General features: G+C 38.8%; 2 protein-coding genes, 2 non-coding genes and 1 pseudogene across 4 annotated transcripts; all 5 read left to right on the forward strand.

Annotated features, from left to right (window-relative positions):
- Positions 1–9,057: 9,057 nt before the first annotated feature.
- LOC138876640 (small nucleolar RNA R71) lies at positions 9,058–9,164 on the forward strand. Its single transcript, XR_011401983.1, has one exon. It is a non-coding gene; the product is annotated as a small nucleolar RNA R71 (small nucleolar RNA).
- A 38,876-nt stretch (positions 9,165–48,040) lies between these two features.
- On the forward strand, positions 48,041–66,721 carry LOC104237717 (uncharacterized). The gene is made up of 12 exons (XM_070155653.1): positions 48,041–48,481; positions 61,738–61,822; positions 62,831–62,961; positions 63,051–63,153; positions 63,353–63,367; positions 63,782–63,927; positions 64,069–64,264; positions 64,333–64,407; positions 64,620–64,736; positions 65,086–65,130; positions 65,466–65,564; positions 66,344–66,721. Exons 1-12 carry the CDS (start codon positions 48,162–48,164, stop codon positions 66,362–66,364), a joined length of 1,353 nt encoding a protein of 450 aa, XP_070011754.1. The 5' UTR covers positions 48,041–48,161; the 3' UTR covers positions 66,365–66,721.
- Positions 66,722–70,677: 3,956 nt separating this feature from the next.
- LOC138874727 (uncharacterized mitochondrial protein AtMg00810-like) lies at positions 70,678–71,679 on the forward strand. The gene has a single exon (XM_070153505.1). The coding sequence runs from the start codon at positions 70,678–70,680 to the stop codon at positions 71,677–71,679; it is 1,002 nt and encodes a 333-aa protein (XP_070009606.1).
- A 901-nt stretch (positions 71,680–72,580) lies between these two features.
- On the forward strand, positions 72,581–111,009 carry LOC104215035 (uncharacterized; annotated as a pseudogene).
- On the forward strand, positions 74,875–74,981 carry LOC138876672 (small nucleolar RNA R71). Its single transcript, XR_011402014.1, has one exon. It is a non-coding gene; the product is annotated as a small nucleolar RNA R71 (small nucleolar RNA).
- Positions 111,010–144,179: the final 33,170 nt, after the last annotated feature.

Consider the following 144,179-nt stretch of genomic DNA (forward strand, 5'->3'; position numbering starts at 1 on the left):
ATTTCAGTAGTTTGAATGTTAACAATTGAATCTGTTGCCTGCTGCAACTTTGTTTGAATCAGAGTAAGAATCAAGTATGGCTACTTATAGTTGCTGTATTTGAATCTGAAAATAAAAAGGTTGGATTGTTAGCTGCAATTTGAATTGGAGGGCATGTGCATTGGTGCACAACATGTGCATAAAAGCCCTTTTGATTAAAATAGTTTGACAGCATGTGTTGTCAGATTATATTCTTGCTGCCCCTATCTGCTTTTTAGTTTAATAAATGTTAAAGGGTACTGTCAGGAATATCATGGGAGGGTTTTATACTTAAAGGTTTGAGTGGAAACTGAAAAAGAAAACAGCACATGGGAGGGGTTTTCTGATTGATTAACAGGCTGTTCAAATGACCTGATGTTAGGCTTATAAAGGGGGGAACTTCCATTAGAGAGAGAAGAGAAAAAAAAGAGGGAGAACTGGGGGTTTTAAAAAAACAGAAAACTGAAAAGGCATCAGTAGGTTTTTCGAGACTGAAAATTGACACTGGATTTTTTAAAAGGAGAGGAAAACATCTTTGAGAGACATAGAGAGGCACATACAGACGCATTGAGAGAGGATATATACAGATAGAGAGTGAGCAAGAAACAGAAAAGCATACAGAAAAAATCAGAAAAAAAAAACTGTTTCTGTTTGGATTTCATTTGTTGTCAACCTGTTTAAGCAGTATTGATTCTTCCAAAGTCTCAACTGAGATTACTGGTGGTGTGTTGTACTTAGCTGATTCTTGGAGTTGGTCTGCCTGGAGTTTTGTTTCTACTACACTGCCTACTGCTGTCATTTTTCCACTTTTCCCTCGTCTATAATTGCATCTGGCACTGGGGATTTGTCCTGTTGTTGTCTGTTGTTACTGCTGCTGCATTTGTTGCCATTGTTACTCTGCTGACTTCCCTTCTTCTTCAATTGTAAACACTTCCAGGTACACAACTTCTGAAACCATGTGTTGTTGAAAGTTTGAAGTTTGAAGCAAAAATAAAGAAATGAACGTCTGTTTACTTTACAATACTTGTGTTCAAAATAGGTTAAATGGTAGTTTGGCCTGTATTTGTTTAAGTTAGTTCCAACTGCAATTGCTCTGTATGAATTATACACATCCTGATTGACATATTAGATAGTATTGTTTGTTAGATCAGACGTATTTTCAATGTGTATAACCATTAGGTTTTGATTCAGTTATGACAGTATAACATAGAATCGCGGCAAGCATCTGTATGTATTTTTGCCTAGACCTCTAAACTGTCAAATCTGTTATATTTGGTTTCATTTGATTTCAAGATAAACGTACCCCAAGCTAATTCTCATGTGGTGTTACGTTAACAGGGTGGCCATGTATGCCAACCCTCTTGTTAGATTACTTGTTCCTATATAGGTTCGATATGGGTTTCGATATAGATTCCCTGTTTCGAAATAATGCGACGACTTTTTGAGTTCAATTAATAGTAGTTTTCCTAATAAACAGCTGATTTCATTTATCAAGCCCAAATAAGCTAGTTTTAAAATTCAAACTTGAAGGTCGTTTAATGTAAATTTAGTGTACGTTATTAGTTTGCTTGCAATCTCCCTTAGCACATTAACAAAGTTTATTCACTCCTTGAAGACAAGGCATGAGGTAATTCTCACCTCATAAACAACCAATTAGGTAATCAAACAAAATTCGGATTCGTCAAACATAGTAGAGATTTAGTATGTAGTTGCTTAAACAAGTAAGTTTGGTATCTTTCTCTTTTATTTTTTAGAGACAAATGTAATAGAAATGTAGTTGCTTTAGGATATCCTTTTTAAAGGTAATGGGACGAGCCTCGTCAAATAAAGACACACATCGCGGGGCCCTCAACAATTGATCATAATAAATACATAAGTTTTGGGATGGACCGTCTAGAAAAGTTCACTCCTTCCCCAAAGATAATAACGCGTTAGGCTCTTTCAGGCGCGGCTTAATTAAATTACATTCTTAAACTCGGGTGCACATTGATGTGACCCGAATCCAAATCTCAACGGAGTCGAAATGTATTAATAACTACGGGTGCATTGATTGTGACGTGGTTCGAGATGCATTTTCACAACGTTGCAATTCTATAAAAAAATAAATGATAATAAAAGCGGTTTAAACTTAATAAAAGCACGTAAGTCATAACATGTATTTAAATCAGATATTTAGCCATTATAATAATTTAAGCGACCGTGCTAGAACCACGGGATTCGAGGGTGCCTAACACCTTCCCTCGGGTCAACAGAATTCCTTACTTAGAATTTCTGGTTCGCAGACTTCATTTGGAAAAGTCGAAAATTTCCTCGATTTGGGATTCAAGATAAACCGGTGACTTGGGACACCAAAAACCAAACCTTTCCTAAGTGGTGACTCTGAATTAAATAAAAAATCCCATTTCGAATATTGTCACTTAAATTGAAAAAACTCCCCTCGCGCATTTTTACCCTTCGGGGCAGGGCGCGCAAAAAGGAGGTGTGACACTCTCCATATCAAAGTCTTTCTTGGTGACGAAGCACCACACCAATAGAGCCCTTAGGTGGTTCACATCTGTCGTGTTGCCCGTGGGCAATAACCGGCTACAAATAATGGTGAGCCAGCACTTAGCCGCATGTGTGAACGACTTGGAGTGAAGGGTAATATTTTCCTGTAGCCAGATTGGTCGACCCCCTGCGCAGATTGTCTCAATCATAGTGTCCCAAGTGACTCCTTGGGCTTCGTGGTAATGATCAATGTCACTAGTGAACTGGGGCAGCTGCAAGACCTGGCGAATCTTCAGAATTGAGTCATCTACCACCCTGCCCCGCACAATCACAGACCGGCACAAATGTTCCGGGCAGTTCGCGTAGAACTCCCGAACTAATATTGGGTTTGTCGTCTCAGGTTGATCAAACAAGAACTCCATCTCTCTCCGTCTGATTTCCTCATACATGTCTGCTTTTTCCATACGAAGGGCAGCCCTGTTAACAAGAATCTCAGGGATAAAGCTTTTGGTGGCCTTAGCATGAAACGCGTCCTCTGCCTCCTGTGACTGGAACCTGGTGACATCATATATTGGCATTTGGGAAGTGCTTGCCGAGCTCTTTCGCCTTTTTTGGGCCATATTACCTGCAGACAATTCAGGGTAACAATCAGATGCATCCTAACATGTGCCAGTCGGATGGGTACTCAGACTTTGCCCCTCGATGGCACCAAACAGTTTCTTTTTGTCAATCAATGCCAGTATACCCAATTAGTAAGGTGCCCAAAGTTGACAACCTCCACTATTGCCCTCACACCAATATTAATTCTACAATTCCTCCATATAATACCCCACACAATCTCCCACAAGCGAATTATGTCAAATGCTACCACTACCACAAACTAAGAAGGGCACAAAGTGCTCCAAAATTTTACAACACACCCCAATTTTCAGCCATTTAGACCCCTCCACCAAGCTTCACCCTAAAAAATTTGTATAGGCCTCCAAACATTCTAAAAATCGCCCCCAAGTTAAGCACAATGAAAACCTAACCATTTAAGCATCAATCATTTCCAAACGAAGCAAATAATGGAGAAAAGGAAAGAAAAGAAATAAAGAAAATAAAAATTTTACACTAAAACACTACCTAGGGTTTAATTGAAACTAATTTAGACTACTCATGACACTAAGTTATGTAAAAGAAAGAGAAAAGAATAGAGAAACTTACCTTGAGGATGGATGGAAGGGATAGGTTGTGGAGAGAGAGAGATGGAGAAGAAAGGAGGGGAAACAATGGGGGTTTGAGGGATAGGAGATGGTGTGAAAGAGAGAAGAGAAGAGAGAAGGGGATGGAGGAATAGTGGGGGGTTAGGTTTATTAAAAAAAGGGGGGGAGGGAGAAAAAAATTAATTCTGCAACTTACCTGGCCCGCGCTGGTCTGCCGCGGTCCTACCGCGGTTACGCTGGGACCGCCGTAGACCTCTTTCAGAGGGGGTATTTGACCGCGGTCCTACCACGGTTACGCTAATACTGCGGTCTGGGCGTGTTCCTGCTACTTTTTTTTCATGAAGTTATGCATTACACTTACAACTCATTCGTGGGTTGCCTCCCACGCAGCGCCTGATTTAATGTCGCGGCACGACGCAGATGAGCGCATTTAAGGCTCGCTCGACCTTTGTGGTTCAGTCAGGTGTAGCTCAAACACTTCCTTTGGTTCGCTCATGCCCACATATAGTTTCAATCTCTGCCCATTGACTCTAAATGTACGAGAGTCTTTCTTTGTGGCAATCTCGACAACACCTGAAGGGAAAACTTCGACCACTCTAAATGGTCCAGACCATCGTAACCTGAGTTTACCCGGAAATAGACTTAATCGTGAGTTATAAAGCAACACCATATCTCTAGGATTGAAATTTCGCTCCACAATGTTCTTGTCGTGCAACCTTTTCATTCTTTCCTTAAACAACCTTGTGCTCTCAAAAGCAAGATGTCTGAACTCGTCGAGCTCATGCAATTCTGTGATTCTCGTTGTGCCTGCAGCCTCGATGTCTAGATTCAGCTGTTTCAGTGCCCACCACGCTCTATGTTCAAGTTCCACTGGAAAATGGCAGGCCTTCCCGAACACCAGCTTATATGGTGACATACCAATCGGTGTTTTAAAAGCAGTTCTATAGGCCCAGAGTGCATCATCTAACTTTTTCGCCAAATCAGTTCTTGTGGCGTTCATAGTCTTGGTTAGTACACTCTTTATCTCTCTCTTGGACACTTCAACCTGCCCACTAGTTTGCGGGTGATAAGGGGTAGCCACCTTGTGGCGTACATCATACTTTGCAAGGAACTTCTCGAAAGCTCTATTACAGAAGTGAGTGCCTCCGTCACTGATGATCGCTCTTGGTGTCCCAAATCTGGTGAATATGTTCTTCTTCAAAAAACTCACCACCACTCTTGCATCATTAGTGGGAAACGCTGCAGCTTCTACCCATTTGGACACGTAATCCACAGCAACAAGTATGTACTTATTGCCATAGGAGCTGACGAAGGGACCCATGAAGTCAATCCCCCAGACATCAAACACTTCCACCTCTTAAATTGGGTTCATGGGCATATCATGGCGACGAGAAATGTTCCCGGTCCGCTGACATTCATTGCAGCCCTTCACCCATTGGTGCGCATCTTTAAACACTATTGTCCAAAAGAATCCGGCCTTAAGCACTTTCGTAGTTGTCATGACCCCTCCAAAATGTCCTTCATAAGCCGATGCGTGACAAGCCTGCAAAACAGAAGATTGTTCTATCTCGGGGACACACCTCCGGATCATATTGTCAACACAAATTCTAAACAGGTAAGGCTCATCCCAATAATACATGCGGCAGTCATGATAAAACTTTTTCTTTTGTACAGATGAAAGGTCATAGGGAACTATACCGCAGGCCAGGTAATTTGCAAAGTCTGCATACCATGGCGCTTCCTCAAGATTAGTAGCGAGCAGTTGCTCGTCTAGAAAGGTTTCCAGAATATCTTCAACCTCAACTGCATTTTCAGCTCCCTCAAGTCGTGATAGATGATCAACGACTTGGTTCTCTGTGCCCTTACGGTCACGAATTTCAAGGTCAAATTCTTGTAGCAGCAACACCCAACGAATCAGGCGCGGCTTAGACTCCTTCTTCTCAATCAAGTACCTGAGAGCTGCATGATCAGTGTATACAATTACCTTAGAACCAATCAGATATGATCTGAACTTGTCGAAAGCAAACACCACAGCCAACATCTCCTTCTCAGTCACAGTATAGTTCAGTTGGGCTCCACTCAGCGTTCTACTAGCATAGTAGATTGGATGCATCAGCTTGTCCTTCCGCTGTCCCAACACTGCCCCCACTGCATAGTCACTGGCATCACATATGAGTTCGAATGGTTGCTCCCAGTTGGGGGCAACAATAATAGGTGCTGTGACCAGTCTCTTTTTCAGCTCCTCGAATTCTACCCTGCAATCATCAGAAAACAAGAAAGGGTGATCTTTTTCTAACAACTTACAGAGAGGGTTGGCAATTTTTGAGAAGTCTTTTATGAATCTCTGGTAGAAACCGGCATGCCCAAGGAAGCTTCCGATTGCTTTGACTGAAGTTGGAGGAGGTAGCTTTGCTATTACATCCACTTTAGCACGATCTACCTCAATTCCTTTGCTTGACACCCGGTGCCCCAAGACTATGCCTTCTTGTACCATGAAGTGGCACTTCTCCCAGTTCAGAACCAGGTTAGTCTCGATACACTGTTTCAGCACACGAGTCAGATTTATCAGGCACTCATCAAATGAGTTCCCTACCACTGAGAAGTCATCCATGAACACCTCCATTATGTCCTCTACCATGTCAGTGAATATGGCCATCATGCACCGTTGGAATGTGGCGGGTGTGTTGCATAGGCCAAAGCGCATCCTCCGAAAGGCATAAATGCCATAAGGGCAAGTGAAAGAGGTCTTCTCTTTATCCTCTGGTGCAATGGAGATCTGGTTGTATCCTGAGTACCCATCCAGAAAACAGAAGTGTGACCTCCTTGCCAGTCTGTCTAACATCTGATCAATGAAGGGAAGTGGGAAGTGGTCTTTCCGGGTGACTAGATTTAGCTTTCTATAATCCATGCAAATTCTCCAGCCCGTGACTGTTCTTGTAGAGATCAATTCATTGTTATCATTCTTAACTACCATCATGCCACCCTTTTTAGGTACACATTGAACTGGGCTAACCCAGCTGCTGTCGGAGATTGGGAAGATAATTCCCGCGTCTAACCACTTTATTACTTTCTTCTTCACCACTTCCTTCATGTTAGGGTTCAGCCTTCTTTGGTGTTCCCTGGAAGGTTTGTGTCCCTCTTCCAGTAGAATTTTGTGCATACAGTAGGCGGGGCTGATCCCCTTTATGTCTGCCATGGTCCACCCAATGGCAGTCTTGCACTCCTTAAGTACCTGCAAGAGTTGTTGCGCCTGCACATCTAACAAACTAGATGAGATAATAACAGGTAATGTTGACTTAGGTCCAAGGAATTCATACCTGAGATGGTTGGGCAATGGCTTTAACTCCAACTTTGGTGGTTCTTCGATAGATGGCTTGGCTGGAGGAGTCTCTCGATTTTCCAAGTGCAAGGGCTCAAATTCTAGAGTTCTATCCCAGAACCCTCTACCCTCTAATGCCAACACCCATTCCGCCAGTTCCTCTCCATTCACCTCATCCAAATTCATTAAACATGCAGCAAGGGGGTCCTCAATGGTTAGCACCTCATCATCAGTCTCTACGATTACATCCACGGCATCAATAAGAGAACAATTGGCGAATTCACTTGGTCGCCTCATAGATTTCTGCACATTGAATGTTATCTCATCATCGGTCAATCTCATCTTGAGCTCCCCGGTTTCACAATCAATGAGAGCTCTCCCTGTGGCCAAGAATGGTCTTCCCAAAATTATGGGAATCTCTTCATCCACTCTGCAGTCTAAGATCACAAAATCTGCAAGGAACACAAATTTCCCTACCTGAATTAGCACATCATCTAAGATACCAGAGGGTCGTTTCATTGTCCTGTCAGCCACCTGCAACAACATAGAGGTGGGTCTAGCTCTTCCAATGCCCAACCTCTTGTAAATCGCCAGGGGCATAAGATTGATGCTGACCCCTAGATCACACAGTGCTTTAGCAAAAGCAAAATTACCAATAGTGCATGGAATTGTAAAGCTCCCTGGGTCAGACAGCTTTTCTGCAGTTGGTCTAGTCACCACTGCACTACATGTCTGAGTAAGAGTAACTGTGGCCAAGTCTTGGAAATTAAACTTTCGGGACATCAAGTCCTTCATCATTTTTGCATACCCAGGCATCTCCTTCAAAGCTTCAATCAATGGTATGTTTACTTGGATTTGTTTCAGCATTTCGAAGAACTTCTTGTATTGTTCCTCCTTTTGGTACTTAGCCAGCCTCTGAGGGAAAGGTGCAGGAGGTCTCTTCTTTCCAATCAATTGGGATTGATCCTTATCAGCTGCTACATCAACTACTGGTTCCTGGACTGTCTCAGCTTCTTTCTCGGTCGCATTCTGAATGTTATTTTCTTCCTGGGCAGGTTGAACTGGCACCTCCGTCAGTTTCGTTAACTCATCCAGCTCAATGGGCACTGGTATAAGTGTCTCAGCTTGTCTAGTTTCTCGAGCCCTCTCTTGCTCTACATCCAGATTTCTGCCATTACGTAGACTTACCGCCAGCAGCTGCTTTGGGCCTTGATCTTTTGGATTTATCTGGGTGTCTGCAGGTAGTGTCCCATGAGGACGATTGTTCAGAGACATAGAAATTTGGCCCACCTGCACTTCAATATTCTTGATTGTTGCATCATGTGCATTCACTCTCTCATTAATCTTTGCATTAGACCCAATAACCTGCTGCATCATTGCCTCAAGTCTAGCAAACCCATCTTCCTGCCTTCCACCATGTTGCTGCTGAGGAGGGTGATACCCCTGCTGCTGATTCTGATTATTACATCCCTGTGGCCTTAGGAAAGGTGCCATATTATTAGGGGGTCTCATACCTCCCATGTTTCCATTGTTGAACTGTGGATGTACTGGCCTGTATTGCTGATTTTGCTGGGCCCAATTCTGACCACCCTGTCTCTGGCCTCCATAATTAGACACATAATTCATGTCTTCAGGGTAGTGGTGATGATCATGTTCTGTATTCCATTGGTTACCGATTGGCTGACTAATGCAAGATGCGCACAAGCCCCCATTTGTAGTATCTACGATGTGTACCTGCTGCTTCTGCCTGACTCTTCCACCTTTTTGGTGAGTATACTCATCTGTGTCAATAAGGTGGCCATATTTTCAGCCATAGAGTTGGATGGATCTAAGGGCACTGAGTGAACCACTGGAGTTATAGGTGCATTCCTGGTTGTCCATCCCGAATTTTGTGCCATCTTGTCAAGCAGACTCTGGCCTTCTCTCCATGTTTTGCTCAAAAATGCTCCACTAGCTGAAGCATCAACAATGTTCTTCACGCTATCTGACAATCCCATGTAAAACCGCTGCCCCAACATCAGATCTGGAATACCATGGTGCGGGCATATGACCAGCATCCCTTTAAAGTGCTCCCATGTTTCATGCAGTGTCTCCATTGGTCTCTGTTTAAAACTCAAAATTTCATCAATTTGTTGAGCAGTCTTATTGGGTGGGTGGAACTTGTTATGGAATTGCCTGACTATCTCATCCCAAGTTGTTATAGAATTTATGGGAAGTGAGTTTAGCCAAGTCTGGGCAGCTCCTGTCACTGAGAATGGAAACAATAACAGCTTGATTGCTTCAGGAGTTACGTTGGGTTGCCTTTGGGTTTTGCAGATAGAGAGGAAGTTCTTCAAGTGCTGCTGAGGATCTTCGACTTGCGACCCCGAAAATAGTCCCTTGTTCTGCAACAAGTGCAGCATGTTATTCGTAATTTGGAATGACTCAGCCTGTATCTGCGGAACTACAATGGCTGTGGACAGATTTTCAGCTGTGGGTTGTGCCCAGTCATAGAGAGCAGCCTCTGGCACTATTGGTACCGCTGGGTTTTCCTCGTGATCCCCCATGACTGTTTCGAATTGTGCAATTGTTGGTTGTTGTTTGTTTTTCCGATTAGCCCGATTCAAGGCCTTGAAAACTTTCTCGGGATCTGATAATGCTTCAAATACTTCACCAAATCTCGATGAGTTTCTAGGCATGCACTTCTTTCAATTGTAATTGATAACACCGTTAATTCCCCGACAATGGCGCCAAAATTTGATCGCGTCCAACTATGCCTTATAAAAGGACAATGTGGACGTTGCAAATATAACCTGAGTATTTATGCCCAGAGTCGAATCCACAGAGAATTAACCTATCAATTACTTTCGTTGGACTTACTAAATTCTTTAGAATCAACTTCCCCAAACGTTGTGAATAACAGTTGATGGTATATTTAATAACTAAGATTGAAAGTCAATAAACAGTTGTAAACTAAATATGCTTAAGTTGTGAACAATAATGAGAAGGTTCTAAGGTAGTGATTTCCCCTATTGATGGAATCCCTTCTGTTTATGTTTCATATTGATTTACCAACACATCTCTATCAATCATGAACACTCTTTTTACCGTGAATCTCTCCCGAGTAATCACGATAATTTACTAGACGCACTCTCCCGAGATACGCTAGCTGGCTTTGTTTATTACAGTTCACTTTAGATTGCACCCAAGACTTCGTTATCCCTAATCCCGCCTTTAAACCCGCAGTTATAGATCCCTCTTATACTTTGGGAGTGATGTTGTTCAACAATTACCTAAATATGCACTCTCTCCCGAGTTATGCATACTAAATAGGCACAGCTAATTGAGGATCCTGTCAATTAACTACAACAAACACGTAGTTGAACAAATAGAGATTAAACTGGCAAACTATATTAACATAATCAAGAAGTTCATCCTTCAATAGGTTTCATCAAAACTCTAGACAAAGGATTTAACTACTCATGACAATGGGTAAATAAACTATGAAAATATTCATGATCAAAATTGCCAGAAAAATAAAGAGAAGAAGAAAATATGATGTTTTGGGTGATCTCTCACACTTGTTTTTCTTGCCAAAGTACTCTCTAAAACATTACATGCCTCCCTTGGGCGAGTTCTATTGTTTAATATAGGGTTTTGGGCTAAAAATCCCGTGTTTTGCACTTCAGTCCCTCAATTTTCCGCGTCTTATCGCGGTCCTACCGCGGTTACGCCAGGACCGCGGCCAACTAGCCTCTCAGAATCCGCAACAGCCTTCTGCCGCGATCCGACCGCAGTTACGCCGGGACCGCGGCAGTCCATCTCCAGTTCTGGTTTTGCTGCCTTTGCGTGGTGTACTTAGCAGATATTGTAAGATTGGCCTCTTTTTCTCCGTAATTGATCCCAAAAGTACTCCATAGACTTCTTTTATTGTATATAGCCTGCAAAGCATGAAAAACACTAATCAGAGCATTTTGTTATCACTTTTTACCATAAAAACTATACAAGAAGGTGGTTCTTTAGGGCCTAATTATAGTCCAATTCACCTATTATCAATTTGCTCTAAATTTATTAAATCCTAAGTAAATGAGCATGACCAACTTTTTATGGTATTTATGAAATCTTTTGAATTACACAATTAACGAGAAGTTTAAATATGAGAAAATATATTTTAATATACTTTCTTTTGATGAAAATATACTTTCTTTGGACCACAAAGAAGAGGTTTAAGCAGTTATATTTTACCATTTTATTTGCTTTTCAAAAAATAGAATTATTTAATTAATTTACATCAATGGGATGATACATAATGGCATATTTATCTTTCAAATACACGTTAGGCCTACCTCTGGCACACAGAGGTCCCCCGCATATTAGAACGCACTATTATTTGTTATGCTTTGGAATTTGTCACATGCTTTGCTTGTTTACTTGCTATGTTACTTACTCGACTTTATTATTTTCACTAACATTATCTGTTATTTTTCAGAAAAAGGAAGTATTAACTATCCAACTTGCTTATATCATTTCCCTGAATTGATAATAATAATCACCAATCATTCCGCGCATAACAACTTTAGAGGACCATTTTTGTATTTACTTAGGCTCAAATTTCTTTTAGGTCTACTCCAATTCTTAGAGTCTAATTAAGATATCTTTAGTCTCTCGGTATCTTCTATTTTTATAAAGTACGACGTCTTTCCCATAATATTTCATAATATTTCACTCCCTATAGCAAGATATCACTCTTACTTCTTTAAATTTTAAAAAAAACTGTCGTAATATTTCATAATTAGAAAATATTTTTCCCATCTAATCCGTGAGTTAATTTTATTTGCGTTCTTTTCTTAAAATATAGTTACATATTTTTCAAATATTACCACTCATGCCTCACCAAATATTCGTACCTTCGATTCTTCTCGTAGCTCTATGTTTCATAAAATCTACTTACTATTCTAACTATTTCAACCTTTGCCAATTCTCATTTATATATTGGTAGATGTCCAAACTTGCGCAATCTACCGAACAATAGAAGACCACTATTTTGGTCAATTTGCATTGTCAAATTATTCTAAAGTTTTTTACCTATTCAATTCAAGTTTCTGTATCGTCTTATTTCAGATCGTCGAGATTAATCTTCACGCACCTGTTAATTCTAAGTTTTGGCACGTGAGTCGAGGTACTATCCCATAAGTCTCAAATTGGTTGATAACATATTTCAGGCCTCGACAACTTTATGATTTGCCAATGCTAAAAATAAATTTAGAATCATTTCATGTCCAAGTCTAGATAACAAGTCATTCTCGTCCATCCATTTTGCAACATAGGCCATCGTTAACATGGATTAATCTATATAATCATATATTCTATTATTTTTATGCTTTTATTTCATTATGATGAATACGCTAACACTTTATTTTTGTTTGTAAAGTTTTATTTTTCCTTTAAAGGTTGCCTAGCATTGAACACTGTTTTGGCTGCGAATCTGCATAAAGGACGAAGCTATAATGGCAAACAGATTTGAAGCATTCAGTACCGGTATGAGATCGTTGCAAGCAGAAGGTGAAGATACCGAGGCAAATGTGATACAAAGAAACTTGTTGGTTAATCTGGGAAGAACTTTCAACCTTCTTCCAAATGCAACTTCTGCTTCTAGCTCAAACCGAAATATTTGCTTAACCATATCTCCTTGCCTAGCTCATACTTATGCAATCTCTACACAAGTTCCATTAACCTGCAACCCCAATCAAGTCATGATAATGCCTCCCAAAACCACAACTCCATTTGAAGAAAGCAAGCAAAACCAACTAGTAGTATGCCCTCATAAGAGACGTGGAAAAGAAATCGAGCAAATTTGCCGTATAGATTTGGATAAAGAACTCCGTGATTTAAAGAAAGCCATTGGAGAAGAATTGCAATCAAGAAATTACTAAAGTCTACGATATGAAGAATTATGCCTGCATCCAGATACAGAACTCCCACCAGGGTATCAGATGCCAAAGTTTAATACTTTCAACGGGAAGGGAAATCCCATCGCTCATTTAAAGGACTATTGTAGCAGGTTACTTGGTATTGGGCACAATGAGGCCAATCGAATGAAGTTATTCATCCAAAGCTTATCAGGACCTGCACTTATTTGGTACACAAAACAAAAATTTAGCAAATGGCACACGTGGGATGATGTGGCTCACGATTTTGTAAAGCAATATGAGTTCAACATTGGAATCGATCTAGACATGCATAGCCTGTACAAAATAGAGAAAATTCCACATGAATTTTTTCAGGATTATGCAATCCGGTGGAGAGTTGAAGCTTCAAAGGTGCACCCTCCGCTATCCGAGAAAGAATTAATTTCAATCTTCATTGACATTCAAAATGGCATATATTATGAAAAACTGGCTACTGCGAACGTACGTAATTTCTCAGACTTGATTAGAGTCGGGGACTTCCTAGAAAGCGGCATCAAAGAAGGAAAGATTAGCATGCAAACTATCAATCATGTTTTAAAACCAGAGATGCTAGAAAGTTGGAAAGGTAAAGAGAAGGAAAATGCCTCAGTTACCATGACTATGTATCAACCATAATGCCATAATGATCACCAGCTCTTGCAAAATCATGCCATCTCTAATGCCCGCAACATGCATCTCCAGCCTCCTCGCCAACAAAGCATTCACCATCAACATCATCAAGCACAAGTCGCTTCTCACCAATCCAAGAAAAGGAAGCCCCGTGAATTCACACCTCTGAGTGAACCAATCTCTAGCATATTCGCTCGATTGAATGACTCAAGAATTATGAAACCAATAAAAGTAAGGATTTTTGACCCTTCGCATCCACTATTCGACCCGTCAAAGTATTGTGCTTATCATTCAAACGCTCAAGGTCATGATATAGAAGAATGCCTAGCATTAAAACATAAGATTCAGAATTTAATTGATGCTAACAAATGACGAGTGCACCTACCAGTTGGAACAAATATCTCAAATGCAATTAGCGGCAGCACAAGCAATACACCGAGCGTGGTTGGGCATCCGAAGAAGAAATGTCTTTTGGACTAGTTCACCTTGCATTGCTGGCATTATCATTTTGCAACTATCACCATATGAGGAGCTATTTTTTTTAATCATGCCTTGCTTTTGTAATGAACTACGTTTTGACCTGATTCCCGTTTAAGAGGGGATACGTAGGCAGCCTTATGGGTTCGGTCTCATCATAATAAAAATCCTATTTACCCCAAAAGCCAAAACCGGAGCAGATGTTGCAGAAGGATCCTCATCATTCGGCAAAGCAGAAAATGAAATCTCGAGCTACTTATTTGTTACAAGCGCAACAGCAAATTCCAGAATGCCATGGCAACAAATTGCAGATTCAAAGCCAAACTTTAACGTTCAATGCAAGGCAACCACTTTATCTTATACTAACGAATTTTCTTTGAGTAATGCATGGGCATATTTTAGCTATTCTCAAACATTACATGCTATCGCAAAGCTCATCATCAAGTCAAAAGTCGCAAAGTTCATGCAAAGCAAAGGATGAAGCCAAGCAAGCGCAAATCAAACTTTGAAACTTATAATTTTTCTTTGAGTGTAGGAATTTATTAATAGCAAAGCTTCAGTATGATGATCCAACGATTGTTAGCATTGCACCAGGAATTTCACTACTACAAAGGCATTTCATCAAGCTCTCTGCATTGCACCATTTGCTATTACAAAAACATTGCACAAAGCTCTCTGCATTGCACCATCAGTATATGTTACTTCGAAGTTACCATGCCAAGATCTTCGTGCCGTATTATACAATTACAAATCAAGCATCGCACCAAGCTTCTGCACCACACCAATATAAATCAAGCGCCATGCATCTAGGTTTGTCTACCTAATAATAGGACATGAGGTAGTCCGCCTGATTAATAGGACATAAGGTAGTCCGCCTGATAATAGGACATGAGGTAGTCCACCTGATTAATAGGACATTAGGTTGTCCGCCTGATAATAGGACATGAGGTAGTCCACCTGATTAATAGGACATTAGGCTACCCGCCTGATCAATTGGATATAAGGTTGTCCACCTGATAATAGGATATTAAGGTTGTCCGCCTCAACAACAGGACACTTTAGCATATATTCACATGCTTTTCATTAATTTATTTCGACCTAGATAGTCATGTTGTCATTACTGAAATGCCTCATTATCATAAATCATTGCAAAGCACATTTATAAACTGCATGTTATTGTTGAAAATCATCATTCGCCTAAAGTTATATTTTTATCAAATCATTTTGGCCGACTAGGCCACATTGTATAAATAAACGCCCAAAAGGTATCATTTTCATAAGATTATTTTACAGCACATTGCATTTCAATATCTACTGACGAATTTGCCTTGCAGAAAATATAGTGCAACATGGCGATCAAGCCAAGTTATCGAAAATTATATTTTGAAACTCCTAATTTTATTTGAGTGCAGGAATTTACTAATAATAAACTTCAGCATGCAAATTTCTAATTTATTGGCACCGCTCTTTAAATATTTTCTTCTGTAAAGGCACTGCATCAAGCTCTCCGCACCAAGGATATTCGCTACTGCATCAAGCTCTTTGCATCGCACCCTGAATATTGTTATTATAACTCTGGCACCTGATCAAGCTTTATGTACCATATCAAGCTCTTTGCACCGCATCATATTAATCTTTATAATTACAAATCAAGCACTACATGTCAGGCTTGTCCATCTTCAAATATGACATATTGGGTTTATCCGCCCTCAAATAGGATATATCGGGTCCATCCGCCCTCAAGTAGGATATATCGGGTCTATCCGCCCTCAAATAGGATATATCGGGTCTATTCGCCCTCAAATAGGATGTATCGGGTCAATCCGCCCTTAAATAGGATATTGAAGTTAATCCTTCCTCAAAAGGACTTTTAATTTATTTCGACCCGAGTGGTCCCGCTTGCATAAGCATTGCCAAAATATATCTTTCATAAATCATTGCCAAATGCATTTATCTTTATAAATTAATTTTCATGTGCCGTTGCCGACCATGAAATATGTCACCATAAAATTATATTTTTATATATTTGCACAATAAATTCACATTTCTTACGAATTGACGCCTAAATATTATTTTCATAAGATTAATTTTTTGGCATATTGCATCTTATTTCCTAACGAATTTTTTTTAGCATTGTTAAGCTTTGCAGGAAATATAGCGCAACGTGAAATTATATCTTAGCAGTGAACTGGGGCAATTTGTTGGAGAGGAATACCAAACTCTCCAACAAAGGTCAAGGATCTACTTCGAACTCCGCTCGGCTCGACTCTCAAAATTCATAATTAAATTCTTATTTCAAACATCTTTCTTTCAATCATGGTACCCAATATCTCTATTATTCGACACTGAGGCAACAATTTTAGATCTGCATCAATAGTCGAGTCCTACTCTAGGGTGCCATAAGTCTTGAACTACATATGACCTAGTTCTCGTGAAACTCGAGATATATAGGCAACTCGGAACCGGAGTTCGGTCGCAATCATTTTTTTTACGTCTCCTTTGTCCCATTCCAACCTTGATGGTCGGGACAGAATTGGCTACTAAGTCAATATTCTTTGCCTGAACACTCTTTCATCGTCTCCGGTCAAAGAGGGGCAGTTGTTGACATCCAATTTTGTCCCTCCTTGCTTTCAAATTATTTCTTTAAGCTTCTAATATCACTAATAATATAAGATAGTTATTCTACTATATTATTTACACAAACTATGACTATTTGTTATTATTATTAAAACTATTATAGCTATTATTATTTTTATTAATAATTCTATAGCTATCGTCTTTATCATTCATACCTTAATCGTATTTATTGTTACATTTCACGAAAAGCATTTTTATTTCATTTATATCACTAGTGAAAATATTTTTTGCAATAACTTTTAAATATTATGAAATTATATTTAATAAATATTGTAGTATCTTACGATTAATATTTTATTTAAACATTAGTAATTGTGAATATGTATAATAAATAAGTTAGTTATTTTTTTTAAAATATTATTGTTGACTATTAGAAGCCCAAAGAATTTGGAAGGAAGAAAGGAAATTTGGCCTAGTTAATAGCCCAATATTTTCTACTAATTCTATAGGCCCAATTTACTCCAAATGACCCACCAATTCTATTCAATCTGCTGAATGATCAAATGACCAACTCTTTGTTTCTAGATTAATTTTTTTTAGCACAAATTACTTTTGTACCCCTAATTAGATATAGCCAAAAGAATAGCCCCTCTCTCTTTCACGTGTAAAGCTATCTCTTTCCTCACAAAAACTTTTTGACTTTCCAAATCACATTGCCGTCTTTTCAATTAACATAATATATTGCCTACTTTGAATTTCTATGGCAGATATTATGTCACACCATTTGGTGAAGCTTCGGTAGAACGGTAGCACTACCGTTTCAATTTTTTTTTGAAATTCAAAATCACTAAAGTATCTCTCTTTTGGATTTCAAATTTTCATTTAATTACAATAAATTCTCGCCTCAAATCCAGTGCCAAGAAGTATAAATTGAGATTTTTTCTCTCTCTTTGCTCACATGGAGTTTCTCCGTTTTTTCTTTTTTCTTGCTGCACAACATCCCAACCATTTTGGGTATTAATTTAAAACAAATCTGCTCAAAGTCTCAAGCAAATCTGAAACAAATCTGCTCAAATCTCGCTCATTAAATGATGAACGGCTATTTTACTGTTCGAAACCCCACGCTCTTAATTTCAAACGTTAGAGGTAAAAATCCCGCCCATGAACCCTACTTCTTCACCTATAAATACTTGCATTTGAAATATATTGGAAAAAAGAGTTTTTGGAGCCGTTGCACCTCTCTTTAAACCCACAAGCTTCGGCCCCCTTCTTTAACCTTAAGCCCTTAGCCGCCCCTTTTACCTAAAAACTAGAGTCATGCCAAAGTTTTCAATTTATTGATGTCGGCATTTGACGATCTTCAAACGAAGTTGATCAAAAGTCGGTGATAGTAGATTTTCTTGACGCCGCCCTCGGTTCACTGCCCCCAAGCAGGTCCGTAGCCATAAAATTTCCTTCTCCCTTTTTTTTTTAATTTTTATTTTTGAGTTCCAGAATAAATGCTTGCTTTCTATGTATAAATCATGCTTTAGGAATTATTTTATTGAAAACCCATGATTTGTGGTTCATTGCTTATTCTGGCAATAGAAAGTTTGAATAAGAATGACATGTGTTTGACTAAATTCTCATATGAACTTGCGTATGGAATTTGCTCATAGCACATCCTATTATTAAACCTTTAGGTAATATGTCGTTTTCAGCTATTTAAGAACCATGTTTGTAGGCCATGAATTTTTATGGATTAGCCACTATTTACTTATTTAAATGTCATAAGGAAGAAGTACTCTGCTAAAATATTGTTTAAAAAAATGATTCACTGTTTTAAATAGTATGTGAACATGGATCTTGTTAAGAGACCTTGTTACTTTTAAATTAATCAATTAAATATTATATGGAGTAGCAGTAGCTTGACCCAACTGATCAGAAGCATGTTAAAGTGACATATATATATATATATATATATATATATATATATATATATATATATATATAGTATGTCCATAGTATTTCTTATAGTGGTAGCTAAAGATCATTCTTAGATCCTTACAAGTATATTTGCTAGGTAAATATTACGTTCTTAAGTTTTATAAAAACATCTTTTACTTGCAACATGTATCCTATTTGAATTATTTTTTTAAAAAAATTTGTTCTGTGACGACCCAAAGGGTCATCACCGGTTTTCTCCCTTTTTTCGTGCCTCCGAGGCCTTGAAAACCTCACCTTTAGTTTCTTCGATTTGTGTGTGCAGTCCGGGCGCGTAGCCGGAAAAGCTTATGTGGTAAATTATGTGAAATTTGATAAATTGTGGCTTTAAAATGGTTAAAGTTGACTTTGGTCAACATTTTGGGTATACGGACCCGGACCGGTGATGTGACGATCCTGGAGGGTCCGTAGAAAAATATGGGACTCAGGCGTATGCCCGGAATCGAAATCCGAGGTCCCGAGCCCGTGAAGTGAATTTTTAAAAGAAATTATTTCTCTGAAATTTATTTGGAAATTTGAAATAAAAATGAATTAGAAAGCATTGGTATCGGGGCCGTGTTTTGGTTCCGGCGCCCGGTACATGTCTTATATGTGGTTTAAGCACTTTCTGTGAAATTTGGTTGAAATCGGACGTCGTTTGACGTGATTCGGACTTGAATTCCTAAATTTGAAAGTTTATGAAGTTTGATAAAAAAAATGATGATTTTAAGGCTTGATTCATTGATTTTGATCTTATTTTGGCGATTTGATCGCTCGAGTAAGTTCGTAGGATGTAATTGAGTTAGTGTTTGTGTTTGGTTAGGAGCCCCGAGGGCTCGGGAGTGTTTCAGAGTGGTTTTGGCCTTAGAAAAGTTGCATAAGTTTCAGTTCTGGTGTTCTGGTATCTAGTTCTATGCGATCGCATAGGTAGCATTGCGATCGCATAGAGTAATCTTTCAGGTGCCCCACATTTGTTCTATGTGATCGCATAAATTCATCCGCGATCGCATAGCTTAGCCAGATCCTTCAATGCGAACGCAACCTTTAATCCGCGTTCGCGTTTCATTAAGTCCAAACTTAGAATGCACAGCCTTTTCTTCTATGCGTTCGCATCAGCCCTTCCGCCATCGTAATGACCAGCTTCCCCTTACCCTATGCGATCGCATTACCTTCTTCGCGATCGCATAGGGCATTTTTGCCCAGTGATTTTAAATACCCAAAACAGAACAGTGACGAGATTTAGTCCATATTTCACACGAGTTCTTCTTCTCCACAGCTCTTGAGTAAAATTTTGAGCACTTCTTCATCAAAGTCTTTTGGGTAAGTAATTTTCCACCTATTTCCTTCACTTGTCTTCATTAATTACTGAAATTCTTAACCTAAATCATGAAATCAAAGTAGAAATTAAGGGTTTTGGGTAGAGTTAGGTTTTTGAGAATTTTGAGTGATTCAACCTCAACTTGGGGCCGGATCTTAAAATGAATTATATATTTGAACTCGTGGGGTTATGGGTAATCGGGTTTTGGTCCGAGCCTCGTGTTTGGACCATATGGGTCCGGGGTTGAATTTTGGTATTTTGGGGAAGAAAGCTTAGAAATCTATGTTTAGACATTAGGTTTGATTTGTTTAGCTTATATTGATACTATAAAGTCATTATTTCATAGATTTGATTGAGTTGGAGCCAAATTCGATAGGGAAAGCGGTCGTTGTGGATTAATTTAGCCGTGGAAGTTGAGGTAAGTGTTCGGTCTAACTCTAGCTTGAGGGATTAGGAGTTGAGTTTTACTTACTACTTGCTTTGTGTTGTGTCCGACGTATAGGCATGATGACGAGTATCTATACGTTGGGAGTCGAGCATGACCGTGAGTCCTAAATTGCTAAATTGTTGTATTCTTAAGTAATGCTTATGAGAACTTGGTTGAAGATCTTTGAAAATGAGCAAGTAAATGTTACGATTGAGCATTTGTATTAATTGTGTTAAGTAGAAATTGAGTAAATTGGTTATAGCTGGATCTCCCTTGCCGGGATAGTTGATTTGATATCTTGTTCCCTTGCCGGAAAACTTATTATGTTATCTTGCTCCCTTGTCGGGATTATCCTGTGATGTTGTGTTAGACTGAAATGGGAGCGGATGATACGCCTACCACAAATTATGAAATGAAATGGGAGCGGGTGGTATGCCTACCACAAGATATGATGAAATGGGAGCGAGTGGTACGCCTACCACAAGATAAAATGAAATGGGAGCGGGTGGTACGCCTCTCACGAGATATGATGAAATGGGAGCGGGTGGTACGCCTACCACAAAATATGATGAAATGGGACCGGATTGTACGCCTGCAACAGGAGAAAACTGAGACAAGTGAAAGTGGTTGTTTTTCCCTTATTCTACAGTAGAAGTGAGCAAATGTAGTTTTCCCTTATTATTTCTAATATTCTGTTTTATCTGCTATCCCCGTATGCATGCCCCCCCTCCCAGCTTTAATTGTTTACTTTCCGCTGTTTTCCATTGTACTTGTATATATATACATATATCTGCACAGGTTTATCTGGAGTCTGGGTCTAGCCTCATCACTACTTCGCCGGGGTTAGGGCATACACTTACCAGCACATGAGGTCGGTTGTGCTGATGTTACACTCTATGCTCTTTTGCACAGATCACGGAGTTGGAGCAGCCTTTGGACAGCAGCAGTAGATCGGGAGCAGGCCTTCAGTCCAGAGACACCGAGGTAGCCTTGCTAACGTCCGCAGGACCGGAGTCTCTCTCTCTTTATTCAGTTAGTTATCTTTTGTACCGAAACAAACAGTTTAAAATTTTCTTTCAGACGATTGTATTTAGTAATCTTAGAAGTTCGTGAGCATTGTGACACCAATCTTAGGTAGAGGATTTTGTTAAACTTTCCGCAATTCTATTCAGTTTTTATATAAGTTGAAACTTCCGCATGAAATTTTAATTATGTTGCCTTTATTATATGTTGATAATTACGGAAAAGAAATGCGCGTTAAATGGAAAGTAATTTAAGTTGGCTTGCCTAACTCCTATTAGTACGCGCCATCACGACTCCTGAGGGTGGAAAATCCGGGTCGTGACATGTTCCTTATCTCTATAATAATTAGGACACATACTCAATGCAATTTTGTCTTCGCCTAGCTTCATTGTCTCATTCTCTTTATGCTTGTTGAAGATTTAAGTCCTCTGCTAATTTGTTCTTTTTACTTTCTTTTTCTTTGCATACCATATACGCCGGAGCAACAAAGAGTCTCAAGCGAGACTCTACCGCTGTCAAAGCCGAACCAAGCACTACTCTCTCGTGGCTTCCTCCAATAGCATAACCGCAGGATTCTTCTTCCTAATTAAATTGAATAGAAGATTATTTATTATTCTATCTATTTTTGCTTAAGATACACTTTTTGATTGTCACACCTCCTTCTTCCGGCACCGCGAGGTGCGTAGGGAGTTTTTTCCAATTAAAGGACAGTCGAAACGTTATTGGTTTAATTATTTCAGAGTCGCCACTTGGGAGATTTAGGGTGTCCCAAGTCACCAATTTTAATCCCGAATCGAGGAAAAGAATGACTCTATATTACAGTCTGCGTACCAGAAATCCAGATAAGGAATTCTGTTAACCCGGGAGAAGGTGTTAGGCATTCCCGAGTTCCGTGGTTCTAGCACGGTCGCTCAACTGTTATATTCGGCTTATTTATCTGATTTTTAATACAATTATGAACCATGTGCAAATTTTATCTTTTACCGCTTTATTATTATAATTATTATTTTTTAGGAATGTGAACATCGCTTAAAACATATCTTTGGATTGTGTCACATGAAATGCACCCACAATACGAAACATATTTTATTTGATGTTTTAGGATTTAGATTTGGGTCGCATGAAATGCGCATCCGAGTTTAAGAAGGTAAAATTAATTAAATCGCGCCTAAAGAGTCTAGCGCGTCATTATCTTTGGGGAAGGAAGTGAAATTCACTAAACAATCCATCCCAAATTCTAAGTAATTTTGCAAAATTTTTAAATAATTAAATAAACAAATGAGATTGGAAAATCCTGTAAATTTGTATTATTTACATCTATTTATTTTTAGCGAAATCCTTTAAGAATATCCTTTAATGACTACCTTTTTATTATTACTAAGTTTTTTATAAATATAAAATCAATATCTACATTCTTGAAAATGACATATTAAATAGAAGAGAAAAACAAATATTAACAGAAAGTAATAAAATTATAATCATAAATACAACATGGAATTATCGAAAAGTAAAAAAAATAAAAAAAAAACTAATTATCCCATAGTTGGATTAAAATTCAAATTGTTAGTAAGACTATCTATTTATTTTTAGCGAAATCCTTTAAGAATATCCTTTAATGACTACCTTTTTATTATTACTAAGTTTTTTATAAATATAAAATCAATATCTACATTCTTGAAAATGACATATTAAATAGAAGAGAAAAACAAATATTAACAGAAAGTAATAAAATTATAATCATAAATACAACATGGAATTATCGAAAAGTAAAAAAAAACAAAAAAAAAACTAATTATCCCATAGTTGGATTAAAATTCAAATTGTTAGTAAGACTTAAGCTTATTGAAACTAATTATTTACAAATACTGAAAATTGAAAGAAATAAAAATAAAAACTTGAGTACTAAATCATATTTCTAAAAATTTAAACAATTTAACATTAACTAACTTTGTTTTAATTCATCATGTCCTAATACTTGTTCGCAAACTAATTCATGTTATAACTGAAATTGACTACATGATTCGGATTAACTTATCGTTGACGAAAAACCTTATGAATAAGGAACTTAGTTAATTTTTGCCAAACTGATTCAATAACGCCATTTTTACGTTATTTCTTCTATTTTTTTTATTAAACAGTTTTAATTAATAATCAGGCTTAAATATATTTCCTAATAATCTGGTAAAGGCGTTATTTAATATGTCGCTATAATATGCCTAGTTATGCCGATGACAGTGATTTACAGAATAATAATACATGAATAACCTAAATACAATACAAAAAATTAAATTAAACTAAATTAAAAATTTAACACTCCATTCTTCATTTCAGCTTACAAAATGCCAAAATTACAGTTGTGTACCTGATATTGTCAATATAAGAAGAAGAAAGTCAGCAACGTAATACGTAACACAGCAACAACAACAATAACCAGTCAACGAAAATCCCAGTGACAGCTTTGAAAAATTCAAAATAAAATCCAGGAATGCCGAAAATAATGGACAGAAACCAAGGGAAATTTTCAGATTTTTGAAAGGCTAGTTAATCTTCAACCCTTAATTTCTACACCTGTATACCAGAATATTTATCAGGTGTGTACTACTTTCTCTTCTAATTTTCAACTTTTTTTTCTTTGTATGTTTTTCTTTTCTTGAGAGTTTCAATGTTTTTTTTTCTGAATAAATGTTCAGCTTTTTTTTTCAATCTTTTTTTTTTCTGTCTGTATTTCTTTCTCCTTTTTCTTGTGTCCAGACTTCACATATATATATCTCATCCCTTTAATCAATTAAAATCAATCCCTTTCTCTACCAAACCCATTATCTTCCCACTCATCCCCATTACATTAAATAAATATATCACACCACCCCATTATATTTTGTCCCCCATGCTTTATTTAAAATAATGCAAGATTCCCCTTTAATTTAAATCTTGTCCCCCCTTTATATTAAATAATCATATCACAACCCACCCCATTTCATTTTGTCCCCCATGCTTCAAATAAACAATTACAAAATGTACAATTCCTAAACTACCCCTTCCGACCTTACTGAAATTACCAAACTACCCCTGAACGTATTACAAATTTACCAAACTACCCATCAGCTATAACACATCAATTAATCAAACTTAACCAAAATATAGACAATATGATCAATTTCTAACAATGTTCAAACAACAATATGAACACGGATGAACATCATAACAACAATATCATATGAACATGATTTTAACAACATTTCAACAACAAATCACATGAACACAAATTGAACAACCAAGAACAACTAAAATTTGATTGAACAATATTTTAGCAACAAACAATCCTATTTTCGGATTCAACACCAACAACAAACAAAGTATGAAGATTTCTAAATTCAATCATATTGAACTTAAAATCAACTCTAACAACATTACAACAAACAATTCTTATATTAAACTTAAACAAGATTATGAGACAAATAAAAAAATAATCATAAGTGATAAACAAAAAATCAAACTATACAAATTTCGGATTCAAGAACAATCAAACAAAGTATGAACATGAATGAGTCTATTTTAAAACAACAAACATGACAAATTAAATGATTAAACCAACATTAATAATTTCTGGAAAATATATAACAACATGAAACAAATTGAAGAAATAATCAATTAAATTTCAATTTGAATCTAACAAACAATCAAAGAAGATAAAACAGTAACAGTAGCGCGAACAGCATCCATGGCTGGAGCTCGGATCTTCGACCACCCAATTCGAAGTTGACGAAACAAAAAGGATGAAACAGTAGCAGTAGCGCGAGCAGCAGGTGGACTGTTGGGACGTGAAGTTGAGGACTGGTTCTGCAGTGGAAACGATGATGGTGAAAGGGAGTCGACGGACTGGTCGTTGATGATGAAGACGCAACAATGGCGACTATGGTTGTTGAGTTCGAGCTTGAAGGTGGTTGTGTGGTTTTAATGGATGACGGGGGGGTCGTTTGGACGCGAGGGTGTTTGTGTGGACGAAGAAGAAAGTAAAGGGAAGCCATGGGAGGTGTTTTTTTGAGTTTGGGGAAGAAGAAGGAGAAATGGGGGGGGGGGGCGGATGCTTAGGCATTTTTAGGGTTTTTCTTTTTTTTTTTTTCTTTGTTTTATTTTTTGAAATGCAAGATAATAGGGTGTTGGGTTATGGACCGGGTTGACCCAATTCGAAATGGACTGGGTCGTAGGGAAGATTGGGCCATTTTTTTGGGCCTGTGGCTTGAAATTGAAGAAAAGACCCAATTCCGACTTTATTTATATTTTCGCTCTCTTTTCTTCTTTTATTTTTCTAAAACTAAATTATAAAAATACTTAAACTATTATTAAGAACTAAATTAAGTTATAAAAGCGCAAATTAACTCCCAATAACAATTAACGCACAATTAAGTATTAATTAAGCATAAAATTGTATATTTGGACATTAAATGCTAAAAATGCAAACGATGCCTATTTTTGTAATTTTTAATTTTTGTAAAACAAATTTAATTACTAACAATTGTAGAATTAAATCCTACATGCAAAATGCGACATATTTTTGTATTTTTTATTAATTTAGCAAATAAACACGCACAGACAACTACAAATAATTATTCAAAATATCACAAAATTGTACACCAAAGAAAAATCATTTTATTTTTGAATTTTTGGGAGTAATTCTCATATAGGGCAAAAATCACGTGCTTACAGCTGCCCCTCTTTGCCCGGAGACACGAAGGGTTTTCGTGCAAAGATAAAGCGAGCGATTTTTGCCCATCCGAGTACTCTGTTGAAGCATTTTTTTGAAAAAGATTTGACCGAACCTTTGCTTCAAAGGTTTCCTACATATCCTGGGCTAAACAGGAATCAAGTCAATGTAGTTCGGGAAGTCTTGGTAGCTGGGACTACCATGGGACTGCAATGTTACTGCTGTTGCATGCTACTTTTACTGTTTGCTGACCTCCTTATTACAGACTAAGCTAGAAATTACAGAATCTTATCTGTTTTCCCCCTTGCTCCGGTTGCCTTGCCTTTTGTCGGTTTGTGTTTCCTCTGGTGCCTTTTTACCAAGACTTCTGGCCCTTGATTTTTTTTTTTTTTAATACCAGTTTTCGTCATTTTGTTCGGTCCGCTGGGGACATGGCTTTCTTCATTAAGCTTTTTGGCTGTTCCTCTTGGGACACGATTATCTTCATCAGATTCATCAAGACGCGTCTTTTCTTTCTTTTGACTCATGCACTTGAATTTGCTCTGGGACTTCTTGTTGCCACCTTCTGCCTTCCGGTGTTGGGATTTTTATTGTTTCCTGCTGGGGATTCTTGTTGTAACCTTCTGCCTTCCGGTGGGGTTACTGACTTCAAAATCTACAGTATAAGACTGAAAAGTATTCCTCTCGTTATACAGGTGGGTGCCTGGACATGAAATGAAAATGTATACCCGCATTATACTGGTGGGCGACCTGGAAATGAAAAACTGAAATGTATGCCCGCATTATACTGGTGGACGACCTGGAAATGGAAAACTGAAATGTATGCCCGCATTATACTGGTAGGCGACCTGGAAATGGAAAACTGAAATGTATGCCCGCATTATACTGGTGGGCGACCTAGAACTTAAAAGTATTCCCGCATTATACTGGTGGGCGACCTAGAACTTAAATATATTCCCGCATTTTACTGGTGGGCGACCTAGAACTTAAATGTATTCCCGCATTTTACTGGTGGGCGACCTAGAACTTAAATGTATTCCCGCATTTTACTGGTGGGCGACCTAGAACTTAAAAGTATTCCCGCATTTTACTGGTGGGCGACCTAGAACTGAAATGTATTCCCGCATTATACTGGTGGGCGACCTAGAACTTAAATGTATTCCCGCATTTTACTGGTGGGCGACCTAGAGCATGAAATGAAAACATAAATGCATACCCGCATTATACTGGTGGGCGACCTAGAGCATGAAATGAAAACATAAATGCATACCCGCATTATACTGGTGGGCGACCTAGAGCATGAAATGAAAACATAAATGCATACCCGCATTATACTGGTGGGTGACCTAGAACATGAAATGAAAAGACAGAAATGTATTCCCGCATTATACTGGTGGGCGCCTAATTGGTAAAGAATAATTTGAATTTGTTTCCTCGATTCTCCGAGAAAATTTCCACTTGTGGCAGAAAATTTTCTGCCCCAATTCTGGCGATCTTTCTTATGGCGTATCTTTAGGCCATCATCAACACTTTATTTTCCTGTTCAAATCAAAGTAAATTTAGTTAGTTTTTTTTTTTTCTTTTTTCTTTTTTTTTTGAAATATGGCGAGTGGTCATGTCACTCCTGATGGGGATGATTGTTCCCTTTCCCTTATTCCTGTTCGGCGTTCTCAAAACTTGTTGGGGATGATGTTATTTGCTGGGGATAACATTCTGCTGGGGATGGTTTTTCCATTTATCCCTTCACCATTTTGTATCTCAAAAATTTCTGGAGGTTATTTTGCCGAAGATGAATTTTCCTTTCTTCCCTTCCCCTTCTGTGTTGTCCGACCACCTCGTAGCTTGGTCGATATTCGGTCGGAGTACTCTGGAAATCTAGAGCTAAATGTATTCCCGCATTATACTGGTGGGCGACCTAGAACTTAAATGTATTCCCGCATTATACTGGTGGGCGACCTAGAACTTAAATGTATTCCCGCATTATACTGGTGGGCGACCTAGAACTTAAATGTATTCCCGCATTTTACTGGTGGGCGACCTAGAACTTAAATGTATTCCCGCATTTTACTGGTGGGCGACCTAGAACTTAAATGTATTCCCGCATTTTACTGGTGGGCGACCTAGAACTTAAAAGTATTCCCGCATTTTACTGGTGGGCGACCTAGAACTTAAATGTATTCCCGCATTTTACTGGTGGGCGACCTAGAACTTAAATGTATTCCCGCATTTTACTGGTGGGCGACCTAGAACTTAAATGTATTCCCGCATTATACTGGTGGGCGACCTAGAACTTAAATGTATTCCCGCATTATACTGGTGGGCGACCTAGAACTTAAATGTATTCCCGCATTATACTGGTGGGTGACCTAGAACATGAAATGAAAAGACAGAAATGTATTTCCGCATTATACTGGTGGGCGCCTAATTGGTAAAGAATAATTTGAATTTGTTTCCTCGATTCTCCGAGAAAATTTCCACTTGTGGCCGAAAATTTTCTGCCCCAATTCTGGCGATCTTTCTTATGGCGTATCTTTAGGCCATCATCAACACTTTATTTTCCTGCTCAAATCAAAGTAAATTTAGTTAGTTTTTTTTTTTTTTTTTGAAATATGGCGAGTGGTCATGTCACTCCTGATGGGGATGATTGTTCCCTTTCCCTTATTCCTGTTCGGCGTTCTCAAAACTTGTTGGGGATGATGTTATTTGCTGGGGATAACATTCTGCTGGGGATGGTTTTTCCATTTATCCCTTCACCATTTTGTATCTCAAAAATTTCTGGAGGTTATTTTGCCGAAGATGAATTTTCCTTTCTTCCCTTCCCCTTCTGTGTTGTCCGACCACCTCGTAGCTTGGTCGATATTCGGTCGGAGTACTCTGGGGATCGTCTTGGAACTTGGCTTACAATTTCCTCAACATGTTTTTTTTTCCGGCTCTTCCCCGTACTTTCCTTGCCATTTTAGGACAATATTATTCGGCCTGGCAATCAACGTCTTTTGTCTTATTGCCTTGTCTCTGGATTGCCCTTTTCACATTTTATGTTGTACCATTTTGGCAACTGGTAGTAAGCTCTGAAAGACCTTCCTTAAAACATAAATTTCTAGAAAAATTCTTTTAAACAAAGAAATGAAAAGATAGAAAAATGAGAAAATCTTTCTGAACAAATGATGGAAAAAAATGAACTTATCTGGGTGATATAACCGATTCCAACGATCATGTTGTGCATTCCGGATTAATCAACCCAGTCTATTTGTGTCGATCAAACTTTCTGATGTCTTCACTTGCTGGGGATAAATAGGTGCCCAATTATTCGCAAAATGCGGATCTTTTCCGTCAATCTATCTTGTCGCCTCATAGTGCCCTTCGCGGGGTTTTCACTAACAAGGCTCTCTCATTTCTCACAACTCCCGTCGCCTTATGGTGCCTGTGAAGGTTTTCACCGATAAGACTCTCTCATTTTGTATTTCTCAGCTTACGTCGCCTTATGGCGCCTGTGAAGGTTTTCGCCGATAAGACTCTCTCATCTTATTTTCTCAGCTTGGGATTGGAGTGTTGCCGATAAGATTTATCTCTGCCGGGAATTCTTTTGGCTATAAATTCTTTCAATTCATGATCCTCATTCAGTCAGGGACCGACGTTTTATTCTTGGTTTTCATTTGCCTATCTTAACACCTCTCGGATACTGATCGGGAGGTCTTTTTTGGATATCAATATAGGTTTTAGAAGAAAAGGATATAAAATTCAAAATAACTTTGATGGGTAAAGTATTACAACTCTTGGAATCAAACTCTTTTTTTTTCAAAATTTAGAAACATAATTTCTGCCCCAGTTTTCTTACTTGGGGATTTTTCTTTTGATTTTTTTTCTTTTCTTTTTATTACCTTATGACCGAGCCGTGAGGCGCCTACGTATCCTCTTTGAGGAATCAGGTCGAACGTAGTTCACTGACTCCTTTGTTTTCTTGCGACCTTCAAAAAGTTTTTTTTTTTTCATACATTTTTTCATTAATGATTCCAAGAGAGGGGTATAAAAAGATAAGTATGGCTCAAAGGGGTAAAGCAAAGGTTAAAAGTGTTTGGATAGAAGAAAGAATTGTCTCCGTCATTTCATTATCCGATAAGCACTAAGTACAAACAAACAAATAAACAACAAAAGAAATTACACATAATATCTTTTGACTGCATCAGAATTGATAGCCATGTCGACGCATCTTCCTTCAACATCCGTCAGACGTAAAGCGCCATTGGATAATACTCTGGTCACAATATACGGCCCTTGCCAATTCGGGGCGAACTTGCCTTTTGCCTCAATCTGATGTGGGAGGATCCGTTTCAATACTTGTTGCCCTACTTCAAATTTTCTGGGGCGCACCTTCTTATTGTATGCTCTTGCCATTCTCTTTTGATACAACTGGCCATGACATACTGCTGCCAATCTTTTTTCATCCATTAAACTCAGCTGCTCTAGTCGGGTTTTGACCCATTCATCATCGTCAATCCCGGCCTCAGCGATAATTCGAAGGGAAGGAATTTCAACTTCCGCTGGTATTACTGCTTCGGTTCCGTATACCAACAAATAAGGAGTCGCACCTATTGAAGTACGAACAGTAGTGCGGTATCCTAACAACGCAAATGGTAGCTTTTCATGCCATTGTCTGGATCCTTCAATCATTTTCCTCAATATCTTCTTTATATTTTTGTTGGCTGCCTCAACTGCTCCATTCGCCTTGGGCCGATACGGGGTGGAATTACGGTGTGTAATCTTAAACTGTTCACATACTTCTCTCATCAAGTTGCTGTTAAGATTAGCACCATTGTCCGTGATTATTATTTTTGGGATCCCAAATCTACAAATGATATGGGAATGGACGAAATCCACCACTGCCTTCTTGGTTACAGACTTGAAAGTTTTGGCTTCAACCCACTTAGTGAAATAATCGATGGCTACCAGAATGAACCTGTGACCGTTCGAAGCTGCCGGCTCGATAGGCCCAATGACATCCATGCCCCATGCTACAAATGGCCATGGTGCGGACATTGTGTGCAATTCCGTTGGTGGAGAATGAATCAGATCTCCATGTATCTGACACTGATGGCATTTTCGTACGAAACTGATACAATCATGCTCCATAGTGAGCCAATAATATCCCGCTCGTAGAATCTTCTTTGCCAACACATATCCGCTCATATGGGCCCCACAGACTCCAGCATGTACCTCTGTCATCACTATCGTGGCTTGACCTGCATCAATACATCTCAGCAATCCCAGATCTGGGGTTCTTTTGTATAACATTCCTCCACTGAGGAAAAATCCATTTGCCAGTCGTCGAATGGCTCTCTTTTGATCTCCGGTTGCCTGCTCCGGGTATATTCCCATCCTGAGGTATTCCTTGATATCATAAAACCATGGCTCGCCATCCATTTCTTCTTCTATTATGTTGCAGTAGGCATGCTGATTACGAACCTGAATATACAATGGGTCAACATGGATTTTGTCTGGATGGTGCAACATCGATGCTAAAGTGGCCAAAGCATCGGCAACCTCATTGTGAACTCTCGGGATGTGTCTGAACTCCACTGATCGAAATCGCTTGCTCAAATCGTGCAAACATTGTCGATATGGTATAAGCTTCAAATCCCGTGTTTCCCATTCACCCTGGATCTGATGTACTAGGAGGTCCGAGTCTCCCAAGACCAAGACGTCCTGAACATCCATGTCTGCAGCCAATCGTAGGCCCAAAATACATGCCTCATATTCAGCCATGTTGTTGGTACAATAGAAACGTAGCTGAGCTGTAACAGGATAGTGATGTCCTGTTTCTGAAATAAGTACTGCTCCTACTCCAACTCCTTTTGCATTAGCAGCCCCGTCAAAGAAAAGCTTCCACCCTGGTTCCTCATTCAGTTCTAACTCCTCTATATGTATCACTTCTTCATCTGGAAAATACGTCCTCAAAGGCTCGTATTCTTCATCAATAGGATTCTCAGCCAAGTGATCGGCCAATGCTTGGGCTTTCATGGCCGTCCTCGTCACATAGACAATGTCGAACTCTGTGAGTAATATCTGCCATTTTGCCAATCTTCCTGTGGGCATAGGCTTCTGGAAAATATACTTTAATGGATCCAGACGTGAAATAAGGTATGTAGTATGTGACGACAGATAATGCTTAAACTTCTGTGCTACCCAAGTTAGAGCACAACATGTCTTCTCAAGTTGAGTGTACTTATTCTCATAGACTGTAAACTTCTTGCTGAGATAATAGATGGCTTGCTCTTTTCTTCCTGTGATGTCGTGTTGACCCAACACGCAACCAAACGAATGATCCAGGACCGTTAGATAAAGGATTAATGGCCTCCCCGACTCAGGTGGAACCAATACAGGTGGATTGGATAAATAACCTTTGATCTGGTCAAATGCCTCCTGACATTCTGCCGTCCATTCTATCGCGGCATCTTTCCTCAGCAATCGAAAGATGGGTTCACAAGTTGTTGTGAGCTGAGCGATGAATCTGCTGATATAGTTCAATCTTCCCAACAGACTCATTACTTCTGTTTTGTTCCTTGGTGGCGGCAATTCCTGGATGGATTTGATCTTTGACGGATCCAACTCAATGCCTCGCCGACTGACGATAAATCCTAACAGCTTTCCAGATGGAACACCAAATGCACATTTGGCTGGGTTGAGCTTAATGTCGTACCTTCGAAGTCTTTGGAAAAACTTCCTAAGGTCTGCTACGTGGTCTTCCTGACGCTTGGATTTGATGATCACATCATCTACGTACACTTCGATCTCTTTGTGTATCATATCATGGAACACAGTAGTCATTGCTCTCATGTACGTTGCCCCAGCGTTCTTCAAACCGAATGGCATTACCCGATAACAATAAGTCCCCCATGGCGTAATGAAAGCTGTTTTCTCTGCATCTTCTTCATCCATCAAAATCTGATGATACCCAGCGTAGCAATCCACAAAGGAGCCGATTTCTCGCCCGGCGCAATTGTCGATCAAGATATGGATATTGGGCAATGGAAAGTTATCCTTTGGGCTTGCCCTGTTCAGATTACGGTAGTCGACGCATACCCTGATCTTCCCATCTTTCTTTGGTACTGGCACTACATTAGCCAACCAATCAGGATATCGAGAGACCCGAATAACCTTTGCTTGCAGCTGCTTGGTTACTTCTTCTTTAATCTTCACACTCATATCTGTCTTGAACTTCCTCAGTTTCTGCTTGACGGGAAGGCATGCCGGGTCAATGGGCAATTTGTGAACCACTAGCTTGGTGCTTAAACCCGGCATGTCGTCATACGACCATGCAAAAATATCTTTAAACTCAATGAGTGCTTTGATTAATTCTTCCCTGATGCCAGGCTCAATGTGGATGCTGATTTTGGTTTCTCGGACATTATCCGCATCCCCTAGATTTACAGCCTCGGTGTCATTCAGATTAGGCTTGGGTTTCTCTTCAAATTGGCATAGTTCTCGGTTTATTTCTTCGAAGGCTTTATCCTCATCATATTCAGACTCATCGTCATAATCGATCTCTTGTATCATTAAATCAGAGTCAGATTGATTTATTAGACTAGGTCGAAGATCCGTCGTGCATGCCATGTCATTAGAACCAGTAAAAAGAGAACTGTTCAGAAAGAGAAAAGAATAAAACAAAATTAAAATGAGACAAGAAAAGAATTTTATTAAAATGCGGGATAACAGGGTTCACACTTTTACAAGATAAAATAAGATTTGGATTACACCCTGAATAATCCGAAAAATAAGAAAGCAAAAATCAAAGCCTACTACCAGGACTCTCCCCGAGTAGGAAGAGGAGTAACCGTCCAATTGTTGGTTTTGGCCTCAGGCCCCATAAACTGTATGTCTGTTCCGCTGGAACCCTCTCCGACTTCTACCATATTGACATCAGTGAACAATCTTTCGAAGCTCTGATTCAGATCCCCGTCAATCCCAATCAATGGCCCGAGAACTTTCGGGACCGGTGACCCCTTGGCGCTTGCTCTAACAAAAGATCTTGAGAGACGTGGCACAGGTTTGGGAAGAAACCAAACTTTCTTCTTCATTTTCCGCGCTCGTTTTACATCTGCCGCAGTCGGTTTGAACCCCAACCCAAAGGTCTCCAAATTCTTGGGCAAGGAAACAGGTTGAACAATTCCCTGAAGTTCAGCTCCCAAGCCTTTTCCTGGCATAAACCCATTACCCAGCATTTCTGAAACCATCATAACCGTTGCGGAAGCTATCCTAGGATGCTGAATGATTTCACCCTCGGGGATCTTGTTTGCCGACACTGCATCAAAAATCTGGTAGACCCAGGGACCTTTGTCATCATTGGTCTCTATGAAGGGTACAATGGCGCCTCCTACGATGCACGCAGTGTCCTCGCCGTGCAACACGACCTCTTGTCTATCCCACTCGAACTTGACCATCTGATGCAAGGTGGATGGCACTGCTTTGGCTGCATGGATCCACGGTCGTCCCAACAGAAAGTTATAAGATACCGTAGCATCTAATACCTGGAATTCCATGGTAAACTGGACTGGACCGATGGTCAACTCAAGTACAATATCCCCCACGGTGGCTGTTCCATTTCCGTCAAATCCTCGGACGCAAATGCTATTCTTTTGGATTCTTCCGTGGTCGATCTTCAATTGGTTCAGGGTGGATAATGGACAAATATTGGCACTTGAGCCGTTATCCACTAATGCCCGAGTAACTGCCGAATCTTCACATTTGACAGTTAGGTAGAGAGCTTTATTATGCTCCGTGCCCTCCACTGGCAGATCATCATCTGAAAATGTTACCCTGTTCACCTCGAAAATTTTGTTGGCAATCGTTTCCAGGTGATTTACAGAAATCTCATTGGGCACATGAGCTTCATTCAGTATCTTCATCAGGGCCCGACGATGTTCATCCGAATGGATTAATAATGATAGCAGTGAGATCTGGGCCGGTGTTTTCTTCAACTGTTCGACCACGGAGTAATCCTGCACTTTCATCTTCTTTAAGAAATCCTCAGCTTCTTCTTCTGACACAGGTTTCTTTATTGCAGCTGGATTGGGTCTTCTCAACTCCGCCGGAGCAAAACACCGTCCTGATCGAGTCAGTCCCTGCGCCTCACAACTATTCTCCTCCACTTGTTGTCCCTTGTACATCACCACTGCCTTCTCATACTTCCAAGGCACAGCCTTGCTATCAATCACTGGTGTTTGGACTACTGGTTTTATGATGACCGGTTCCCTGCAGACCCCTTTCACAACAACCACGGGTGCAGATGATGCTCCCGTTATTACCAACTTGGCTGGTTCTGGTTTCCTTGTAGCGGCAGATGGATTCTTCCCCAATATCACCACTGGCTTGACATCTTCCCCTTTCAACTTTACCCCTGCTTCCTCATTGATCGATTTTTCTTTCGGAGTGGCACGGATCATCATCACTGTCTGTGGGGGTTTCTTCGGCTCCCCTCCTTCGTGCACAAGCTCGATCATGTGGGCTTCAGGGTGCTTTGGCAATGGGTTCTGGTTAATGTTGGGTGCCTCTGGTGCCTGTACCTCGATCTTGTTGGTATCAATAAGATCTTGTATTGCATGTTTCAGCCTCCAACATTTCTCGGTATCATGTCCGGGAGCTCCCGAACAATATTCACATCTTACCGAGTGATCCATATTTTGGGGTAAGGGATTTGGTAATCTAGGCTCAACAGGATTTAATAAACCCAACTGCCTCAATTTGTGGAACAAGGCAATATAAGTTTCCCCCAACTCAGTAAAAGTTCTTTGCCTCTGCAATCTTTCATTTCTGGCGGCCGGATTTCCCCTGAAACCCATCCCTGGAGGGTTCCTGTAGGCTCTTGGTGGTGGATAGGTGTTTTGTGGTGGTGGGTATGTGTTATGTGGAGGTGGGTATGTATTGTGGGGAACCGGCGCGCGCCATTGTGGGCGAACCGGAGGTTGGGTGTATGTCTGGGCTTGATGGACGGTGAAATGTTGTTCTTGTGGTTGGTAGTAGGGTTGTGGAGGGTAATTTGGAATGTGTGGGTAGTTTAGACGATGGGGTCTGGGTTGGTAATGAGGGGAAGGACCTCTAGATCTGGACCAATTGTCGGCCTCTAATGTCGTGACCTCCTCTCTCCTTTTCTTCCCTAGCGCACCTCCCGTGCCGCTCTGAATGGCCTGAGTTGTTGCCTTAATTGCCGAATAACTCAGGATCTTATTGGACTTAAGTCCCTCTTCTATCATACCTCCCATTTTCACAACTTCATTAAATGATTTGCCAACTGACGTCACCAAGTGACCAAAGTAAGTTGGCTCGAGAGTTTGTAAGAAGTAATCCACCATTTCTCCTTCTCTCATTGGGGGATCAACTCTGGCTGCCTGTTCTCTCCATCGGAACCCAAATTCCCGGAAGCTCTCTCCGGGTTTCTTCTCGAGCTTTAGCAATGTGAGACGGTCTGGGACTATCTCAAGGTTGTATTGGAAATGTCCTGCGAAAGCCTGTGCCAAGTCATCCCAGGTGTACCACCTGCTCGGATCTTGTCTTGTATACCACTCTAACGCCGACCCGCTCAAACTCTGGCCAAAGTAAGCTATTAATAGCTCATCTTTGCCCCCTGCTCCCCTCATTTTGCTACAAAAACCTCGTAGATGTGCCATAGGATCACCATGCCCTTCGTATAAATCGAACTTGGGCATTTTGAACCCTGCTGGTAATTGAACGTCAGGGAAAGGGCATAGATCCTTGTAAGCCACGCTGACCTGGTTACCTAACCCGTGTATGTTCCTGAAGGATTGCTCCAGGCTTTTAAATTTCCGCATCACCTCGTCCTGCTCTGGGCTCTTAGCCGGCTTTTCAATCTCCGCCGGGACCTCAAAGTGGGGATTATAGGTATGTGGCTCGGGTGCTTTGAATGTGAGTTCAGGGGGGTAGTATTGTGTATCGTGAGCCTGAAACAGTGGCTCACTAGATGATCTGTGCAATGGGGCTGGGGGAGGTGCCACAAAGACGGGAACATTTGGTGGAGGAGGGTTTTGAGTGGGTGGTGGAGCTTGGGAATCATAAGCCTCTCTTCCCTGATAATAGTGATGGCTTGGGAAACTTGTTGAAGGACCGGGAGAGGGGTATTCCGGCGTGTGTGTTGGTTGGAGGGTAGGAGTAACGGGTAATTCTTGCCCCTTCTGGGCTCTAGCTAAGGCTATCTGCATTTCATTCATTTCTAGCCTCATTTTTTCCATTTTCTCCAGGGCTTCTTTCAGCATCTGATTGGCCGTTTTTTCTGACTCAACGCTGTTGTCTGACCCAGTCATGCTTTCTGGTATAGGACCTTTTGATCTTGTCTGATAATGGTACGGTGCCAGTACGCTCTAACAACTAACTGATATTGATTGGAAAAACAACAAACTTGTCAGTGTTAGAGTCTTAACAGATATTGTAATTGCACGTTAGGGGGATGCAATGCTCCTAGGCAGTTAATCATTTCTAACATGCTTTTGCTCTGACCGCATGCATCATCCCGGCTTATTTTTGCTCTGACAAATATATATTCTTCCTCTTCTTTTTTTTTTTCTTTTTTTTTCTTTTTTAATTACGGTCGAATCCTATAGAGATTGCCTACGTATCGTGACCCCGCACGAATCAGACCAAGCGTAGTTCGTGCCATAAGACCAAATATTTTTTTTATTACTCAAAATAATGCTATTACAAGCCATCACAAAAAAAAACAAAAAATACAGACTTTATATATATATATATATATATATATATATATATATATATTTTTATTTTATTTTTTTGAGAATGTTTGAAGAAAAAAAAACATATGGGTAGACAACAGACTCGAAAAACAAACAAGTGCAAGATTGAACTAGGGATACATTAAAGCTTTGAATTTTGGTGCCCGCGAGGCATCATTCGGCCTTTCCGCGGGCTTGGGGGCCAGGCTTCTTTGCAAGCTTTTTAGTTCCTCCATGATCTGATGGACATAACCCATGATTGAGGCAAATAGGACATCACGAGGCATCTCTTCACATGTTAGGCACTTTGTGGTGATATAGCGCCCTATATCATTGATCCTACCCCTGATTCTATCCCTCTCTATGCACAGCTGTTCTATCCGTTGATTCTTTAGTCCCAATATTCGAGTATTGTCAATGAGCTGCTCTTGGAACCTCTCCATTTGTTCTTCCATCCGGGCTATCGACTCATGGCAGTGTTCTCTATATGTTCTAGCATCCTGGGCTTGTTTGAGGACCCGATTATTGAGAATGGAGTTTATCTCTCTCAATGTCGCAACACTCATTTCGTAGTCCCTTTTTACTTGCCATAGGTGCTCTCTCCGTGATGTTGTAACTGTAGCCCACCTGACCCGCATTCTTGTTATACAAGCCTGGGATCTCTCCAAGTCTTCTCGGCTTTGGCTGACTTGATTTCTCAATTCCGCTATCAACCTTTCATCAGAGCGACGTTTCTGTCGGTCGCTATCACTCTTACTGACTTGGCGAATTCGGGCTTTCAGTGCCTGGTTTTCTTTGGCTAATTTGTTCTTCTCACCCTGCTCTGAGGCTACTTGAACGTTGTTTTCAAACATAAGCCTTTCAATTTGTCGCTTCAGCTTCCCGATTTCAACCCGGTAGCCTTCCTCTCTCACTAACCAGCCCCACTGTTCCTGCGAATCATCCGTAAATTGTTGGACGTGAGCTCTTTTGGCAGGCCTCTGACGAATCTGGAACCTTTTCCCGAACCAAACATCGTATTTTGGGTCTACCTCACCCTTAGCCAGCTCTCGAACCATAGTCTTGGGTTCAAGGAATCTACATTCGTGCCACAGCTTTCTAATTTTTCCTTCGGGGAACACGACTCCTGGACTCAACTCAATGGCGTGCTTGCTTAGATCCTCATCAGTGGGAATTACCTGAAATCTTCCTAGTTGGCGCAGTACCCGATGAGGAGCATATGGTTGGATGCTACGAAGTCCCATCAAAAGAACATGACATTCCTCGGCCGCCATGTATATTACCTCAGTATCATTCAACCACCCAAATGCCCATTCAACTTGGTCGGCTGTTGTTGACCTCAATTGTGCAAGCCATGCTTCGACGCCTTCGGGAAATATGACGCCTGTCATTCGTTTCTCAAAGCCGCTAATGCAGTTTCTCTCAGTCAACCCGTGGTTCATGTATCCCACTCGGTGATGGAGGTGTTCTTGCATCCACAGCTGGAGTAACAGATTGCATCCCTGAAAGAACTTGCCTCCTTCTCGGCATATAGTTAAAGCTCGGTAGATTTCGGACAAAATCAAAGGAACCACAGTACTGTCGGTTCTTTTGATTGCAACATCGGCCATCCCTACAAGGCCTATCTCTATTTTTTTATCTTTGCGGGGACAGACCACAACTCCCAGAAATGCTGTGATAAATGCCAAAGTACGTCTTGCTTCCCACTTGATTCTGTTCCCAGTGTGAATTAATCCGAGGTTTGGTTCTTCCAAACCCTGAGGAATTCCGTACCGTTGATACAAGAATTGGAGAGTACAACATCCCTTCGACAAATCATCATTCTGTACCTTCCGACTAATGCTTAGCAAATCCAAGAACGCGTGCGGAGATACTGGTCTTGGTGAAAGTAAATACTGCCCTCTTAGTTTCCCATTCAACCCCGCATATCCGGCGACTTCCTCTAGTGTAGGTGAAAGTTCAAAGTCAGCAAAACGAAACACGTTGCGTGTTGGGTCCCAGAACGGTATTAGAGCCTCGATGATATCTGTCCTTGGCTTGATATTCAACAGATCGACAAAACCTCCCAAAACTCTTTCCACTATCTTTATACTATCCTTTCCCATATCATTCCACCACATGTGGAGTTGCGAAGGGACCTCGCTACACACTGAGAATGGTTCATTTTGACTTGTGCTCATCCTGCACATTTATTATAGTGATTAAAGAAGGAAAAACTTTTATTTGACTTAAAAACTATCTATATTCTAAAGAAATATTTTTTGGATTTTAATTTTTTTTTTCTTGAAAAAAAAAACTTTTAAGGAGAAAGGAAATATTTTTGAACCAATATTCTGAATTTATGAAAGAAATACTACAGAAAAATATTTTTGAATTTTATTTTGAATATCTTTTAAACAAATAATTGGGATTTTGAGATTAAAAGGAAATATATATTTTTTTTAAAAAAAAAAATTGAGGTCTAAAAGAAAAACTTTCTAAAGAAGTGAGTAATGTTAAATATTTTTGGATTTTTTTTTTTTGAATATGGTGAGCCGAAACCAAAGAGGTTTGCCTCTGATCTCACATCCGGTGAGAATCATACCCGCGTAGTTCAGGCTATAAACTAACTAATTTTTTTTGAAAACAAACAAATTTTTCCTTTTTCTTTTATATCAAAAAAAACTATTTTCCTTTTTCATTTTTTTTTAAATAAAGCAAATTAAAATAAAAGACTTATTCCTACACACTTTCTGCTTTCTAGGCAAACCAACAATTCTAAAAGTAAAAATATATATGTTTTTTTTAAAAAAAAATTCGGCAGCATTTCGACAGTACTTGGACACTGATTTTTTCTAAATTAATCAAATAACTTTCCACTTGCTATTTTTATTTTATTTTATTTTTTACACTCCCGAGACTCAGAAGCCGGTCAACATGCAAGACCGAGCAAATAAATGCACATAAAACAAATAAGATGCATCAGGATGGTCATTTTCATTTTTGGTGCACCTGTCCTAGACAGACCCAACCCCTGTGTTGAGCCTCCAAAGTCAGATGCACGTGATGCAAACAAACGTTCCTACTAGGGATCCGACATGTGGTTTTGTTATACTAGGTTCAGAACCTGGGTGTTTGTTCTAGACCTGGCTTACCCGAGCGGACAGCTCGAGCCGAGGGGGGGTAGCGTACCGGGAATACAGAAGCTTCACCGGCTTAGCAACTTGTCCGAACCTCGTTCTAAATTGGGATTTTACACTATACAGAAAAGAAGTCGTACGAAGTACACCCTTCTTCATGATTTAGAAGACTCAGAGAGGAGATGGGTTTCGGCACAGTTTATACACAGTTCATGTAATATCAAAGCGGTAAAAGCAGCATTTAGCACATTAGGCTCAAACATGTAAAAATCAGATAAAACCAAATATAACAATTTATATGAGCTCGAATTTCTAACCCTGAACCAGAGATTCTGGGTTAAGAAGTCCCCAGCAGAGTCGCCAGAGCTGTCACACCTCCTTCTTCCGGCACCGCGAGGTGCGTAGGGAGTTTTTTTCCAATTAAAGGATAGTCGAAACGGGATTGGTTTAATTATTTCAGAGTCGCCACTTGGGAGATTTAGGGTGTCCCAAGTCACCAATTTTAATCCCGAATCGAGGAAAAGAATGACTCTATATTACAGTCTGCGTACCAGAAATCCGGATAAGGAATTCTGTTAACCCGGGAGAAGGTGTTAGGCATTCCCGAGTTCCGTGGTTCTAGCACGGTCGCTCAACTGTTATATTCGGCTTATTTATCTGATTTTTAATACAATTATGAACCATGTGCAAATTTTATCTTTTACCGCTTTATTATTATAATTATTATTTTTTAGGAATGTGAACATCGCTTAAAACATATCTTTGGATTGTGTCACATGAAATGCACCCACAATACGAAACATATTTTATTTGATGTTTTAGGATTTAGATTTGGGTCGCATGAAATGCGCATCCGAGTTTAAGAAGGTAAAATTAATTAAATCGCGCCTAAAGAGTCTAGCGCGTCATTATCTTTGGGGAAGGAAGTGAAATTCACTAAACAATCCATCCCAAATTCTAAGTAATTTTTTTTTAAATAATTAAATAAACAAATGAGATTGGAGAATCCTGTAAATTTGTATTATTTACATCTATTTATTTTTAGCGAAATCCTTTAAGAATATCCTTTAATGACTACCTTTTTATTATTACTAAGTTTTTTATAAATATAAAATCAATATCTACATTCTTGAAAATGACATATTAAATAGAAGAGAAAAACAAATATTAACAGAAAGTAATAAAATTATAATCATAAATACAACATGGAATTATCGAAAAGTAAAAAAAAAAAAAAAACTAATTATCCCATAGTTGGATTAAAATTCAAATTGTTAGTAAGACTATCTATTTATTTTTAGCGAAATCCTTTAAGAATATCCTTTAATGACTACCTTTTTATTATTACTAAGTTTTTTATAAATATAAAATCAATATCTACATTCTTGAAAATGACATATTAAATAGAAGAGAAAAACAAATATTAACAGAAAGTAATAAAATTATAATCATAAATACAACATGGAATTATCGAAAAGTAAAAAAAATAAAAATAAAAAAAAACTAATTATCCCATAGTTGGATTAAAATTCAAATTGTTAGTAAGACTTAAGCTTATTGAAACTAATTATTTACAAATACTGAAAATTGAAAGAAATAAAAATAAAAACTTGAGTACTAAATCATATTTCTAAAAATTTAAACAATTTAACATTAACTAACTTTGTTTTAATTCATCATGTCCTAATACTTGTTCGCAAACTAATTCATGTTATAACTGAAATTGACTACATGATTCGGATTAACTTATCGTTGACGAAAAACCTTATGAATAAGGAACTTAGTTAATTTTTGCCAAACTGATTCAATAACGCCATTTTTACGTTATTTCTTCTATTTTTTTATTAAACAGTTTTAATTAATAATCAGGCTTAAATATATTTCCTAATAATCTGGTAAAGGCGTTATTTAATATGTCGCTATAATATGCCTAGTTATGCCGATGACAGTGATTTACAGAATAATAATACATGAATAACCTAAATACAATACAAAAAATTAAATTAAACTAAATTAAAAATTTAACACTCCATTCTTCATTTCAGCTTACAAAATGCCAAAATTACAGTTGTGTACCTGATATTGTCAATATAAGAAGAAGAAAGTCAGCAACGTAATACGTAACACAGCAACAACAACAATAACCAGTCAACGAAAATCCCAGTGACAGCTTTGAAAAATTCAAAATAAAATCCAGGAATGCCGAAAATAATGGACAGAAACCAAGGGAAATTTTCAGATTTTTGAAAGGCTAGTTAATCTTCAACCCTTAATTTCTACACCTGTATACCAGAATATTTATCAGGTGTGTACTACTTTCTCTTCTAATTTTCAACTTTTTTTTCTTTGTATGTTTTTCTTTTCTTGAGAGTTTCAATGTTTTTTTTTTCGGAATAAATGTTCAGCTTTTTTTTTCAATCTTTTTTTTTTTCTGTCTGTATTTCTTTCTCCTTTTTCTTGTGTCCAGACTTCACATATATATATCTCATCCCTTTAATCAATTAAAATCAATCCCTTTCTCTACCAAACCCATTATCTTCCCACTCATCCCCATTACATTAAATAAATATATCACACCACCCCATTATATTTTGTCCCCCATGCTTTATTTAAAATAATGCAAGATTCCCCTTTAATTTAAATCTTGTCCCCCCTTTATATTAAATAATCATATCACAACCCACCCCATTTCATTTTGTCCCCCATGCTTCAAATAAACAATTACAAAATGTACAATTCCTAAACTACCCCTTCCGACCTTACTGAAATTACCAAACTACCCCTGAACGTATTACAAATTTACCAAACTACCCATCAGCTATAACACATCAATTAATCAAACTTAACCAAAATATAGACAATATGATCAATTTCTAACAATGTTCAAACAACAATATGAACACGGATGAACATCATAACAACAATATCATATGAACATGATTTTAACAACATTTCAACAACAAATCACATGAACACAAATTGAACAACCAAGAACAACTAAAATTTGATTGAACAATATTTTAGCAACAAACAATCCTATTTTCGGATTCAACACCAACAACAAACAAAGTATGAAGATTTCTAAATTCAATCATATTGAACTTAAAATCAACTCTAACAACATTACAACAAACAATTCTTATATTAAACTTAAACAAGATTATGAGACAAATAAAAAAATAATCATAAGTGATAAACAAAAAATCAAACTATACAAATTTCGGATTCAAGAACAATCAAACAAAGTATGAACATGAATGAGTCTATTTTAAAACAACAAACATGACAAATTAAATGATTAAACCAACATTAATAATTTCTGGAAAATATATAACAACATGAAACAAATTGAAGAAATAATCAATTAAATTTCAATTTGAATCTAACAAACAATCAAACTAACAAATTCTTACCTAAACCATAAAACAAACATGAAATGAACATGAAAAACCACTAATTAAATTTCCATTTGAAATCTGAAAATTAATTCAACAAAACATACGAACATGAACAAAACCAAAAATCAAATATCTACCGATTTTAGATTCGAGAAATATCAAAACGAAACACGAAAAAAATAAAACTCAAAATCTACTAACCGGATCGACACGAAATATGTACGGACTGTTTCGACAAACTTCGACCAAACAACTCATCATGTAAAGCTCGACGAAGGATTTCGATTCGACGATAAACCTTCGAACTTTGCCAGACTTTAACCGGACTGCCTTGCGTCATCAACAAGAATACGATGGTGAGCAACAAACATGACTCATGGAGTCGTCAATGACAATACGCAGCAGTGAAGCGCCGCCGCGTCCATGGCTGGAGCTCGGGAGCTCGACCACCTAATTCGGAGTCGACGAAACAAAGAAGATAAAAAAGTAACAGTAGCGCGAACAGCATCCATGGCTGGAGCTCGGATCTTCAACCACCCAATTCGAAGTCGACGAAACAAAAAGGATGAAACAGTAGCAGTAGCGCGAGCAGCATCCATGGCTGGAGCTCGGATTTTCGACCACCCAATTCGAAGTTGACGAAACAAAGAAGATGAAACAGTAGCAGTAGCGCGAGCAGCAGGTGGACTGTTGGGACGTGAAGTTGAGGACTGGTTCTGCAGTGGAAACGATGATGGTGAAAGGGAGTCGACGGACTGGTCATTGATGATGAAGACGCAACAATGGCGACTATGGTTGTCGAGTTCGAGCTTGAAGGTGGTTGTGTGGTTTTAATGGATGACGGGGGGTCGTTTGGACGCGAGGGTGTTTGTGTGGACGAAGAAGAAAGTAAAGGGAAGCCATGGGAGGTGTTTTTTTGAGTTTGGGGAAGAAGAAGGAGAAATGGGGGGGGGGGGGGCGGATGCTTAGGCATTTTTAGGGTTTACTATTCTTTTTTTTTTCTTTGTTTTATTTTTTGAAATGCAAGATAATAGGGTGTTGGGTTATGGACCGGGTTGACCCAGTTTGAAATGGACTGGGTCGTAGGGAAGATTGGGCCATTTTTTTGGGCCTGTGGCTTGAAATTGAAGAAAAGACCCAATTCCGACTTTATTTATATTTTCGCTCTCTTTTCTTCTTTTATTTTTCTAAAACTAAATTATAAAAATACTTAAACTATTATTAAGAACTAAATTAAGTTATAAAAGCGCAAATTAACTCCCAATAACAATTAACGCACAATTAAGTATTAATTAAGCATAAAATTGTATATTTGGACATTAAATGCTAAAAATGCAAACGATGCCTATTTTTGTAATTTTTATATTTTTGTAAAACAAATTTAATTACTAACAATTGTAGAATTAAATCCTACATGCAAAATGCGACATATTTTTGTATTTTTTATTAATTTAGCAAATAAACACGCACATACAACTACAAATAATTATTCAAAATATCACAAAATTGCACACCAAAGAAAAATCATTTTATTTTTGAATTTTTGGGAGTAATTCTCATATAGGGCAAAAATCACGTGCTTACATTGATGACCTACATTTTATATGTGTGTCTTGATTATTTGTTTTACCACAGCCAAGTCTTAATCTGGGTAGTAGGCCTTAATTTGAGTAGTAATAAAACCCCAATCTATTAATATAAAATATGGTGTTAGGTATGGAATGATAGATTCAACATTTAGTTACATTTAGTCATATTAAATCTATTAAAATTCTTTAAAATCAGCTTAATATTTCACGTGGAAAATACTTCTACTTTACTTCATGCTTACTTTCCTTTTTTTATTTATTTATAAAAGTGCTAATCAATGCAAGTTTGTTTTCTAAGTCACCTACAATATTTGAAATTCACTCTTTTGTTCGGTTGATTTTTTATATCCTTGACTTTCAAATTACTTCTAGTCAAAAACTAGTTTTCTTTAAACAATACAAATAATAGACAGAATTTGCCCACCTGACATGCTTATGATTTCTATTTTCTTTATACTTTTGGAACTAATTCATTGTGTGTCTTTTGATTTAATCACTGTTAAATTTTAACGAGTACCAGCGTGCTTACTAAAATTGAGTATTTCATTATTTACTAATCCTTTTATTACTTATATTTAGCCTTAGCCTTAATTAACCTAAGTTTGGCCGTTTAACCATATTTAATGGATCATATAGAGTGCCTAATACCTTCTCTATAAGATTAATTAGAACCCTTACCCATAGCCTTAAAGGTTTAGTAGACCATAGAACAGAGTTAATTTTAAGCACTATTTAGCTAAAATTGGTGTCCTAATTCACCGTTAAAATAATTAGGTGGCGACTCTCTTTAACTAATTAAACCCACAAAATTACCAATATGTTATACTCTAATTTGACCCGTGTTAAAATGGGGTATAACAAGCGGCATCTAATTTGTAATTCATATTGTTAATTGTAATGAGCGCTCGATATGGTAACACATCATTTTGCCATTCCCAATAACCGCACGAGCTTACCTACCAACACAAAGCTTACAACTTATAATTATGAACCACTAATACAAGGGAAAAACTTAAATTATCGAAAAATTAAATGGAACCAAAATAAAAGAAATAATACATACATCAGGTTTATGGCACTTAAAGAATCTCCTTCCGGAATTATATGGAGTCGTTGAAGTGAAGTGGTTGGCAATTTCCCCACAATGGCACCTCATCTTTGATGAATAACTACTTCCTGACATGAGGAAACTTGTTATGGTGGAAAACCTTCACAACACAATGTATGAAGTTAAGAAGAAAGCAAATGGGAAAGAAAGACTTTACAATGGAGCTGCAAACAGTGATGGGAATGAACCCTAGGTATTTTCTTTCCGAGGTAGATGAAAAGCACGATGGGAAAATGGACAAAATTGTACCGATGGGTCTAAGTTTATTGGTTGGGTCGGACGGGTTTTAATTAAAAGTTGGGGCGGGTTAGTTGGTCCAATAAAAGGATGCCACGTGCTCCTTAAAAATCTGGGAGGGTGTTTTTAACGGGTAAGGGATAAATGTGCAACTAATGTATAATGGTGGGAATATTTTTGATAAGAAACTCAAACGGAAAATAAGGTCTATTTATGATAGTAGAATGACAAATCAGACCCTTCACTGAATATACTTTTGTATTTTTGAAAATAACCAATTTTTTCTCGATTGAACATTTGCTCTAAATATTGGTCGGCCTAAGCCTAATTTAATATCATACTCAAATGCACACATTTTGTGATGAGCTAAGACAAATATTCACAAGTTGCTAATGATAAAGATAAATGAATCAAAAGTGTAATAAATAAAGGAAAAAAAATAAACAATTTCACAACGTACCGATTTGCAAATTTATAGCCTATTTGGCCAAGCTGCAAAAATCAATTTATTTTGAAAAATGATTTTTTTTCAAAAGTACTTTTCACGAGAAATAATTTGTGTGTGACTAATTAATTTGAAAAGCACTTTTCAACAGTAATTAATGTTTGATCAAACTTTTAAAAATAATTTTTAATTGTGTTTTGTCAAATATGCTTTTCAAAAAAGTTATTTCGGATTGAAGATATTTTTTTCTGATTCTCCAAAATTACTTCCAAAAAAAAAAAAAAAATTAGCTAAACACTTCATTTAAAAGAAAAAAAAAGTATTTTCCCTTCATAATTGATACTCCAATTTTGTAATCCTTTATGCTCCCCCTTTCCTTCCTCGAAGGAAAATTGCCTTCAGAAATCATTCGAGAGAGGAAAAAGAATTCACAGAAGCCACAGCGAATCGAAATCTAGATGAAGATGAGCAGTACGCAAGGTCCACATTCTCTGGCCTTTAGGGTCATGAGACTATGTCGACCTTCTCTTCACATCGAAACTCCGCTCCGTTTCGACCCTACAGATCTTTTGTTCGGCGAAGACCTGTTCGATGATCCTGTCGCCGCTGAGCATCTCCCTCGTCTCCTAGCCGATACCGTCTCCTCCGCCGCCGCCACCACCGCCGGCAATACTTCAGTTGATCCCTCGGATCTGTCTTACCGGAATAGATTCCTTCTTCAGCATCCTTCTGATTCGCTTGGACTCCCTGGCCTCCTACTTCTCCCTCAGTCCTTCGGGTTAGCTTCGTTTTGCTTTATTTGACTAAATTTGGTACACTCATGTCGCGAAACAAATTCAGAATTTAAAGTCAGTGTTGCACTTCTTAATGTATAAGTATAACTGTTGCAGTTCTATTTTATAAGACACTTGCTAAAATATACGACAATCAGTGAGCAAGAGTATGAGCTTCAAAGCTCTCTAATGGCGGAAGCTTCTAGAAGAAGAGAAATGAGGAAGGAATGTGTGAGATGAATATGATAACCACCAACTTGATTATACACAGCTAAGAGCTTATATACAAAAGCTAAGCTAACTGTCTTTCTAACAAATTGACTAACCCAACTAACTAACTTATACATGTCTTGTCACATAAGAATTAGTCACCACCAATGAAGCATTGCCACATATACACTCTATATGAGACCAAATCTCATAATATTCTCCCTCAAGCTGCCTAGAAGGGTGCAGGATGTTAAGCACACCAAGCTTGCCTAGAAGGTATAGAGATTGAGTCTTACTCAATCCCTTAGTGAGCAAATCTGCCAGCTGATCCTTAGTGTTCACATACACTGTCTTGACCATGCCATCCTTGATCTTATCTCGAATAAAGTGACAATGAATTTCTATATGTTTGTTGCTAATGGAAGATATGATTAGCTACTATTTGCATAGCAAATTTGCTGTCACTTTGCGCAGTAATAGGAACCTTAATGTCAACCACTAACTCCTTGAACATGCCATTTAACCAGGTGACCTCTGCTACAGCTGAAGCCATGCTTCTATATTCAGCTTCAGCTGAACTACTAAATACTGTTTGTTATTTTTTCGATTTCCAAGAAATCAGGGAATTACCAAATTTGATCACACACCCTGTAACGGACCTCTTGTATTGGAACAGGCTGCCCAAACAGTATCACACCAACAACTCAATTCAGGTACAGGACTGCTTTCAGCCAAACTCCTTGGTTTGGATCATTTTCAAATACCTGACCACCCTACGTGCAGCTTCCTAGTGTGACCCTTTTGGTCTTTGCATAAACCGACTCAAGTTTTGGAAGGCATAACTAATGTTTGGCCTGGTGATTGTGACATACATTAACTTCCCAATCAACCTTTGATATAAACCAATATCCTTGAGAATCACATCTCCTACATCACCAGTTGCTTCATCATATTCTGCTGTGGTTAATCTCAAGTTTGTTTCCATGGAGGTAACATCAGGTTTGGCTGTCCCATTTCAAAAATAAGCTCCAACACATACTTTCTCTGATTTAGAATGACACCAGACTTAGACCTTAAGACTTCAATGCCCAGAAAATATTTAAGTTCATCTAAATCCTTGATCTTGAATTTTGATGCAGTACCTGCTTGGCCTAACGGATCAACTCCTCATTACTCTCTGTGATTAGTAAATCATCAACATATACCAGAATAATTACCATTCCTCCTTGTTTCTTCAATGTAAACAGAGAATAGTCATGGCTACTATGAGTGAAACCTGCTGCAAGTAAAACATCTGTCAATTTGATGTTCCACTGCCTGGAGGCTTGCTTGAGTCCTGCTTCTTAATGCCTGTTGGCATCTCCATGTACACGTCTTTACAAGGATCACCTTGTAAAAAAGCATTGTAAACATTTATTTGGTACAAAGTTCAGCCTCTAGAGACAGCCAGTGCTATAACAGATCTCATTGTGACTATCTTGGGCACATGAGAGAAGATGTCATGATAGTCAAGCTCTTCTTGTTGACCATAGCATTTTGCAACTAACCTAGATTTAAATCTTTTAATTCCTCATTGGCTGTACTTAATCTTGTATATCCATTTAGATCCCACGGTCCAAGGCTTAAATCTCCTATTGCATTGCCTTGATCCACCTGGCATCCTTTGCTGCCTGTTTGAAGGTCTGTGGCTCTACCAAAGTCTGAGAATTTAGCTAGGTAGCTATGATAAGTTGGAGTAGTGTTGTCATCGGATAGGTAGTTGCCCAAGGGATGTTTGCTAGATACTTTGTTGGGGGCCACATAATTCTTCATCCAAATAGGCTCCTTAGATTCCCTTGTGGATTTTCTAATAAGAGGAGGAACACTTTGTGTTGGTGCTGAAGTGGTTGCTTCCTGTGAATCCTGTTCTTGTAATGACTCTCCACGTAGCATCTCTTCATCTTGAGCTACTGATTCCTGCTCTAGAAACTGACTCCTTATTACTACTTAGAATGACTAAAGGGGGAGAACAAGATTCAGTCATACCTCAAGGATTATATCCATCAAATCAGATACCTGATGATTCAAGGGCAAGCTCAAGTTGGTCACTTTTATAGGGAGGCTAATTTTGTTGCGGACTTGCTTGCTAACATTGGAGTGGAGACTAAACATAAGAGATTCTTCACACAAGCTATGACCTTGCCACGAAAGACTAAAGCTTTATTGAAAAATGATCAAAATGGCTTTATCCGCTTTAGAATCAGGTCCAAGAAGGGGCATTTCATATTTGATAATGTTTAAGACTACTCTCGTTGTATTCAAATATAGTTTTCATTTCAAAGCTAGCTCTTTTATCTGTAACATGAGAGGGGAGTCCTCTCTTAGTTTTAGTGAAAATTTAGACTATGCACATAATTATCCTAGAGTCTCAGTCACACTCCATGTATCTCTAGAGGCTAAGACAGTGTTTAGAAAAGCGATCGCTTTGTCGCTTTAAGCGCGAAGCGACACTGTATCGCTTCTTGCTGCCCGAGGCGATGCGATCTTGAAAAGCGCGCGCTTCACTGGCTGAAGCGACGAAGCGATCGCTTCTTTTACAATGGCGTAGAGGCCCTTTTTTAAAAAAAAAACCTTGGGGTCTGTTTTTTAATTATACAAAACAGACCCCTAAATAGTCACAACAGACCCTCACAAAAACAGAGACATCGACAAAAAGCTAGGTTTATCGCCATTGCTGACCCCTTCTCTCTCAAGCTCGAGCTCGGCCACTGCTTCTCCAGTCCAAGTAATTTCTTTCTCCTTTCTTCTTCTCCGGTCAAGCTCGACCACTGCTTCGCCATTTTTTTTTCTTTCTTCTTCTGCTTCTTCTTCTTCTGCTTCTTCTTCTTCTTCTTCTTCTTCTGCTTCTGATTCTTCTGTTGCTTCTTCTTCTTCTTCTTCTTCTTCTGCGTCTGTTTCTGCTTCTTCTTTTTCTTTCTTTTTCTTCTTTCTCCAGTCCAGAAGTTCCCTATTTTGATTCTAGTAATTTAGTAGATTTGATTTTGCTTGTCCTATGGTTTGTGGATGATTTGGTGGTACCTAGTACCTACTTTTAAGTTTTTAAATTGAAGTTTTTGATTATTTATAATTTTACATTATGTTTTTTAAGAATTGCGCTTCACTTTAATAAAGCGTGCGCTTCGCTTTTGAAGCGAGACGAGCCCTTGTCGCTTTTTTGCGCTTCGCACTCTCAAAAATACTGGGCTAAGATTTATGTCCTTCTTCGTGTATTTTTTTGGATTGTCTAATAAAAAGGTAGGGGTGATGGCAAACCCGCCACCACCACAGGGCAACATACTCTGGGTGATGGTTTGAATTTTTTTTAAAAAAAACCTCAGACTCTAAAGATGCTCAACAATGTCAAGTGTAACACTGTCAATTGTAACTGATTGCAATTTAGCATCCTAGATGCTCAAATCATGAACATCAGGAACTATTGAATGTACAAAGTTTTGAATTTTAGTAAAAGGAAACTCTGATTCCTTGAATACCACATCTCTATTTACAAAGAATTGCTTGGTGGCTAGTTCCATCAACAAATATCCCTTCCGTCTCTCAGAATATCCCATAAGGACTGCAAGTCATGCTCTTGCAGCAAACTTGTCACCTTTAGGCACAACAGTTGCATAGCAGAGACATCTTCTCACCTTCAAGTGAGCTAGAGATGAAGATTTAGAATGCAACATTTCAAAAGGACTCTTCCCTTTGATGGCTGAAGATGGTGTTCTGTTGATCTAATATACTGCAGCAGTCACAGACACCCCAATATTTGAGTGGCATCTTGGACTGAAATCTTGATGCTCTTGCTACATCTAAAATATGTGTATACTTTCCCTCCACAACTCCATTTATTGTGGAGTATGAGTGCAACTGCTTTGGTGTATTATCTCAAGACTCCGCAAAAATTCATTACATTGAGAGTTAAAGAATTTTGTTCCATTGTCTGACCTTAGAGTCTTCACCATTGTCCCAAATTGGTTCTTTATCATCAGCAAACAGTTTTAATTGCTAATATGGCTTCAGATTTGAGTTGCAACATATACACCCATGTATATCCACTGAAGTCATCCACAACAGTCAAGAAATAGTATTTCTTATCAAATGTAGCAACTTTATAAGGTCCCCAAAGATCCATATGAACAAAAGAAAATAAATTCAGCTCTGGAACTACTAGTAGGAAACCTAGTCTGTTTAGCTAATGGACGGATTGGACATTTATTCAACAAATCATTATCTAGTGAGTGGAGAAGATTGCAGATTATGGCACATTTATTCAATAAATCATTATCTACAGAACTTCCTAGGCTCATAGTCTTCATAACAATACCTGAAGGATGACCAAGCCTCATGTGCCATAATTTGCAATCTTCTCCACTCCCATTTGCAGCCCGTCGATGTGTTTTGGCTTTATTATTGTCTCCTGCTTCCTTGTATATGCACGTATCTGCATTCTCCTTACCAATATCCCCTCCACCCTGCTAATGTAGAGATCCTGAAACAAAACAAAGTCAGGGAAAAAAATTGATTGAACAGGAGAGTTCTCTGGTTAGTTTGGAGGCTGAGAACATGTTGAATTTGGGGTCAGGTACAAATAGCACATTGTTTACACCTTCAGTTCCAAATAGAAGTGCTTGACCAATACATGAAGTTTCAATTTATCCCTGTGGGCAAATGGACTTTATCTTTATATGGCCTCTTAGCATTTTTTTTGATAAGGTAAATTGTACAAGGGAGAAAAAACTCCCGTATACAAGAAGTATACCAAAAAGTAGAGAATTTACATCAAAACATGATTCTCTACAAAAGACGCCCAATCTTCTATACCAGTAGGGGCTATATGAGTGAACCAAAAAGCGATCAAAGATAAAAGACTAGTCTTAATATGTGAAAAAGGAGACTCAATCCCCTAAAAAATTCTCCTATTTCTCTCCCCCCAAACTATCCACATGAGAGCTAACGGGAACTTCCATGCCTTTTACTTTCTTCTTCTAGGAAAATCGACCCAGTTATATAACATTTCCTTTACGGTGCTTGGCATCACCCATTGAACACCAAAAAGATTCAGGATTGCCCTCCACTAACCCGAGGACACAGGGCAATGCAACAAAAGATGATCAACTTCTTCCCCTGAGCTTTTACACTTGTAGCACCAACTAACAAGTGTAATTCCTCTCTTTCGCAGATTTTCAGCAGTCAAGATCACTCCCCCACCGCTAGCCATGCAAAAAAGCACACCTTCGTGGGCGCCTTAGGAATCCAGATCGAGGAGTATGGAAAAGTGGCCTCCTCTCTCACCAACATACTTTGGTAAAAAGACTTTACGATGAACAAACCATCGCCACGCAACCCCTATCTCCAAGAATCACAAGATGACTGGGGCCTGTCTTGTCCATATAGCAGTGCCAACAAATCTTGGAGTTCCGCAATCTCCCAATCTTACATGTTCCTTCTAAATGGGAGGTCCCATACTACCCCCCTTCATGCTACTTGCGAATCTATTGGACCATCAGTTCCTTCTGACCATCAATTTCTTCTGATTTGATACTCTGAAGACGTGGGAGAAAGAGACTCTAAGAGTATCCTCTCCACACCACCTATGATTCCAAAAGCTGATTCTCCTTCCATCTCCCACCTTGTAAGTGATGTTGCTATTGAAGGCTTCCCAATTCTTCATGATGCTCCTCCACATGCCACACCCAAAAAGGTGTTGTGATTGCCTTGGTCCTCCAACCCCCTCCCGTGGAATCGTACTTTTCTAATATGATCTCCCTCCATAGAGCAAGCTCTTCGACCCCGAATCTCCACGACCACTTCCCAATCAAAGGTTTGAGGAATACCTAAGATCTTTACTCCAAGTCCACCCCACTTCTTTGGGGAAGTGACTGTCTGCCAATTCAGTAGATGAAATTTTCTAGTTCCATCCCAATGAAAATTCCTTTGAAGCCGCTCCAGTTTTTCTATGATGCTCACAGGAGCTTGCAACAGGGACAAGTAATAGATGAGCATACTCGATAAAGTGCTTTTAATAAGCACTTCCTTATCGCTTTTTGACAAGTATCATTTCTGCCAGCCTGCTAATGGCCTCTTAGCATTAGGATCATCTTTTAGCTATTTCTCAGCTGTTATTGTATGATGAGTTGTACCTGAGTCTACAATCTAGTCATTTGCAAGAGTGTGTGACATTAGACAAGTAGCAGTACCTGCCATGTTAGCCTGACTGTCAGTGGTCTTTTTGTTTAGCAAACTTAGGATTTGCCTGTATTGGTCCTCAGTAAATATGGTTCCTTACCAGCAAAAGTGTTCTGCAGATCATTGGTTGAATAGCCATGTGATTGAATATCAACATTTTTACATGTGAGAAAGCACGAGAGAAAATATATTATTGACGAATTAATTGACAATGATACAATGAGCCCTATATATACAATACATGTCCTACTCCTAATACGTATGAGATTAGGGTTATTTACTACTATTCATACAATGAAACTAACACTCCCCCTCAAGCTGGTGCATATAAATCATATGTACCGAACTTGTTACATATATAACTAATACGAGGACCAGTGAGGGACTTGGTGAAAATATCAGCAAGCTGATCATTCGACTTCACAAATTTTGTAACAATATCCCTGAGAGTATCTTTTCTCTAACAAAGTGACAGTCAATCTCGATGTGTTTAGTTCTCTCATGGAACACTGGATTTGACGCAATATGAAGAGCAGCTTCGATTATCACACACAAGTCTCATCTGACTAATTTCACCAAATTTCAACTCCTTGAGCAACTGTTTGATCCAAATTAGCTCACATGTGGCCATAGCCATTGCTCGATATTCTGCTTCTGCACTAGACCGAGCAGCCACATTCTGTTTCTTGCTCTTCCAAGACACCAAATTTCCTCCTACTAAGACACAATATCCAGACGTAGAACGTCTATCAGAAGGTGATCCTGCCCAATCAACATCTGAGTATCCAACGATCTGCTCATGGCCTCGATCCTCAAACAATAAGCCTTTGCCTGGAGCTGATTTTATATACCGAAGAATGCGGACAACTGCATCCCAATGACTATCACAGGGAGAATCCATAAACTGACTCACAACAATCACAGGAAAGGAAATGTTAGGTCTAGTCACTGTGAGGTAATTTAATTTACCAATCAACCGCCTATATCTTGCAGGATCGCTAAGAGGCTCCCCCTGTCCTGGCAGAAGTCTAGAATTCGGATCCATCGGAGTGTCAACAGGTCTACAACTTGTCATTCCTGTCTCCTCAAGAATATTTAAGGCATACTTCCGTTGTGAGATCACAATACCTGAGTTAGACTGAGCGACCTCAATACTCACAAAATACTTTAATCTGCCCAGATCCTTAGTCTGAAAGTGCTTTAGTCTGAAAGTGCTAAAAGAGATGTTGCTTCAACTTACTAATACCATCCTGATCATTGCCGGTAATAACAATATCGTCAACATAAACGACTAGATAAATATAGAGATTTGAAGCAGAATGTCGATAAAATACAGAGTGATCAGCTTCACTACGAGTCATGCCAAACTCCTGAATAACTGTGCTGAACTTACCAAACCAGGCTCGAGGAGACTGTTTTAGACCATAGAGGGACCGACGCAACCGACATACAAGGCCACTAGACTCCCCCTGAGCGACAAAACCAGGTGGTTGCTCCATATAAACCTCATCCTCAAGGTCACCGTGAAAAAAACATTCTTAATGCCCAACTGATAGAGAGGCCAATGGCGAACAACAGCCATGGATAGAAAAAGGCGGACTGATGCAATTTTAGCCACGAGAGAGAAAGTATCACTGTAATTGAGTCCAAATATCTGAGTATATCCTTTGGCAACAAGACGAGCCTTAAGTCGATCAACCTGGCCATCTGGACCAACTTTGACTGCATACACCCAACGACAACCAACAGTCGATTTACCCGAAGGAAGAGGAACAAGCTCCCAAGTACCACTCGTATGTAAAACAGACATCTCTTCAGGTGAAGCACTGTCTCCATCCGGGATGAGACAGTGCTTCACCTGTAGACTTAGGGATGGAAACAGAGGACAAAGATGATACACATGCACAATGGGATGATGAGAGACGATGGTAACTTAAACCGATATAATGAGGATTAAGATTAAGTGTGGACCGTATACCTTTTCGTAGTGTAATCGGTTGATTAAGAGGAGACAAGTCCGCAGTATTAGCAGGGTCAGGTGCAGGACGTGAATCAGCTGAGCCTGATGCTGGGGGCGGACGACGATGATAAGTCAGGAGTGGTGGAGCTGTAGAAGGTTAAACTGGACTAGGCGGTGGCACTGGAGCTATAGTTAGTGGAACTGGACTAGGTGGTGGCACTGGAGCTATAGCTGGTAGAGCTGGACTAGGTGGTGGCACTGGACTCGGTGGTGACACTGGAGCTATAGGTGGTAGAGCTATAATTGGAACTGTAGGCGGTGGAGCTATGGAGGAAGATGAATGGGAGATAGAGACTGAATCTCCAAAAGAAGGAACGAGTAGCACCTCAGAAATATTTAAGTGATTAACTGGACCTGTGAAGTATGATTGAGTTTCAAAGAAGGTAACATCATCAGACATAACAAATCGCTGAAGGTCAGGAGAATAACATTGATATCCCTTTTGCGTTCTCGAGTAACCCAGAAATATGCACTTAAGAGCACGAGTAGCTAACTTATCTTTTCCTGGAGTAAGGTCATGAACAAAGCACGTACTCCCAAAGACACGGGGTGGAAGAGAGAACAAAGGTAAGTGGGGAAACAGGACAGAGAATGGAACTTGATTTTAGATAACTGAAGATGGCATACGATTAATAAGATAACAAGATGTAAGAACTGCATCCCCCCAAAACGAAGCGGAACATGAGATTGTATGAGTAGGGTACGAGCAGTTTCAATAAGATGTCTATTCTTTCTTTTAGCTACCCCATTTTGTTGGGATGTGTACCGACAAGATGTTTGATGAATAATCCTATGGGAGTTCATAAACTGCTGAAATGGGGAAGACAAATACTCTAGGGCATTATCACTACGAAATGTGCGGATAGAAATCCCAAATTGATTTTGAATTTCAGCGTGGAAGGTTTGGAAAATAGAAAACAACTCAGATCGATTTTTCATCAAAAATATCCAAGTGCACCTAGAATAATCATCAATGAAACTGACAAAGTAGCGGAATCCTAAGGTAGAACTAACCCGACTAGGACCCCAAACATCTGAATGGACTAAAGTAAAAGGTGACTATGCTCGATTATCAAGACGCCGCGGGAAATGGGAGCGGGTATGCTTACCGAGCAGACACGACTCACACTCTAGAGTGGACAAGTGAGATAAGCCAGGTACCATTTTCTGAAGTTTTGACAAACTGGGATGTCCTAACCGTTTATGTAATAAATCTGGTGAATCTGTAACGGGACAAGTTATTGGAGGAAGACAAGATGCGAGTCCATGTGATTTTGCAAGGATAAGGTAATAAAGTCCATCTGATTCACGTCCGGTACCAATGATCCGCCCTGTACTACGTTCCTGTATAAAAACAAGGTCACCAAGGAATAGAACAGCAGATTTAAGTGATTTGGCGAAGCGACTAACGGTTATGAGATTAAAAGGACTATCAGGAACATAAAGAACTGAATCTAAAGGTAAGGAAGGAAGTGGACTTGCTTGACCTATTGCAGTTGCCATGGCTTGAGACCCATTGGCCATTGTGACTGTTGGAAGAGATCGAGAATATGAGATACTAGTAAAAAGAGATTTTGTTACCAGAAATATGATCAGATGCGCCTGAATCAATGACCCGAGACTCAGAAGGTGAAGATTTGGAGACACCAGTCATGCTACTATTTGTTGGAACAACGGAGGCTAATCTTGAAGATGTCTGTTTACGTGCTTTGTACTGAAGGAACTCAATATAATCCGGTAAAGAAACCATCTGGATTGGATTTAATGCATTCGATCCAACGAATTGTGAGTCTAAGGTTTCTAAGAATGACATTATAATGTTCACGCTGGAAAAGGTTAGAAATTTTCTGGGGATCACTGTTCACGCCGGAAAAATCACTGTAGTCGCCGGAAAAAACTCAAAGTGGTCGGAATCAAATGAAAAGGGTATGGATAGACTCGGAATTACTACGCGATCCGACTGTCCTACTGGAAGTTTTTCAAAAAATGGCCGGAACAGTGCTCACGCGGCGGCGCGTGGGGCGCGTGGGTCGGATCTGCCGGGAGGTTTCTGGCGCGTGAGGGCGCGTGAAGAGGAGTTTTCCGGTGGGGTTTACTGGGGTTTGGTCACCGGAGCCTGAACCCTGTGGTGGTGTTGGTTTTTGCACAACACCAACGGAAAGTGATTTTGTTACGGACAACATCTTAAGTCGTCGGAAAATTGCACGGCGACGAGGTCTTTCTTCCCGGAAGTTGCTGGAATGACCCACAGCTATAATTTTCTCACCCTTGCTCTGATACCATGTGAGAAAGCACGGGAGAAAATATATTATTGACTAATTAATTGACAATGATACAAAGAGCCCTATATATACAATACATGTCCTACTCCTAATACGTATGAGATTAGGGTTATTTACTACTATTCATACAATGAAACTAACACTACATATATTATTGACAACATTGAAGGATTATTGAGTACCACGACCAAATTGCCCTCTAAAATTATCGTTGCAACGACCATATTGACCTCCAGAATTACCAGAACCCAATTTCTTCTTTCCCTTAAATTCCTCAGGATAACCAATAATTTTATAACAATTTTCCTTTGTGTGACCCTTAAGCCCATAATCTTCACACTATAGGAAAGGGTTTTTATTTGTATAACCTTGACCTTTACCAACTTGCATAGCAATTGGATCATTTTTCTCATTCACTGAGCCTAGACCAGGAGAGTGTTGTAATTCGTCCTTGATTACCATAGATATGCTTGATTAATAGAAGGAACATTGGATTTCAAGAGGATTTGTCTTCTAGCTTGATCGTAAGAATCATTTAAACCACTAAGGAATTGTAATATGTGTTCAATGTAATCCTTCGAATTTGGAGCAGGCACTAAGGCATCATATTCATTCCAAAGACTCTTCTACTTAGTGAAATAGGTGGAAATAGAATCAATACCATGTGACAGAGTGGCAATAGATATGTGCAATTGGAAGATTCTCATCGGATTCACCTTGTCAAATCGCTCTCTCAAATCTTCCTACACAAGATGTGCATTAGAAGCATATGCAATTCCACCGAGAAGTTCTGTGGACACCGTGTTCATCAGCCATGAAAGGGCAATCGCATTACAAGTTTTCCATTGCTCATGCAACTCTGCCTTACATGACTCATTTGTGCGGGTGCAAGTTAAAAATCCTAACTTTCTCTTCCCTAAAAGGGCAATCTTCATTGTCCTGCTCCAAAGCCCATAGTTCTCAGATCCTGTAAGCTTAACAGGGATTAGAACAACGCTCGGAGTATCCGATGCACCAAGGTATAGTGGATGTGTGTACAAAATTGTTGATTCTGCCATTGACAAACTGAAAAAACAGGAAATAAAGGCGATTTTCGGAATCGATGAAATCTGAAGAAGAAACTTAATTCGCGTATACTACCAGCACCATGCTGAAATATATGACAATCATTGAGCAAGAGCATGAGCTTCAAAGCTCTCTAATAGCGGAAGCTTCGAGAAGAAGAGAAATTTGGAATGTGTGAGATGAAAATGATAACCACCAACTTGATTATACACCGCTAAGAGCTTATATACAAAAGCTAAGCTAAGCTACCTGTCTTTCTAACAAACTGACTAACCCAACTAGCTAACTTATACAAATCTGTCGCATAAGAATTAGTCACCACCAGTGAAGCATTGCCATGTATACACTCTATATGAGACCACAACTCACAATATAAGTTGCTCTGACATGGCATTTTAGGTGCCACACCCGTGTCGACACGACACTAGTATGGGTGTGGGTATGGGAACCGTACCGGATTTGGTCAAACAATTTTGGGTACTTTGACCACGACGTATGAAAAAATTCGGGACGAGATACAACTTGATTCCCGAAATCAGAACCAAAACTAGGGTAACTTTGAAGAAAATAGCATACTTTATCTAGGAAATCAATCCCTTATTTATTTACAACTTGAATAAAAAATAAATCCACACTTTACAAGCTATACGTAAGTATTCCACAATTTCTCATAATTTAGAGATATTTTTATATTTTTGAATTATTTTTAACCGGATCCCCGCACCCGTATCTTTACTAGGATTCGTATCCCCGAATTTTAGAATTTACATCTCGAAGGATCCGACCTCTAGATCCGCACCCGAGTCGGACACTCGCACTCGTGTCCGAGCAACTTAGCTCAGAATAACACTATAACTATTTGGATTGTCCAATAGTTTCTTATTGTAATTTTATAACATTTTTTACTATTCTTAATTACAAAAATTGTAACTTATAGTACTCCTTTTGTTTCAATTTATATGATGATGTTTTACTGACCATCAAGTTTAAGAAAAAAAATAGTAAAACTTTTGAAATTTGTGATTTAAAACAAGCTCTAGAAAGAAATTCATGTGGCTCTAAATCATCCCATTAAGGATAAAATGAGAAATTTAAAGTTAAATTGTTTCGGACAGACTGAAAAGTAAAGAGCGTCACATAAATTAGAACATAGGAAGTAACATTCTAAAATACATTTTAATACAAATAACTTAAAAATACTATTCTACTTTTGAGAAGTCTTTGAATGTGGATATTTTATTTTACAAAGTAAAGGAATTGATGTTCAAATTGAGATAAAATTGAATGGTTTGACCCTTGTACTATGATATCAGTCGTTGTTTTGAAATGGAGTATATTTTATTAACATTTTTCTTTAAATTTTCTATATACATATATTCAAACAGTAGATAATGACTGATGTGCAATCACTGCTTATATGTTGGATGTTGTGATTAGTTATTTTTCTTTTCCCCGTGTTAAATTTATAATCTTGCAGGGCGATATATTTGGGAGAGACATTCTGCAGTTATATAAGCATTAATAACAGCTCCAACTTTGAAGTTAGAGATGTTACCATCAAGGTGATTTGCTCGCTTAGCTGATTACTATGAGAAGCTACTGTAAATAAGCAAGATCCTTACTATTTTGTCTGGGGGCATAAATTTGTAAGGTGGCAAGACTGAATATGTGCTCTTTGGCAAAAGTATTAAATGAAGTTTGGTGCTGTACATTAGCCGGGGGTTTACTTCTCTATCCTAGAAAATAAAATTGATAAAAAAAGTTTTTTCCTTGGTTTACCCTCTTTGAGTGCTTACTGCATTTTAGTGCGCAAGTATGATCAACTTCAAAAAACTACACAAATATAACCAAATAGTTTTTCTACTTAGCGAATTGTCTGAAAGAATGATGTGCTTCTGGTGTAGAAAATTTCTTTGGAAAAATAGTAAATGGAGAATAGTAGTGTCATCGCAATCTTCTGGTCATAGAGTTGCATTTTCCATATTTAGGAATGTGCACACATAGGGGACATCCTTGACTAAGTAGATATATAGACAACAGGCTATTGCATTTTGTATATGTGTGGCCTTTATGCTCTTGTATTGATCATTTTGCTACTTATTGAAAGCCGTTAGTCAAGCTTTCATATTTTTGGGAAGTATGGTCCAATTGTATCTTACACCAGCCGTCAAAATGTATCTTACACTGAAGAAAATGAATTTGCTCAATGGGCATATTTGAGTCTCTGCGTGAGTGTACGGACAATGGAATGTCTCTTAAGCATGGCTTATGAAACTTCAGTTTCTATTATTTGATATGCTGCAATTTTGCTACCGTGTGTCTGGTATAAAGTGCTTTCATAGGTAATTGTCAAATGAATGTAAAAAGCCTAGGAATCGTTTAGTGAAAAGGGTGAGATAAATATCTACCTGGACAATTTAGACCACAAGCATCTCTGATTGAGAGTCAAGTACAGGGATCTTGTTTTTCATATTATCAGTTTTGTAAGCTGCTAGAAACTTTCTAACCTTTTGAATTCTTATCTCTTGGCTCTACGCACTGCTTTATATAAGTGATTTAATTTTCTACAGGCAGAAATCCAAACAGAGAGGCAGAGGATACTTCTTTTAGATACTTCTAAATCACCTGTGGAATCAATACGTGCTGGAGGGAGATATGACTTCATTGTGGAACATGATGTGAAAGAACTTGGTGCACACACGTAAGTTTCATGATAAAATTTCTGTTCTATGTTGATAGGAACCTTCTATCAATATGATAGTTCATTTATTCAATTGCTTCACTTTTTAGGTTGGTATGCACTGCTCTTTATAGCGACAATGATGGTGAGCGTAAATATCTTCCACAATATTTCAAATTTATGGTCGCAAACCCACTTTCTGTTAGAACAAAGGTACATCCAAAAACCTGTGTTGTTTTAGCAATTTTATTCTGATAGGATTCTATATGCTTTACATCCTATGCATTGGGACAGTTCTTTACTATATTTTTCTGCTATTCTAATATATATCATATTTGCTTCTTTATTATTGATTAATTTCTCAAGTCTGGACGTGCTTTTTCAAGATAATAACTGTTGTTTGTTTCTGCAGGTTCGCGTTGTTAAGGTAGGTTGGTTCAAGCTCATTGAGTGTAAGTTCATTATCTTGCGTTCATACTGGTAGGCTGAATATCTTAGGAAAATAGGTCAAGAAAAGTTAGTTTTGCAGTTATTATTTCAATTTCAATCATTGGGATGTCTCAGTTAAGGCCAATTTATGATAACATAGCATCTGACTTTTACCACTTTCATAAATCTGCAACATACTGCCGCCAATCTCATTTGCTTATATGGAATGTCTGTTATTTCTACCCATTTGGGCAGTTTTCTGTCCCTAATAGGATAATGTGAGATCGCATTTGATTTCTAATATTACAAACCATCTTGTCTCTTGAGAATGATCTACCAGAAGCAGCAATATCAGCTTCTGCATTTCTAATACTTTTCCTGTTCATGACAGTAAAGTCTTTTTCCATCCCAGGAAACTACCTTTTTGGAGGCTAGCATAGAGAATCATACAAAATCTAATCTCTATATGGACCAAGTTGATTTTGAGCCAGCTCAGCATTGGAGCGCTACAGTACTAAGAGGTGTTGATCATCAACCAGAGAGCAAACAACCAATGAGGTTGACTAATAGATTTTTTCTCTTTTACAATGGGAATTGCTGCTTTATTTTGGTTTTAAATGTTGATGTGATCACCAGTTGGTGTTAGCATTCACCTTTGTTCCCTTGACTAGCCTTTGCTGATATATTTTGATCTGCCAGTGATGTATTTAAGCCCCCTGTTCTCTTAAGATCTGGAGGCGGGGTCCATAATTTCCTCTACCAATTGAAATTATCATCCGATGGCTCTTCATTGCTGAAGGTGGAGGGAAGTAATGTCTTGGGCAAACTCCAGATTACTTGGCGCACAAATTTGGGAGAACCTGGACGCCTTCAGACACAACAAATTCTTGGAAGTGTAAGTCAAATGATTTCTAATGATGAATTTTTATGCGCTCTTAAAGGTATTTGTTTCTTACCTTGCAGCCTATTGCTCATAAAGACATTGAGCTAAGAGCAGTGGAAGTGCCATCCATTATCATGCTGGAGAAACCTTTCGTAGTAAGTCTGCGTTTACATTACTATAGCGCATTTCTCTTTACACAGTGTGTTAATTGCTGCTTAAACTAGTGGATTTGGGATTATTACATGAGTCCTTTTATCTACCGTATTGGTGAGGAAGTTTGTCCATTTGAATTGAATTTACTTCTGTTCTGTCTTCCGCTTGCAATTTGTCTGTCATGAAACTGGATGTCTTTGTGGCACTTCTGTAGGTACGGTTGAATCTCGCAAACCAGACAGACAGGTTGCTTGGCCCTTTTGAAGTTTGGGTGTCACAAAGTGAATCACTCGATGAGAAGGCTGTTATGGTTAATGGTCTTCTAACAATGGTGAGACACTGAAATGGCTTCTGCACGAGCTGATGAGCTTAAACCTCTCCTACAATTGATGGAATTCCCTTCTTTTTATTAAAGCTCTTGTTTGGTGCATGCGTTTTTGTTCCGTTATTAATTGTCATACTCATTCTTAGCACTGATTGTGTCATATTGTTAATCTTGCACTTTGTTGTGCAAGTTCAATTCTCTATCATAATTTCTACTTCATCTACGAGTATACTTTCAGCTAATCTTTTCTCTTTGTAGTGTTGGGCATATGATTGCAGCTGTTTTTTCTCCTCTTCTTGTCGATTCTAAACTTCTCTGCGGGTACTGGATCCCTAACTCTGTCTTCCTTGAACAGCATTTGGCGCAGGTGGAAGCATTTAGCTCTTCAGAATTCCAGTTGGTGAGGATAATCTTCTATTTAATATTGTAAAATGGATAGCTCGAATGCACATTTTATTGGATATATAATTTTAGTCATTGGTGACTGATCTCATTGAACTGTTGATAACAATGTTCTATATCCTAATAGCTTCAAGAGTGATTTTTTTTTTTTTGATAAAGTAAGCTGTTTCATAGATTGGCATCAAGAAGATGCAGAGATTACAAAAGTAGATATATGGTAGTTCCATAACAAAATGTAGCTTCAAGAGATAGTTATGTTAATTGCAATTGTTTATTTGATTATTTAGTTGTTTAACATCATAAAAATGAATTTTGGTGCACTTTCCCCTGTAGAACCTGATTGCTGTGAAGCATGGGGTACAGAAAATCACAGGCATTACAGTGTTTGACACGCGTGAGAAGAAAACATATGATTCTTTGCTGGAGTTGGAGGTTAGTTTCAGTTTCAGCTCACAGCAAAGTTGATATGGAGGATAATGCTTCTTTTCAATTTCATTCTCTTTTAGTTATTCCATTTTCTTATTTTAGAACGCGGTTGCACCTTTCTAAGACTTGATTGTCCGCACATCTTCTTTGGTTTAATTGTTGACCTATCTTCAGTACAGATCCAGACCACTGTATATTCTCATGCCATGCCACATGGCATTGATAAGAAAAGTTTTGCTACCGGCAAATATGTTGCGAAAATACAAAGCATGGGTGGATGTAGAGGGGAAGATACGGGTTCAGCTGATAGCTTTGGCTCGAACGTTGTATATATGTTAAATTTTTTGCTTAATTAGTACAAATGATTGATTACGAACCTAGTAAATCAATGAGTTGTGGTAGATCCACCTGTGATCTGAAGTATGAGATGGCCTCAAATTGATCAATGACTACATCCTTAACTATTCATCCTTCTTTTGCAGTCCAAAAATAGCAGCCCAAAAATAGTACTCACTTGATACATGCACAGGAATCTGTTGTCATATACATGTTCGAAAAACTTTTCAAAATTCTGGATGTCGTCTTATGCCATAACCTTGTATTATAGTTTTCATTTACCTCTTTGTTTTAACATTGTGTTATGGAGTAAGTGCATAGAAAAACTTTTCAAAATTCTGGATGTCGTCTTATGCGATAACCTTGTATTATAGTTTTCATTTACCTCTTTGTTTTAACATTGTGTTATGGAGTAAGTGCATAGAATTTTGTTCTTCATGATGCTGCAGGTATTTATCGATTCACAGTAGGTACTTGAGCCAGATGTGGTTGCAAAATAATAGGAAGGCTGATCTGATTGAGGTTGGAGTTTCTGTTGGTTGAGAGTTTTTACAACTCGGAACATCAAAGTTGAGATCTAGCCAGTTCATTGTCAAAGGAATTCTCGTCGTACCAAACAGATGAGAAGGACACTTGACCGTTGAATGGTCCCAATGGATCTTAGCATTCATCCAGAAGATCATAAAATGATGTAACATGTGTTTTTCTCGATCAATCGGCAGTGTACACTAGCTAGCACATGTTATTTTCTTTAGTATATAGTTTTGTGCCTGTCCTACTCTACCAATGTGCTACAATTTCTGATGAAGATCATTTTTCTTTGGTCTTCCCTTTGTCCATGTTCTTGTGTTGATTAGCAGTTTTTAACTTCGCTTTGTTGGCTATATTAAAAATGAAAAGAGGTTGAGAATGGTTTTGAGTTACAACTCCTTTCTCCTTTACAAGGGATTTGTTACTCAGTCTTACGAAGAGAATAAGAGCTCGTTTGGTACGAGGGATAAGGGGTAATTAATCGCAGGATTAAATTTGAGATGAGTTTATTTCATATTTACTTGGGATAAAATAGTGGTATAGCTAATCTTTGGATTAGTTATCTCAGGATTGTAGTATTTTTTTCTATTAACTATGAGAGGGCGGAATAATAATCCAACAATAATTAATTCTGGGATAACTTGTTTCCCAACCAAACGACTCCAAAGAGATGTTCCTATAATCCTATTTGGTTATGCTCGAGATAGACTGCAGAAAAAGGTTACAATGTCGGCAATATAATTAATTTTTCAAAGGTAATAGAGCTATTTTAGCAATTCCGACTTATGTGATTTTTTATTTCAACTCAATCATTATATTTTTGAAAAAATTACATCAATAAAGGTAAGATGGGAAGAACTTATTAATTTAACTCCAGAAGTTAATTATTAAACACTAAAATAATCTTTTATACACAATATTAAATTGCTTATAAAATTATATATTTGTTATAAAATATTTAGTAAATGCATCTGGCAATTGATTTGCAACATTTTGCATATAAATGATCTTTTGAACTTCTTGTTCACATTGATTTGTACGAGGATCCAAATGAGATAGAGATAATACGTTCCAATCTATCTCTTTTTCTAGCTGTTTATTTTCTCCCCCTAATGTTGGAAAAACTGATTCATCAAAATGACAATCAGCAAATCTGGCTGTAAACAAATCTCCTGTCATAAGCTCCAAATATTTAATAATAGAAGGAGATTCATAACCAACATATACTCCCAACCTTCTTTGGAGGCCCATCTTTGTGCGTTGTGGTGGAGCAATTGGAACATATACCGCACATCCAAAAATTCTTAGATGGAAATAATTTGGCTCCTGACCATAAGCCAACTGTAATGGGGAGACTTTATGATAACTGGTTGGCCTTATGTGCACAAGTGCTGCTGCATGCAAAATAGCATGTCCCCACATTGAAAGGGGGAGTTTTGTCCTCATTAGCAATGATCTAGCTATTAGTTGAAGTCGTTTAACCAATGATTATGCTAGACCATTTTGAGTATGAACATGAGCAACCAGATGCTCAACTTTTATTCCAGTGGTCATACAATAATCTGTAAAGGACTAAGATGTAAATTCACCAGCATTATCAAGACGAATTGTCTTAATTGCATAATCTGGAAATTGTGCTCTTAACCTTATTACTTGGGCCAACAATCTCGCAAATGCCATATCACGAGTTGACAATAAGCACACATGTGACCATCTTGTCGATGCGTCTATCAAGACCATAAAATACTTGAATGGTCCACATGGAGGGTGTATAGGCCCACATATATCACCTTGTATACGTTCCAGAAATGCAGGGGATTCAATCCCAACTTTAGCTGCTGATGGTTTAATAACCACTTTTCCTTGAGAACAAGCAGCATAAGAGAATTCCTTAAATTGAAGAATCTTCTTATTCTTCAATGTGTGCCCATTTGAATTCTCTATTATTCTGCGCATCATGTTAGAACCGGGATGGCCCAACCGGTCATGCCAAATGATAAAATCATTAGAAGTAGTAAACCTTTTGTTTACTATGGCATGTGATTCAACCACACCAATATTTGTGTGGTACAACCCAGAAGAAAATGCGGGTAATTTTTCGTGCACACATTTTTTCCCTGCTTTTATTGTAGTAATATAAAGGTATTCAACCTTTCCTTCGTTAGAGGTCTCAACATGGTAGCCATTTTGGCGAATAGCTTTGAAACTCAACAAGTTTCTTTGAGACTTACTACAATACAATGCATTATTAATAGTTAATATCGTTCCTCCAGGTAGTAATGAGGCCGCTCTTCCAGAGCCCTCAATTAACTTTGTACTACCAGATATTGTATTAACATAAGCCTTTTTCATAACCAAATAAGAGAAAAATTTCTTTTCTCTTAATATTGTGTGAGTTGTAGCACTATCCAAAAGACATAAATCTTCATTACTCATCTTGGATCCAATTGAAGACTGAGGAATTTTATATTCTTCATAGAAAAAATAAAAGTACATCATGAGAAATACAAAAAAAACTAACATCACCAACGATAACATAAGACAACTTAAGTACTACTTGAAAATAAAAAACAACTTTAGAACGAGACAAAAAAAACCATTGAAAATAAAAATAACATATTTGCATTCCCCAGTAAAATGATCAAACTTTAGTTTTGATCTCCAAAGAAGTCTTCAACTTCCAAATGAGTAAGATCATCGAGGCCTTGAAAATCATCATCATTCAAAGGCAGATTTGCCTCGGCATTGTCATCATTTTTGTTTGAAGGCCCTGCCTCAAAATAATTTTTAAAGGTCAAGTGTGACTCCACTGGGGCATTAACAGAAGATGCTCCAACATTATTTGCCTTTCTTTTGATGGAGTTTTGATAAAGCTTGACAAAATGCTCAGGTGCACGACATTCAATTTTCCAATGACCTTTCATGCCATAGCGGTGGCAGTTACCGCTTTTGCCTCTTGAAGGATTGTTTTGAGAACCCATATTGTTCTCTCGTTTGCCATGATCACCACGATGACGACTATTATATCGTCTCTTACCATTGCCATGCCCACGTACATTCATATGGCCATGATTATTATTCTGTCCTTTTCCAGACTTATCACGTCTAGCAGCCATATTCGCTTCAGGAAGCGGAGCTGACCCTGTGGGACGGGCTTCATGATTTTTCAGCAAAAGGGTATTATGTTGCTCAGCCACCAGAAGGCATGAGATCAATTCAGAATACTTTTAGAAACCCCTTTCACGGTATTGCTGCTGTAATACCATATTTGAGGCATGAAAAGTCGTAAGAGTCTTTTCCAGCAAATCCTCATCATTCACAACTTCCCCACTTTTCCTTCAGGCCAGTCCATAATTCAAGTGGATCTTTCACTGTTAAATATTCAACCTTCAAACCTTCATCCAAATGATGACGAAGGAAAATCATGACCTTCGCTTTCTCCTGGCTTGATGCCTCATTACCCTGAGTAATGGTGTTACCAAGGCCTTTAGCGGCTAAGTGAATCTCAGCATCGAGAACCCATGATAGGTAATTCTTTCCAGAAATGTCAAGTGCCACAAACTCAAGCTTTGACAAATTCGACATAGTAAAAACTATCAAAGAAGATAAATAATTAGAAATCATTATGATAATAGCATAAAGAATCTTAAAAATTGACATAATATCAAATTTGTGATCTATATATACACTAAAGTGATAATTCCATAAAAAAGAATACTATTTTTTCTTCAAATTATTAGTTTATCTTTGATGTTAACTAGAACAAAATATCTTCTCTCAATTAATTCTATTAACATAAATATTAGCAACTTTCACATGACAATCATGCAAATAACTTAAAATAAAGAAACATAGAATTCTTTATTTTTACATATATCTAGAGATGTGAGAAATTATAAAACGGCATATTAAAGACACTAATCATGAAATCAAAATATACAACGAAAAAAAACAAAATGAACAAATATACCTGAATAACGAAAAGAGCTCAACTTCGTGCTGATAACATGTTGAAAAAATGTAGCTCAAAGTAACAATATAAAACAAGAAGATAAGTAGAATAAGAGAAGAAGGATAGATTGGAACGTATTATCTCTATCTCATTTGGATCCTCGTACAAATCAATGTAAACAAGAAGTTCAAAAGATCATTTATATGCAAAATGTTGCAAATCAATTGCCAGATGCATTTACTAACCTTCCACGGGTTACCAAATCGCATATTCCAGATGTAAATGCTCCAATTCGAGTTGATGTCCCAGCTGGACAATATGATCTTTAAAACCTTTTCAGTATATGTTGATGACTTGAATATCATTGGCACTTCTAAAGAGCTTCCAAAGACTATAGAGTGTTTGAAGAAAGAGTTTGAAATGAAAGATCTTGGTAAGACAAAATTTTGTCTTGGCCTACAAATTGAGCATGTACCAAATGGAATTTTTGTCCATCAATCAACATATAATGAAAAGGTTTTAAAGCGATTTTACATGGATAATGCACATCCATTGAGTACCCCAATGGTTGTTAGATCGCTTGATATAAATAAAGATCCATTTCGGCCTCAAGAAAATGATGAAGAGCTCGTTGGTGATGAAACTCCATATCTTAGTGCAATTGGGGCACTGATGTATCTTGCCAACAATACTCGACCAGATATTGCTTTTGCAGTGAGCTTATTAGCAAGATTCAGCTCCTCCCCAACAAGAAGACATTGGAATGGTGTTAAGCATATATTTAGATATCTTCCGGGAACTATAGATATGAGATTGTTTTATTCTAATGAACTCAAGTTAGAAATGATTGGCTATGCCGATGCAGGTTATTTGTCTGATTCACATAAAGCCCGATCTCAAACAGGCTATTTGTTTACATATGGAGGTACTACTATATCATGGCGTTCAATGAAACAAACAATAGCTTCCACATCTTCAAATCATGCTGAGATAATAGCCATTCATGAAGCTAGTCGGGAATGTGTTTGGTTGAGATCAATGACTCAACATATTCTGGAAATGTGTGGTTTTCTTATGAAAAAGGATAATCCAACAATACTATATGAAGACAATGCTGCTTGTATTGCTCAACTGAAAGGAGGATACATTAAAGGAGACAGAACAAAACATATTTCACCAAAGTTCTTTTTCACGCATGATCTTCAACAAAATGGTGAATTAATGTTCAACAGATTCGTTCATTTGAAAATTTGGCTGATCTGTTCACTAAGGCTTTACCAACCTCAACATTTGAGAAGTTGAGACAGAAGATTGGAATGCGAGGTCTTCGAGAAATAAAGTGATATTTTCATGAGGGGGAGTAAGATACGCGCTGTACTCTTTTTCCCTTAGCCTAGGTTTTGTCCCACTGGGTTTTACTGGTAAGGTTTTTAACAAGGCAGCAAATAAAGCGTATTACAGATATGTTTACTCTTTTTCCTTCACTAAGATTTTTTCCCACAGGATTTTTTCTTAGTAAGGTTTTAACGAGGCATATTATCTATTTTTTAGGACATCCAAGGGGGAGTGTTATAAAATATTTAGTAAATGTGCATGTCCACTACTCCCACTACTTTCACCCATGATGTAAATAACCTCCCACTACTCTCACCATTATGATTGTAACTCCCACACCTCCATAACCCCTCTCCATGATCTCAATTGTTAATGCCATGTTTAAGACAATCATTTTGTAACCTTCATATGTAATAGTATAAATAGAGGCATGAAATGTGAGATAGAACACACTTGAACACTTGATGAAATAAGAAAGTTATCTCTTCTTCTCTTATTCTACTTATCTTCTTGTTTTATATTGTTACTTTGAGCTACATTTTTTCAACAATATTACGAATTTACATAGAATTCACTTTTATCCATAAAATGCCATATATTAGGAAATTTATTGGTTTGGTGAATTCACGGATCAGACGTAAGTTTTTATATTTCTCTAGATTTTGATAGTTCATTCAAATTTTTATTGAAAAGTACTTTTCAACATTAATTAATATTTGGTCAAACTTTTAAAAATAATTTCTAATTGTATTTTGTCAAATGTGCTTTTCAAAAAAGTGATTTCGAATTGAAGATATTTTTTTCCGATTCTCCAAAATTACTTCCCAAAAAAAAGTATTTTCCCTTTATATTTGATACTCCAATTTTGTAATCCTTTATGCTCCCCCTTTCCTTCCTCGAAGGAAAATTGCCTTCAGAAATCATTCGAGAGAGGAAAAAGAATTCACAGAAGCCACAACGAATCGACATCTAGATGAAGATGAGCAGTACGCAAGGTCCACATTCTCTGGCCTTTAGGGTCATGAGACTATGTCGACCTTCTCTTCACGTCGAAACTCCGCTCCGTTTCGACCCTACATATCTTTTGTTCGGCGAAGACCTGTTCGATGATCCTGTCGCCGCTGAGCATCTCCCTCGTCTCCTAGCCGATACCGTCTCCTCTGCCGCCGCCACCACCGCCGGCAATACTTCAGTTGATCCCTCGGATCTGTCTTACCGGAATAGATTCCTTCTTCAGCATCCTTCTGATTTGCTTGGACACCCTGGCCTCCTACTTCTCCCTCAGTCCTTCGGGTTAGCTTCGTTTTGCTTTATTTGACTAAATTTGGTACACTCATGTCGCGAAACAAATTCAGAATTTAAAGTCAGTGTTGCACTTCTTAATGTATAAGTATAACTATTGCAGTTCTATTTTATAAGACATTTGCTAAAATATACGACAATCAGTGAGCAAGAGTATGAGCTTCAAAGCTCTCTAATGGCGGAAGCTTCTAAAAGAAGAGAAATGAGGAAGGAATGTGTGAGATGAATATGATAACCACCAACTTGATTATACACAGCTAAGAGCTTATATACAAAAGCTAAGCTAACTTTCTTTCTAACAAATTGACTAAACCAACTAACTAACTTATACATGTCTTGTCACATAAGAATTAGTCACCACCAATGAAGCATTGCCACATATACACTCTATATGAGACCAAAGCTCACAATATTCTCCCTCAAGCTACAGGGTGCAGGATGCTAAGCACACCAAGCTTGCCTAGAAGGTATAGAGGTTGAGTTTGACTCAATCCCTTAGTGACCAAATTTGCCAGCTGATCCTTAGTGTTCACGTACACCGTCTTGACCATGCCATCCTTGATCTTATCTCGAATAAAGTGACAGTCAATTTCTATGTGTTTGGTGCGCTAATAGAAGATATGATTAGCTGCTATTTGCATAGCAAATTTGCTGTCACTTTGCGCAGTAATAGGAACCTTAATGTCAACCACTAACTCCTTGAACATGCCATTTAACCAAGTGACCTCTGCTACAGCTGAAGCCATGCTTCTATATTCAGCTTCAGCTGAACTACTAAATACTGTTTGTTATTTTTTCGATTTCCAAGAAATTAGGGAATTACCAAATTTGATCACACACCCTGTAACGGACCTTTTGTATTGGAACAGGCTGCCCAATCAGAATCACACCAACAACTCAATTCAGGTACAGGATCTGCTTTCAGCCAAACTCGTTGGTTTGGAGCATTTTCAAATACCTGACCACCCTACATGCAGCTTCCTAGTGTGTCCCTTTTGGTCTTTGCATAAACTGACTCAAGTTTTGGAAGGCATAACTAACGTATGGCCTGGTGATTGTGACATACATTAACTTTTCAAGTTTGTTTCCATGGGAGTAATAACAGGTTTGGCTGTCCCATTTCAAAAATAAGCTCAAGAACATACTTTCTCTGATTTGGAATGACACCAGACTTAGACCTTAAGACCTCAATGCTCAGAAAATATTTAAGTTCATCTAAATCCTTGAGCTTGAATTTTTGATGCAGTACCTGCTTGGTGCATGCTATTCGCCGATGACATAGTTTTGATTGATGAGTCGCGAACTGGTGTTAACGAGAGGCTGGAGGTTTGGAGATAAGCTCTTGAATCTAAGGGTTTCAAGCTTAGCAGGACAAAGACGGAATACCTAGATTGTAAGTTCAGCGCTGAGCAGAGGGAAGTGGGCGTGGATGTGAGGCTTGAATCACAGGTCATCCCGAGTAGAGACGGCTTCAAGTACCTTGGGTCGGTTATCCAGGGGGGATGGGAGATCGACGAGGATGTTACACACCGTATCGGGGTAGGATGGATGAAGTGGAGGTTAGCATTTGGAGTATTGTGTGACAAAAGAGTGCCACTGATACTTAAAGCTTTGCAATATCGGCTCTCACGGCTGACACTTCGTCTAACTCAAGTAACCCAGCTGATTTTTTGCTTAACTGCCTTTCGTGAATCACCCTCACCTTGCCAGTTATTATCATTAGCAGTGAAGTAATTCAGCAAGATTTGGATTTCACTATACGGTCTGGCCATGCAACTACCCCCACAAGCTGAATCAAGATTCATCTTTGAAGCATCATCTAACCCATCTACAAAAGTGTGACCTAATACCTCATCCGTCTGGCAATGATGAGGACAGTCTCTGAGCATCTTCTTGTACCTTTCCCATGCTTGATGTGGTGTCTCGCCAGCTCGTTGTTCAAACCCAAGAATTTGACTCCTCAATACCTTTGTTTTCTTAGTGAGGGAAAACTTGATTAAGAATTTCCTCGCCAGATCATCCCAAGTGTGGATTGAATTTGCTGGCTCTTTATTCAACCACTCCTTAGCTTCCCCAATCAGTGAAAAGGGGAAAAGTGTTAGCCTGACATATGTCACACCTCCTTTTTACCCGCGCCCGCAGGGGCGCAAAGGGGGAAGTTTTTCCAATTAAAGGACAATCGAAACGGGATTTTATTTAAAGATTCAGAGTCGCCACTTGGAATATTTATGGTGTCCTAAGTCACCGGTTGAATCCCGAATCGAGGAAAGGATTGACTCTGTATTACAGTCCACGAACCAGAAATCCGAATAAGGAATTCTGTTAACCCGGAAGAAGGTGTTAGGAATTCCCGAGTTTCGTGGTTCTAGCACAGTCGCTCGACTGTCATATTCGACTTATTTATCTGATTTCAATACATGTTGAACATATGTGCAAATTTTAACTGTTTACCGCTTTTTATTATAGAGAATTGCAACGTCGTAAAAATGCGTCTCGAACCACGTCACATCAATGCACCCGTGGTTGTTGACACATCTCGACTCCGTTGAGATTTGGATTTGGGTCATATAAATGTGCACCCGAGTTTAGGGAGGTAATGTTATTAAAATACGCGCCTAAAGAGACTAACGCGTTATTATTTTGGGGAAGGCCATAAAATTCACTAAATAGCACGTCCCGAATTCTAAATGTTTTATTTTAACCATTTATTGAGGGCCCCGCAAAGTTACATTTTTATTTGGGCGAGGCTCGTCTCATTTAATTATTTAAAAGGCAATACTAAAGTGACTATGATTTTCTATTTTTGTCTCTAATAAAAAAAAAGTCCTAATTGATTAACATTGATAAAAGGCCAAATCCTTATGATTCACTTTCAAATCAATTCAAGCCCAGTAACTTACGAAGTAAAGTCGAAGCATGCTTAGCAAGTTGTTCAAAACATGAAGAATTGGACAGTTTGGGCTTTGTTGTTGCGGAAACCAGGCCCAAGAGACATTATTCAAGTTTAGTTGTGCAGCTGAACCAAAGCTGTCTGGGTCTCACTTTTGAGCCCAGAATCAAAGGTTGAATTGAAGCAAGATGTAATATTGATGATAGAATCAAAATTGAATTTAATCAATATGCTACAACCATTTTTGAATTGTGTGGTTAACGCTTATGTTCTGCTAATTGATGCCCAAAATTGTCCGAGAGGACACTTATGCAATCCGAATGTTCAAAAGGCAAACAACTAATTGTCATGCTGAGACCTCACCCTACTGGAATTCAAATCAGTTCTAAGCAGTCCAGCACAGCCCTACTTAATCACAACTTGAGACATTTTTTAGACGGATTTATGAAACACAAGAAATTAACTAAAACTAATAGGAACTATTCAGTTTAGTTAGTACTTAACTAAAAAACTCATATGCATTTCTAAGTACACAAACATACACAGCTAACGGTTCAATATGAATATACCCACGCTTAATAATTCATCATTCCAGTACGGTTCATTACAAATTAATGGTTCGGTCAGTCCAATTATACAACATAAATCATAAGTAAACCTAAACAATTACTAATCATCTAGTATCTATTCTAGTACAACAACTTAAACGCGCGCACTTCAAGAGGTGAATAGGTGAGCCTTTTATTTCAGCAATCCAATTCAAAAGCTACATCAAATCGATCTCGAGAATGTGTACCTGGGATTTACAACAATGAAGAAGGAGCAGTCAGTAGTAGCAAACATCAGGTATAACAACAGATTTGGAGTTCGAACAGCCACGAACACAACCAGTTCAGCCCAAAACACACTTGAACACAGTAGGAATGAAGTGTGAAACAACAATCACAGCAAATACCCAAACAAACTCAAAACCCCTCTAATCACACAACAGTATCAAGCGTAATCCATTTTCTAGTCTCAACCTACTCTATAAAGTATTTCAAGAATTGAAAAGAAAACTAAAAGTTCACTCAAAATGCCATGAAACAATAGTTGTATCTGTATCTTGTTACCCTCTCCCCAGCTCTTAAACTCTCTTCCTCTCCTTTAACTCTCTCTTTTCAGATTGTCTTCCCTCACTCTGTGTGTGAGTTTAAGTTCTCAAAGCTGATTCCTTACTCGAACTCTCCCCCCACTCTCTCTCAATGCTGTTTTCACTGATTAAAGAAGAACCAAATGCAGAATCTAAGAGGACTGATCGTCTTTTTTTTTTTCTATGTGTTTTTGACTCTAACCTCTTCCTCTTAATTCCAGTCCCCCTCTTTAACTCTGTCTAGACCCTCTTTATACCAAAACCTCAGCCCCTTTTACAGCTCTAAGGAGCACTTAGACCCATTAATCAAGCATTTTTTCTCATGATATTCTCTAGAACTCCACTAGGGTCTGTTTTGTCCCCCATTAACCCTGGTCTTTTCTTTATTTTATTCAATGGTTATGGGTAGTGCATACTTTAATTAAATCCCCATTAGGTCTCCCCATGCTATTATGTTTTGTTCCCCACTATTACTAAACAATTCATTAGTTTAATGGTACTTTAGTACCCTACCGTCAGACCATTCAACTTAAACCATTTTCAAACCTTTTAAATCCCAAAATACCCTCCTAAAGTCCCTGAAATTACTGTCCTACCCAATCCCTTTTACCTCATCAGCTATAACCAATCCTTAATCAGATAACTAAACTGATTCCTAATTAATCAGCAAACTACAACAGCTATAACCAATTTAATTCAATTCACCTAACAGTTCGAACTTCGAACTCAGATTAGATCAAATAGCAGACTGTGCAAAGCTGCTAAGATGCACATGTACATGGGATTAACTGACTGCATTCACAATTCTAAATCAAACTTAGGCAAAATGATGAAATATTGTAATATGACAAATTCATATGCAACAAAACTGATTGGCAACGGAGAGGAAAGAATCAAACATAACATAATAAGACAATTTGAACCAACAGTAATATCAAACGATCACAGTTTTATACAATCACTCACTGAACTTGCCTAAACCGAGATACTCAACAATGTAAAGAAGAAACTAATCCAGAGGGAAAACAAACAGATAGGGGTTCGAGCGATTTCAGACAAATCCAATTAACTAGAAAATCCAATTAATACAGTGATGAAAATTTGGATCGGAAAAAGGTTCGAAAGAGGGGGAAGAAGTAATTGACAATCACAGCAATAAAATTAGGCAAACACAAACAACAATCAAAAAGGAAAAAGGAAAAGAGGAGAAATACCTCAGAAACCACAGGCTAAAATCCAATCCGTTCCAATCGAAACTTCGACTTGAGGTTTGAAGCCAAAACGGACCTTAATCGAGTGTTCTCGACTGAGATCACATGACTAAGGTCGATTACAACCTCAGTTTTCTACTGTATCGATCCCCTGGCTCGGTTCTTTTAGGGTTTGTCAAACTCACGATTTAACTCTGATTTGAAATTCGACCAATTTCGAAGGGAAATGAGTATGGGATTTGGGGTGAGGGAGTCAAGGAGGTTACTGGGTGTTAGTTAGGGATGGCTTGGGAGGTGGCGCCGCCACCAGAGAATCTTGTGGCGGCACTAGGGTTTGGACCTTCGAATGAATATTCGAAACGCTTGGGCTTAATTCGAAGGAAAATGAGTATGGGACTGGAACGAGGAAGTCTTGGGGAAGCTGTGGTGTGAAATTGGAGGCCATTGGACGACATAGGGTTCCAGCCTGATTTTCGATCTAATATTCGAAGCACACGACTGGGATTCGAGGTATAAGAGTTAGAGATTCGGAATGGGGAGGTCGAGGGGAATCAGTGGTGAAAAGATGGGGTCGTTTGGACCACCGGAACCGCCGTGAGGCGATTTCCGGTGGGAGGAGCATGGTGGTAAGAGCCGGAGGGTCTATTTGGTCTATAAAGCTTAGAGATGGAATGAAAGGGTTAGGGTCTCTGATTTGGGGTTTAGTATATTGAAATGGGGTGATTAATGTGGTCCGTTGGATCAGTGAAGATCGACGATCCAGATTAGGTTAGGGGGTCAAACGGGGTCGTTTTGGTTAAGTACTGAGGCGGGTTTGGTTCGGGGTAAACGGGTCGGGTTCGGATCTTGGATACGGGTATTGATCTGTGACCGTTGGATGTGGCTTGGTTGAATGGCTGAGATTTTTGCCATTGAAACGACGTAGTTTGGTCCCTATACTACGTCGTTTCACCATCCTGTGAGAGGAGCTGCCTGGACCGGGTTTGGGACATGCCATTGGGCCAGGGATTTGAGCCCAATCCGATTTTCCTTCCTAGTTTTTTGTTCTTTTCATTCATTTTGCTTTCTAAATTATTTTCTAAAATTATAAACCAAGTTAACTTATTAAAAATACTAATTATCTTCTAATAACATTTATCACATATAATTAAATGCCAATTAACAATAAAATCACACAATTCCACATTAAATGCTAAAAATGCAAAGTACATTATTTTTTATGATTTTCATTTTCGTAAAACAAATCACTGGTTAATTAATCCTAAATTGTAAATGCAAATGCAACACATATATTTTTGTATTTTTCAGTAGTATAAATAGAATAAACATGCACAGACAAATCACAAGCAACACACAACTATTTTATTTTGAATTTTGTGGGAGTAGTTCTTGTAGGGCAAAAATCACGTGCTCACAACATAGTCCTTGGAAACGTTCGGATAGTTGTAGGTATATGTAATTTCCAAGAAATTCTGAATGTGCCTCTGCGGGTCTTCATGAGGTAAACTCACAAACAGCCCTGTGGATTGGATCAGCTGCACCATGTATTGTTTCAGCTCAAAGTGCCCAGTGATGTCAGGCTTCACAATAGCCTGAGTCATATTAGCCAGACTGGGCCTTGCGGCTTCAATCACCACGCGTTCCTCATTACCTGCCATCTCAATTGGCTGTGGTTGAACTACGATGTCCAACTCTCTTTCAATTCTGGTTCTAGCGTCCACCTCCCTCCTCAATCTGTGAAGTGTTCGTTCAGTTTCGGGATCGAGAGGAAGGAGATTGTTTGCGCTTCTACTTCTTCGCATTCAATAGAAACTCCTGTATTAGCACAAACAAAGTGAACTGAGAGTTAAAACTCGAATAAATAAATAATAAAAGCTCAATTCAGTCAAGTAGCTAATTTCTAAGTCCCCGGCAACGGCGCCAAAAACTTGTTGCGACCAAAAACACTCACACAAGTGCACATAATCGTCAAGTAATAGAGTAGTGAGTAGAGTATCGTTCCCACGAAGACTTTTGATTAACTGTTGACTGATTCAAACCCAATTTCTGTCTCTACCCAAGAGATTGTTCACAAAAGAGAGATGTAATTGTTTTACTGCTTAAACTATAAAGAATTAATCTAACTAAAGCAAGTAACCAAACGAATAGCAATTTCGAGTAACAAACAGTAGGATAGGATATTCCAGGGTCACAGGCATAGTTAACAATCGTGTTGTGTTCTTGGCTTAGAATGACTAATCAATTTATCTGGGTTATTGATTGACAGGGTTGATATTACTCATAAGAATCTGTCGAGTTCTTACTCGCCTATTCAAGTCAACTCAATGCCTATATGTCTATGGAATTAAGATTAACAAGCACGCATTTACAATTCCTGTATTTCAACCAAGCAAGGCAATTGGGTATATGTCTATCCCAATTGTGAATCCGTTCCCCGAGACCCGGGTTCAAGAACTTGCTCTATTTAATTCTATATGCAATCTAAAGTTCCCACTTTCGAGTTCAACTAAAGATTCGTAGATAGTATTTCACTGTTAGCTACTCAGCAAAATAATTGAATGCAGAATTAAATAAACAACCCAATATGATAAACTCACTTTGTCAAATTAAACTCCAAACAAGAACATTCATGTTTTACCCATGACCCCAGAACAATGGGTCTTAGCCACTCATACTAGTGTTCATCCCAAATAAGTTCAATTTCATCACAAAATAGCAAAAACAAGAGAAGAAAAGAAGAACTTGATGGTCAAAACTCCTCCTTGCCTCTTGCCTCTCTATTTCTTGCACTAAACTATGAAAACCCCTGATGATTTAACCTTGGGCGAGCTTGACTTTATATAGGTTAAGTGGGTTTCTCTCCAGATTTCCAATTTTACCGCTAAATAACGTTTTTTCGGACCGGACACGTGCGAGCTCGTACATAACTTCGCGCGTTTCTTCGCGCATGATTCTGCCTCGGCCTTTCTTACGCGCGAACTCCTGCGCGCCTTCGCGCGTTTCTTCGCGCACCTGAAGCTTGATTTCGTCCATTTTTTCATCTCGTCCTTGCGCGCACTCAACTCCCAGGGGTTGTTCTTGCTCATAAATCATTCCAATATCCTCTTGAAAGCATCATACATGCTCCTCGTCCTGCAATGTATACATATCACAATTAAAGCCTATTTTTCATCAATTAACCATAATATGTCATTGGACTATAATCAAGCGGAAGCATAAACAATAGCTAAATCACCTAGATTTCACCTATTATCAACACCCCACACTTAATTCATTGCTAGTCCTCGAGCAATCAACTATACTCTCTAGAGAATCCTTCACTCAACCATTTCCCTTAACACATTACACCTAGAACAATGTACATGTATTACGCCTAGCAGTGAACAATCCTAGCCTCAAAGTCGACTCTCAAGTGCCATGAAATATTCACACTTCCTCAAAGTACTCTACACAGAAGTCAAGACTTGCTTTTCCATCACGAATCATATGCCCTCACAATTACATCAACAAAAATTGAGTTCAATCCACCACATTCAATTCATATACTCACATATATCAAGAAAATCACTCACTCTCACAAAAGAGGTCACATGCATGCAATTGGTACCATAAGCTTGCCCTTAATGTAAATCTCTACTAATGTAGGCTAGCTCGATCCAAAATTAATTAGGACTTTTTCATGGTTGTAATGTGGGCTAAGGGACGAGTAGGATGTATTTAGGAATAGTGACTCAACCCCTAAGCACTTTAACACATCACATGAGCAATTTTTAGCGCAAATTCTTCAACCCACTTCTCATTCACACACAATATCATCCCACAAATACTCCCTTCTTCTTTAAGCACTCTATTAATTCATTCCCACTAGCTGGAACAAGACACAATGTAATCATCTCTCTTTTTTTTATTCTTCTTGTCACTCAATTTCTGCTAGTGGTGTATTCGTTTACAACATAAGTGCACCTTTCATCCTTTTATTGGTTCCACTCAAAAGCCACTTCACACTTATTTTCTTCTTACTTCTTTTAGCGCTCCTCTCACAATTGAATTGCTTTAAGAGGTAAAAGGATCAAAACAATGTCAATTACGAACAAAAGGGTATAGGCTTGTAATGCGGGTGCCAAACAAAAGTCTAAAGGCTCAAAAGGGTTAACTAGGGACAAATTTTATTTGTGATAAGCAATTAAGCTCAAAAAGGTCAAAGAAAGCCTAACATTATTTTTCAAACCGAGCATCACCTAAAATTTCGCTTCAACTCACATACCGGGCAAGTTTTAGACACCAGTACAATACATGAACTACATAAAACTCACCACACATGGCATAAAACTCATTCTATATCAGCTCATCAAGACACTCCATTACGAGCATTCAATTCAATAACAAACATACAAATTAAGGCACTTTAAGTGAGATTCAACAATTAGGACTAACCGTTACACTCTAGGGTCTATTGTGTTCAGGTGTGTCAACGCTATGGGTTCTCTTTCAATTTTATAACTCGTAGTCCATTACCCTAATCTACAAATCAAAAATAAAACAAAAATAAAAACTACCTATGCCCGGTTCAAGCTAAACCCTTGGAAAAGAACCGCGGCTTAAAGAAAAACCAAGGGGGAATTGCTACACTACCTAAGAAAAAATTAAAAAATCTTTTTGTTGTTTTCTCTAGACTCACTTCCCTCAAGAAAATCGTCTAAAAGGTGATTGAAGAAAATCGTCTCCAAGGTCCACTACTGTGATGTTACAGCTGGCTGACAGATCGATAGCACACCCTGAAGGGGTGATTGAAGATGTGTTGCTGCAGATTGGGAAATTCATCTTCCCTGCTGATTTCATTATCCTCGATTATGAGGCTGACGAACTGGTTCCAATCATATTGGGGCGACCTATCTTAGCTACTGGTAATGCAATTATCAAAGTGAGAGAGGGAAAGATGATTTTGAGGGTAGATGACGAGGAAGCAGTTTTTAATGTCTACAGAGCAATCCAACTTCCCTGCCACTATGAGGAGCTCTCAATGATATCTGTTGTTGAGGCCGATGAGCAGTTTCATTATCCGAGTGTATATCTAGACGATTCTCTAGAGAAAGCACTTATGTTGCTTGATAGCCTGGGGGTTGATGAGGAGGTTGAGGAGATGAAGCACATCCTTGATATATCTTGTGCGTACCTGCAAGGGACGCACCCCTTCGAGCCTTTGAATAGACCAGAGGGGCCTCCTCCAAAGCCGTCAATTGAGGAAGCCCCAAAATTGGAACTTAAACCCCTTCCACCTCACCTGCAATATGCTTATTTGGGTGACTCTGACACTTTACCTGTTATTGTCTCGTCTGACTTGTCTAAATTGCAGGAAGAAAAGCTATTGAGAGTGCTACGTGAGCACAAGCGAGCACTTGGGTGGACTATGTCTGACATTAAGGGCATTAGTCCAGCCTTATGCATGCACAAAATCCTCATGGAGGACGGACACAAGCCCAGTGTAGAGCAACAACGCCGACTCAATCCAATCATGAAAGAGGTGGTAGGAAAAGAAGTGATTAAGTGGCTCGATGCAGGTATTGTATTTCCTATCTCAGATAGCAAATGGGTAAACCCCGTCCAATGTGTACCCAAGAAAGGGGGGATGACTGTAGTAGTTAATGAGAATAATGATTTAATACCAACAAGAACTGTCACCGGGTGGAGAATTTGCATTGATTATAGAAAATTGAACAATGCCACCCGGAATTATTGACCAAATGCTTGATAGATTAGCTGGCCAGGAGTACTACTGCTTCTTAGATGGTTACTCGGGGTATAATCAGATTGCTATAGCTCCAGAGGACCAAGAGAAAACCATTTTTACGTGTCCTTATGGCACGTATGCGTTCAAGTGAATGCCCAAAAGATAGAAGCAATTGAAAAATTGCCTCCACCGATATCTGTCAAAGGCATTCGCAGTTTCTTGGGCCATGCAGGTTTTTATCGTCGTTTCATTAAAGATTTCTCGAAAATTTCCTCCCTTGTGCAGGTTGCTTGAGAAAGATGTCGCCTTCAAATTTGATGATGCCTGTCTGAAGGCATTCGAGGAGCTGAAAGGAAGGTTGGTTACTGCACCAATCATAATTGCTCCGGATTGGGAGCAGCCATTTGAGTTGATGTGCGATGCAAGCGACTTGGCTGTTGGTGCTGTCTTGGGGCAAAGGAGAAATAAGATATTCCACTCCATCTACTATGCGAGCAAAACTCTGAATCCAGCTCAGATGAACTACACGGTCACTGAAAAAGAGTTGCTTGCAGTGGTGTGGGCATTTGACAAGTTCAGGTCATATCTTGTGGGGACCAAAGTCATCGTCTACACAAATCATTCAGCTATTAGATACCTATTTGAGAAGGACGCCAAGCCGAGACTGATTCGGTAGGTCCTGCTCTTGCAGGAGTTTGATTTAGAGATCCGAGATCACAAAGGAACAAAGAACCAAGTGGCTGATCACTTGTCCAGGTTTGAAAATCGGAACCATGTGGTTGAAGGGGGTGCAATCAAAGAAACATTCCCTGATGAGCAGTTATTTGCAATCACCTCAAGCACAACCCCATGGTATGCAGATTATGTGAACTTTATTGCAAGTGGGGTGACACCACCAGAATTGACACCAGACAATAGACGAAGGTTCTTACATGATGTGAGGCTCTACATGTGGGATGAGCCATTCTTATACAGGCTATGTGCAGATCAGTTGATGCGGAGATGTGTTCCTGAGGAGGAGATGAGTGCCATACTTCATAGTTGTCACGCCTCGTCATACGGAGGTCATCACGGTGGAGACAGGACCGCCCAAAAAGTGCTACAATCAGTTTTCTATTGGTCAAAATTGTTTAGGGATGCACACGCCTTTGTTAAAATGTGTGACAGGTGCCAAAGAACCAGGACGATCACTAAGAAGCACGAGATGCCGCTGCAAAACATCCTGGTAGTGGAGCTTTTTGATGTTTGGGGAATTGACTTCATGGGACCTTTTCCATACTCGAACGACCATAGATACATCTTGGTGGCAGTTGATTATGTGTCTAAGTGGGTGGAGGCCATTGCTCTTCCCTCTAATGATGCAAAGGTGGTGGTAAGCTTTGTCAAGAAGCATATCTTCACACGCTTTGGAACTCCCAGAGTGTTTATCAGCGATGGAGGTACGCATTTATGCAACAAACTGTTAAACAATGTCCTTGCAAAGTATGGGGTCAAGCATAAGGTCTCCACTGCCTATCACCCATAGACGAGTGGTCAAGTGGAGGTTTCAAACAGAGAGGTAAAGCAAATTCTTGAGAAAACAGTAAGTGCAAATAGAAAAGATTGGACCAGAAAGTTAGACGACGCATTGTGGGCGTATCGAACAACATACAAAACTCCCATAGGTGCTTCTCCTTATAGATTGGTGTATGGGAAGGCATGTCACTTACCCGTCGAACTTGAGCACAAGGACTATTGGGCAATAAAGAAGCTGAACATGGATGGGGACTTAGCTGGAGAGAAGAGGTTGCTGCAACTCGATGAGCTCGAGGAGTTTCGATTACATGCATATGAGAATGCCAAATTGTATAAAGAGAAGACTAAGAGGTGGCATGACAAGCATATTCAACATCGAGAGTTCAAGCCAGGGCAAGAAGTTCTGTTGTTCAATTCGAGGTTGAAGCTTTTCCCCTGAAAGCTTAAATCTCGTTGGTCGGGCCCTTTTGTTGTGGTAAGCGTGAAGCCTCATGGAGCCATGGAGTTGAGAGATATGAGTTCAACTGGCACTTTTTTGGTGAACGGTCAACGGATAAAACATTACTGGGGTGGTGACTTTGCATGTCACAAGACCTCAGTGGACTTGAAGGATGCTTGAGAACATGTTGAGTCGTGCCGCGAAGTTAAATCAGGCGCTGGATGGGAGGCAACCCATTGAAATATTGTAACCGTCGTGCCACGACGTTAAATAAGGCGCTGGTTGGGAGGCAACCAAACAATAGTAGTAGTGTTTGAGTCTGAGCTTTAACTTACTAACAAATGCAAGCGACAAAGGGCGGGTGAAAGGACCATCAACTAGAAGCAAACCAGGTGAAAATAAATGCAAAAATAAACGCCCAGGAGCGCGACTTCGCGCCCACTTCGCGCACCTGGGCGAACCATTCTGCCTGGAACTCAACATCACCGCGCGAAGAAACGCGCGAGCTCCAAAACTTCGCACACAAGTTCGCGTGCCTGGGCGAACCATTTTGCCTGGAACTCAATAGCACCGCGCGAGCTCCAAAACTTCGCGCACAAGTTTGCGCGCCTGGACGGACCATTCTGCCTGGAACTTTTTAGGCGTTTTGTTTTTCTTTTTAGTTTTAGTTTTTCTTTTTATTTTTATTTTTATTTTTGTAGTTTAATTGGTTATTTGTTTTAGACACAATTACCCCCCCCCTTTCTATTAAACAAAACCCAAATCCCCTCTTCCAAACTCTCCCAACTCCTTCAAAAACACCAAATTCCAGCACCCTTGCCCCCAACCCCCTCTCTCACGATTTTCAACAAAGTATGAGCCCTAGTTGTAGTTTTCTTTCTTTTTCTCTTTCTACTTTCAGATTTTTTTATGTTGTATCTTATGCCATTAGTGTAGATGTGTTTTGTGATTTGGTGTTCAAACTTGGTGAAATATGTTTTGGGGTTAGTTTGTTGTAAGTGTGGTGTGGGTAGCACTTGAGTTGGGTTCTGGATGAGATTTTGTGGGGGGGCCCTTGTTGCAAGACACTTAGAAAAGAGTTGTGAGAGCCTAATGCCCACAAGGTGTTTGTGGAAAGGCCTAAATGAGCATGATTATGTATTTGTGACCAATTTTGCGTGTGAAGTCTGAGTAACCACATTAAGTCACACTAATTTTGTTGGGCTGAGCTAATGTGTCCACATTTTGCAGGTATTATGGCACCATCGAAAAAGCGCCAAGCCACGGGTCCATCCTCAAGCTGCCGAAGGGCAGCTCCTGCACGTCTCTATGACAACAACAAATTTGTCTACCCTGAGGCTCAGACCCGTTTTACAGAGAAGGCTACCAAGAAGCCAATTCCGGAGAGGGGCATTGACATCAAAAAGGTCAAGGAACGATGCCCCCACATGCACAATGAGTTGATGAAGCGGGGTTTGCAGACCTTCATTGACGAGCCAGGGGAGGCTAATGTAATGGTTGTACGCGAATTCTATGATAATCTACCAGAGAATGTCCACCATGTGGTCACAATGCGCCGAAAGGCGGTGGATGCCTCCATTGAGGCGATACACATAACATATCAATTGCCCGACCCTCTGCCTGGGAATACTGACTTTTATGAATATGGGCAAAATCCAACCGATGCCAAGTGGGAGCGTTTCTTTGATGACATTTGCGTACTAGGAAAAATGGTAGAGTGGCTGGAACATGGAGAGAAGTTCCACTTCTCCGTCTTAACTCTAGAGGCGAAGAGCTGGCTGTATGTGATTAACAGTCGCCTTATTCCCTCCAAAAATACTACGAAGGGAAGACCCTTGATGAAACACCAAATCAATGCAGCCCGGGGTCCATTCACCTCCGTAGTAGTTTTGGAGGGAATAAGACGATTGTTAATCACATACAGCCAGCTCTTCACCTCTGGAGTTAAGACGGAGGAGTGGAACTTCTCTCCATGTTCCAGCCACTCTACCATTTTTCCTAGTACGCAAATGTCATCAAAGAAACGCTCCCACTTGGCAGCGGTTGGATTTTGCCCATATTCATAAAAGTCAGTATTCCCAGGCAGAGGATCGGGCAATTGATATGCTATGCATATCGCCTCAATGGAGGCATCCACCGCCTTGCGGCGCACTGTGACCACATGGTGGACATGCTCTGGTAGATTAGCATAGAATTCACGTACAACCATTACATTAGCGTCCCCTGGCTCGTCAATGAAGGCCTGCAAACCCCACTCCATCAACTCATTGTGCATGTGGGGGCATCGTTCCTTGACCTTTTTGATATCAATGCCCCTCTCCGGAATTGGCTTCTTGGCAGCCTTCTCTGTAAAACGGGTCTGAGCCTCAGGGGAGACAAATTTTTTGCTGTCATAGGGACGTGCAGGAGCTGCCCTTCGGCGGCTTGAGGATGGACCCGTGGCTTGGTGCTTTTTCGATGGTGCCATAATACCTGCAAAATGTGGACACATTAGCTCAGCCCAACAAAATTAGTGTGACTTAATGTGGTTACTCAGACTTCACACGCAAAATTGGTCACAAATACATAATCATGCTCATTGAGGCCTTTCCACAAACACCTTGTGGGCATTAGGCTCTCACAACTCTTTTCTAAGTGTCTTGCAACAAGGCCCCCCCACAAAATCTCATCCAAAACCCAACTCAAGTGCTACCCACCCCACACTTACAACAAACTAACCCCAAAACATATTTCACCAAGTTTGAACACCAAATCACAAAACACATCTACACTAATGACATAAGATACAACATAAAAAAAATCTGAAAGTAGAAAGAGAAAAAGAAAGAAAACTACAACTAGGGCTCATATCTTGTTGAATATCGTGAGAGAGGGGGATGGGGGCAGGGGTGCTGGAATTTGGTGTTTTTGAAGAAGTTGGGAGAGTTTGGAAGAGGGGATTTGGGTTTTGTTTAATAGAAGGGGGGGGGGGTTAATTGTGTCTAAAACAAATAACTAATTAAACTACAAAAATAAAAAAAAATAAAAAGAAAAACTAAAACTAAAAAGAAAAACAAAACGCCTGAAAAGTTCTAGGCAGAATGGTCCGCCCAGGCACGCGAAGTTTTGGAGCTCGCACGTTTCTTCGCGCGGTGCTGTTGAGTTCCAGGCCGAATGGTTCGCCCAGGCGCGCGAACTTGTGCACGAAGTGGGCGCGAAGTCGCGCTCCTGGGCGTTTATTTTTGCATTTATTTTCACCTAGTTTGCTCCTAGTTGATGGTCCTTTCACCCGCCCTTCGTCGCCTACATTTGTTAGTAAGTTAAAGCTCAAACTCAAACACTACTACTATCGTTGGGTTGCCTCCAAACCAGCGCCTTATTTAATGTCATGGCACGACGGTTACAACATTTCAATGGGTTGCCTCCCATCCAGCGCCTGATTTAACGTCGCGGCATGACTCAACATGTTCTCAAGCATCCTTCAAGTCCACTGAGGTCTTGTGACGTGCAAAGTCACCACCCCAGTAATGTTTTATCCGTTGACCGTTCACCAAGAAAGTGCCAGTTGAACTCATATCTCTCAACTCCACGGCTCCATGAGGCTTCACTCTTACCACAACAAAAGGGCCCGACCAACGCGATTTAAGCTTTCCAGGGAAAAGCTTCAACCTCGAATTGAACAACAGAACTTCTTGCCCTGGCTCGAACTCTCGATGTTGAATGTGCTTGTCATGCCACCTCTTAGTCTTCTCTTTATATAATTTGGCATTCTCATATGCATGTAATCGAAACTCCTCGAGCTCATCGAGTTGCAACAACCTCTTCTCTCCAGCTAAGTCCCCATCCATGTTCAGCTTCTTTATTGCCCAATAGGCCTTGTGCTCAAGTTCGATGGGCAAGTGACATGCCTTCCCATACACCAATCTATAAGGAGAAGCACCTATGGGAGTTTTGTATGCTGTTCGATACGCCCACAATGCGTCGTCTAACTTTCCGACCCAATCTTTTCTATTTGCACTTACTGTTTTCTCAAGAATTTGCTTTACCTCTCTGTTTGAAACCTCCACTTGACCACTCGTCTGTGGGTGATAGGCAGGGAGACCTTATGCTTGACCCCGTACTTTGCAAGGACATTGTTTAACAATTTGTTGCAGAAATGCGTACCTCCATCGCTGATCAACACTCTGGGAGTTCCAAAGCGTGTGAAGATATGCTTCTTGACAAAGCTTACCACCACTTTTGCATCATTAGAGGGAAGAGAAATGGCCTCCACCCACTTAGATACATAATCAACTGCCACCAAGATGTATCTATGGCCGTTCGAGTATGGAAAAGGTCCCATGAAGTCAATTCCCCAAACATCGAAAAGCTCCACTACCAGGATGTTTTGCAGCGGCATCTCGTGCTTCTTAGTGATCGTCCCAGTTCTTTGGCACCTGTCACACATTTTAACAAAGGCGTGTGCATCCCTAAACAATTTTGGCCAATAGAAACCTGATTGTAGCACTTTTTGGCCGGTCCTGTCTCCACCGTGATGACCTCCGTATGACGAGGCGTGACAACTATGAAGTATGGCACTCATCTCCTCCTCAGGAACACATCTCCGCATCAACTGATCTGCACATAGCCTGTATAAGAATGGCTCATCCCATATGTAGAGCCTCACATCATGCAAGAACCTTCGTCTATTGTCTGGTGTCAATTCTGGTGGTGTTACCCCACTTGCAATAAAGTTCACATAATCTGCATACCACGGGGCTGTGCTTGAGGTGATTGCCAATAACTGCTCATCAGGGAATGTTTCTTTTATTGCACCCCCTTCAGCCACATGGTTCCGATTTTCTAACCTGGACAAGTGATCAACCACTTGGTTCTCTGTTCCTTTGCGATCTCGAATCTCTAAATCAAACTCCTGCAAGAGCAGGACCCACCGAATCAGTCTCGGCTTGGCGTCCTTCTCAAATAGGTATCTGATAGCTGAATAATCTGTGCAGATGATGACTTTGGTCCCCACAAGATATGACCTGAACTTGTCAAATGCCCACACCACTACAAGCAACTCTTTTTCAGTGACGGTGTAGTTCATCTGAGCTGGATTCAGAGTTTTGCTCGCATAGTAGATGGAGTGGAATATCTTATTTCTCCTTTGCCCCAAAACAGTACCAACAACCAAGTCACTCGCATCACATATCAACTCAAATGGCTGCTCCCAATCCGGAGCAATTATGATTAGTGCAGTAACCAACCTTCCTTTCAGCTCCTCGAATGCCTTCAGACAGGCATCATCAAATTTGAAGGCGACATCTTTCTCAAGCAACCTGCACAAGGGAGAGGAAGTTTTCGAGAAATCTTTAATGAAACGACGATAAAAACCTGCATGGCCCAAGAAACTGCGAATGCCTTTGACAGATATCGGTGGAGGCAATTTTTCAATCGCTTCCATCTTTAGGGCATTCGCACGCATACGTGCCATAAGGACACGTAAAAGTGGTCTTCTCTTGGTCCTCTGGAGCTATAACAATCTAATTATACCCCGAGTAACCATCTAAGAAGAAGTAGTACTCCTGGCCAGCTAATCTATCAAGCATTTGTCCAATAAAGGGGAGGGGAAAGTGGTCCTTCCGGGTGGCATTGTTCAATTTTCTATAATTAATGCAAATTCTCCACCCGGTGACAGTTCTTGTATGTATTAAATCATTATTCTCATTAACTACTACAGTCATCCCCCCTTTCTTGGGTACACATTGGACGGGGTTTACCCATTTGCTGTTTGAGATAGGAAATACAATACCTGCATCGAGCTACTTAATCACTCCTTTTCCTACCACCTCTTTCATGATTGGATTGAGTCGGCATTGTTGCTCTACACTAGGCTTGTGTCCGTCCTCCATAAGGATTTTGTGCATGCAGAAGGCTGGACTAATGCCCTTAATGTCAGACATAGTCCACCCAAGTTCTCGCTTGTGCTCACGTAACACTCTCAACAACTTTTCTTCCTGCAATTTAGACAAGTCAGACGAGACAATAACAGGTAAAGTGTCAGAGTCACCCAATAAGCATATTGCAGATGAAGTGGAAGGGGTTTAAGTTCCAATTTTGGGGCTTCCTCAATTGACAGCTTTGGAGGAGGCCCCTCTGGTCTATTCAAAGGCTCGAAGGGGTGCGTCCCTTGCAGGTACGCACAAGATGTATCAAGGATGTGCATCATCTCCTCAACCTCCTCACCAACCCCCAGGCTATCAAACAACATAAGTGCTTTCTCTAGAGAATCGTCTAGATATACACTCGGATAATGAATCTGCTCATCGGCCTCAACAGCAGATATCATTGAGAGCTCCTCATAGTGGCGGGGAAGTTGGATTGCTCTGTAGACATTAAAAACTGCTTCCTCGTCATCTACCCTCAAAATCATCTTTCCCTCTCTCACTTTGATAATTGCATCACCAATAGCTAAGAGAGGTCACCCCAATATGATTGGAACCAGTTCGTCAGCCTCATAATCAAGGATAATGAAATCAGCAGGGAAGATGAATTTCCCAATCTGCAGCAATACATCTTCAATCACCCCTTCAGGGTGTGCTATCGATCTGTTAGCCAGCTGTAGCATCACAGTAGTGGGCCTTGGAGCTCCCAGGCCCAGTTGCTTGAACAAGGACAGGGGCATTAGATTTATGCTCGCCCCCAAATCGCAAAGAGCACGACCCACATCAATATTGCCAATGCGCACAGGAATCGTGAAGCTGCCAGGATCCTTAAGCTTTTGAGGGAGCTTATTTTGGACCCTTAAAGTGCACTCCTCAGTAAATGCCACTGTCTCAAATTCAGTTAATCTTCTCTTGTGAGCCACTATATCTTTTATGTATTTAGCATACTTTGGAATTTCACGAAGCACATCAACAAGTGGGATATTCAATTGAACCTGGCTCAACATAGAGAGGATTTTTGTGAACATGCGATCGTTATTCTTTTTCTGCAATCTCTGAGGAAAAGGTGGTGGTGGTCTTGGGGCCTCCACTGGCTCTAAAATTTCAGCAGCATTCTTTGGCTCTTGAGTCACTTTAGGGATCAACTCTCCCTCAGGTATGGGATTGTCTTTCTTTTTCTTTGGCACTTCCTCTAGCTCCCTACCGTTTCTAAGTGTAACTGCATTCACTTGAGGGTTCTTTTCTGTATCACTGGGGAGGGCGCCTGCAGGTCTAGTGTTTTGATTTGTTGCTAACTGCCCCATTTGCCTTTCAAGATTTCTGAAGTCGGTCCTGAGTTGCTGATTGTCAATCAACAACTTCTTTAGCAGATCATTGGTACTTTCTTCCATTTGTTGGGGTGGTCTCTGAGGCTGATTGAAATTCCCTTGGGGTCTATGCTGATTCTGATTCTGCTGATTTCCACCCCATGAGAAGTTGGGATGCTTCCTCCAATTTGGATTGTAAGAATTCCCGTATTGTGCATGCTGATTCGGTGGACCTCTGTTCTGTTGCCCCACATAATAGATGGATTCTGGATTCGTAGGGCACATATCACTCATATGACTGTCGCCATAGAGTTTGCAGCAAATAATCATTTGTTGTACGTGTTGCATTGTCTGTGGTTGCTGCATTGTCATCCTAGTCATCTGATTGGCCAGCTTTGCAATATCAGCTCTCATGGCTGACACTTCGTCTAACTCAAGTAACCCAACTGATTTTTTGCTTAACTGCCTTTCGTGAATCACCCTCACCTTGCCAGTTATTATCATTAGTAGTGAAGTTATTCAGCAAGATTTGGATTTCACTGTACGGTCTGGCCATGCAACTACCCCTACAAGCTGAATCAAGATTCATCTTTGAAGCATCATCTAACCCAATATATCGTCCGTCTGGCAATGATGAGGACAGTCTCTGAGCATCTTCTTGTACCTTTCCCATGCTTGACGCAGTGTCTCGCTAGCTCGTTGTTCAAACCCAAGAATTTGACTCATCAATACCTTTGTTTTCTTAGTGGGAAAAAACTTGATTAAGAATTTCCTCGCCAGATCATCCCAAGTGCGGATTGAATTTGCTGGCTCTTTATTCAACCACTCCTTAGCTTCCCCCAATCAGTGGAAAGGGGAAAAGTGTCAGCCTGACATAGTCTTTGGAAACGTGCGGATAGTTGTAGGTATCCGTAATTTCCAAGAAATTCTGAATGTGCCTCTGCGGGTCTTCATAAGGTAAACCCACAAACAGCCCTGTGGATTGGATCAGCTGCACCATGTATTGTTTCAGCTCAAAGTGCCCAGTGATGTCAGGCTTCACAATAGCCTGAGTCATATTAGCCAGACTGGGCCTTGTGGCTTCAATCACCGCGCGTTCCTCATTACCTGCCATCTCAATTGGCTGTGGTTGAACTACGATGTCCAACTCTCTTTCAATTCTGGTTCTAGCGTCCACCTCCCTCCTCAATTTGTGAAGTGTTCGTTCAATTTCGGGATCGAGAGGAAGGAGATTGTTTGCGCTTCTACTTCTTCGCATTCAATAGAAACTCTTGTATTAGCACAAACAAAGTGAACTGAGAGTTAAAACTCGAATAAATAAATAATAAAAGCTCAATTCAGTCAAGTAGCTAATTTCTAAGTCCCCGACAATAACGCCAAAAACTTGTTGTGACCAAAAACACTCACGCAAGTGTACGTGATCGTCAAGTAATAGAGTAGTGAGTATAGTATCGTTCCCACAAAGACTTATGATTAACTGTTGACTGATTCAAACCCAATTTCTGTCTCTACCCAAGAGATTGTTCACAAAAGAGAGATGTAATTGTTTTACTGCTTAAACTATAAAGAATTAATCTAACTAAAGCAAGTAACCAAACGAATAGCAATTTCGAGTAACAAACAGTAGGAGAGGATATTCCAGGGTCACAGGCATAGTTAGCAATCATGTTGTGTTCTTGGCTTAGAATGACTAATCAATTTATCTGGGTTATTGATTGACAGGGTTGATATTACTCATAAGAATCTGTCAAGTTCTTACTTGCCTATTCAAGTCAACTCAATGCCTATATGTCTATGGAATTAAGATTAACAAGAACGCATTTACAATTCCTGTATTTCAACCAAGCAAGGCAATTGAGAATATGTCTATCCCAATTGCGAATCCGTTCCCCGAGACCCGGGTTCAAGAACTTGCTCTATTTAATTCTATATGCAATCTAAAGTTCCCACTTTCGAGTTCAACTAAAGATTCGTAGATAGTATTTCACTGTTAGCTACTCAGCAAAATAATTGAACGCAGAATTAAATAAACAACCCAATATGATAAACTCACTTTGTCAAATTAAACTCCAAATAACAACATTCATGTTTTACCCATGACCCCAGAATAATGGGTCTTAGCCACTCATACTAGTGTTCATCCCAAATAAGTTCAATTTCATCACAAAATAGCAAAAACAAGAGAAGAAAAGAAGAACTTGATGGTCAAAACTCCTCCTTGCCTCTTGCCTCTCTATTTCTTGCACTAAACTATGAAAATCCCTGATGATTTAACCTTGGGCGAGCTTGACTTTATATATGTCAAGTGGGTTTCTCTCCAGATTTCCAATTTTAACCCTAAATAACGTTTTTCCGGACCGGACACGCGCGAGCTCGTGCATAACTTCGCGCGTTTCTTCGCACATGATTCTGCCTCGGCCTTTCTTACTCGCGAACTCCTGCGTGCCTTCGCGCACCTGGAGCTTGATTTCGTCCATTTTTTCATCTCGTCCCTGCGCGCACTCAACTCCGAGGGGTTGTTCTTGCTCATAAATCATTCTAATATCCTCTTGAAAGCATCATACAGGCTCCTCGTCCTGCAATGTATACATATCACAATTAAAGCCTATTTTTCATCAATTAACCATAATGTCATTGGACTATAATCAAGCGGAAGCATAAACAATAGCTAAATCACCTAGATTTCACCTATTATCACATTCCTCTTAATTTCATGTTGTTCTTATTTTATATATATATATATATATATATATATATATATATATATATATATATATATATATATATATATATTTCATATTATTTTTGTGGTGTTACTAATATTGTCTTCTTTTGTCTTTTTGTCTTCTTGGGCCGAGGGTCTTTCGGAAGCAGCCTCTCTACTCCTTTGGGGTAGGGGTAAGGTCTGCATACACACTACCCTCCCCAGACCCCACTAGTGGGATTTCACTGGGTTGTTGTTGTTGTACCTGCTTGGCCTAACTGATCAACTCCTCATTACTCTCTGTGATAAGTAAATCATCAACATATACCAGAATCATTACCATTCCTCCTTGTTTCTTCAATGTAAACAGAGAATAGTCATGACTACTATGAGTGAAACCTGCTGCAAGTAAAACATCTGTCAATTTTATGTTCCACTACCTGGAAGCTTGCTTGAGTCCATACTTAAGCAACCTATGTCTTTCTGCTCTTCCTGCTTCTTAAAGCCTGTTGGCATCTCCATGTACACTTCTTTACAGGGATCACCTTGTAAAAAAACATTGTAAACATTTATTTGGTACAAAGTTCAGCCTCTAGAGACAGCCAGTTCTATAACAGATCTCACTATGACCATCTTGGGCACATGAGAGAAGATGTCATGATAGTCAAGCTACTCCTGTTGACTATAGCCTTTTGCAACTAACCTGGATTTAAATTTTTTAATTTCCCATTGGCTGTACTTAATCTTGTATACCCATTTAGATCCCACGGTCCAAGGCTTAAATCTCCTGTTGCATTGCCTTGATCCATTTGGCATCCTTTGCTGCCTATTTAAAGGTTTGTGGCTCTACCAAAGTCTGAGAATTTAGCTAGGTAGCTATGATAAGTTGGAGTAGTGTTGTCATCGGATAGGTAGTTGGTCAAGGGATATTGCTAGATACTGTGTTGGGGGCCACATAATCCTTCATCCAAATAGGCTCCTTAGATTCCCTTGTGGATTTTCTAATAAGAGGAGGAACACTTTGTGTTGGTGCTGAAGAGGTTGCTTCCTGTGAATCCTGTTCTTGTAATGACTCTCCAGGTAGCATCTCTTCATCTTGAGCTACTGATTCCTGCTCTAGAAACTGACTCCTTATTACTAGTTAGAATGACTAAAGGGGAGAACAAGATTTAGTCATACCTCAAGGATTATATCCATCAAATCAGATACCTAATGATTCAAGGGAAAACTCAAGTTGGTCACTTTTATAGGGAGGCCAATATTGTTGCGGACTCGCTTGCTAACATTGGAGTGGAGACTAAACATAAGAGATTCTTCACGCAAGCTATGGCCTTACCACGAAAGAGTAAAGCTTTGTTGAAGAATGATCAAAATGGCTTTATCCGCTTTAGAATCAGGTCCAAGAAGGGGCATTTCATATTTGATAATGTTTAAGACTACTCTCGTTGTATTCACATATAGTTTTCATTTCAAAGCTAGCTCCTTTATCTGTAACATGAGAGGGGAGTCCTCTCTTAGTCTTAGTGAAAGTTTAGACTATGCACATAATTATCCTAGAGTCTCAGTCACACTCCATGTATATCTAGAGGCTAAGATTTATGTCCTTTGTGTATTTTTTTGGATTGTCTAATAAACAGGTAGGGGTAATGGCAAACCCGCCACCACCACAGGGCAACATACTCTGGGTGATGGTTTGAATTTTTTTAAAAAAAAACCTAAGACTCTGAAGGATGCTCAACAATGTCAAGTGTAACACTGTCAATTGTAACTGGTTGCAATTTAGCATCCTAGATGCTCAAACTATGAACATCCGGAACTATTGAATGTACAAAGTTTTGAATTTTAGTAAAAGGAAACTCTGATTCCTTGAAACACATCTCTATTTACAAAGAATTGCTTGGTGGCTAGTTCCATCAACAGATATCCCTTCTGTCTATCAGAATATCCCATAAGGACTGCAACTCATGCTCTTGCAGCAAACTTATCACCTTTAGGCACTACAGTTGCGTAGCAGAGACATCTTATCACCTTCAAGTGAGCTAGAGATGAAGGTTTAGAATGCAACATTTCAAAAGGACTCTTCCCTTTGATGGCTGAAGATGGTGTTCTGTTGATCAAATATAGTGCAGCATTCACAAACACCCCAATATTTGAGCGGCATCTTGGACTGAAATCTTAATGCTCTTGCTACATCTAAAATATGTGTATGCTTTCTCTCCACAACTCCATTTTATTGTGGAATATGAGTGCAACTGCTTTGGTGTATCATCTCAAGACTCCGCAAAAATTCATTACATGGAGAATTAAAAAATTTTGTTCCATTGTCTGACCTTAGAGTCTTCACCATTGTCCCAAATTGGTTCTTTATCATCAGCAAAAAGTTTTTAATTGCAACTATGGCTTCAGATTTGAGTTGCAACATACACACCCATGTATATCTATTGAAGTCATCCACAACAGTCAAGAAATAGTATTTCTTATCAAATGTAGCAACTTTATAAGGTCCCCAAAGATCCATATGAACAAAAGAAAAGAGAAATTCAGCTCTGGAACTACTAGTAGGAAACCTAACCTGTTTAGCTAATGGACAGATTGGACATTTATTCAACAAATCATTATCTAGTGAGTGGAGAAGATTGCAGATTATGGCACATTTATTCAATAAATCATTTTCTACAGCACTTCCTAGGCTCATAGTCTTCATAACAATACCTGAAGGATGACCAAGCCTCATGTGCCATAATCTACAATCTTCTCCACTCACATTTACAGCCCGTCGATGTGTTTTGGCTTTATTATTATCACCTGCTTCCTTGTATATGCACGTATCTGCATTCTTCTTACCAATATCCCCTTCACCCTGCTAATGTAGAGATCCAGAAACAAAACAAAAAGTCGAGGACAAAAATTGATTGAACAGGAGAGTTCTCTGCTTAGTTTGGAGGCTAAGAACATGTTGAATTTGGGGTCAGGTACAAATAGCACATTGTTTACACCTTCAATTCCAAATAGAAGTGCTTGACCAATACATGAAGTTTCAACTTATCCCTGTGGGCAAATGGACTTTATCTTTAGATGACCTCTTAGAATTAGGATCATCTTTTGGCTATTTCTCAGTTGCTGTTGTATGATGAGTTGTACCTGAGTCTACAATCTAGTCATTTGCAAGAGTGTGTGACATTAGACAAGCAGCAGTACCTGCCATGTTAGCCTGACTGTCAGTGGTCTTCTTGTTTAGCAAACCTAGGATTTGCATGTATTTGTCCTCAATGAAATATGGTTCCTTACCAACAGAAGTGTTCTGCAGATCATTGGTTGAATAGCCCTGTGATTAAATATCTACATTTCTACATATATTGTTGACAACATTGAAGGATAATTGAGTACCACGACCAAATTGCCCTCTTCATTGCCATGACCATATTAGCAGAACCAAATTTCTTCTTTCCCTTAAATTCCTCAGGATAACCAATATTTCTATAACAATTTTCCTTTGTGTGGCCCTTAAGCCCACAATCTTCACACTGTAGGAAAAGGTTTTTATCTGTGTAACCTTGACCTTTACCAACCTGCATAGCAATTGGATCATTTTTCTCATTCACTGAGCCTAGACCAGGAGAGTGTTGTGATCCGTCCTTGATTACCATAGCATATGCTTGATTAATAGAAAGAACACTGGATTTCAAGAGAATTTGTCTTCTAGCTTGACCTTAAGAATCATTTAAACCACTAAGGAATTGTAATAACCTTTGCTGCTGAGGATGTTCAACATAATCTTTCGAATTTGGAGCAGGCACTAAGGCATCATATTCATTCCAAAGACTCTTCTACTTAGTGAAATAGGTGGAAACAGAATCAATACCATGTGATAGAGTGGCAATAGCTCTGTGCAATTGGAAGATTCTTATGGGATTCACCTTGTCAAATCGCTCTCTCAAATCTTCCCACACAAGATGTGCATTAGAAGCATATGCAATTCCACTGGGGAGTTTTGTGGACATCGTGTTCATCAGCCATGAAAGGGCAATCACATTACAAGTTTTCCATTGCTCATGCAACTCTGCCTAACATGGCTCATTTGTGCAGGTGCAAGTTAAAAAACCCTAACTTCCTCTTCCCTAAAAGGGCATTCTTCCTTGTCCTGCTCCAAAGCCCATAGTTCTCAGATCCTGTAAGCTTAACAGGGATTAGAACAACGGCCGGAGTATCCGATGCACCAAGGTATAGTGGATATGTGTACAAAATTGTTGATTCTTCCATTGACAAACTGAAAAAACAGGAAATAAAGGCGATCTGCGGAATCGATGAAATCTGAAGAAGAAACTTAATTCGCGTATACTACCAGCACCATGCTGAAATATACGACAATCATTGAGCAAGAGCATGAGCTTCAAAGCTCTCTAATGGCGGAAGCTTCAAGAAGAAGAGAAATGAGGAATGTGTTAGATGAAAATGATAACCACCAACTTGATTATACACCGCTAAGAGCTTATACACAAAAGCTAAGCTAAGCTACCTGTCTTTCTAACAAACTGACTAACCCAATTAACTAACTTATACAAATCTGTCACATAAGAATTAGTCACCACCAATGAAGCATTGCCATGTATACACTCTATATGAGACCATAACTCACAATAACACTATAACTATTTGGATAGTCGAATAGTTTCTTATTGTAATTTTATAACATTTTTTACTAATCTTAATTACAAAATTTGTAACTTATAGTACTCCTTTTGTTTTAATTTATATGATGATGTTTGACTGACCATCAAGTTTAAGAAAAAAAAATAGTAAAACTTTTGAAATTTGTGATTTAAAACAAGCTCTAGAAAGAAATTCATGTGGCTCTAAATCATCCCATTAAGGATAAAATGAGAAATTTAATTAAATTGTTTCGTACAGACTAAAAAGTAAAGAGCGTCACATAAATTAGGACATAGGAAGTAACATTCTAAAATACATTTTAATACAAATAACTTAAAATACTATTCTACTTTTGAGCAGTCTTTGAATGTGGAGATTTTATTTTACAAAATAAAGGAATTGATGTTCAAATTGAGATAAAATTGAATGGTTTGACCCTTGTACTATGTTATCAGTTGTTGTTTTTGAAATGGAGTATATGTTAACATTTTTCTTTAAATTTTCTATATACATATATTCAAACAGTAGATAATGAGTGACGTGCAATCACTGCTTATATGTTGGATGTTGTGATTAGTTAATTTTCTTTTCCCCTTGTTAAATTTATAATCTTGCAGGGCGATATATTTGGGAGAGACATTCTGCAGTTATATAAGCATTAATAACAGCTCCAACTTTGAAGTTAGAGCTGTTACCATCAAGGTGATTTGCTCGCTTAGCTGATTACTATGAGAAGCTACTGTAAATAGTGATAGAGATGCTGTGGATTATTCAACCTGTTGATAAGCAAGATCCTTACTATTTTGTCTGGGGGCATCAATTTGTAAGGTGGCAAGGCTGAATACGTGCTCTTTGGCAAAAGTATTAAATGAAGTTTGGTGCTGTACATTAGCCGGGGGTTTACTTCTCTATCCTAGAAAATAAAATTGATAAAAAAAGTTTTTTCCTTGGTTTACCCTGTTTGAGTGCTTACTGCATTTTAGTGCGCAAGTATGATAAACTTTTCAAAAAACTACACAAATATAACCAAATAGTTTTTCTACTTAGCGAATTGTCTGAAAGAATGATGTGCTTCTGGTGTAGAAAATTTCTTTGGAAAAATAATAAATGGAGAATAGTAGTGTCATCGCAATCTTCTGGTCATAGAGTTGCCTTTTCCATATTTAGGAATGTGCACACATAGAGGACATTCTCGACTAAGTAGATATATAGACAACAGGCTATTGCATTTTGTATATGTGTGGCCTTTATGCTCTTGTATTGATCATTTTGGCTAAACTAAGCTACTTATTGAAAGCCGTTAGTCAAGCTTTCATATTTTTGGAAAGTATGGTCCAAATGTATCTTACACCCACCGTCAAAATGTATCATACACTGAAGAAAATGAATTTGCTCAATGGGCATATTTGAGTCTGTGTGTGAGTGTACGGACAATGGAATGCCTCTTAAGCATGGCTTATGAAACTTCAGTTTCTATTATTTGATATGCTACAATTTTGCTACCGTGTGTATCTGGTATAAAGTGCTTTCATAGGTAATTGTCAAATGCATATAAAAAGCCTAGGAATCGTTTAGTGAAAAGGGTGAGATAAATATCTACCTGGACAAGTTAGACCTCAAGCCTCTCTGATTGAGAGTCAAGTACAGGGATCTTGTTTTTCATATTATCAGTTTTGTAAGCTGCTAGAAACTTTCTAACCTTTTGAATTCTTATCTCTTGGCTCTACGAACTGCTTTATAGAAGTGATTCAATTTTCTACAGGCAGAAATCCAAACAGAGAGGCAGAGGATACTTCTTTTAGATACTTCTAAATCACCTGTGGAATCAATGCGTGCTGGAGGGAGATATTGTTGCGGAAGCTAAATGTATATAATGTGAATAAGTCACAACTACTATACCAAAAATTATGACAGTCCCCAAATAATAAATAAGACAATAAAGCAATAATAAAGGGAACACCAGAATTTACGAGGTTCGGCTAATTTTGCCTACTTCTCGGACACAGCCAATATTTTATTCCACTCCAAAATACAAGTGAAATAATACTAAAGAGAGAAGATACAAATGCCTTAAACAGATGAGAAGGCAAATAAGAGGTGTGTTTCAATCCCAAACATTAGGCCTTCTTTTATAGGGGAAAAATCCCCCCAAACTTAACTCCCAACCAATGTGGGACTTTGGCATTTTGCCAAACTTCAACAAATCTCCACCTTGGCAAAATTCCACATTTTCAATTCTCTCTCAATAACAAATTTTGGTTGTGTCTTCATCTTCAATCTTCAGTGTTCAACAATGTTGATCAAATCCAAACAATGTTGAAACTTGATCGCAGTCACCACCTTAGTTAGCATATCAGCAGGATTCTCCGTAGTATGAATTTTCTTCACTGTGACTCCTCCTTCTTCTATGATTTCTCGTACGAAATGATACCGAACATCAATATGCTTCGTCCTTGCATGATAAACTTGGTTCTTCGCTAATTGAATAGCACTTTGACTATCACAAAAAATTGTGATACCTTTTTGTTCAACACCAAGCTCCTTTAGCAATCCTTGAAGCCAAATTGCCTCCTTCACAGCCTCTGTAATAGCCATGTACTCTGCCTCTGTTGTAGACAAAGCAACTGTTGACTGCAAAGTGGACTTCCAACTAACTGGTGCTTTTGCAAAAGTAAACACATAACCAGTAGTTGATCTTCGTTTGTCCAGATCACCCGCAAAATCTGAGTCACAATATCCAACTACAGACTGATTGTCTTCCTGCTCAAAAACTAACCCGACATCTACAGTATTATGAATATACCGTAGAATCCACTTCACAGCTTGCCAATGCTCCTTCCCTGGATTGTGCATATATCTGCTAATAACTCCAACAGCTTGTGAAATGTCAGGCCTTGTGCAAACCATTGCATACATCAAGCTACCAACAACATTTGCGTATGGTACCTTTGACATATACTCTCGTTCAGCTTCATCCATTGGCGACATAATAGTACTTAGCTTAAAATGGGAAGCAAGTGGAGTACTAACTGGCTTAGTCTTGTCATCTATGCCAAAACGTTGAAGTACTCTCTTCAAATATTCCTTTTGAGATAAACAGAGTTTCTTTGAACGTCTATCTCTAATTATCTCCATGCCAAGAATTTTCTTTGCCTCACCCAAATCCTTCATCTCGAACTCCTTCTTCAGTTGAATCTTCAACTTATCAATTTCTTCCGAATTCTTGGAAGCTATCAACATATCATCAACATATAGGAGAAGATATACAAAGGAACCATCTTTAAGCTTGTGCAAATACACACAATGATCGTATTTGCTTCTCTTGTACCCTTGCCGCAACATAAACTCGTCAAATCGCTTGTACCATTGTCTAGAAGATTGTTTCAATCCGTACAACGATTTTTCAAGTTTGCACACCATATTTTCTTTTCCAGCAACTTTGAATCCTTCTGGCTGAGTCATGTAGATTTCCTCCTCCAAGTTTCCATGTAAAAACGCAGTTTTTACATCCATCTGAACTAGTTCCAAATCCAATTGTGCTACCAAAGCCAACATAATTCTAATGGAGGAATGTTTTACAACTGGAGAAAATACTTCATTGTAATCAATTCCCTCCTTTTGAGCATATCCTTTGGCCACCAATCTTGCTTTGTAGCGAACATCTACTTGGTTAGGAAATCCTTCCTTCTTTGCAAATACCCATTTGCACCCAATTGCTTTCTTTCCCTTCGGGAGATTGGCCAATCTCCATGTATGATTCTGATGAAGGGACTGTATTTCATCATTCATGGCAATCCTCCACTTATCTTCTTCTGAACTTTGGACAGCGTCTTTATAAGTAGTAGGAACATCATCAGCTACAATTGAGGTTGCACAAGCAACCGTCTCTATGAGACGAACATGTTTCGTTATTGTTCTTTTTGGCCTGCTGGTTGCTATTGATTCAAGTTGTTGTTGAGGTTCCTGAGTTGGAATCTCCTCTACTGGCTCTCCTTCCAGAGGGTAATCTTCATTTGTTTCCTCCTCTGCTTCTTGTGTAGGAAAAATAAATTTTCCCTCAAACTCCACCTGCTTAGAAGCACCTTTATTTTGTTTGGTGTCTTCTGTTACCTTATTTACCATAGCAGATTCATCAAAGGTAACATCTCTGCTGAATATTACTTTCTTTGTCATAGGACACCATAAGCGATATCCTTTGACTCCAGAAGTAATTCCCATAAAAATAGCCTTCTTTGCCCTTGGATCCAATTTTGACTCCGTCACATGATAATATGCAGTTGAGCCAAACACGTGCAAAGAGTTATAATCTACAGCAGGTTTTCCGTACCATTTTTCAAATGGTGTTTTGCCATCAATAGCAGCAGATGGTAGACGATTAATGAGGTGGCATGCATATGTAATTGCCTCAGCCCAAAATTCTTTGCCCAAGCCAGCATTGGACAACATACACCGTACCTTCTCCAGCAAGGTCCGGTTCATACGTTCTGCCACTCCATTCTGTTGTGGTGTATGTCTAACAGTGAAGTGTCGGACGATGCCATCATTTTCACAGACCTTATTGAAATGATCATTTTTGTATTCACCTCCATTGTCTGTGCGAATACACTTGATCCTCTTGCCTGTTTGATTCTCCACCATCGTCTTCCATTTGAGAAAAATTCCCAGCACTTCATCTTTGTTTTTCATTGTATACACCCACACTCTTCGAGAAAAATCATCAACAAAGGTTACAAAATAGTGCTTCCCACCCAATGAAGGTATTTTGGAAGGACCCCAAACATCAGAGTGTACATAATCCAAAATGCCTTTAGTATTATGGATCGCTGTACCAAATTTAACCCTTGTCTGTTTCCCTTTAACACAATGCTCACAAAACTCCAAGTTGCAAGCCTTGACTCCTTTTAACAATCCTTGATCTGATAGAGTTTTCAAGGATTTTCCTCCAGCATGTCCCAAGCGCATGTGCCATAGCTTGGTTGCTTCTGCCTCTTTGTCGTCACTGGATGTCACTGTCGCTGTCCCAATAACTGTACTGCCACAATAGCGGTACATATTATTATTCTTCCGATTAGCCTTCATTACCACTAGTGCACCGGAACATACTCTCATCACTCCATTTTCTGCAATGATTTTAAACCCTTTTGATTCCAGGGCTCCCACAGAGATGAGATTCTTCTTCAAATCCGGTACATATCGAACATCTGTTAATGTTCTGATCATTCCATCATGGTTCCTTAATCGTATTGAACCAATGCCATATGAGGTAAGAGGGCTGTTATCCGCTGTGTGGACGACTCCATATTCTCCTTCTTGAAATTCCACGAACCAGTCCTTGTTGGGACACATATGATAGCTACAAGCCGAGTCCATCAACCATATGTCTGATGATGTTGATGACTCTGTTGTAACTAATGAGAAGTCTGAATCATCACAATCAGCTACATTTGAATCCATAATGGCCTTTCCATTGTTATGTTTGGCCTTATTCTTCAACTTCGGACAGTCTTTCTTCCAGTGCCCTTTTTCTCGACAAAAGGCACATTCATCTTTGCTGGGTCTGGATCTTGACTTGGATCTTCCCTTCTTTGTCCTCGTTTGACTTTGAGGACGACCCCTCACAAATAGTGCTTCTCCTTCTCCGCCCTTCTGTTTTTCTCGCTTTCTTTGTTCATAGCTGTACAAAGCCGAACAAACTTCTCTAAGAGAAACTTCGTCATTTCCATGGAGTAGAGTAGTTTCAAGGTGCTCGTACTCATCAGGAAGTGACGCCAACAACATCAAGGCCAAGTCACCATCATCATAAGTTGTATCCATATTTTGCAAATCTGTGACCAACTTATTGAAACTGGTGATATGTTCATTCATCGTGGTACCAGGAACATAGGTGAAGTGAAACAGTCTCTTCTTCATGTACAATTTATTTTGACTATTTTTTTCAAAAGTTTATTCTCCAGTGCTTTCCATAATTTACTTGCAGAAGTTTCCTTTGTGTATGGATATTTCTGCTCTCTAGCAAGGTAGGATCGAATGGTACCGCAAGCAACACGGTTGAGAATCTTCCAATCTTCTTCTCCAATAACATCTGGTTTCTTTTCTTCAATGGCCAGATCTAGCCCTTGTTGAAAAAGGACATCTAGAACCTCGCCTTGCCACATCCCAAAATGTCCGGACCCGTCAAATATTTCTACCGCAAATTTCGCATTTGACACAATTCTTGTCATAAGCGAAGATGCCAATGATGACGTATTGTTGACACTTGATGTAGATTCTTCTTGTTTATTGTCTCCCATCTTTGACACAAATATTATTTAATAGCTGACGACACAAATCAAGATTATTTCCTTTCTGGTGTGGAAGATCAGACTAAGCTGCAACCACAGAGCATACTCAGACAGAACCTTGACTCAGTTACCAAGATAAATCTTTTCTGATGTGGAAGATCAGACTATGCTGCAACCACAGAGCATACTTAGACAGTACCTTGGCTCTGATACCAATTGTTGCGGAAGCCAAATGTATATAGTGTGAATAAGTCACAACTACTATACCAAAAATTATGACAGCCACCAAATAATAAATAAGACAATAAAGCAATAATAAAGGGAACACCAGAATTTACGAGGTTCGGCTAATTTTGCCTACTCCTCGGACACAGCCAATATTTTATTCCACTCCAAAATACAAGTGAAATAATACTAAAGAGAAAAGATACAAATGCCTTAAACAGATGAGAAGGCAAATGAGAGGTATGTTTCAATCCTAAACATTAGTCCTTCTTTTATAGGGGAAAAATCCCCCCCCAAACTTAACTCCCAACCAATGTGGGACTTTGGCATTTTGCCAAACTTCAGCAGATATGACTTCATTGTGGAACATGATGTGAAAGAACTTGGTGCACACACGTAAGTTTCATGATAAAATTTGTGTTCTATGTTGATAGTAACCTTCTATCAATATGATAGTTCACTTATTCAATTGCTTCACTTTTTAGGTTGGTATGCACTGCTCTTTATAGCGACAATGATGGTGAGCGTAAATATCTTCCACAATATTTCAAATTTATGGTCGCAAACCCACTTTCTGTTAGAACAAAGGTACATCCAAAAACCTGTGTTGTTTTAGCAATTTTATTCTGATAGGATTCTATATGCTTTACATCCTATGCATTGGGACAGTTCTTTAATATATTTTTCTGCTATTCTAATATATTTCATATTTGCTTCTTTATTATTGATTAATTTCTCAAGTCTGGACGTGCTTTTTTAAGATAATAACTGTTGTTTGTTTCTGCAGGTTCGCGTTGTTAAGGTAGGTTGGTTTAAGCTCATTGAGTGTAAGTTCATTATCTTGCATTCTTACTGGTAGGCTGAATATCTTAGGAAAATAGGTCAAGAAAAGTCAGTTTTGCAGTTATTATTTCAATTTCAATCATTGGGATGTCTCAATTAAGGCCAATTTGTGATAACATAGCATCTAACTTACCACTTTCATAAATCTGCAACATACTGCCACCAATCCAATTTGCTTATATGGAATGTCAGTTATTTCTACTCATTTGGGCAGTTTTCTGTCCCTAAAAGGATAATGTGAGATCGCATTTGATTTTTAATATTACAAACCATCTTGTCTCTTGAGAATGATCTACCAGAAGCAGCAATATCAGCTTCTGCATTTCTATTACTTTTCCTGTTTATGACAGTAAAGTCTTTTTCCATCCCAGGAAACTACCTTTTTGGAGGCTAGCATAGAGAATCATACAAAATCTAATCTCTTTATGGACCAAGTTGATTTTGAGCCAGCTCAGCATTGGAGTGCTACAGTACTAAGAGGTGTTGATCATCAACCAGAAAGCAAACAGCCAATGAGGTTGACTAATAGATTTTTTCTCTTTTACAATGGGAATTGCTGCTTTATTTTGGTTTTAAATGTTGATGTGATCACCAGTTGGTGTTAGCATTCACCTTTGTTCCCTTGACTAGCCTTTGCTGATATATTTTGATCTGCCAGTGATGTATTTAAGCCCCCTGTTCTCTTAAGATCTGGAGGCGGAGTCCATAATTTCCTCTACCAATTGAAATTATCATCCGATGGCTCTTCATTGCCGAAGGTGGAGGGAAGTAATGTCTTGGGCAAACTCCAGATAACTTGGCGCACAAATTTGGGAGAACCTGGACGCCTTCAGACACAACAAATTCTTGGAAGTGTAAGTCAAATGATTTCTAATGATGAATTTTTATGCGCTCTTAAGGTATTTGTTTCTTACCTTGCAGCCTATTGCCCGTAAAGACATTGAGCTAAGAGCAGTGGAAGTGCCATCCATTATCATGCTGGAGAAACCTTTCGTAGTAAGTCTGCATTTACATTACTATAGCGCATTTCTCTTTATACAGTGTGTTAATTGCTGCTTAAACTAGTGGATTTGGGATTATTACACGAGTCCTTTTATCTACAGTATTGGTGAGAAGTTTGTCCATTTGAATTGAATTTGCTTCTTTTCTGTCTTACGCTTGCAATTTGTCTGTCATGAAACTGGGTGTCTTTGTGGGCACTTCTGTAGGTACGGTTGAATCTCGCAAACCAGACAGACAGGTTGCTGGGCCCTTTTGAAGTTTGGGTGTCACAAAGTGAATCACTCGATGAGAAGGCTGTTATGGTTAATGGTCTTCTAACAATGGTGAGACACTGAAATGGCTTCTGCACGAGCTGATGAGCTTAAACCTCTCCTACAATTGATGAAATTTCCTTCTTTTTATTGAAGCTCTTGTTTGGTGCATGCGTTTTTGTTCTGTTACTAATTGTCATACTCATTCTTAGCACTGTGATTGTGTCATATTGTTAATCTTGCACTTTGATGTGCAAGTTCAATTCTCTATCATAATTTCTACTTCATCTACGAGTATACTTTCAGTTAATCTTTTCTATTTGTAGTGTTGGGCATATGATTGCAGCTGTTTTTTCTCCTCTTCTTGTCGATTCTAAACTTCTCTGCGGGTACTGGATCCCTAACTCTTCTTCCTTGAACAGCATTTGGCGCAGGTGGAAGCATTTAGCTCTTCAGAATTCCAGTTGGTGAGGATAATCTTTTATTTATTATTGTAAAATGGATAGCTCGAATGCACGTTTTATTGATAACAATGTCTATATCCTGATAGCTTCAAGAGTAAATTTTTTTTTTTTTTTTTTTTGATAAAGTAAGCTGTTTCATAGATTGGCATCAAGAAGATGCAGAGATTTCAAAAGTAGATATGGTAGCTCCATAACAAAATGTAGCTTCGAGAGATAGTTATGTTAATTGCAATTGTTTATTTGATTATTCAGTTGTTTAACATCATAAAAATGAATTTTGGTGCACTTTCCCATGTAGAACCTGATTGCTGTGAAGCATGGGGTACAGAAAATCACAGGCATTACAGTGTTTGACACGCGTGAGAAGAAAACATATGATTCTTTGCTGGAGTTGGAGGTTAGTTTCAGTTTCAGCTCACAGCACAGTTGATATGGAGGATAATGCTACTTTTCAATTTCATTCTCTTTCAGTTACTCCATTTTCTTTTTGTAGAACGCGGTTGCACCTTTCTAAGACTTGATTTTCCACACATCTTCTTTGGTTTAATTGTTGACCTATCTTCAGTACAGATCCAGACCACTGTATATTCTCATGCCATGCCACATGGGTTGATAAGAACAGTTTTTACCGGCAAATATGTTGCAAAAATCCAAAGCAGGGGTGGATGTAGAGGGGAAGATACGGGTTCATCTGATAGCTTTGGCTCGAACGTTGTACATATGTTAAAAAATTTGCTTAATTAGTACAAATGATTGATTACGGACCTAGTAAATCAATGAGTTGTGGTAGAATCCCGAACTAGATGCACCTGTGATCTGAAGTATGAGATGGCCTCAAATTGATCAATGACCACATCCTTAACTATTCATCCTACTTTTGCAGTTCAAAAATAGCAGCCCAAAAATAGATACATGCACAGGAATTTGTTGTCATATACATGTTCGAAAAACTTTTCAAAATTCTGGATGTCGTCTTATGCGATAACCTTGTATTATAGTTTTCATTTACCTCTTTGTTTTAACATTGTGTTATGGAGTAAGTGCATAGAATTTTGTTCTTCATGATGCTGCAGGTATTTATCGATTCACAGTAGGTACTTGAGCCAGATGTGGTTGCAAAATAATAGGAAGGCTGATCTGATTGAGGTTGGAGTTTCTGTTGGTTGAGAGTTTTTACAACTCGGAACATCAAAGTTGAGATCTAGCCAGTTCATTGTCAAAGGAATTCTCGTCGTACCAAACAGATGAGAAGGACACTTGACCGTTGAATGGTCCCAATGGATCTTAGCATTCATCCAGAAGATCATAAAATGATGTAACATGTGTTTTTCTCGATCAATCGGCAGTGTACACTAGCTAGCACATGTTATTTTCTTAGTATATAGTTTTGTGCCTGTCCTACTCTACCAATGTGCTACAATTTCTGATGAAGATCATTTTTCTTTGGTCTTCCCTTTGTCCATGTTCTTGTGTTGATTAGCAGTTTTTAACTTCGCTTTGTTGGCTATATTAAAAATGAAAAGAGGTTGAGAATGGTTTTGAGTTACAACTCCTTTCTCCTTTACAAGGGATTTGTTACTCAGTCTTACGAAGAGAATAATAGCTCGTTTGGTACGAGGGATAAGGGGTAATTAATCGCAGGATTAAATTTGAGATGAGTTCATTTCACATTTACTTGGGATAAAATAGTGGTATAGCTAATCTTTGGATTAGTTATCTCAGGATTGTAGTATTTTTTTCTATCAACTATGAGAGGGCGGAATAATAATCCAACAATAATTAATTCTGGGATAACTTGTTTCCCAACCAAACGACTCCAAAGAGATGTTCCTATAATCCTATTTGGTTATGCTCGAGATAGACTGAAGAAAAAGGTTACAATGTTGGCAATATAATTAATTTTTCAAAGGTTGTAGAGCTATTTTTAGCAATTCCGACTTATGTGACTTTTTTTTATTTCTCCCCAGACTCCACTAATGGTAATTATATTTTTGAAAACATTACATCAATAAAGGTAAGATGGGTAGAACTTAACTTCAGAAGTTAATATTAAACACTAAAATAATCTTATATACGCAATATTAAATTGCTTATAAAATTATATATTACGAATTTACATAGAATTCACTTTTATCCATTGGCCATAAAATGCCATATATTTGGAAATTTTTTGGTCTGGTGAATTCACGGATTAGATGTAAGTTTTTACATTTCTCTAGATTTTGATGGTTCATTCAAAATTTCATTGACAAAACATGCAATACTTCTTTGTTAACTATTAGTATTAGTTTGTTTGACGAACTTCTGAAAAGTTAGAAGTACTTCCTTAAGAATACTTATTTTGGAGATTAAAATGTTTAGCGAAATTATGAGAGAAAGAAAGTAAGCTAAAGAAGTAGAAATTTGTAACTTATATTTGGAAGTGTTATAAATATATATTATATTATGGATGTTCATTTAGTACTCTGTCGTAAATAAGCTTTCTGAAGAAGCTTATCATTTCGGTACTCCGTTATGGATAAAGATTACCCCCGGCAGAAGATTATCTATAACTGGTACAGAAGCAGCTTACAAGCAACTTATAAGCAGCTTACACAGCAGCTTGCAGTAGCAGCTTACACAACAGCAGTAGCAACTTACAAGCAGCTGACAAGCAGCTTACACAACAGCTTACACAGCAGCTTGCTTTCTTCTATAAATAGAGGAGATTTCAGTTCATTATGTACATCAGTTTTGAAAGTTGAATAATAAATCTCTCTCTCTCTCTACTTGTCTTTGATTTCTTTACTTTAAAGCCTTTATTTTATAACACGTTATCAGCACGAGACTCTGCCATTTTGAGCACTTCGAATTTAATTCCTATTTCAGTGTTCTTCTCCGATGTAAGGCGACGCTCTTACATCTGTGGTTAGATCTTGTTCATTCCGAGCATCATATGGCTGAATATATGCTTGAGGTGGTGAGTTTTTCTTCTTAGCAGTAGTGATGTAGATATCACTTACATCTAGAGTGGCCAAATTTTCGTAATTTAATTTGAGCCTTTTGCTTATATTTTAGTATCTTTAGCATCGCCTGCTTGGCTATGTGTTACGTATACAATACCTATTTTGGTATTTGTTTTCATCCTTATTATCTAACAAAGGATTACAAAGTGGATAATATTGTTAGATCAACTTAAACTCCAACAGAGTTTACATGAAATATACAACTACCAGAAGTGGTTGTATTTCATATATCTCATTGTAACTAAATTTTGGTAACCACCAGAAGTGGTATATGCCTATGACCACCAGAAGTGATAATTTAGGCTTTCTATGGTTACAATTGAAGATAAGCTAGAGAAAATTTCTCTATATTACTTGCATGCCTCGATTTGCTCCTGAAGTAGCATTATCTTAAAAGAGGTTGAAGCATCACACGATTTGGTGTGATTAATGCATGTTCAGATAATTATGTTCCGTTCCCGGAAGGATGAGAACTTTTGATAAATATTTATCCATTCATGAAGTGAATGTGACAATATTAATAAAGCTCGTAAATATGAACGCGCTTTTCATGTGAATATATTACTCTTCACTTCCAGAAGAGGTAATATGATTGAGAAAATATATACTCAATATTTCATATTTTAAATTTGCTCCTGAAGAAGTAAAACAATTGAAGTTTTCTCCTGAAGCAGGAAAATATTATGAAACTGTGTCTTTCTGTGCTTAAACAAAATAATAAGCTATTCAAAATTATTTTTGAAGCACATTTTCATTCCCTGGAGTGAATGAAGAAATACCACAACTCACCTCCTGAAGAGGTAGAATAACAAAGGATATAAATATCATTTTTGTGGCATAAAGATCATTGCCTCACGTACCTGTTGTACGTAAAGCATCTTGGATAATTTTATTAAGTATCATACTAAGGCAAAAGCATTCTTGTAGAATGTTTTCTACTACAACCATGTTAATATGTTATGGTTAGTTATCTTTCCCCGAAGGATATAATGACTATGTGGTTGCCGATTTGATATAAAATATTCAGATGTTAATGGCGTTTCTCCCTAAAGGAGACATTTGTCACAAAGTTGGTGGTAAAAATACTAAAATTCTTAATTTCTTACAATTATAAATTTAGAATTGTCTTTATAATATTCATTTTATTATAATTTTCTCTCATGATACCAGAAGTGTCTGAGTAATATTTGATAGTACAAATATATCAACAACTCCTGAAGAGTTAATTGTTTGTCTAGAGGACACATGACACCAGTAGTGTCTGATAAATATTAAATTGTGGATAATAAATGAAGGCTCTTGAAGAGTTTATGTACAAATATGTCATTCATTTCATATGATTATGGTCAAAACATATGTTGTAGTAAATCTAAGTTTACTGACACAAATGACAATCATACTGAGACTACAAATAATTAAAAGATATCTTCATATTTCCACAATCATATGGGGATAAATATGTATGTGAGAAGTTACTCGCCTTATTCTTCAATTTGTATTACATCATGTATCACAGTAAACCAGAAATTTACTAATGCAAAAGCAGCTACAGTAAATCATAAATTACTTATACAAAAGTAGCCACAGTAAATCAGAAGTTTACTAATGCGAAAGTTTGTGCCATAGTAAATGTAACGACCCGACTGGTCATTTTGCCTTTTAGAACCCCATTTCCTTAAATAAAACTTCCCTTGCTTGCTTTAACTAATTTATGACTTGCGGGGACGGTTGGTTCGAGATTTGGAAGAGTTTTGAGTGAAATATGTCCATTTGATTCTTTAGGACTCTCTTAAAAGACCAAGTTTGACTTCGGTCAACTTTTTGGGAAAACGGACCCGGATTCATGATTTGATGGTCCCGGAGGGTTTGTAGAAAAATATGGGACCTGGGCGTATGTCCGGAATCGAATTCCTAGGTCCCTAGCCCGAGTAATGATTTTTTATTAGAAATTGTAATTTGAAGTTTTAAAGAATTAAAGAAACTAAGTAATCATTGATTTCCTAGGTATCGGGCTCGTAATTTGGTTCTGAAGCTTGGTACAGGTCCGAAATATTATTTAAGACTTGCCCGTAAAATTTGGTGTCAATCCAAGTAGTTTAAGGGTGTTTTGATCCGTTAGAGGAGAATTAAGAACTTGAAGCTCATAAGTTTGATTCATTTGGTTTTAGGGTGTGATTCCTAGATTTAACGTTGTTTCGGGTGTTCCGAGGGTTCGAGTAGGTCAGTCTCGTGATTTCAGACTTGTCGGTATGTTCGGACGGGGCTCGAGAGCCCCGAGCGTCAAACAGACGAGGCTCAAGTGAAGTAGGAAAATTGATAAAGGGCTGAAGTTGCTGCTTCTGTCATAACCGCATCTGTGGTTCTTGGACCGCAGATACGGTCAATCCCATCGCAGAAGCGGCCAGGGGTAGCCAGGCAAGGAACCGCAGATGCGACTCCCTAGCCGCAGATGCGGGCCTCAGACCGCAGAAGCGGTCCCAGCCATTTTGCCCAATTTTGCAGGTGCAACCCATCTTTCGCAGATGCGGGACTGCAGATACGGAAATCGCTGGGCAGTGAGGTTCATTTAATTCGAGCTCAAGACCATTTTCATCACATTTTCACTCATCCTCTGGGAGATTTACGAGCTCTTAAGAGAAGGTCTCCACTTAGCATTGTAAGGTAAGTTGTTTCCACCAATCTTTAGTTTAAATACTTGTATATTAGGTATATTAAACACTAAAAACTAGGTAAAATCAAAGGGTTAGAGCTAGACCTAGGGTTTTAATAAAACTAAGATTTAACCACGAAATTTATTATGAAATGAACTAGAAATCATATATTATTGATCCTTAGGTTGTAGAGAACAACTTTCTTAGAAAAATCCCGGAATCCGGGCACGTGGGCCCGGGGTCGGAATTTGGGAAACTCATGTAAATGGTTGGGAAATTGCTTCAATAGCTAGAGTTCGATCTTGTGGGCCTATATTAATTAGTTCTTACTTCATTTAACTAGTTTGGGATCGTTCGGCTCCGAATTGAGGGTTTGGACTTGTTCTTGATATTTGGAAGTGCGCTTTGGAGCGAGGTGAGTCTCCTTTCTAATCTTGTAAGAGAAAATTGTCCCCACATGTATAATAATTGAGAACTTGCTACTAAACGCGGGGGCTACGTACGTACTAGGTGACGAGAGTCCGTGCGTAGCTACTATGATATTAATTGCTTGGGTAGTTTAGGACCCACATCATGCCTAATTTGTGAATATCTTTATATTAACTTGCTAAAGTGACCATTCATGATATGCTAGAGACTTGGGAGGAATAAAAGTGAACATGTGAACTTATTGAACTTTTGTATGACATTATTGAATATTAATGTGCCTTCGTGTGTATTCTTGATATTGCTTATTACTTGTGGATCGGGCCGATCGCCTCAGTATGAATAGATGCATCTATAGGTGCGTCGTCGACCCTCGGCAGTGCACAGTTTATTTCTGTTGGATCAGACCGTCGCCTCGGCATAATGTGCACATGATATCTATGTGAAAACTTACACTTGAATTGTTTTGCTAGTATTTCAAAATGTAATAGTTAATTGGAATATTGTGAAGAATATGGCTTACATTTCTTGTTATAAACTGTTGATTATTAGTGATTTCCATGCTTAGCATAAAACCTTGATATATTATTTGACCCTAGTAAGTATCAAGTCGACCTCTCGTCTCTACTTCTTCGAGATTAGACGGGATACTTACTGAGTACATATTGTTTATATACTCATACTACACTTCTGTACTTAATTGTACAGGATCTGAGGCAGGTGGATCTGGTTATCATTCTGGTGCGCATCCTTGAATGGACCGAGACTTTTACGGTGAGCTGTTTTCCCTCCATGCCGATCAGCAGCCTGAAGAAGTCTTTCTTTTGTATCTTTCTTTTGCTGTCTATTCTGATTCGGACAGTAGGATAGTGTGATTCTTTTGTATATTCTACTAGTTGCCCGTAGCTTGTGACACTAGGTTCTGGCACACACTTTGGTAGACATTTATTTTGGGTTGTATAATCATGTTATTTACCTTATTGATCACTTCTGATTTAAAATCCAAATTGGAGTATCTATTTTACTGATTTTTGATAAAAGTAACATAAGAAATTTAGAAATATTTCCGCATTGGCTTGCCTGGCAATGGTGTCGAGCGCCTTCATGACCTATTACGAAAATGGGTCGTGACAGTAAGCCAGAAGTTTACTAAGAGATAGCATATGCCATGATAAACTTGAAGTTTTCATTTGCTATTTTAAAATGAGCTATTTGAGAATTTAGATAAGCATATACTGAAGAACTAGAAGATTCTTCAAGAATTCTCTTGTGCTGTTTGTTCTCATAATAAATTGGTTATACCGGCTAAAGTTGGGCCTAAGACCCCTGATTCTGAATTATATAAAAGGTGAATATGGGCCCATTCACCTGTCATGTGAACCACTTATAGATGCATAGATAAAATGGTTACATGTATGTTTATTGTCAACCTGCAGTTTGACATTTGAGATTGCTTTTCTCAATTAAGAGCATAATTTTCAGATTATGAAATCATGACAGTTCATCTTGATAATGATGGTTTATATCCAAGCTGGTTTAGCAATGAATACCTCCTACTAATGGATAAACCATTGCTTATGAGAACAAAGCTTCATGTGTTGGTCTAAAATTTCCTAAATTGCATATAGAAGCACTTGTATGCATCAGACCAACAATATATGATAAGTCCTCCCCTTCACAATTGGTTTAGAATCAGAAACCAAATATTTTTACTATCTTTTGAAGTGTGGTATATTATTAATTTCTCTACCACAATGCACAAAGATATGTTTCCCAAAGAAGATTGGGAATATATGTTAGTTTTCTAACATTTGGGGGATGGAATAAACAACTGAAAAATATGCTATATGAATCGAATTATCATTAATATGATCCTCACTTAGAAGATAATTCAATCCAAATGCCAGAAGCATTTGGTGATCCAAAATACAATATCATATTTCAGCTACAAATGCTCCTATTAAAATTAAAGTCCCTGAAGGATAGAGTTTATTGTACGCATGAAGCATGGTAGACCAATCGGTTCCAAAGGTAACAATCCTTGAAAAATGATAAGGAGCTAATGATCAAAATGATCACAATGAGGAGGAAATGAGCTCTAGAAGAGCCCACGACATAACATTTCATGAAACTCCAGAAGAAGCTCAGGTACATGAAAATAAAGAAAGTGATGAGTTCTCAACAAGTTATGTCACTTGCGAACCGATACAAAATGATCGTCGACGATATATTTGATACAATATAGTGCACAATACTGTGAGGATCGGACCAGTAGTCCAGATACCTGAAGATGTCATGTCATTTAATTGCGAGTCATAACCTATATGACTTATTTGATTAAATCTCTATAAAGATCCCTGAAGGATTTAAAATGCATGAAGCATATAGTTCAAAATTTCGAGAAATGTACTCGATCAAATTATAAAGATCTTTGTACTGTTTAAAGAAATCTGGGCGTATGTGGTATTATCGCCTTAGTGAATATTTGTTGAAAGAAAGTTACATATATAATGTTATTTGTCCATGTATTCAGAATTTGATATACTTGCTGTTTATGTTATTGACATAAATCTTGTTGGAACTCCAGAAGAGCTCCAAAAGGCAATTGAATATCTTAAGAATGAATTTGAGATGAAATAACTTGAAAAGACAAAACTTTGTCTCGGTCTGCAAATTGTACATTTAGCGAACATGATCTTTATCCATCAATCTGCCTATACAGAAAGGATCTTAAAACGCTTTTACATGGACAAAGCGCGCCCATTGAAGTGGATAAGGATTTGTTCCGACCTCCAGAAGAGGATGAGGAACTTCTTGGTCCCGAAGTACCCTATCTCAGTGCAATTGGTGCACTAATGTATCTTGCTAATGCTACAAGGCTTGCCATAACATTTTCTGTTAATTTACTAGCAAGATATAGTTCTTCTCCTACATAGATTAAGGATCCGTTGTTACGTCCAAAAGAGGATAATGAACTCCTTGGTCCTGATATACCCAAGTCTTTTATCAGGGGGAGTAAAATCTGCACTGCACTCTTTTTTTCCTTACTTAGTTTTTATTCCCACGGGGTTTTTCTTATAGGGTTTTTAATGAGGCAGCTTGCAATGTATATTATTAATGTACTCTTTTTCCTTGACTAGGATTTTTTTTCACGGGGTTATTCTAGTAAGGTTTTAACGAGGCACATAATGAACATCCAAGGAGGAATGCTTTGAAAATATTATTACTCCGCTGTAGATAATCTTCCTGAAGAAGATTATCCATTTAGTACTTCATTGAAGTTTTCTACAAGCAGCTGATGCATGCAAGTTGCAAGGAACTCAATGAAATGACTTGTAGCAGCTTCTTGGTTTGATGAGATTAATTTAAATCGATCTGAAATAGTGGTGGATAATATTATCTACAAACTCAACTTTTTGAGATGATGGTATACAAGATTGGAATGCGGAGGCTCAAATATTTGAAACAAGGTTTTCATCAAAGGGAGTTAAATACGCGATGCACTCTTTTTTCTTTAGTGTACTCTTTTTCCTTCACTAGGATTTTTTTCCCACGGGGTTTTTTCTAGTAAGATTTTAATGAGGCACATTATCTTTCAATGAACATCCAAGGGGGAGTGTTATAAATATATATTATATTATGGATGTTCATTTAGTACTCTGTCGTAAATAAGCTTCCTGAAGAAACTTATCATTTCAGTACTCTGTTATGGATAAAGATTACACCCCAGCAGAAGATTATCTATATCTGGTACAGAAGCAGCTTACAAGCAGCTTACACAGCAGCTTACAAGCAGCTTGCACAACAGCTTACAAGCAGCTTGCACAACAGCTTACAAGCAGCTGACAAGCAGCTTCATAGTAGCTTGCAGTAGCAGCTTACAAGCAACTTACACAACAACTTACAGTAGCAGCTTACACAGCAGTTTGCTTTCTTCTATAAATAGAGGAGATTTCAGTTCATTATGTACATCAGTTTTGAAAGTTGAATAATAAATCTCTCTCTACTTGTCTTTGATTTCTTTACTTTAAAAGCCTTTATTTTATAACAGGAAGTAGATTTTTAAGAATAGAAATAGGCTTAATAAAAATTTATATTTGTCAAATTATCTGTCTTTAATTCACCAATGTATCTCTTATTGGTGTCCGATCTTTCGTAATAATATCTAAATAATTAATACTAATTAAAAAATAAATTTATACATTTTTTTTCTTTTTTCCATTTTTTTAAATTTATACATTCAAATGCTATTTCTAAGATCTGGTCAAATACAAATTATTTTGCTTGACATTGAAAAACAAAAAAGGGCCTCAAATGTTTTAACCAACATAAATTATATTTTTCCAAAGTACTCCTAAAATTTTATATTTAAAAAAGATGAAGAGATTTTCAAAGTTTGGTTAAATAGGCTATAAATATGCTTATTGCTTGCTCACAATAAAATATCAACAGAAAAGGGACAGAACTATCTCTAAATTATAGGCTTAGGGTCAAATATACCCTCCGTCCACCTATTGGGCTAAAAGTAATTCCTGACATTTTCTTTCTGGCTAAAATATACCCTTATCATTAACGTCATCTCAAAATAATAACAGAAATTTATTTAATAATAACGTGGCAATTTTGCACTAGCCAAATTTAAACACCTGGCCCATTACAAAGACCCACTCATTTCGGGCTAACCCCGACCCAAATCTAAACCCTAATTGAAAAAAAAAAAAACTCGATTTTTCTTCTTCATTTTAACAACCCTCTTTTTTCTTCTTTTTCTTTCTTTTATAATTAGGGTTCTTCAAATTCTGGTTCTATTTAAGCATACATAGGATTTCGGGTTCTATTGGTAGAATTGAACAATTATCTCTGGTGATAACAAGAATGTTGAGATTTGGCTACTTTATAAAGAGTTCTAGATGGTAGGACTGAACCGCTAGCAACTGAGTTTGTCAATTTCCTTGCTTTTTCCTCTCTTTTTCTCCATGTGTATTATTGTTTTTACCGCCATTATTCATATAAATAGTTTATGCAAAACAATTGTTAATTTATAGTATATGCAAGTAGAACCGTTTAAATCGAAGAATTGTTAATTGTTCTTTTGATTTTTGTTTTATAGCAAGTTCCTCATTTAAATATTTTCTTTTGAATTACCAAGTTCGAAAAACTCGAATGAATTGACTAACTTGATTCGAATTAGTTTACATATAAATCAAATAAGACGGGTCGGGTTAGTTGTTGGCGCAGGTTAGTCCGAAATGAGTGGGTCTTTGTAATGGGTTAGGTATTTAAATTTGGTCAATGCAAAACTGTCATGTCATTATTAAATAAATTTTTGTTATTATTTTGAGATATACTCATTGAAAATAAAAATCGTGCAGTGAGAGATAATAGGAACCGACGTAAATTACAGACTAAATTTACCGACCGTATTCAAACCACATAATTTCTTTAATTTTGATCACTTCCCATCCTTCAAAGTAGTCCCGCGTGTAGCAAATAAAACCGGTGCAATGACAAATATGATAACCAAAAAATGGCTTGAAAAATCATCCCTGAAAGACTGAAAGTATGCTTGAGATCCAAAATAGGGTATTCCTATTTTCTTAAGAAATCAAGTAATAATCAACAAAAACAAATTGCATAAATTCTCGATTTTCTTATGGACAAATCATCGACTAAGTCTTGAGAGAATCAATAAAATAGTAGCTCAACTCCATCATCCTCTTATTGCATTCGAACTTGTCATGCGAGTTTCACCTAATGACAATCTCTCAATAGAATAGCATCAAGTTGTCACGACCCAAAATCTCACCTGTCGTGATGACGCCGATCGTGGAACTAGACAAGCCTCAACTCGACATCTCAACACAGTAGAACTTTTAAATAAAGACGGAAGCAGTTAATATTAAAGAAATCCTTTTTAAAAAAAAATAGAATATAACTCCAAAATTACTATACAATCCATCCCCAAAACCCGATGTCACTGAGTGCATGAGCATCTAAATGATAACAACATTTGACTGATAAAACACTGTCTGAAAATATAGAACAGTAGAATATGAAAGGAAAGGAGAGTCAAGGTCAGCAAACGCCATGCAGCTACCTCAATAGTCTCTTGAGTCTGACTCCTCAATCAGCAACCACTGTGACCAGAACTGTCTAGATCTGTACACGAGGTACAAGGGGTAACGTGAGTACACCAACTCAGTAAGTAACAGAAATAAATAAGGAACTGATAAGTAGTGACGAGCTATGAAAATATAGTTATCTCAATAACTTTCAATAAGAATAGTCATACTTTCAATTTAACAGTTTAAGTCTCATCAGTGCGTACTCAAATAACCCAGATATCAAATATTCCATAAATATGTATTACAAGGATAAATAGCAATTAAGTGCAGCAATTAACTGAAAACAAATATAACCTCTCAAGGCAACAGTTACTCAGCTCATCTCATAACTTAAAAATCTCAGTGGAAATAACAAAACCAAATCAGTAATTTAATTCCAAACATCTCGTAAAAAAACTCCAGTTCCAATGAAAGTTGTTCAAAATATTTGTTTAACATTTTTAATAGAGGCTCAGTATAAAGATGAGTGAAGATAGAAATTTCACAAAACAAGCCCCTCGGGCAAAGCATCACTCGTATGTATGTATATATAGCCCCTCGGGCAAGCCTCTCAGTCCCTCATGACTCAACTCTCATCAATCAGCACTCACACTCAGCAGGTACCTCATAATAACCGTTGCGACGTGCAGCCCGGTCCATATATATATAGTCGACTACGCTCATTGGGGGTGTGCCGACTCCGGAGGGGATCCTTCAGCCCAAGCGCTATAAACTGCACGGACAACTCACGTGCTGCACGGATAACTCACGCGCTATAATAATATCTGGATCCGCACGGACAACTCACGTGCTGCACGGACAACTCACGTGCTATAATAATATCTGGATCTGTACGGACAACTCACGTGCTGTACGGATAACTCACGTGCTATAATATAATATCTGGATCCGCACGGACAACTCACATGCTATAATAATATCTGGATCTGCACAGACAATTCACGTGCTGCACGAACAACTCACGTGCTATAATATAATATCTGGATCCGCACGGACAACTCACGTGCTATAGTATCTATAACCTCACACTTAGGCCCTCGGTCTCACTCAGTCATCATTCTCTCCAGTTTCTCAGTCTCTCAGAAATCATATAAACAGTCCAAACAGAAGTAATATCATATATCAACAATGAACAGCAAGAGACAGAGGCATAACAAGCAAGAAAAGCTATGACTAAGTACAAAACAACAATTAGCAGCTAATTCAGCAAGTACACGACCTCGCAGGTCTCAACAGTGATCACATAAGGCCTAAACATGATTTCTAACATGAAGTGCAGTCAATTTCTATGAAAACAGAGGGAACGTGTATTAAACAGTAGGCCAATTAATTTCACAGTCTCGCAGGACGGACCAAGTCACAATCCCTATGGTGCACGCCCACACGCCCGTCACCTAGCATGTGCGTCACCTCCAAAATAGTCATACGACATAATGTCCGGGGTTACATACCCTCAGGATCAGATTTATAACCGTTACTTACCTCAATTCGCGCAAAATCCTACTCCGCAATGTCTTTTCCTCTCAAATCGACCTCCAAATGCCTCGAATCTAGCCACAATAATTCAATTCAGTTAATAAAAATTATAGGAATTAATTTCGCATGGAGTTCTACATTTTCCATTAAAAATTTGAAATTGCACTAAAAATTTGCCCGTGGGGCCCACATCTCGGAACCCGACAAAAATTACGGAATATGAACCCCTATCCAACCACGAGTCTAACCATACCAAAATTACTAAATTTCGATAACATTTCGACCCTCAAATCTATCCGAGAGTATTTTCAAACTCTTCCAACTAAATTCACTGATTTAATGCCAAAGCTAGTAATAGATTCGGGTAATCTAACCAAAATTAAGTTAAGAACACTTACCCCATTGTTTTCTCTGAAAATCTCCCGAAAATCGCCTCTCCCCGAGCTCCAATCCCATTTTCAGAAGTTACATTATGTGTAGAAATTTTTCGGGTTTACTGTCCACGTACTGTTCACGGGTACTGTATACGGATACTGTTCACGCATGTGCGGTCATTGTTCACACGTGCGAAAAATGCAGAAGCTGTCCAGAAAATTTCAGCAGCTAAATTCAAGTCCGATTTGATCCGTTAACCTTCTGAAATCTACCCGAGGCCCTTGGGACCTCAACAAAATATACCAACAAGTCCTAAAACATCATACGAACTTTGTCGAAACCTCAATTCACATCAAATAATGCTAAAACCGTGAATCACCCCCAATTCAAGTCTAATGAAACTAGGAACGTCCAACTTCTATATTTGATGCAAAAACCTATCAAATCAAATCCGATTGACTTCAAATTTTGCACACAAGTCATAAATGACATAACGAAGCTACGAAAATTTTCAGAACTGGGTTTCGACCCCGATATCAAAAAGTCAAATCTCCGGTCAAACTTAAAAAATCTTTAGCCTTAGATTTCTAGGCGATAATTTTATCTAGGGACCTCCGAATTCAATTTCGGGCATATGACCAAGTCTCAAATCACGATACGGAACTACCGGAAAGGTCAAAACTTTTATCGGGGTTCGTATGCTCAAAATGTTGACCGAAGTCAACTCAGTTGAGTTTTAAAGCTCTAGTTCACAATTTAATCCATTTTTCATATAAAAACCTTTCAGAAAATTATACGGACTGCGCACGCAAATTGAGAAATTATTGATTGCACTTTTCAAGGTCTTAAAATACCGATATGATTATTTAATTTAAAGATGACATTTTGGATCATCACATAAGTATTATTAATACCACAAAGTGAGAAATAGTCACTAGAGAAAATATGTATAAAATAATGTAACCTACGGGAAAAAAAAGTGTAACTACTAAAAAAATACTCCCAACAACTTTTTTTTATGAAAAATAAGCCTTACCCCTACCGATTATTTTTCATTATCCTCGATAGAAGCACTTACTCTAAAATATGAAATTTTAAGCCACTAAAACTAAGTATAAACAAAAAGTAAAGTAAATAAATTTTTTTAGCCTCATTTGTCATATTTTCCAAAATTATTCAAAGCTTCAAAGTACTGTACTTACCATTACAACTGAACACTATTGAAGCTTAACTTACCATTACAACTGAACACTACTAAAGCTTAAACTTTTGGCTTAGTAAAATGAATGTGATTTATATATAAACACATCGATTTTTAATAGGAGCAAAACTTTTAGAGCTCAGATAAGTCCAAATATATTTTCAACACTATACTTCTAGCATAATTTTTATATCCTTCTAACAAAGATTTTAAAGTTACAGTATTAACAAACAAATTCATCATTTATTTTAACAATTAATTGTATAAAGCTGAAAGCTAGGCTTATAATCATGAACTCCAAATTTCATTAGTTAAAAAGAATATTTTTCCTAAAGGTTGCAAGCATCATAATGAGTATAAAGTTGTCACGACCCAAATTTTTTTACCCTCGAGAGTCGTGATGGCGCTTACTAATGAGAGCTAGGCAAGCCAAACCTTAACTAACTGCTAACCTTTTTCATATTGCTTCTTTATAAAAACATAGGGTGACAACATAATAAAAGCGAAATTTTAAGAATTAAAGCGGAAGTCAACAAGTATACAACTCAAGACTACGTCTATTACAACTTTTAAACTTCAATACCCCCAAAATCTGGTGTCACAGTGTCACAGACTGTCTAAGAGTTACTAAATACAAGGTCTGAAGAAAAATACATAATACTGTTTCTGAACAAAGATAAAGGAAACAGGAAATGGGATATAGGGGGACGCCAGGGCCTGCGGACGCCTGCAGGTCTACCTTAGGTCTCTGAGTGGACTGAAGGAAGCCCTCCAACTATTATCCGAAAGCTGCTCCCGGATATGCACACAGTGCAGAGTGTAGTATCAGCACAACCGACCCCATATGCTGGTAAGTGCCTAGCCTAACCTCGGCGAGGTAGTGACGAGGCTATGACCAGACTACCAAATAAACCTGTGCAGTTTAAATATATACAACGGAAAAGAAAATACAGAAATAGCTAGTAAATGTGGGAAAGGGGAAATATACTAAGGGGAGATAACAGTTTTGAATAAAAGGCATCAAGTAAGGAGAGAAACAACGTAACTCGGATACCAATAAGGAATCAACAAAACAATAATTGCACGGCATCACCCTTCGTGCTTTTACTCTCGTCCTCACCATAGCAAATATCATTTAAACGTGCACGGCATCACCCTTCGTGATTTTACTCTCTCTCCTCACCATATAGTCAATAGAATCGGCACGGAATGGTACATCATGTGGCACGGCATCACCCTTAGTGCTTTACATTTTCTCATCTCAATCATACACGGTATCACCCTTCGTGCTTTACACTCTTTCCTCACAAACAACAATGCATGACATCACCCTTTGTGCTTTTATCACTCTTCCTCACCCAAACAACAATCACAAACAATGGAGCGAGGGAATAAACAAGATTATAATAGGGATCCCGGCAAGGGAACAACAATTAAACAATAAATTCCTGGCAAGGGAACAACATCAATAATCTCAACATCCCGATAAGGGAGATAACCAACAAAGCAACAATATCCCGACAAGGGAATAGTTTAATAACTCTTTCTCTTTCTTTCACTTTTATTTCATAACTCACTTTACCACTTGAGCCAATGCTCCAAAGGGTTCAATCATCTCATATATTTCCACAATTCATAATATAACTTGACCCAATGCTCCTCGATGTTCAAAGGTCACAATTCCTTCCACAGACTTTTCACAATAAATAGAAATCATCACCAAGGCATGAAAGATACAACGAAGTCATGATATTTACAATATAAGGACTCACGGTCATGCTAGACACCAACGTATAGATACTCGTCACCATGCCTATATATCGTACTCAACAATTACCACATAGCAAATAGGACCCAACTCTTAATCCCTCAAGCTAAGGTTAGACCAAACACTTACCTCGATGCCTTGAACACCACTCAAGTCTCAATTATAGCTTTACCCCTTGATTCCACCACCAATCCGCTCGAATCTAGTCACAAGTTACTTAATTACATCAATAAGTGCTAAATGAATCAACCCCAATTCATGAAAGTTTTCCAAAGTTTTACCCAAAAAGTCAAAAAGTTACCCCCGGACCCACGTGGTCGAAATTCGAGGTTCGGGCCAAAACCCGGTTAAACATTCCCCCATGAATCCAAATATATAATTTTTTTTTGAAATCGGACCTCAAATTGAGGTCCAAATCCCTAATTTTTGAAAAACCTAGGTTCTACCCAAAACACTCAATTTCCCCCATGAAAATCTTTGATTTGAAGTTGAAATCATGTTAAAAGATGTTAAGGAGTGAAGAAAATGAGTTAGAAATCACTTACCAATGTTTTGGAGAAGAAGGGTTGTTTGGAAAATCGCCTCTTATGTTTTTGGGGTTTTGAAAAGTGAAAAATAACTGAAAATCCCATTTATTTATACCCCTCTCAGACCCTCTGTGTGGACCGCGCAAAAAGGACTGTGGCCGCATAGGCCTCCCTGAAGACCTGCAGTTCAGCACCCTGAATTTAATATTTTTCACAGAATTTCACATTTAAGCTTTCTGGCTACGCGCCCGGACTACGCACGCAAATCGAGGCAACTCTAAATGAGGTTTTAAGGCCTCGGAGACACAGAATTCAATTAAAATAGGTGATGACCCTTTAGGTCGTCACAAAAGTAAATTTACTCTGTTCAAATAAATATTTAGAAGCAGCGATATATATATATATATATATATACATACACACTAGATGCCATTAGTCCTGCGCTAGCACGGGCCCAATAATTTGTGTTACACTATTTCTAATCCAAAATCGAATTTGTGTTAAACCCGAGTTTATAGTCTCACATCCTGTATAAGATGTTAATACCAAGATTTTGATATAAATTATAAGAATATCTTTTAACTGAAAATATCTGTTATTTGTCTTTTAAATACAAATAAACATGGAGAAACCTTATAAATGTTGCATATTGTATTATTTATTAGAGCAAGGTTATGAAAAAAGAATATGTTTTTAATTTATTACGATGACATTTACTCGAACATATATTGTTTGTCATTGTATAATGCAGACCATACTATTTGTCATCGCAATTTAGCTAGATTAAAAATACAAACATGTGGAAGCCACATTATCTAAGTAAAACTTCTAACATTTGAAGAAAGCACTGAACCAAAGTATTCACAAAGTTCTTTACAAATGCTTTATTATGCATTCGATATAGATGTTATATAAAGAGTTTTTCTAGGGTTAAACTTTTCAAAGTAATCATAATAAAATGTTTACCAAATGAAGCTATATTTCTTTTTCTCTAAAAGATTTGGTTGCTTGAAAAAATAATATCTCACCTGATTTTGATGTAAGTTAACAACTATAACTCTTAATACACTAAATTCCAAGCGAAAATATCAATTATCATCCAATACAATTTTTAAAAATCAATCATCATACAATTTAATTTTTGTATACGATTGTTATAACATTTAATTATGAGTATTTTAACAAAGTTAAATACATCATTGTCACGACCCAATCCCCGAACCCGGTCGTGATGGCGCCTCTCGTGAAGACAAGGCCAGCTAGACCAAAACGGAATACCTCTTTTAAATAGTTAATCATCATAACAGTAATAACATATAATATAATACTCATAAATTGCGGAATTTAACGATAATAACAGCAGGAACCATCCCGACACAGCCCAAACCAGGGTGTCACAAGTCATGAGCTACTACAGAATTTGCTATAGGTCTACAAGGTACGGAACCCGATACAACAGTCTGAAGAAAACATAAATGATAGAGGATAAGAGAGACAAGGGGTTGCGCACGTCAACAGCTACCTCGTAACTCCAAATCACTGCCTAGCCTGGAAGGAATCAGCGCTCAGGTGCGGACTCTGCTATACCTGAATCTGCACACACGGTGCAGGGAGTAATGTGAGTACTCCGACTCAGTGAGTAATAATTACAAATAATGGCTGAAAGTATGAAAACACGTAAAGGCACAAAGCAATTCCATATCAAGCAGTAAAATCACTTAAAACAGTAAATCAGTGAAGAAATCAAATGATATTCCTTTTTAAAACAAGTAAAACGGGTAATTTAACAGGTAATTAACAAGTAGAAATTCGCCCCTCGGGCACAGTATCAATCGCTCAGCATAGTATCAGCCCCTCGGGCTCACTCTCAGTACAGTATCAGCCCCTCGGGCTACCTCACAATCACTCAGCATAATGGTCAGCCATTGTTACCTGACCAAATTGCATCATACAGTGTCATTGTTACCACTGTTTCAAATCACATGGGTACCCGCGCTCACTGTGGGTGTGCAGACTCTGGAGGGCCCCTTACGGCCCAAGCGCTATATCAAGCCACCTCGTGGCATCATCACTCAGCATATCCTCACATCACTCAAGCCACCGCATGGCATAAATAGTATCTCAGGCCCTCGGCCTCATATCACTCAGCATATCCTCACATATGGCCCTCGGCCTCACTCAGTCCAGAAATCATCATAAGCCCCTTGGGCATTAGTAAAACAGTAGTTCTCAGCCCAAAACATGATGTAGAAATATCATTTAAGTTTCAAATCTGAGTAAAAGTGGCTGAGTTTGTAAAACAGTAGATATCAACAGGACTGAGTTCAAATAATAAGTCAAGTAGTAAGGAAACAGTGATAAAAATCCCCGGAGGGTTCAAATAGTTGGCACGAAGCCCAAATATGGCAATCAGCCCAAATCATGATGATAACAAATGAATTTCAGTCAAATATTCAGTAAAGTCATCAATCGGGATGGACCAAGTCACAATCCCCAGTAGTGAAAGACCCCACGCTCATCATCCAGCGCGTATCTTGCCTCAATATAGCACTACGATGTGCAATTCGGGGTTTCAAACCCTCAGGACATCATTTACAACCATTACTCACCTCGAACTGGTTAATTCTCTAGCTCGCGACGCCTTTGCCCCTCGAATTGGCCTCCACGCGCGTCGAATCTATCCAAAATCAGAACGAATACGTCACAATATGCTAAGGGAACAAAGCCCAAGCGAAAACATTCGAAAAATATCAAAAATCTCGAAATTAGCAAAACCCGATCCCCGGGCCCACGTCTCAGAATCGGGTAAAATTTACATTTTCAGAATCCTCATACCCTCACGAGTCTAACCATACCAAAATTATCCAATTCCGATACCATTTGGTCCTTCAAATCATCATTTTACATTTTTGAAAGGTTTCACAATTTTCTTCCCAAATTCCATCTCAAATCACGAATTAAATGATGAATTCAGTGATAGATTCATGTATTCTAGCCAAATCTGAGTTAAAATCACTTACCCCGATGAATTTCTTGAAAAACCTTCGAAAAATCGCCAAAATCCGAGCTCTCTAGGTCAAAATATTAAATAAAACCCAAAACCTCGTATTTATAGGTACCCCTCAGGTTTCAGCTACTGCGGGCCGCACCAAAACTCACGTGGTCCGCGCAAGCCAGTGCGGTCTGCGCAAAGGCAACGTGCGACCGCACAGGCCTCCCTCTGTAGTGACAGGCCTTAGTATTGTGGCCATCAGTTTTGCTACATATGTCCAAATTGCAATATCTTTACCTTTCTGTAAACTAGACACGAAGGGCTACAATTTTCGTTTTTGAATCACCTCAAAATTCCTTGTAGATCAAACGATATGAGCTTCCGAAGTAGGACCAGCAGATCATTCCCCACCGCGGCCGCACACCATTTTGTGCGGTCCGCACAGCACTCAATGCGGGCACACCTATTTTTGTGCGGACCGCATGGGTGAGTTCTGGGGCCTGCAACCCCTGTAGACCTGCTACAGCTATGATTTTTGCACTAAAACATCCCGGAACCTACCCGGAACTCCCGGAACTTCAAACCAATTGTACCAACACATATCATGACATCGTTCAAACTTACTCAAAACTTTGGAATGCTCACAACAACATCAAATCACCAATTTAACATAGGATTCAGGCCTAAGAGCTCCAAGAACTCTTAAATTATGCTTTCGATCAAAAGGTCTATCAAATCTCGTCCGAATGACCTGAAATTTTGCACACACATCCCAATTGACACAATGAAGCTACTGCAACTCTCGGAATCCCATTCCGACCCCTATATCAAAATCTCTCCTATCAACCGGAATTTGCCAAAATATCAATTTCGCCAATTCAAGCCTAAATTTTCTCTACAACTCCAAAACCCATTCCGATCGCGCTCCTAAGTCACAAATCACCTCCCGAAGCTAACCGAACCATCGGAACTCACTTTCGAGCCTTCTAACACATAAGTCAACATCCGGTTGACTTTTCCAACTTAAGCCTTCTTAAAAGAGACTAAGTGTCTCATTTCTTACCAAGTCCTCTCCGAACTCGAACTAATAAACTCGATCACATAAAACACGGATAACGAAGCGTAAGGAAGCTGAAATGGGGGAAATGGAGCGGTAACTCATGAGACAACTGGCCGGGTCGTCACATCCTCCCCAACTTAAACAAACGTTCATCCTCGAACGAGTCAAGAAACATACCTGAAGCCTCAAACAGTTGAGGATATCTGCTCCGTATCTCCCGCTTGGTCTCTTAGGTAGCCTCCTCCACGGGCCGACCTCTCCACTACACCTTCACTGAAGCTATATCCTTTGACCTCAACTTCCGAACCTGGTGACCTAAAATAGCTACTGGCTCCACATCAAAGGTCAAATTATCATCCAACCGAACCGTGCTGTAGTCCAAAACATGAGACGGATCCCCATTATACTTTTGGAGCATAGAGACATGAAATACCGGATGCATACTCGACAGGCTGGGTGGCAAAGCAAGCTCATAAGCCACCTCCCCAATCCTCTGAAGCACCTCAAAAGGCCCAATGAACCGAGGACTCAACTTGCCTTTCTTCCCAAATCTCATAACACCCTTCATGGGCGAAACCTTCAGCAAGACCTTCTCACCGACCATGTAGGACACATCTCGAACCTTCCGGTCCGCATAACTCTTCTGATGTGACTGCGCTGTATGAAGCCTCTCCTGAATCACCTTCACATTCTCTAAGGCATCCTGAACCAAATCTGTCCCCAATAGTCTAGCCTCGCCGGGCTCAAACCAACCAACTGGAGATCTACACCGCCTCCCGTACAAAGCCTCATATGGAGCCATCTGAATACTCGACTGGTAGCTGTTGTTGTAAGCAAACTCTGCAAGTGGTAGAAACTTATCCCATGAACCTCCAAAGTCAATAACACAAGCACGCAACATGTCCTCTAATATTTGAATAGTACGCTCGGACTGTCCGTCCGTCTGAGGATGAAACGATGTGCTCAACTCTACCTGAGTACCCAATTCTCTCTACACGGCTCTCCAAAACTGCGAAGTAAACTGAGTACCTCTATCTGAGATGATGGAAACAGGAATGCCATGCAACCGAACAATCTCCCGGATATAAATCCCTACCAACCGCTCTGAAGAATAGGTAGTACACATAGGAATGAAGTGCGCAGACTTGGTCAGCCGATCCACAATCACCCAAATAGCATCGAACTTCTTCAAAGTCCGAGGAAGTCCAACCACAAAGTCCATAGTGATTCTCTCCCACTTCCACTCGGGAATAACCATCTACTGAAACAAGCCACCCGGTCTTTGATGCTCATACTTCACCTGCTGACAGTTGAGACACCGAGCTACAAATCCCACAATATCTTTCTTCATTCTTCTCTACCAATAGTGCTGCCTCAAATCCTGATACATCTTCGCGGCACCAGGATGAATGGAATACCACGAGCTATGGGCCTCCTCCAGAATCAGCTCTCTAAGCCCATCCACATTGGGCACACAAATCCGGCCCTGCATCCTCAACACACCATCATCACCGACGGTCATATCTATGGCATCATCATGCTGGACTCTGTCCCTAAGGACAAGCAAATGCGGATCATCATACTGGCGCTCTCTGATGCGATCATATAAAGAAGACCGAGAAACCACACAAGCCAACACCCGACTGGGCTCCGAAATATCCAACCTCACGAACCGATTGTCCCAGGCCTGAACATCAACCGCAAGAGGTCTCTTCCCAACTGGGATATATGCCAAACTCCCCATACTCACTGCCTTTCGGCTCAAAGCATCGGTCACCACATTGGCCTTTCCCGGATGGTACAATATAGTGATATCATAATCCTTAAGCAACTTCAACCATCTCCGCTGCCTCAAATTAAGATCCTTTTGCTTGAACAAATGCTGAAGACTGCGATGATCAGTGAACACCTCACAAGATACGCCATACAAGTAATGTCTCCAAATCTTCAATGCGTGAACTATGGCAGCCAACTCCAAATCATGAACGGGGTAGTTCTTCTCATGGGGCTTCAACTACCGAGAAGCATAAGCAATAACTCTACCCTCATGCATCAACACACAACCAATCCCAACTCTTGAAGCATCACAATACACAGTATATGAACCTGAAGTTGATGGCAAAACCAACACTAGAGCTGTGGTCAAGGCTATCTTGAGCTTCTGAAAGCTCTCCTCACACTCGTCCGACCATATGAATGGAGCACCCTTCTGAGTCAACTTGGTCAAGGGCGATGTAATGGATGAAAATCCCTGAACAAACCGCGATAATAGCCTGCTAACCCAAGAAAGCTACGAATCTTTGTGGCTGAGGACGGTCTGGGCCAACTCTGAACTGCCTCTATCTTCTTCGGATCAACCTGTATACCCTCGCTGGACACCACGTGCCCCAAGAAAGCCACTGAACTGAGACAAAACTCACACTTGGAGAATTTGGCATAAAGCTTCTCCTCCCTCAGTCTCTGCAACACAACTCTCAAATGCTCCGCGTGCTCCTCCTGACTACGCGAGTACACCAGAATATCATCAATGAATACAATAACGAACGAATCCAGATAAGGCCAAAATACACTGTTCATCAAATGCATGAATGCTACTGGGGCATTGGTTAGCCCGAAGGACATAACAAGAAACTCATAATGACCATATCTGGTCCTGAAAGCAGTCATAAAAATATCTGAATCCCTGATCTTCAACTGGTGATAACCCGAACGGAGATCAATCTTGGAGAACACCCTCGCTCCCTGAAGCTGATCAAATAAATCATCAATGTGATGCAAATGATACTTGTTCTTGATTGTTACTTTGTTCAATTGCCTATAATCAATGCACATTCTCGTCGTGCCATCCTTCTTCTTCACAAACAAAACTGGTGCACCCCAAGGGGACATACTAGGCCGAAAGAACCCCTTATCTAGGAGTTCCTAAAGCTGTTCTTTTAATTCCTTCAACTCTGCTGGTGTCATACGATATGGCAGAATAGAAATGGGCTGAGTGCCCGGCACCAGATCAATACCAAAATCAATATCCCTGTCCGGTGGCATGCCCTGCAGGTCTGCAGGAAAAACATCGGGAAAATCCCTCACAACTGGGACAGAATCAATACTAGGAGTCTCAGCTCCAACATCCTTCACAAATGCTAGATATGAAAGGCAACCCTTCCCAACCATACGCTGGGCCTTCAAGAAAGAGATCACTCTACTAGGGATATAATCAGTCACACCACGCTACTCGATCTGCGGTACACCCGGCATAGCCAAAGTGATTGTCTTAGCATGACAGTCTAGAATAGCACAACACGGAGATAGCCAATCCATGCCCAAAATGACATTAAAATCCACCATGCTCAATAGCAATAGATCCACTCGGGTCTCCAAACCCCCAATAGTCACCACACATGACCGGTACACACGGTCTACAACAACAGTATCGCCCACTGGGGTAGATACATGAACAGGTAAAGCAAGAAACTCATGGGGCGTACCCAAATAACGAGCAAAGTATGATGACACATAAGAAAAGGTGGAACCGGGATCAAATAATACAGAGGCATCTCTGTGGCAGACTGAAACAATACCTGTAATGACTGTCACACCTACTTTTTCCGCCCCCGCAAGGGGTGAAAGAGTTTTTCCAATTAAAGGACAATCGAAACGGAATTTATTTATTTATTTCAGAGTCGCCACTTGGGAGATTTATGGTGTCCCAAGTCACCGGTTGAATCCGGAATCGAGGAAAAGAATGACTCCGTTTAACAGTCTGCGCACCAGAAATCCGGATAAGGAATTCTGTTAACCCGGGAGAAGGTGTTAGGCATTCCCGAGTTCCGTGGTTCTAGCACGGTCGCTCAACTGTCATATTCGGTTTGATTATCTGATTTTATACAAATATGAATTTATGTGCAGATTTTAACTCTTTACCGCTTTCATTATTATTATTATTATTATTATTTTACAGGGAATTGCAACGTTGTAAAAATGTATCTCGAACCGCGTCACAATCAATGTACCCGTGGTCATCGACACACTTTGACTCCGTTGAGATTTGGATTTGGGTCACATCAATGTACACCCACATTTAAGAAAGTAAATTATTAAAGGCGCGTCTAAAGCGACTAGCGCATTATTATTTTTTAGAAGGCCGTGAAATCTTGCTAAAACGGCCCATCCGAAGTTCAAGTAATTAACACATACATTTTGTGAGGGCCCCGCAATCTGTGCGTTTTATTTGGCGAGACTCGTCTCATTTTTATTTAAAAGGATAAACCTACAACGACTACATTTTTCTATTAAGTTCGTCTCTAAAATAAAAGAAAATCTCCCAATTAATTACATGCTAAAAAAGACGTAATTTATTAGTTATTAGTTTACGGCTAATGCAAAAATGGAAAATTCCAATCGAGTTTGTACAAAGAAAGATTTCTTTCGTTCTGTATTTCTATTATTTAATAACACTAGAACATGAGATTGACACACAATAATATCAAAACAAATTAACTATTCTTTGATTAATTTAAACTAACATTATTAGATGAAGGAGTTATTATACATATGCAACCCCATTACTCATTAATCAATCAACTACATTTTTATACAAAGAAAGAAAAATTCTATTCAAGCACAAATCTAAACAGGAGGAATTCAACAGGAACAAAGCCTGGTCACTATTTCATTTCGCCTCAAGCCAAGAGTGTACAAATGTGTACTTGGAAATTGCAATACAAGAAGAAGAGATGTAGGAGTCAGCAGCAATAACAACACAACAACGCAACAGCAACCCAACAGCAGCAATTCGAACCAGATTCAAGGCTCAGAAAAATTTGAAGAAAACAAGACAAGCTCGAGAGAACAGCCCCAAAAGTTTGTGAAAAGACTAAACAACAACAACCAATATTACCACAAACAGACGAAACAAGCGTGTATTAAACCCGAAACTAAACTCGTTTCTCACTTTGTTTTTGTTTTCTCTTTTTCAACTCTCCGACACTCTTGAGATTTTCAGAATGTCTTACCAAAATCCTCTCTCAAAAACCTCTCCTAAAAAATGTCTCCTAAAATGTTCTCCCCCAAAATCCTTTTTAAATAATGTCACTTCTATGTCAAGAATGACTCTTATTTATAGCAAGACTCTTGTCTTGAACCACTAACCCGAAATATTCTTTTAATTGCATGTCTTGCCCCAACTACTTAATGTTTTTCTTATTTAATTCATTTGTTCCTCATGCCTACATGTTTTGTCCCCCACTATATTAAACTAAAGAATTATTCCCCCTCCATTATGTCTTGTCCCCCATAATTAACTTAAATAATTACATTATTCCCCCCACTACATTATGTCTTGTCCCCCACTATATTAAACAATTATATCATCTTCCCACTAATTTATGTCTTGTCCCCCACAATGTACTATTTTAATATTGTTAATGCCTAGTGGACAGAGCACTTAGATTAAATAATTGTTCAAATATTCAATTCCAAAAATACCCCTCCGACCTTACTGAAATTACCATTTTACCCCTGAACATACTGCAATTTACCAATCTACCCCCATCAGCTATAACCAATTCACCTACTCAATTCCAACCAAAATATAGCAAATATAACCAATTTCTAAACAAATTCAAACAACAAATCACATGAACACAGATTGAACAACATCAAATTAATGGGAATAAGTTAACCATATTGGGAACCAATCCTGGTTAACTTAGACAAAAATGAATGAGCAAGGAGACAACAATATTAACAACAAAAATAAACTGGAACAACATGAATCACAATTAACGGAAACGAAATGCAAACTGAAATCATATGATGAACAACAAAAATCAGGAAACCAAACAATACACAAAACGAAATTATCCGAACCAACTCAATATTAGAAAAAATACTATACATTCTACAACTAATAATCACGAATGACAAACCAATCGAACTTAAATTCGACTAAACAAAATTCAACGAATTTCTTACAACCAAGATTCAATCCAAGAACGATTCAAACTCCATAACCCATAATATTTAAACAGATTTTAGTGGCTCTTATCTTACTCACATACAGATCATAAAAATGAGAAAGGAAGATGAGACGGACCTTAAAACCTTTAACAATCCGGACCTCGACTGCGTATGAACTGTTTCGACGACCCCGACCAAAACTCGAATAAACGAGATGGTGAGGTCTCGTTTTGGACTGAAGGTGACGAAAACAAAAGTGAAGCAGCTGCGATCTGCGATGGAGTTTGGTTTTAAATCCAGATGCTCGACGAGGCAGAAGCAACGCAGCCAAAGCAGATGCTGGACGGGCTAAGGCAGCAGCAACACAGCAGAAGGAGTTTGGTTTTGGAGCAATAGCGACGAGGTTTGTTTGGACGTAGCAGAAGCAGCAGAAACAGATGCTGGAAACGAGTGGTCGACGACGTTTGTTTGGACGTAGCAGAAGCAGCAGAAACAGATGCTGGAAGCGAGTGGTCGACGACGAAGAAGAAACAACGGCCATGAGAGCTCGCACTCGAGCTCAAAGAAGATGGTGAAGGGTTTGACATTGTAGGAGCTTGGATGAAGCAGAAGATGAAACAGTAGGGAGCTAGCCATGGCAGCCATGGCGACGGGTTGACGACGAAGATGCAGCAACAACCATGGGTGTCGAGCTCAAGCTCGAGCTTGACGAAGAAGATGAAGGCAGAAGCAGCAGTCCAGGTTGCGAGGTGTGAGTGTGTGCGTGTGTGTTTTGGAGATGGTGAAAGGGCAGCCATGGAAGGGGGCTTGGAAGCTTGGAGAAGATGGAGAGAAAGAGAGAGGGGGCGGATGGGTTTGGTTTAGGTTTAGGAAATGAAAAATGAAGATTAGGAGGGGTTAGGTCATTTGGGGTTAATGGGGCAGACCGGGACGACTCGGGTTGAAATGGACCGGGTCATGGGGAAGGTTGGGTATTATTTGGGCCTGTGGTTTGAAATTGAAGAAGAGGCCCAATTCCGATTTTCTTTATATTTTTTGCTCTATTTTCTTCTACTTTCTAATTAATAAAACTAAAATTCTAAATTAAGTTATAAACTAAATTAACTTATCAAAAATACTAACTAATTCCTAGCAACATTTATCATACATAATTAAACACCCATTAAAACAAAATTGCACAATTTGACATTGAATGCTAAAAATGCAAACGATGCATATTTTTGTAATTTTCATTATTGTAAAACAAACTTAATTATTCCTAATTGTAGAATTAAATCCTAAATGCAAATGAGACATATTTTTGTATTTTTTATTAATTTAACAAATAAACATGCACAGACAAATACAAATAATTATCCAAAATGTCACAAAAATTCTCAAAAATTGCACATAAAGGAAAATCGTTTTATTTTGAATTTTTTGGGAGTAATTCTTTCATAGGGAAAAAATCACGTGCTTACAGCTGCCCCTTTTTGCCCGAAGACACGAAGGGTTTTCGTGCAAAGATAGAGTGAGCGATTTTTTTCCCATCCGAGTACTCCATGTGAAGCATTTTTTTTTGAAAAAGATTTAACCGAATCTTTGCTTCAAAGGTTTTCTACATATCCCTGGCTAGAAGAGAATCAGGTTAATGTAGTTCGGGAAGTTTTGGTAGCTGGGACTACCATGGGACTGTGATTTTGCTGTTACTGTTGTTGTATGCTGTTACCACTGCTTTACCGATCTCTTTATTACACCGTGCTAAAAAGAAAACAAGAAGCTAGGCTAGACTACGGATCATAAGATCTCATCTATCTTCAACTTGTTCTTGTTGCCTTGCTTTCTTGTCGGCTTGTGTTTCTTCTGGTGCTTTTCTTCCGAGAACTTGGGGATGACACTGGCTTTTTGCTTTTCTGAATACCAGTTTTCATCATTTTGTTCGGTCCACTGGGGATATGGCTTCCTTCATTAAACTTTTTGGCGATTCCACTAGGGATACGGCTTTCTTTATCAAAATTTGTTATGCTGGGGATTTTTTGTTGTAACCTTCTGCCTTCTGGTAGGTTACTGATTTCAAGACCTGAAGTATAAGACTGAAAAGTATTCCTCTCGTTATACAGGTGGGCGCCTGAATGCAAAAATATGAAATGTATTCCCTCGTTATACTGGTGGGCGCCTAGGACATGAAATGAAAAAACAGAAATGTATTCCCTCGTTATACTGGTGGGCGCCTAGGACATGAAATGAAAAAACAGAAATGTATTCCCTCGTTATACTGGTGGGCGCCTAGGACATGAAATGAAAAAACAGAAATGTATTCCCTCGTTATACTGGTGGGCGCCTAGGACATGAAATGAAAAATAAAACGCCTTTCCTCTCTTCAGGCGGGCTCCTGACTTCAACAACAACTTTGAAAAATAAAACGCATTTCCTCTCTTCAGGCGGGCTCCTGACTTCAACAACAACTTTGAAAAATAAAACGCCTTTCCTCTCTTCAGGAGGGCTCCTGACTTCAACAACAACTTTGAAAATAAAATGTCATTTCCTTTCTTTAGGTTGGCGATATTTCAACAACTTTAAAAATAAAACGTCTTTCCTCTCTTCAGGCGGGCTCCTGATATCAACAACAACTTTGAAAAATAAAACGCCTTTCCTTTCTTTAGGTTGGTGAGATTTAAACAACTTTAAAAATAAAATGCCTTTCCTCTCTTCAGGCGGGCTCTTGACCTCAACAACAACTTTGAAAAATAAAACGTCTTTCCTCTCTTCAGGCGGGCTCCTGACCTCAAACACAACTTTGAAAATAAAATGTCATTCCTTTCTTTGGGTTGGCGGAGATTTAAAAAACTTTAAAAATAAAATGCCTTTCCTCTCTTCAGGCGGGCTCCTGACCTCAACAACAACTTTGAAAAATAAAACGTCTTTCCTCTCTTCAGGCGGGCTCCTGACCTTAACAACAACTTTGAAAAATAAAATCCTATTTGAGGGCGGATGAACCCAAAATATCCTATTTGAGGGTGGATGAACCCAACATATCCTATTTGAGGGCGGATGAACCCAACATATCCTATTTAAGGGCGGATGAACCCAACATATCCTATTTGAGGGCGGATGAACCCAACATATCCTATTTGAGGGCGGATGAACCCAACATATCCTATTCGAGGGCAGATGAACCCAACATATCCTATTCGAGTGCGGATGAACCCAAAATATCCTATTCGAGGGCGGATGAACCCAAAATATCCTATTTGAGGGCGGATGAACCTAAAATATCCTATTCGAGGGCGGATGAACCCAAAATATCCTATTCGAGGGCGGATGAACCCAAAATATCCTATTCGAGGGCGGATGAACCCAAAATATCCTCAAAACTTGAAAATGTCTTACCTCAAAACCTGCTGGGGATTATTTTGCTGGGGATGAATTTTTCTTTTCTTCCTTCCCCACTTTGTGTTGTCCGACCCTATCGAAAGTTGGTCGAAAATCTGTCGAGGATGCTTCTACATCTCGATGATCTGCTGGGGATAACACTGCGAACCGCTGAGTAACACTACTGGGGATAACACTGCTGAGGATAATTCTGTTGAGTAAAATATGTTATCTTACTCCTTCCAAAACTACTTCCTTTTAAGTAGGATGTTTCATTCCTCTGCAAATTGTTTCCTTTTGCAAAACTGGTTTTTTTTATATATTTTTTTTTATTATTATTATTATTTTTCTTTGTTTTGCTAGATTCTTCCTTCGAAGACTACCTCCCTTAAAACTCGTTTTGTCTTTTCCCGAAAAACCGTTGAGGATACCGATTTTCACCAAACTTGTGTTGGACTCCTCGAAATTTTTTCGAAATGAACGAAAATTTTCTTCCCCAGTTTGACAATCTTTCTTGCGGCGCCTCTTTCTGTCATCGGTAGCATTCCCTGTCCCTGCTTCAAATCAAAGAAAATTTGGTCAGTTTAAAACGTGGCGGTTGGTTGTGATACTCCTGTTGGGGATGCCATCAACCATTCTCCATCTATGCGTTATCTGTCCATCTCGAAGCTTGGGCTGATACCTTCCGCCCTTCTTGACGATTCATTATTCCCAAACCTCTTAACCATTTTCCCGGTCTCCTTATCTGACCTCACGCATTTTCATGACAGTTGATGTAACTTGAAGATCGTGCATGTTCATTGAGATGATCTGCTGGGGATAATACTCCAAATCTCTGTTTATTCGTGTCACTGAAAGCAACCTTTTTCTGTTGGGGATATCCCTCTTCTTTTGCGGCATAGCAAGTGAAATTGGCATTTCCCCCGACCTTTTAGTCTCATCTGAATTTCCCAAATCATGCCCATTGCTCTCCGCGTTGTTCTTTCTTGATTTAGACCATTTGGGTGTTCTAATCGGATCTGGTCTTGCATAATTGGAAAGCTGATGGTAGATTTTGAAGTCATTTCTCACTTGTTCTGACCAAACAGACTCTACTGGGGAACTTTTCTATGAAAGGAGAAAGATAAACAAAAAGGGAACCGAATAAAAGACAAAGGAAAAAGAGGACTCTTTAACAAGAGAAACTATAAATAAAAGCCTATCAAACGCAGATACCGACTTTAATAATCATGACATGCACATGTGGCCTATCCTCTGCCGTCAATTGTCTTTCAAGACTTCATTTGGCGATTCCCCATCTGATTCTTAATCTTATTCGACTTGTAGTGCCCGAAGGGTTTTCACTATCAAGCCTCTCTCATTTTGGTTTTTCTCTCAGCTTTCCTCGCCTTATGGTGTCCGTAAAGATTTTCACCGATAAGACTCTCTCATTTGTATCACTTTCCAGCTGGGGATTTGGAGCGTTGCCGATATGACTCTTTCTGCTGGGGATTCTTTTCGGCTATCAATTCATGTCCAATCCATGATCCTTTTCTCTGTTGGGAATCGGGGTGCTATCCCCGACTTCCGTTTGTATGACTTGGCATCTTTCGAAGATTGGTTAAAAGGTCTTTCTTTAAACCGTAATGTGGGGTTTTGGATAGGGCTAGAAAGAAAGGGTATTAAAGGCTCAAAAATAAAATAAATTTGGGGTTCACAATTACAACCTTCGGAACCATATTTGCTTACAACAAGCGCAACTCTTGCCCCAGAGTCTAGCTTGGGGATTTTTATTTTTGTTATATTATTTTACACTATGCACACTATGCACACTATGCACATTACGCACATTATGCACCCTATGACCGATTCGTGAAGCGCCTACGTATCCTCTTTGAGGAATCAGGTCAAACGTAGTTCCCAATTCCTCTGTTTCATTTACCTATTATTTTCTTTTCTTTTCTTTCTTTTTCTCATTTCTCCTTTCTCTTTTGTCGTTTTGTTGTTTTCTTTTCTTTCTTTCTTTTTTTTTCTTTTGTTTACCTGTCATGCTTGTGTTTTCTAGTCGTTGCTACTGATTCCGAACGAGGGGTACGAAAGAAAAACAAATAAGGCTCAAAAGGGATAACGAAGGATAAAGTGTTTAGGTAGCAGAACAAAATGCCTTCGTCATTCCAGTCTTCAAAACAAGCCAAGTGCAAACAACACAATTAAACAAAGATTTGTAGTCTCTTATGATGGTGTTGGACTTGACAATTATATTCACACATTTGCTTTTTCATTTGTCATCTCTAAAGCACTGTTGGGCAACACTCTTACTCTCATTATTATGAACGACCCTCATGTCAATTTGACGAATCTTGCCTTTAACGATTTTCTTTATGTTTTACTTGACCCAGTTCCGCATGGCTCGAGCTCCGAATAATTTCAAACCGTCCTTATTTCCTTTAAATGTTCTGATCACCTTTCCGGGGTTTTATGATTAACTTTTAAGATTAGGCCCAAACTGTGTGCGCATGTCATGTCACTAGAATCGGCGCTGAACCAAAATGATAAAAGGACTAAACAAAAAGATGACTGGAAATAATAAAAGACCGGATTTGCATTAGACTAACAGTGAAATGGTTTGAATAACAAAACAAACAAAAATAAACCAGAATAAAAATCCTAAAACAAACCTGGACAAAACTACACAAACCGCTATGACAAAAATGGAAAGATAAGAAGGTTTGACACAAGACAACATCCGTATTACAATCCTAAGAATAATCCGGACAACAGAAATGACAACAAAATAAGCCACCAAAAGCTTCTCTCTTGCTAACCAAGGAACGGAGCGTCCTCCCACTTTATCAAAACTGGCATCTTAGCCACTGAGTCTCGCATCAGCATTGCCAAGACCATTACCAACTTCAATATCATCAACCTTAGTCGACAAGTTCCCAATAGGACTCGAGTGCTTCTGTCATCAGGCCTGATCCCCGCAAAGTGTGCTTTTGGATCTTGTATTTCCGGCTTACCACAAACCAACCACCTTAACTTTCTTTGTGATTCAAAACAAAACAGGTTAGAATGGACTCAGTCGCTCCTCAATATTAACAACATCTTTTTCCCTTTTTTTCTTTTTTTTTTTCATTTTCTTTTTTTTCGATTTTTTTCGATTTTTTTTCGATTTATTTTTTATTTATTTTTCTTTCTTTTTTTTTGATTTTTTTTGTTATGGTCGAATCTTATGGAGATTGCCTACGTATCATGACCCCGCATGAATCAGACCTTGCGTAGTTCGGACCAAATGAAAGGTAACAATAATGAAACATTTTTTTTTTGAATTATCAATTTTCATAATAAAACAAACTGGGTTTCAAAGGTTTAAAGATGACCTACAAACTCGAAAATCAAACAACCCACATATTCTAATCAAAAGATTTACAAACTCAAAAATAAATGGCCAGCTTCCTTTCTCTGTTTGACAAATGCAACCAAACGGTTATTTTTTGCAAGTGTGACCCCTCCCAAATTCCACATGAATTTTGAGGCCGGGGAGGATTATTTTATGACACTTTACAAACTTGTCCGTTCTTTTACGAAAATAGCCTTTCGACAACTGAAAGATACTCTAAGGCTATTTCGGCAAGAACGGTTTAAGACACTGCCGAAGCTGGCTCGGCTTATTTTGACTAAAAATCCAAACAGTATTCACCTGGTCGCTGACTCTTTGTTTTTTTTTTA

The sequence above is a fragment of the Nicotiana sylvestris genome, chromosome 8, assembly GCF_000393655.2.
Source record: "Nicotiana sylvestris chromosome 8, ASM39365v2, whole genome shotgun sequence".
Classification (NCBI taxonomy): Eukaryota; Viridiplantae; Streptophyta; class Magnoliopsida; order Solanales; family Solanaceae; genus Nicotiana; species Nicotiana sylvestris.

Coding starts and splice junctions, on each gene's coding strand:
- LOC104237717 (XM_070155653.1), top strand. CDS start 48,162: ATGAAGATGAGCAGTACGCAAGGTCCACATTCTCTGGCCTTTAGGGTC. Junction 61,823..62,830: donor TTAGAGATGTTACCATCAAG/GTGATTTGCTCG, acceptor AATTTTCTACAG/GCAGAAATCCAAACAGAGAG. Junction 62,962..63,050: donor AAAGAACTTGGTGCACACAC/GTAAGTTTCATG, acceptor TTCACTTTTTAG/GTTGGTATGCACTGCTCTTT.
- LOC138874727 (XM_070153505.1), top strand. CDS start 70,678: ATGTCCCAGCTGGACAATATGATCTTTAAAACCTTTTCAGTATATGTT.